Genomic DNA, 144179 nt, shown 5'->3' with positions numbered 1-144179 from the left:
TCTCAGGGACGCAAACTCTTTATTCTATGTGTTTTAGTTTGTAGCCAGTCTTGGATTCTGTGATGAAAAATGCAACACAGGTGTGAAGCAGTTTTCTGAAAACCTTTTATGCCTAAATAATAAAGCAACATTTTCTACCATGTTTAAGTTTATGCAGTAAATGTTTGGGTTTGGAAAATAAAATGCAAGATTCTCAGGGACGCAAACTCTTTATTCTATGTGTTTTAGTTTGTAGCCAGTCTTGGATTCTGTGATGAAAAATGCAACACAGGTGGTGAAGCAGTTCGACAAAATATTTGTTTCGTGATTCACAGTAAAGCAAGTTTTTTTCTTGGATGTTTCAGTATGTACAGTAAAGGTTTAAGCTAGAAAAGAAAATGCAACACAGGTTGGAAGGAGTTATCAGAATGGTTCTTTACACTGCTTGAGTTCAATGATTCACAGGTGGTCAGCATTTTCTAGCACCTTTCAGTTTATACAGTAAATGTTTGCATTTGTAAATAGAATTACAACACAGATGTGAAGGAGTTCTCAGAAGTAGTGATTCCACAACATATTAGTTCATGGATTCATAGGAAAGCAAGCAGTTCATACAGTAAATCGTTTGATCGTTTTCGACACAGATGTGAAGCAATTCTCAGAACCAATTCTTTACATGGCTAACTATCAGTTAGGTGATTTATAGGAAAGCAAAATGTTGGAGCAGGTTTCTGCTCATACTGAAAGGGTCTGTTTGGAGAACAAATGCAACAAAGGTTGGAAGGCATTGTCAGAACCATGTTTTATGCAACTAAAGTAGATTCCAGTGATTCACAGGAGAGCAACATTTTCGAGGACGTTTGTTTCAGCACATAGAGTAAATGTTTGCATTTGGGGGAAACAAATTACAACAAAGGTGTGAAGCAGCTGTCAGAACGGTGCGCTTTATCCAAGTTCGGAGATTTGGCCAGTAGTTTCAGTTGACAGTGTACTGAAACCTGTTCGTTGAGACGCTTGCTGCCCTCTTGGCCAAGAAGGACATTTGTTATTTGAACAGCCATCCATAGATCGAGCTGAACCAAATTAATTAGGAAAATAGACCGCGATGATGCTCTTATCGAACTCTAACCATTTTATTACATGTTGCTGGCTTATTATTATTACTCCCCACCGTCAACAATACACAACTACATCAGCCTATTATGAATACTCTGTGGCTATAATTGTGAGCAGAGAAATGGCAGACCTTTCTGATGCGAGAAATAAATTGATTAAAAAAATCATGGGAATTATTACCCAAACAATAACATTATGAAATATGCAAATCTGTTTGGGGAGAAATATTCTTAAACCAAAACTGTTGTGGTGAACTATAGGGGGGGGGGGGGGGAATAGCTTTTTAATAGTTTGGTTTTTAAAACACCAACATATTTCTGGTTCAATTGGATCGTATGGGCTATAATTTTTAAGTTTTGATATGAATTCATTATTCAAAAAGTTGCTACTTTATTCACAGCCTACAGTGCCTTGCATTTTTCCACATTTGGTTACAGCCGTATTCCAAAACGGAATAAATTTGAAATTCTACATGTGATATCGCATAACAACAAAGGGGAAATTACCTGCGATTGGCTGGCGACCAGTTCAGGGTCACCCGAAGATAGCTGGGATAGGCTTCAGCATGCCCGCGAACCTAGTGAGGATAAGCGGCACGGAAAATGGATGGATGGATGGAAAAGTATTTTTTTGTAAATCACTGCTCATTTATTAAAAAATAAATTCCACTGTTTCCTGTTTAGAATTTGAAGGGTGGAAATGAGTTCTCCCCTGTCATCTATTTGGGAATATGGTTGTATTACTTAAGCAAAGCATTCTATAGTCAGTGTAAATACAGTGTCTCAAGTCCGAGAAGCAAACGCTGAACTAGTGTATGATAATTAATAACGCTTCACATGACGGCGTTGAAAGCAACATTCAGTCAGTTTGGTCCTCTCGAGTCCTTTCTCAACAAATACAAACAAGCCTCGTTTGGCTGCGTTTCCGACCTCCTCGTGCGTCTTTTCAAACCCCCTCCAGAAGCTCCTGGGCGACCGCCGCGAAGCCGGGAGGCGACGGGGTGGAGGTGGACGATAAGGGCGGCGTGGACGGAGGCGAAGGGAACGACAGCGGCAGGAAGACCACGTGTTTGACGGGACATCCGGGGGAGGTCAGGGACGAGGAGGAGGTCGGAACGGTTGGAGAAGCATCCTCGGATTTTGGGGGATCCGGCGATGGCGGCGGGTGGAGTGTCGGCAGGGGCTGGCGGCCCGCCAGCTGGAGGGTCTCCTTATCGAGGGCCGTCTTCTGGGACAAGAGACGAGAGAAATTCCCATACAGTTTTCAATTAATTGCTATCATAAAAATGTAGGCTTGTGTGGCCCTCAAAAAGAATTCAAAGTTGAAGCCACCACAATATAGTTTTAAACATTTTTATATTATATGTAAAATATTAGAGACAATATCTTAAATGCCTTTCATTGATTCTATATTTATTTTGAAATATATATTGTAATAATTATGTACAACAGAAAAACTAGCAAAGGTAATACAAAAAAAAGAGTGAAGCGAGGGCTCACTTTGTGGCAAGCGGCAGTTTATCTCTAATTAGGTTCGAATTTTCATTGCCCTTTATATGGTCCCAGCTACTCAGCAAAAAGATGCATAATAATGAACAATTAAGAAACATTAAAAAATAAAGATCATTGGCAGCCTCAAAAAAAACTCCATCAAAGACAGCTTCTTTCTCTCTCCACCAGATGGCGCCAGAGTTCAACTACTGTGCGGGTGAAGAACAGCAAGGGTTGCAACTGTTGTTTTGTTTATTTTTTATTTTTTTATGATTTTGCCTTAAGCAGCACACAGATGCCAAAATAGCTTATTTAATTGTTTACTATACAGCAGAACGAGGAAAATCCTAATGATGATTGTGAACATGATGAACAGGAAGCGATGGCAGCAAGTCGAGCGCAACATCCGTAAGTCGGCCTCGGAAAATCCCAGCAGACGTGTTTTGGATGGTTTGAGCGGCAAAGATGACACGAAAGCTTACGTCTGTTTCAAACAAATACGGACCACAAGTTCCCACTTAATCCCGTCTGTGATCATCACAGCCAGACGTTTCGTGAGTGCGCGTTTGAATCGCCTTATTGGAGGCCTCAACATGCCCGAAAACCCGCCAATTTTTTCATGCACCTGTGAAATGTATGGGTTTTAGGGGTCCCCAATACGACACCCCAAAACTCACTCAGTAACAACCACTGGGGAAGTTCGAAAAACAACCCCCAGTTTCAGCAAGCAACCCAAAATTGGGTGAACATGTCTCAAGGATCCATGCTCGAAAGTGAACAAGTAGTCAGACGTTTTGCTTTGAAGCAGCCATTTTGGGGACACATTCCATGAAGAGGGAGCTTGCAGAGGAGAAGAAGAAGAAAAAAAATAGCCCCAGACACTCATTTCACCAATCAAGACGAAATTGGGTCCATGCCTGAAATTGAGATGGAAGGTGGCCATTATAGTTTGAAGCAGACATTTTGGGGGTGAAAATGGGACCAAGAAAAGTTTGAAAAACTTAACCTCCGACACCAGTTTCACGCATCTACATGAATTTGGGTCGACATATCTATCATAACAAGATGCATGAATAAGTCTCAAGGAACCATACCTGAAATTGAACAAGAAGTTAGCCATTTTTTTATTTGAAGCAGCCATTTTAGATGTAAATTCCATGGGAAACGGGGCCTGGACAGTTAGAAGTACTTCGCCCCCAAAACCAGTTTCAAGAATCATCACGACAATGGGTGGACATGTGGACACCAAAAAATAAAAAAGTCTCAAGAACCCATGCTCGAATGTGAACAAGACGTTGTCCATTTTGGTTTGAAGAAGCCATTTTGAGGACAAATTCCAGGAAAAGGGAGCTTGAAATGGAGGCGAGGGGAGGGGGGGGATAAAGAATCATAATAATCAGTGAAACTCATGCCAGGGGCTAACTAACATGAAATTGGATGGACATTTAAATTCAGTGGAAAAAGTCTCCAGGACCCATGACAAAAAAAAACAAAAAACATTGGATTGACTTCACCCTTAAAAAGTTCGACCATTTTTGCTTACCATAATGACCGAGACGGCCGCGGCGGCGTCGCCGCGCTTGGCCGTCGGGCTGAAGTGCGTTCTCAGTTCACCCGTCACCTCGGCCTTCATGTTGTTCTCCGCGTCGACGTCCTCCTGCAAAGCGAAATCGCGGCGAGTGAGCGAGCGGCGCCGATTAGAACGTGCCGCCATACGAGCGGGCGAGTACGCTACCGTCACCCAAGGGTGGGCCTGGATGTCCCGCGCCGAGTAGCGACCCTCCGCGTTTACCAACAGCATCTTGCCGATCAGCTCCTGCAGGTAAACAAGACACACACACGCGCGCACACACACAAATCTAATCAATGGTGTATTTTTCACTTGCAAACAAAATGGGGTGTGCTGGGATATTACAACTACGACAAGGGGGAGGAAAACATATTTTTACATTTTATAACCAATCTCTTTGAAATATCATTTAAAAATAGTATTAATTCATTTCACTTTTACAATTAATATATTTTTTCACAGTGGGTATAGGTTTAAGATCAAATGTTACAAAAAAAAATAAAAATATATTTATTCCATACTAATCAATCAAAATAATTGAAAAATGAAATTTTCAGATAATTGGAAAATGTAATACCCATTTTTATTTTATTTTTTTTAAATTTTAAATACAATTAAGAAATATAGCCTATACAATGGAACACCGCATATTTGTGGTTACACATTTGCAAATTGACCTATTCACAAATTTGGGGGGGGACCTTATCCCCCATTATTTGCGTAAAATTAGCGGTGAACCCCGCCTCTTGCATTTCTTTTTCGTCAACCCTGCTATTGACAGATTTTTGCAATTAGCAGCCCAGTTCGCCCCCTATCCCCCGCGAATAGCAGGGTTCCACTGTAATAAATAAATAAGATTATTTTAAAGCTACAAAGTGTTAGAATATAAAATCCTTTCAAACCTTGGCTGAATCAGTGATGTTGTCCCAGTAAGGACTGGGATAGTCCAGTCGGCCCAGTAGAATTTGCTCAAAGAGCTCCTCCTGCTGGTTGCTCTCGCTGAAAAATGCAAGCAGAAACAGTCTCAAATGTGCACGTAACTAGACATCCTTGCTAAAACTCCAGATTCTCAGCCCCTCTGCGCGTAAACGTCTGACTTCGGACCCCTCGTCTGCTTGGACGCACCTTCGAAAAGGAGGGAAGCCACACAGGAGGATGTACGTGATGACGCCTGCAGCCCAGATGTCCACCTTGACGCCGTAACTGAGCACGAAAGGTCAGTGTTGGCGAGCGCACGCTGTTTCTATTGCTCACTTGATGTTGATTAATTACAGTGGCGCTTTGAGATACGAGTGACCCGGCTTACAAACCTCCGAGATACGAGCCGTCATTTGGCCAATTGTTTTGCTTTGTTGCGAGCGCAAACGTGAAGATACAAAGCGCCCGTATGGTGGCAGCGAACTCAATTCAACTCACAGTTTGGCAATAATTGAACAAGTCATTAAAAAAGGAGGCTTCAAGCTGCTTTTTGACATTCTCAGAATCATCTTTATTTGCCAAGTATGTCCACAAAACACACAGTTGAAGCGCACTGTCAAAACTAAACATCAAACAGAGAGCATTACATGCTGTCCATTTAAAACATTGATTAGCCATACGAAAAAGTCTGCTTTGCTTAATGCTAACAACCAACGCAAAACACCATTGACAATGCTAACGGTTAACATCAATAACTGCTGTTTTAGAGGGAACGGCTATTTGAACACAAATGGTGGGGAAACACATTTAGACATAATATAATACAAACAAATTGTTTTGGGGAGAGAGGCTGGAACGGATTAATTTCCATTCATTTCAATGCAGAAAGATGTTTTGAGTTACGAGCACGGCCACAGAACGAATTAACCTCGTATCTCCAGGCACCACTGTACTCAAACGCAACGGGACACCATCTTGTTTCTTTGCAAAAGATCAGGACCACAAGACCACCCATCTTACCCAGACTCTGCGATGATTTCCGGCGCCACGTACGTCGGCGTCCCACACACGGTGTACAACGGTCCCTCGACCACAGTGGCAAGGCCGAAGTCCCCGAGCTTGAGTGATTGGGTGCCGTCGGGATTCTCAAACACCTGACGGGCATACAACATGGGTTACGAATGGGCGGGCGGATAAACGCCGATGTGAGGGGTGGGGGAGACCAAATGCGCCTGACCAGTAGGTTTTCCGGCTTGACGTCTCTGTGGACGATGTTCATGGCGTGAAGGTACTGCAGGGCGGAGGCCAGGTTGGACACCATGACGCTGGCGCTCCTCTCCGTGTACGTGGCCGAGGACGTGATGGCGTCGAATAAATCGCCACCCTGCGACGCAGGCCGCACCGCTACGAGTTACTAGCTGTTGTACTTCTCCGCAATGACATTGACCAGTCGCTAAGCATGTTGTCTTCTATTTCAAACAGAGATAGACCGACATGATTTTTTTTCAGCCCACACTATCAAATGGAAAGAGAACGGGGACTTTTGTAATCTATTCATGTCTATTTTTCTAATATTTGATTATTTCTTACATTTCTTTATGATTTTCTAATGTTTTATTTTTGTCTATTTTGTTTTATTTTCCTCATATTCCAGATTTTGTTGCGTAATACTTTTGTATTTTCCATTTATTATTTGTGTATTTTCCCAATAGATTTGTATTTCCACTAAATATTTGTGTATTTCTTTTACTAATTATTCTGTATTACTTTATTTATTTATTTTTTATTATTTTTAATGTAACTATTAGGTATTTTTTCCTTAATGTTTGTTTCCTTGTCTAAATCTTATGTATTTTTTGTAATATTTTGTGTATTTTTCATCTAATATTTTTGTAATTTTTCCCAATCTTTTGTATTTCTTTACAAATATTTATATTATCTTTCTATTCTACTGTATTTTGGTATTATTGTGTATTTTGAAAATTATTTTCCTCATATTTGAATATTTTGTTGCAATGTTTTTGTCATTTTTGGTATTTTTTGTATTTGTTAAATTATTTTCTCATATTTGAATATTTTGTTGCAATGTTTTTGTCATAGTATTTGCATTCCCGTCTATATTTGAAAAATACTCAATGAATTCAAGCTAACATCAACACCAATAATCCACCAGATGGCGCCAAAGTAATACTTTCATTGCTTTGGCATGAGTCCAAAAACTGCAACTAACCGAGATTTTCTGCGAATACCAGAGGATAAAAGCAAATTTGAGAATGCCGGATCTGGACTATGCGGGGGTTCACTATATGTACATTTTGCAACTGAGTCACTGCTCTGCATTAAACATAAAACACAAACACAATTGTACCTTGACCAGCTCCATGACGAGACACAGCTCCGAGGGCGTGTCCACCTCCTCCACCAGCATGATGATGTTGGGGTGCTTCACCCGCCTCAGCACAGACACCTCATTCTCTATCAGGTGCTCCTGCCAAAAAGATTCAAGTCAGGACCAAGAATGAATACTAAATAATTCAAATTAAAAAAAAAAAATCACGAGCTACCTTGCCACGACACTTGGCCTTGTCGATGATCTTCAGGGCAAACTCTCTTCCTGTGGACCTGAGCAGACACGCCGCAATTAGATGGCGGCCATAACCGTAAAAAGAAAAGCATGTGACGAGCTCACCAGGGAACAAAGAGGAGGTTAATGGAGCGAAAGTAGAATTAGACAACTCAGTGCAAAGACTCAGCAAAGAGCTTGCAGAACTTAATTGTTCCTTGAGGGGAAACTCACTGCGATACTACTACAACAACTAACTGAATGGTACACTATCTCTAGGTTACTTTAGTCATATTGTAGTGAGTAGTCAGGACAGAGACACGTGCACCACTCCTGTCGCTACGCTAGCGCTACGTCGCTTTGCCATGTTATGAACAGCCACCACTGTGAACTGTACTTCCTGGTTAATTGGCCCTCCCTTCACTCTCGCAGACGAATTCGTTGGCCGTGTTTATCTAGAGACCACCCTATCGTCGTCCTCTGCTCACCATGCATACCACCACCCGCTCTCTCCGTTCCAGCGGTTTTGTAAAGCTCTTGGTTCACCAAAGTCTGCACTACTTTTGGTCGATCGTCTTTTCAATTTTCTGCCCCAAAACGAATGGAACACTCTGCGACAAATAATAAAACTCGCCTCGCTCATCCCAATATTATCGTTTCAAAAGTTAGTGAGGGACACTGCTCATGATCGCTCCACCTGCTGTCACGCCCGTCCGAAGGCTGGCAGGACGACCACCGGTGTCGCGACTTCGTAGCGGGAGCGCGGTCGCCACCCGAGCGGAGCTAATCATCCATTTTGCTGAGCATAATTTGCAGTCGCAAATCTCTATACGGCTGACATTGCTTGTACCTGGAAAAGTCTTTGTCATGTGGTATTGGAACACTCTCTTTACTCTACTTTTACGATACCAATACTGGTATCGGTGCATCCCGAGTTTAAACTATTAATATAAGGAGTTCTAAACATTTTGGGGCGGGTGGGGTTTTTTTGCTATTTACAGCTGCTCATTTGGGTGAGCGTACCTCTCGACACACTTCTTCACCACAGCAAAGTTGCCGTCTCCGATAACTTCCCCTATCGTGTACTTCTCCAGGATGGCGGAGGAGGTCTGGTCGTTATGGTTACCATTCACTGTTGAAAAAAAATGTGTGTCAACACACTCTTCATTAACAACAGTTTAGACAAGATGGTCAGTCTGTATTGTTGAGAATGAGACGAGAGAATGGGAAGGAGGAGAAGAGGTGAGGAAATGGGAGGGTAGGAGGGGAAGAAAAGAAGGAAGACAATGAGAAAGCAGCCGGGAGACTGGAAGGAGGAGAGAGAAAGGAAAAGGACTGGAAAGGAAAGGGCGAGGATGGCAATGAAAAGGAGATGAGAGAAAGTGGAAACAAAGGGAAGGAGAGGGGGTCAAAGGTAAAGAAGAAAAGAAAAGGAAGACAAGTAAAGGTGAGGCAATGAAAGGAGATGAGAGGAATGGACTGGAAAGAGAATAAAGGAAAGGAAATGAGATACAATAGAAGGAGAGTAAAGGAAAGGTGATGCAAGGAAAGGTATCAAAAGGAAAGGAGAAAGTGCACAGAATAAGAAGAAAAATGAAAAATGAAATGAGAAATGGGAAGAAGAAAAGAGGAGAGACAAAGGCCAAAGGAAAGAAGGAAACAAGGAAGTGGCCACTGGAAGGGAGCAGAGGAGAGCAAGGAAAGGAAATGAGACAGGGGGCGTACCCTCTGGAGCGGTTGTCTCCCCCTGGTGGTTGTAGAGCGAGCAGCCGACGTTTGAACTTGAGCCGTGATGTGACGGAACCTTCTACAGTAGCCCAAAAGGAACAAAATCGTCACGTTTGTCGTCAAAATAAATCAATGCTACAATCACCGTGGCAACAGCAGCCTGTCTGTCTGTCAAACCCATTGTGTCATTCATTTGGGTGCTTTTTAGGCCACATTTAGTGACTCATTTTATGTCGTGGTCGGCCTCTTCCATGTCACTAAATCCTCAAATCCGCCGGTAATTCTCAACTTGGCGTACGAAGGGCGACGTCTTTGCCAAGTGGCCGCATCAATCTCTTCTAATGTAGTCTCAATCTAGACTCTGCGTAGTCTGCAACCAGCAATAATCCAGCGATAAACCTGATTAGCATTTCCACGCGCCAGAAAATACTCAAACATGACATGCACCATATTGATTTTTTTTTAAGTAGGTCAAGAGCATTCTGCCTTTTACCTAACATTGTGTGCAATATTAATTCAGACTGTGCTGATTTTGCAAGATTTAGCATATACTCAACACATGTAACCTTGACTTTATTCAATATTTTCTTGTCCACAGATGCTAGGTCATTGTATTTTGTAAATACAAAATAGTAGTGACTTAAGACTTAAGAAAACAAAGCATTTTCAAAAGTCTACAAACCCCTGTTCAAATGATGAATCAGATAACTCATTTAAAAAATTTCCACCATTAATGTGACCTGTACCCTCTACAACGCAATTTAAAAAAAGAACTCTTTCAGAGGGGAAGTAAAAATGAACTGAGATGTGGTTGCAAAAGTGTGCACATCCCCTTATGACTGGGGATGTGAATGTCATCAGAATGAAACAATCCTATTCAAACGCATGTTAAATAGGAGTCTGCACACATTTGCCACCATATAAAGTGCCCCTGATTAACCAGCTGTTGAAGTAGGCTTTTGAGCGGCCATGGTCAAGTGGTTAAGACTGCAGTCTTGTGCATCGATACCCTCATCCTGGCACAACAGCCATATTCACCAAAAATTAAAAAATAGAAAATAGGAGCAAACGACAAAGTGAAAAGTCAAAAAGACTATACAAAAGCAGCATTGTATTTTTTATAGTTAGAGGTTTTATCCGCAGGGTGCAAAGAAGTACAGAATTTTATCATTCATAAATGTATTTTCTAGCTTCCTAATGAGCATAAGGCTATTTTGTATTTGTATTATATCAACTACAATTATTGTATCTTTATCTAAAATATATTCTAAATTAATTACAAGAAAATTTGTCATACAAATTCATTTTTTAAAAAACTAATGACATTTTTAAACAGTATATTAAAATATACCATTCATGTTTAACAACAACATGTTTTTTTTAAATTAAAAAGTAAAATAAAATGCACCTCCTACCTTGAGACCAGGGAGGCTTTGGAGGCCAGTGGGAGAGGGTGTGGACGACTTGCCGGACCTCGGTGTGGAGATGTGACCGTTTACTGAGTCAAGAAAGCAGTAACTCTATTTTATCGCAGGTTCAACACTCGGAAAGTGAACCTTAGCGATTGTTGCGTGTTTGCATTTACCGAGCTCACCTGGAGTTTTGGCAGGAGACTGACCGGTGGAGTAGCGGGCTGTACGCCTCGCTGAAACACCAGATGTTGGATTGGAGAGTAGAACAAAATACATTATAGCCTGCTAAAGTGTCACGGTGTCAATTACCTGCACCAGGAGACTTGCTGCGTCGTGAAGGTCCAGGACTCTTGCTAGTCCGGTTCGGAGTGACGGAACGACCGTATGACGACTTCAGCACTTTGCACTCTGCCGATTTGAGGCACGATACAGTATAAATCAAACGTTTGTGGCATACATCGAGATGTATACCATGATTGCGTGCAAATACTGACAGTCAACAGTATAAAAGCATATCACAGCAATGCCCAGATAACATTGACATGATAAGATATCAATGTGGTGGCAACGGCGAGGTCGCCATAATTCTTGGTGAGCAGTGAAAATTATGATTTTATATATGAATTTGTAACATTAGACATTGCATATCATATTAGAATGTACACAAGAGTAGTAAAAGTACACATTTTTCACACTCCCTAGGCACCGGTCTATACAAGAACAAAATGTTTTTTCATTTTCCTTCTACCCTTTTATAATACACTGAAAAAAAAAAAGCGTATTGCCCACACAAAATTATTATTATTATTATTTTTTTTTTTTTTACAGAAACACATGTTTTGGTTTCTAGAAGACTCACTTGAGGAAATACTGATGTGAAGTTTACTAGACTAAATAGTCTTGAATTATTATTATTTATTCATTTCTAATATTTTTTTTGTTAACTCTTCTTCATTGTTTACTAAAACACACATTAGGTTTCTTGACGATTCTAAATTATCCTTGATCTTTACAAAAACACACATTAGGTTTTTCAAATACGCTAAACTGTCTTTGTCATTTACATAACTGAATACTGAATTGTCTTGGATTGGAATGGTGTGTGTCCCCTGTTGTTAGTTCTGCTGATAAAACAAGGAAAAAAGGTGCAACAGAATGTCAACACTTCGGACTAAAATTAACTGATCCCTGCTCTCGAGCCCACACTTCCTGTTCCTGTGCCCTCGTCAGCGAATTAATGAATAAACGTCTATCATCATCACAGTGTCAATCAAAACTGAGCATTATGGAAACACAACTCCACAGCATAAACAAAGAAAGGAAACACAAACCCACAAATACACACCCACTACATGCTCTGTGGTCCACTATATAAAAGAAGAATTTTGCAAGCAATAGTGTGAGGAGAAAGGCGGCAATGGTGGGCTGGACAACACCTACAATAACACAACACTAACACTACAACAACACAGATGGACGTGTATGTAATTAGTCATAGAGGGCCTACCGGTCATAAAGGCTGTGGAAGCCTTACCGCTGTGGTCCAACGCAAAGTCGTCACGGGCGTAGCGGTACTTCTCTGGGCCGCACGCAATGAACACGTCGTCATCGCCGAAGAAGTCCTGCAGGCACGTGACCTGGAACAAAACATGAGAATATTAACAATAATTAAAACTGTTAGCAGCGTCCAACAGGCCCTTGCATCCTCTTTGTCATGGCGAATTTGTCATCCAATTTTAGTGTCAGGCTCCACCCAATTGGGTAGCATAGGCAGAAAAGCTTCACAATCCATCATCGCCCATCTGTGTAGGATCCCTGCTTCCATTCAACACTCAACACGCCCCAAAAAAATCTTTTTTTTTATTTTTTTTTTTTTTTGCTACTAACATCTTCAACTTATATCCTTAAACTGTATATGTGGGTACTGAGTGTATGGTATAAACTCTGTACAGAATTTGAGACAACAAAATCAGCCTTTGCTAAACGGTTAGCATTTGTGATTAGCATTAGCGCGCTACCGATTACCATTTTAGAAAAAAAAAAAAAAAAAAAAAGAATGGTAACTACCATTGAGCTCACTCATAAATCATGTTATATGTACATTACACATATAATAGTGTCTTTAAAATCACTTACAGACACTCGTCTGTTGTTTTTGGCAATGTTTTTCACAGGCCCAGCAGTGCGTCCGTCTGCAGCAAATGTCTGTGCGGTCATCATGGACAGTACCCAAATGGTTCCAAGTGATCCAAATTGGTTCCAGGCGGCGCAAATATGCTTTTATTAATATTTTTTATTGCCTAGAGGCAGAAATCTTTGCGTGAACCAATTTTTGTGGTTGACTTCGCCGAGTTAGCAATTTATTTTCCCGCACCCCTACTTAAAACCAAAATGGCCAACTTGTTCAATTTTAGGTATGAGTCCATGAGACTTTTTGGTGTGTTCTGTTATGATAGACATAGCCACCGAATTACATCTGGATTGGTGAAAGCGGTGATGTGGAGCAAATTTTTTCCTGGCCCCCTTTTTTAATGGAATTTTCCCCCTCAATGGCTGGCTCAAACCAAAATGGACGCCTTCCTCTTAAATTTGCGGAGTTGTGGTTGGTGACTTGTTTTTGAATGAATCTGATTCAAGACTACCAGTAGAAATTGGGTGTTTATTGGGTTGTTACATTGCCGCGCAGCTACTAACAACTTGTTTTTTTTTGTCGGAGAAGAGTACTGATTTTTTAATGTGATTGCAGAGAAGATGACCAAGCATCAATATCGGTTCCTCTGCTACTGTTGTACATGTAACAGTGGTAAGGAAAAAACTGTAAAAGATGTATTCACTGTTCCACCCCCACGTTGGTAACCATGTCATCTTAATAATAGGATGTTGGTGTGCGGAGTGTGGGTGTGAAATGTCCTGAAAAAGGAAATTCCACTTAGAAAGGAGCAGCGGGAGTGAGAAAACTAAAATAGCAAATGTGGGAAGTGTACACATTCACCAATGCTACTAAACAGAACACAACCACATTACAGCATTCTACAAATCAAATTAGTATATATTATAATCAAGTCTTGAGTATGCAGTAGGTCTACTTCAGTGTATTCGTACGATCTGTGTCGCTGCACACACAGCAAACAATGACATGTTTGACATTCTTGGGCTGGGTGGCGTAATTTCGTGCTGGAATTCGCCAGCTGAGCACCACACCAAGGCAACAAATGTTATAATTGCCATGGCAACAAAGGCCCAACAGACGGTTTGGATATCAGGAATACACTGAAAATAGCACATTGGAGAACACTGACACAGTTGTTAGGGTAATCGTAACCGCTAGGGGAGCCGAGCCAGCACGCCCGTCCCATCACTAACGTGCCCCAGGACCCAGGGGGCTCCCACAGAAGTGCCCGACCAAGAAAAATTACAAGTTTGAGAATACTATGTTGAATTGAGCCCCTAGCAAAAGGTTCACGATATACCTCCCAATACAGACCATGGACTAAACTATCATTGCCACCTGCACTCCAAGTTTCCCTAAAATTGGTGGATCGCTGGGAGTTTTCATTCATAGAAAATCGATAAAGGGAAAGAGTTAAAAGTTTGTGAGATATCCGCTCGACAAAATGCCAACCGAATTCGAGTCTGTCTGCCGATTCAGTCCTTGACCTTAACTACTTGTAGACAGAAAGGTATTTAAATAATAGAGCGTTTACAGTATAAATAGTGAAATAGTAAGTTTGAAGATGATTTGTTCAAACATTTGCAAAAGATTCAAGGCGTTATTGACGATTTAGTTGATTACCAAGGCCCAAAAATTCCTCAAACAGAGAAGCGTTAACTGGTAGTAGTAGTTAATAGTTTGAGGACAAAACACTGAAAGTGACACCTGACAGAATGCCGACCGAATTGAAGGCGTACCTTCGGATATGGTCCTTGAACTTAACCACCTTCAGATAATTTTCTGAAATTCTCTGGAGGATCTTGCCCGTAAGACCAAGTTGAATGAGTACCTTCTGATACAATCACTGACCCTGATTTAACCACCTCCACGAGCCATCTATGGTCAGATACTGTTCACAGTCCATCAGAAAACTGACTTTGGCCTGAGCTACTTCAGACATTTTGTGTTAGTGTTCCAATTAAATGAGTGCTTTCTTAGCTATGAAGGCAATGATGCCTGAAGAGTTAAAGACTGGTGTGGAAACGTAGCCAGTACAAGTCGTCATTGAGGCGACAATCATGTCAAATCATTATCTATTCCCTGGTGATTAAACTGAGCATGCACCCAAACAAGAAAAAAAAAATGAGGACATGACTGATCGACTGCACAGGGTGGGCAAACTAATCGCTGAAAGGGAGCAAGACCCGACATCTCCGGTTATTAGTGTTAGTGACGGATGAGAGACGAGCATCACTGCGCGTTCTGGATGGACAAGACAGTTGGAGGTTGGAAATGGATCAAAAGGAGGCCATCTTTGTCAGCGAGGATTAACCATCACTCCACCAGGAAGGTGGGCCGTAACGCTGCTTAGAATGACGCTGGGTTCCACCATATCAAGTCCAGAGGTTGTTGAGCCACGCGTGACCGCAAAGGCCGGTCAGGAAGACAGCGCGTTAAGTAAAAAAAAAACGCAGAGCCACAGTAAACAATGTACTTTCAGCCTTTTTAAATGGGACAAGCAGTCAAATACTATAGAAAATAACAACAACAAAAAAAGTCTGTAGCTATCGGCACGAAATGTAATCTAATAGTCAACATCTCTGGTGCATATGATGACTTGTATTTAAATGTTTAATGTTCTTGTCAGGTTATTAGATAAACATTGATTCTGACCTGTACTTGGCAAAGATGCTTATTTGCTAGTATATTGTGTTTTTGTATAGTAGTGATTTTATTGTACAGAGTTGTTGTTTGCTAACGGTATTAAGAGGTGGATTAAGTCGGGTAAGTCTCCACTGAAAGCCAAGGTTCCAAATAGAAAGTTACCATAAAAGTTTCCAGAGGATCTGCAACCAATTGACATTTCTTGTCCTTCAATTTTGGCAAGCTGCAAATAGAAATCCTCACTTTTGTCTTTCAAACTTGCTGAGGGACAGTAGTCAAACCACAGTAATAATAGAGTGAGTGGTGGGGGTTCCGGTTCACCAACATGATGCCAACTGGGCCTGAAAAGAGCTTTTGAGAGGGATGTTGACATCACACAATAGCACACAATAGACACCGTCCCTGTTGTTGGACCCCACCCTTCACGCTTTGTGCAGCCCCCTTGCCACACTTAGCCCCCAAAACAAAACTGGCACTCTGCACTCTGCTGGACCTTTGTGTCTTTTTGGAGTGTGTAAAGTCAAAACTTTAGCCTACCAAACCTTTAGTGAGGGATAAAAAAAAATGCCCTAAAACTTCCAGTTGGATCAGGCAATCGACAATGGGTGGCCATGCAAATTTCTCGGCTGTTGGACTAAATGCTGGCGCTTTAATCCACACTTGGCCCTGAAAACTATCAGATGGTGGCCTTGTGCGTCGCTAACCTCGCTAATCTGTCTGAGGCTGCCAGCGTGTCGCATTGAGCCTGAACGTCAAGTGTGAAGACCAAATCATAAGTGAACCCTTTGATGGTGTGCAAGGGACAGACAAGGGCTGCTTCCGAGTATTGGGGCCATGAAGGAATCGTTGTTAAAAGCGGTCCACGGGAGATGATGCAATGGTCAATCAATGTCATGCTAACCAAAATCTGCCATCTATTTGATCTACAAAGCTGCTGAGAGCAAGAACTAGTCCCATTAGTCACTGTTACTGAGTTCATCAAGCTTTCGGAACCTACGTGAGGCTTCAAATTGACACTAGTCTAGTCCTCACTTGACCAAACCAGGAAAACAGGTTAGTGGACTTCCTGCGTATGCTGCGCTAACTACCAAAACTATGGGTTGACGACGTGGTTTGAAGCTGAACTTGCTAAAATTTCGTTTTCTTGAGGTACATACATATACAGGTCCCTCGGTTATTCAGAAAACCATGATATTATATATCATGTAAACAGGAACGAAGCCCAAACGTAGAATATTGTCATCTTTCGTGACATTGTAGACGATTCAAGTTTAGCTTTACAATTAAGTTACACCACGTCCAGGATAGATCCTTCCGATTGGAGCTCTTTTGGGTGAACACTGTAGTAGGAGTTTGTCAAAGTATGAGCGCTGAAATTAATCCAGAAAACTGGTATCATTGTGTATTTTTTTTTAACCTTCCAGGCCTCATTTCCATGGAATTCTCCCCCAAAACGGCTGCTTTAAACCAAAATGGATAACTTGTTCCATTTCAAGCATGGTTCCTCAGGACATTCTCTTGTGTCCCATTATGAAAGACTGGTCCACCCATTTTTTTTTTCTAAATACATACATTTTCACCAGGATAACTGCGTTTACATAAATTGGAAAGTTTTAGGTCATGTTGAGGCCCCCCAAAAAAGCGATTAATTCGTCAGATTATGGACTGCCGAACTTTTTTCCAACAAACAGCATCTGTGTGCGTGTTGTGTTTGTCAGAGGTGATAGCATCAACAACTGACGGAGCATATCTAAAAAAAGAGGGAGAGAGGCCATTTAAGAGCAGATGTTCCAATTAGCTCTGCTCGGGCTCATTTCCTCTCCCATTCCTCAATTTGCTGAATTGTTTAACTTTCGAGTTTGAGATACTGAGAACTTAAGAGACAGAAATGTACTCCGTCTGTCTCCACCTCTACATTAATGGAGGGACAGGAAACCGATATTGCCTAGCTATTATCTTTTTAAAAAAATATGCAAATAAAAATAAAAACACCCACATGCACCTCGGGTGAGACGAAAAGTGTAGGTTTTAAAACCTTTTACCGGGAAAACTGGGGGTGTGGAAACATATCATCGTGAAAAGTGTTGCCGCTGAACCATGTCACTGGGAAAAGTGCGCATGTTGAAATACCCACATCCCCTGCGGGTGCGACAGAAAGTGTGGCTGTTGAAACACCTGCAGTATATCTCCTGCGGGGGCAAAAAATAATGAGTGTGTTGAAACCTTTTACCAGGAAAAAGTGTGGGTGTTGAAACATTTCACTGGGAAAAGTGTGGATGCCAAAACACCCACATCCCCCTGAGGAGTCACAAAAAGTGTGGGTGTTAAAACATTTGATTGGAAAAGGTCTGGGTGTTGAAACCTTTCACAGGGAAAAGTGTGGGTGTTGAAACACCTACAGTATATCGCCTGTGGGTGCAATGAAAAATGTGGGTGCTGAAACCTTTTACCAGGAAAAGTGTGGGTGTTGAAACTTTTCAGGGGAAAAGTGTGAATGTTGAAACTTTTCACCAGTAAAAGTGTGGGTGTTGAAAAACTCACACACCCCATGAGTGTGACGAAAAGTGTAGGTATTGAAACCTATTGCCAGAAAAAATGTGGGTACTAAAGAAATTCACTGGAAAAAGTGGGGGTGTTGAAACAGTCTAATCCCTGTGAGTGCAACAAAAATTGTGGGCGTTGAAACGTTTCACAGCGACGAGTGCATGTATTGAAACACCCACATGCTTCATAGGTGCAAAGCACCTGGGAACTTTTACATGTATGTTTTACATTTGACGCTTTCAATCGCACAGACTAGGATGTCGGACAATATCAGAATCTGACGTTGGTATTGATGGTGTTGGTATTGATTATATATTGATATAATGACGGGCTCTTTGACATGTCTAGATACAAATGTTGGTTCTCTCTTAAAAGTGGCAGCTAATAAGTGACAAGAACCACAATTAACATTCAGTCTGAAGAGCAGAAGTCATGACAGAGCAGCATTGTGCGGGCGTGTGCACACACACACACACACACACACACACTCACACACACACACACGCACACACACGGACACACACACACAACACCTGACAGCTGAGCTTCGGCGCTTCCTTCCAGCTTATTGGTCTAATTATCCGGTGGTGGCATGGAGCCCCAGTGTATAATGAAGGGGGTGCATGTGGGCACGTGTGTGACACCCTGCTACTGTTTGTGTGTGTATGTGTGTGTGTGTAGTGGCTGGTGCGGCGATGGCTCCTGCGGGCCGGGTGGCTGGAACACCCTCTTTTTTTGGAGGAGCAGATGGCAAGCTGCAGCTGGGGGGGGGTCAGTCTTCAGAGGGTGTGTTGTGAGTCGTGTGTTTATGGGTGACTGAGTGAGCAAGCAAATCACAGCGCACTTTCTAAGAAAATAAAATGCACCCTTTGGACTCTCTGGGTTGATCTTCAGAATGGCAAAACAATGTACTATGTACTAGGCATGAAATGTTGGTTATCTGCTGTAGTACCGCTAGTCCCGCATGCGGCCAGCTCCATTCTATAATCCAGCTCACCGAATTTTTACAGTATCAAAACGTCCTGTAATGTTTTTTTTTTTTTTTTTTTTTTTATTGATAGCGCAGTTTTTGTTTCCTTAGAATCAGTTAATTAAAATGCATTTGCTCATTTTTGTTTTATTAATTGACAGTATCGCATTAAAAAAGTTTTAAATAATAAAACTAAATGTAACAATTTGACATAATACATTTACCAAGTTTAGGATTATTTATTTTACAACTACAACAAAGTATTGTTTACTGTAGTATTTGCACATGTAAAACTTTAAAACAAAAAAACTCAGAGGACAGAACTTGACAAAGGCTACGACGAGAATGAGGACAGTGATAGCTAACAACCAGTTACATACTGGTGCAATTTAAAATTGTTAAAACTAATTTGACAACACACATTCTAATCTGTGCTATTTTATTTTAGAGCGTATATTCCATTGAGGCTAGACATGGTTATTCAACTAAATTTCCCTGATGCTGATTGCGGCTAAATTGTGCACTCAGCAGCGTCATCAATTCAGAGTAAGGGTGGAATGGAATACCAAAAATCCCGGGTTTGGTACGTACTTTGGTTTTAAGGTCAGTTTGGTTTGCATTCGGTAGCGCATGGGAAGGGGGCAGCAAAAAAAAAAAAAACTAACAAAAAAAAAAAGTTACTTTCTTCTGTGTAACCAGCAACAGATTTAAGGACATTAAAAATAAAACCTTTACAAAATACAAACGGCTTGCAGTAATTTTCCCAATAAATAAAAGCTTCTGAATGAGATATTTTCTTTCTAGGAAAGTGCTAAATCAATAGTCTGTTTTTCTTAGGAAGCAAACGACACAGAGTGCATATGTAACAGTTTGGTCAGTCTGAATTATTATTAATTATGCAATTTAAAAAAAAAATAATAATCCTACTTTCAGGTTCATGTCAATGAGGATGTTAGCATTGGAAGAAAACTTCCATTGCCACTCCAATGGCAAAATAAAGTCCTTTACATGCATTTTTATAACATTTTGCATGGGAATTAAACATCATCAATGCACATTTTCACTGAAATGGCTTGTTTGTTTGTGTGCAGTCGTCTAAAAAACTAAACAAACTTGGAGTTACATGATATAAATGACAGCAATGATACTACATAATGTTTATTTCATCTACAAACTCAGACTTAGATGTCTTGTGGTCACTAATCTTACATACTATAAGAAGACTAACTTTATGGTTATTTAATGGCTGTGATGTAAAATGCTGATGGGTGGGACACCAATGTAAATCTTTTATTATTGGGAATGGGTGGGTGGGGTGGTCCCATGTGTTCAAGCACTCACTTCATGAGACTTCCATTGTGAGTCACAGAATGGATCGCAAACAAGGTGGTGACTTAACAAGGGGGACGAGGTGGAACGAGGTGGGGGTGAACTTAACACTCAAACATGACAGAGGGCTCAAATGTGTTTTCATTAGTGCCTTGTTGACGTGATTGTGGTGTTTAATTGCGTGTGCACCAGATTAAATGTGTTATAATTACCAAGACTGCTGACACAGCTGAAGCCGATGACTCACTGTGTTTTTTTGTCTTGTTTTTTTTTTTTTTAGCAAGACGAAAGTACGTCCATCTGCTACTAAACTGCTCAAAATGGAGTGCACTACTTGGCTGTGACCAACAAAGGCCCTGTTAAGTTAGTCAAGTTTGCAGTCTGAAGAACAATGGTGACGTCTGCTATGGGCAGTTGACCTACTTCCAGGCTATCAACGCAACTCCTCCGGGTAGTATTATTCTGCTCCATACTGGAATGGATAGAAGAGTTCAGAACATTCAGAATGGTCTCAGCTTACTTGGAGATCTGGGGTGAAGCATCATCTAAAATTAAGCTGATTTCAGGCCAAATTAAAGACAATTGGTTGAAAATAATAGCCTTAAATTTAACTTAAACTTAAAAGTGAATATTCGAACTGAACTGGCCAGAGCTACCTGGGCCATCGATGTGTTAGATTCTCAAAAATCTGAACAGGAATCCAAAACCAAAGCTTTTATTGTTTTCTCTGGCTTTTATACATGTTAAACTGGGGTACTGGTTACAGTAAACCAAAGTTAAAATGGTAACGATGATGACAGAAAAGAAGAAAAGCGGTACACACCAAAGGATTGCTGCATGATTTTTAGACCCTTAAGCAGGGTACGCAAATATCGATGATTTCTTTTTGGTTGTCTCCAAAAGATTATCTGAGCGATTATCCTGCAGTGTGGGCTGTTTTAAAAGTGATTTTTCCTCCCCAATCTTCTCAGAAAATGGTTGCGCCGACAATCGGACATGTTAAACCTGTACTACAACAGGAATCTGGTTTGTCGGCGGCGAATCGTGATGGTGAAGATATTCTAACATGTATGGTGTGCTGTTTTGGTCATCTGGAGTACATCACACACTATACACACAATTGCTTGATTTGTGTCCTTGTCATTTGTGGTGTGTCTCACAGTAAAAAAATTAGTTTAAGAAAAATATAATATATATAATATATCCATAACGGTTACTGTGATAGAACATAAGAAAAATAAGCAAGACTTGAATGTGGACAGAAAAATAGCAAAAATTTCACACCGCACTACATTTCGGACAAACGGGGCTGCTTATATATTGGAAATGTAGCCTTAATACTCAATCAGACATTGAATGAAGAGGCTTACCTGCTTGCCTTGCAGCGTGTACAGCCTCTTCACGGCACCTGAGTCCAGCTTGATGGCGTCCGTGATGTCGGTCAGAACCTGCTCAAAGGAGTGAGCCGTCTTCCTATTGAGCAGGACGCGCACGGCCTTGCGCGGTTTGACGCCACTACGGACCACCGTGACCAACTTGGGCTTGATGAAGTCTTTGGGCTCGCGCTGATGCTCGCCCCTCGGCGAGAGCAGCGAAGAAAGGGAGCGCGACGTGCCCGTCTTGCTGCCCACGGCCCAGTTGGGGTTGACGTTCTTAGCGTAGTCCACATGTCGGAAAGGCTCGTTGGAGGCGCACACGTAGCTTTCCCCTGGAGGGGAACAGAAAGGCAGTGATTTAGTGTTAGTGGACATTTTCACCACATGTGCACTTCTGGTGCATTTTTTCTAAATCAAATCATCCAAGCCATTTATTTTTAAAGGTAATGTAAGATGAGTTTGAAGTCATACAGAATTTGTAGTATATTTATAGATTTAATCTTTTAATATAGGCAATTGTAAACAATTTGAGGCGGTGGTGTCAATTGTGGCTTTTCGGATTGGATCGCCGAATTAAGACATTACAGCCGATCACAAAATTAGCATAAAATGCAAATGATCAGCCAATCAGATCAGTGTAAAGACTGATATAACCAGATTGCCCCCACACAGTTTCTTCACCCATAACTTAGCCGAAGATATACACAGAAGCAAAATCATGTTAAAGAAAAAAGATAAGCAGAGCTGCAGTGTCGGCACAGATTAGCGTTGGTTAACAGTGTTATCGGTTAGTTTTCCTCTTCAAAAATCCACACAATGCCCTGAAATCCAGCTCACAGAAAAGGTTGAGAGGGTTTGGTCCAGTTGCGAAACCAAAACATGTTATAATAGTACGCTCGTATAATAGTAAGCTGGACTTTTTCTGCATAACAGAAAAGCGGCAACAGCCAAATGACTTTGTAGCTCTCAATGACACGACCCCTCCGGCGTTTGTTTACAATTGCATACCTCACACCTCTGGGGAAGTCTTGCAATGATCTATTGTGAGAAGTGGAAAATCTCGCTTCAAGTGTTCTGTGTCAGAGCATTGGTTAGGATTTACAGAGGAATCAGGCCCTCTTCAAGAAGAAGTTATTTTCATTTTATCATCCACAGCTATTTCCACTCTCAATCTGATGGGCCTAGGCCACTCAGCTAGGCCTGTCATGATAACACATTTTATAGGGTTATATATTTTCCCAGAATAATATTACAATAATAATAATAATAATAATAATACATATAATATAATAATACAATAAATGATAGTGTCGTTGATGTTTAGTTACTCTGGGCCCGAGCTCATCTAAGATGGACTGATGCAAAGTGGAAAAGTATGCTGTGGTCTGAGTCCACATTTCAAATTGTTTTTGGAAATCATGGACGTCGTGTCCTCTGGGCCAAAGAGAAAAAAAGGACCATCAAGATTGTATCAGCATAAATATGTGTTAGTGACCAATGGCATGGCTAACTTGCACATCTGTGAAGGCACCATTAACGCTGAAAGGTACATACAGGGTTTTGGAGTAAAACACGCTGCCATCCAAGCAACATCTTTTTCAGGGACTTCCCTGCTTATTTCACCAAGACAATGCCAAGCCACATTCTGCACATGTTACAACAATGTGGTGTCATAGGAAAGGAAAAGGGGATGTAACACAGCGCTACCAGCTTTTTTGGAACATGTTGCAAGCATCAAATTCAAAATGAGCGTATTCTTACAAAAACAATCAATTTTATCAGTTTGAACAATAAATATATTGTCTTTGTAGTGTCCATCCATCCATTTTCTGAGCCGCTTCTCCTCACTAGGGTCGCGGGCGTGCTGGAGCCTATCCCAGCTGTCATCGGGCAGGAGGCGGGGTACACCCTGAACTGGTTGCCAGCCAATCGCAGGGCACATAGGAACAAACAACCATTCGCACTCACAGTCATGCCTACGGGCAATTTAGAGTCTCCAATTCATGCATGTTTTTGGGATGTGGGAGGAAACCGGAGTACCCGGAGAAAACCCACGCAGGCACGGGGAGAACATGCAAACTCCACACAGGCGGGGCCAGGGATTGAACCCGGGTCCTCAGAACTGTGAGGCTGACGCTCTAACCAGTCGGCCACCGTGCCGCCGTCTTTGTAGTGTATTGTATTCAATTCACAAGATTTCAAATATCCCCAAAAAAATTCACAAAAAAAGGATTTGCAAATCATTGTATTGCATTTTTAATTTACATTCTACACAATGTCCCAACTTCATTGGAATTGGGCTTTGTATACCAAGACCCATACAAATTCCAATTCCAATTTGATTAATATAGCGACAATTTAGGGCAGCACCTTGGGGTCTAACGGTTAGCCTATCCAGCTTACAGTTCTGAACTTGGGGGTTCAAATCCAGGCCCTGGCCTCTCTGTGTGGAGTTTGCATGTTCTGTCCATGCTTGCGTGGGTTTTCTTCAGGTACTCTGGCTTCCTCCCGCGTTCCAAAAATGTAATTGAAAGCTTTAAATTGTCCTTAGGTGTGAATGTAAGTGTGAATGGTTGCGTATATGTACTCAGTGATTGGCTGGCAACCACGGTAGGGCGTACTCTGCCTCTCACCCAAAGTCAGCTGGGATAGGCTCCAGTTTACCTGCTTTCCTAGTGAAGATAAGCAGTATATAAAATGGATAGATGAATAGTGTCAATTCATAGCAAATGTTTAAGGGTGCTTTACCAATGGAGCAGGTCTGGAACAACGCTCATCACACATAAAGACACCAGATGAACCCTAAATGATCAAGCACTAGGCGACAGAGGCAAGGAAAACTCCCTCTAAGTAATAAACATCAAAAAGGCTCGAAACTCAGTGTGGGGCTGCTGTCTGCCTCGACCGCATCGACCATATTAGTGTAACGATAAAGGGTAATCAACTTTGTCACACAAGCAAATCTAGTGGGCAAACAAAAGATCCTCAAATCAGGAGATCACCCAGGCACTAACATGAACGTCATTAGAAGGCCAAGTATTGAACCACAATGTCAATATAAGGCAGACTAGGCCTTTGCAACATTGGCCTTGGCTTTGCACTGCTCTGCTACTGCACTGGACTTCATCCAGCGGAAGATTTATCTGCCAACATTCCACTCAGGGAGTGGACACGCAAATGTTTCCCCCTCAGAGCAAAGACAAAGTGTGACACTGGCAGCGGTTCGGTCTGATGTGGTGCTTGATCTGATCTGATCAAACCAGCGCTGATCAGGTGATGTGCATGTGGAAAGCAGTCTAAAAGCAGCGCACAGTATAATCCTTTAAAACCCACATGCCGGAAAAAAAAACTATGAAATCCAGTCTCTGATATTTCCTGATGTAGGTCAGGAGGAACGAAGAGAGCCTCTTGGTGCAAGAAGGCCATTGTGACAACGTCTCCCTTGATACTTGGCTTTATTCAGCTTGCTAATTATAAAGCTAGGCCACAGAAGGACGCAGGGGACTATTCTGCGGCTGTCATTTAACTGTTGGGGTATAGGATCATCACAGAATATTGTGTGTGTGTGTGCGTCTGTGTGTGTAAGGACTAGTGACAAGTCTATTCCCCTGAAGGTGAAGAGATCTCAGGTGCGGCAAAGGTAGGTGACGCCCACCTCCCGCCACCTATGCATTCCACCCGTGGGAGACAGACTGCTGTCCTCATGTGGCTGACAGATGCGGTCAAAAGCAACCCGGCAGATGGGAACCACAAAGCTGTTTTTCACAAGAGGTACCTCCAAAACAAAGCGACTAGACAAACAAACGTTTCCAGGCTGTAGTCCAGGATTTGATCGTCTCGGGGGCGTCGACCAAAGGTTATTTGCTTGCATAGACTCCAAAGGTGTTCTCACACTTGATAGCTTAAAGCCGTCCAAACTCAAAGCATTCGATTGAGGTCATACTATTGCCATAAATGAACCATACAAGAGTTGTCTTGGAATGATGCTGCTGATTGTTCCACACCAGAGTTACTGTGCAGGGTGGAAAGGAGTGGAAGACAGACTGTAGTTTGATTTAAAGAGACTAAATGGTGCTAGCGTTAAAGCACCCTCAATTCGACTTGCTTAAGTCTGCTTTTTAAGGTAACAGACATAACACGCCTTTTTTTTTTTTTTTTTAAATCACTATTTAAAACAGTGCCCAAGTGTCTTCATGAAAGTGCCTAGGTGTCTTCCTAAAACACACAAAGGATAAAGATTTACAGCACTTACAACCCAACTTCACATCTCTATGTCACACTCTGGTTGAAATCACTCAGTTTCAAGGGGCGGTTCATTAATTACCATGAGAACTGGGCACAGAGCTAGGGCATCGTGACAAAGTGAGGGCTACTCAGTGCTGTAGCTCAAACTTTGAGCAAATATATTTTTACAAAATGTAACTAGCCACAAATCTAACAACTTTTTAATGGTGTTATGGGTGACTTCTGGAGACTTCCTCCAGAGCAGGAGGTATTTAACCCTACGCGTCCAGAATGCAAATGAATCAAAGCTATCACAGGCGAATTTAACAATTAACAGCCCCCCCCCCACCCCGCTACCCATCCATAGCAACCATAAATATTTGATTACATTGTCACTGGCGGAGGCAGTATTTTATCACCAAGTTGCCAAATTACACTTTTTCAATTAGTGTCCAGATTCATGCATGCCTAATAATCAAGATATCCTAGCTCAGGGATGGCGGAGGGGGGCATTGGTAGTGTACTGGTTCTCGCAGATGGCCTGGGAGATGAGTGATCAGTTTCTAATCTGGATTTGTATTCAAAGCAGGGTCATAGCCTAGTAAAGCAGCTTGTTATCCCTTTGCATTTTTTCACTAACTACTGCAAAAAAATGTTGGTTCGTGTATATAACTCTCTGAAACCACGCATTTCATCGCACCGTTAGGGGTACATTGTCTTGTGATTGGGGTATTACCATCCTCGGTTCTGGTTTTATACCCATAACATTAGTCGTTTTGGCTTGGGAACATATCCCGCACCTTTTTAGTGATAGACACGGTACAATGATTTACCCTGGAGTCCAATAATTGCTTTAGTGTTGTGTGTTAGTGTTCTACCTTGAGGGACTTCTACTGTACCTCTCTTTCTGACAGTGTATCTTCTCCCCCTCCTCTGTTGTGTTTTTTTTTCCTTTTTCTTTTTCACCAGAGCAGTAATGTCCGGCTCAGTAACCCCATCCAGTCGCAAGTGAATTTGTCCCTGTTGGGTTTCCACACAAAAGACCCGGTGACAGGTCTCACTCAATGGCGGCAAACTGCTGAGCAGTGTGAAAATGTTGATTCATGCAGCGTGACAGAGGACAAGAGGTTGGTAGTCAGCCTACACTGTATCTGAACTCCTTTGGATATCTTTAAAGCTCTCTTTTTTATTGCAGTCCAGAGGTTTGCCTACTTTAATACCAACCATAAAAGTGAGTTCAACTTGCAAAGTTGGCTAAAACTTTGTTATTGGAGAAAGCACTGAGCTGATGGATGTTTAAATGCACTGGGGAAATAAGATTTTATAGTCAAACAAATTACTTTCCAAACAGAATTATGACCAGTTACTGCTGTAAGCACCATGACTGGGCCCTCGTATCCCCTTTTTCATGGCGAACCCTCAAAATTATCATCAAATGATGATGTGATGCCCTGCCCACATTAGATGGCGGAAAAGCTTTGCAATTTAGTGTTGCCCATCACACCATTTTCACTGATTGACACGCAATTCGGTAGATGTGCCTACGATAAGAGGATGCACAATTTTCATACCTGAAATTGGACAGGAATGTGACCATTTTGGAGGCAAATTCCATGAAAAAGGGGCTGGAAAGTTGGGGGGGGGGGGGGGGGGGAATGCCTCAGACATCAGATTCACCAATTGACTTGAAATTGCGTGGACAGACCAATTGAACAGAAGGCCGACCTTTTAGATTTGTATTTGCCATTTTGGGGACAAATTCCATGAAAAAGGGGCGTGGGAAGCTAGACAAAACATTCTGAACCTGATATCAGTTTCATCTATCGACGCGAAATAGGGTGGAAATGTTTCCATAACAGGACACATGAAAAAATCTAGGACCTCTGCCCTAAATTGAACAGGAACATTTAGAAATTCTAAGTGAGGCAGCAAGAACCACTCGGCCGTACGGCTGGATTGACATAAGAGTCTGCCAGTGCAACTTTTGAGGCTTTGAGCGTCAACGAGCTGGCATCCAATCAATTTGATAAAACATACAGTTTCTAGTAACTTAGAAAACACAGTTGTGCTCATATGTTTGATTACCCCGGCAGAATTTGTAAGATGGGTACAATTCTTGAAAGTAAACATGAAGGACCAGGCGAAACACATTTCATTTTATTTTAATGGGATTCAAATTAAACGGTCATGAATTTCAGAAAAGCATTATACACAAGAAATTACGGTATTTGTTGTGTCTGTCACTATGCCTCACTGTCATAAATAGAGGAACAAAGATACATTATTTCTTGTAAATGAATCATTTTTTGATCAGTTAAGTAAAATTTGATAATTCCCCACAGCACACCTGAAGATCGCTCATGGCACACTAATGTGCCACGGCACAGTGGTTGGGAATCACTGGACTAGAGAATACCTTTAAAGATACTCAGTATACAGTACACAAGTATATACAGTAAGTGAACAAGTCATTTAAATAGACACATTGCTCCACCTTGTGATCGGATCGGTGATCACTGATGTTTTTTTTTAAGCTCGCTTATCGGTGATTGGCCCCAAAAATCCTCATTGTGTAAAGCCTAATCGGTATCTATTTACTACTTGTAGCAGTGTAACAAGTGACCGCCATCTTTGTGGAATTTTCTAAAAAACATGGAATGATCACTTCGATCTAAGATTCTCCATAACAAATACATTCTGGTAAAAACAATTGATGACTAAAGTACATGACCTATTCTACTGCCCACACTGCCCTTCTCACGAATGATGTTCCACTTGCACTATTTAAGTGGCGTTTTTAGGGCAAATGATGCCATTTTGAAACATCATGATCATTTTTACGCATCGAATTGAAGAACCTCTCAGAATTACAGCTGTACCAGCTTATTGGTGGATATTTTTAACTGAAACATATCAGCAAAACAAAGTAGGGGCTTCCCGAGGAGCAAATAAAACCAAAGGGTCGATGAGACATGTTGAGAAATAATCAAGTTAGACTGTTTCACTAAAATTTGAAGCCATTTTTTGAACAGATTTTCTATAGGTGATATCACACGAAAACATTCCCAAAAAAAGCAATTTTTCCCAACACAGAAAAGTCAATTTCTCTGGAACCCCTCATCCAATTTTCCAAATTCTTGGTGCTTTGTACTCAGGTTGAAGTGGTCATTCCAAACAGATTGCGCATTTTGAAAGACTGTCATTTTTGGGAAATATTGTCACAGTACTACTACAGTATTTTTCTTGCTCATCTAAAAAAATGACACATATTTCAAAACATTATTAATTATGATCAATATTTGTGGGGTTTTTTTTGTCTTCAAGGAAAGTAATATAGTGACAACCATGTGTGGTGGGGCAGCGCCTTAATGCCCTCTATTGACCAGCTGCCACTGATGGGAAAAATATAAAAAATACAAGGCTGCGATACCAGTTTTACCGATCGACACAATATTGGGTGAACACGTCAATCATAACAAAATGCACAAAAGTCTTAAAGACCCATGCCCCAAATTGAACAGGAATGTGGCTATTTTGGCTTGAAGCAGATATTTTGGGGGTGAATTCCACAGACAAAAAAAGCGGCATGGGAAGTTAACATCTATCATAACAAGACTCACAAAATGCCTCAACGACTCATGCCACAACTTGAACAGGAAGCTGGCCATTTTGGTTTGGAAGTAGTTATTTTGTTGTCGGATTACATTGAAAAAGGGGGCCTGGCAAAAGGGGGGTGGGGGGTTAATAAAAACAGTTCCACCAATCGACACGAAATTGGGTTGACAGGTCTAGCACGAAAAAGTCTCGGGGACCCAAAAAGTGGGGCAGTTTGAAACAGCCATTATGGACCAAATGTAAGGGACTCATACTTTGATGAACCTAAAAAAAAAAAGGTGTACAAATGTGTGAGTCCCATGTCATTCATGAGTCATGACGCTTAAGGTTGCTTTGTCACCTTACCCTCCACCAGGTCGTCCAGGCTGCTGATCTTCCTTCCCCCGTCCAGGGCGTACAGGGTCCGGACCCCCTGCGGCAGGTTGACGTTGTCCGACAGCGAGCGCGTCAGCTCCATGAGCAGCGCGTCCATGGAGCGGAAGCGGTCGGCGGACACCGCGTACACCAGGCCCTTGAAGTACTTGTCTCCATTTCGGTAGAAGCGCACTTTCCTGGCCTTCTTCTCGGACGTGAGCGACTGCAGGGTTCGAGTCCTGTAGAAGCTGCAGTGCGCGCTGTGCGCCGGGCTGGCCGTCAGTCCCGCGCCCCGGGAGGAGCCGCCGCCTCCGCCGGCGTGGGAGCCCGGAGCCCTCGGCGTCCAGTGCGGCTTGCTCTCGCGCTCTTCGAAGTGCTCGAATTCGATGCTCCTGCTCAGCGACATGTCGTCTTCTTTGCTTCCACCGTTTTGAACCCAAACCAACTTTTTTTTTTTTTTTTTTTTTTTTTTTTTTTTTTAGGTTGGGACACAGATTGAGGAATTGTGCCAACTAGCTACAAAACAAGCCCGTACGCCTCCAAAGTCACTTGTTTGGACATCCCAGTTGTCCTGAAAACAATAAAGTGGATAGAAAGAAACTTTAACGCGGCCGAGAAGAGCTCCATCCATCCGCTTGCTCTGCGACCGCTAGCGTCAAACTGTCAAATCAATGGATGGATGAAGCACCAGCCAACCAGGAAGGGATGGAAGCGGGAGAGAAGGGAGGGAAGCCCATCTTCGCGTACGTCTCAGGGTCCTAACGCCCGTGCCGTTAAAAACCTTTGACACTAGAAGTACTGTACTGTACTCTAAACTAGAGGATCTCAACAGGTGGGTCGGGAGCCAAAAGTGAGTCGTGGATTCATAATGGGTGGGTCGCGGACAGGTAGTAAAATAAATAAATAAATAAAATTCAGGCGGTCCTTCATTTATGACAGTGCCGAGATACGACTTACTGTCTTTCATTTCATTGTTTTGTATTAATTGTTCTTCATACAAATATAGTTTTTACAGTCATTATGACATTGGTAGTGCATTAGGTTAACGACAGACTTAACATATTCTGATTTATGTACAAATTTGTAGCAGCGGAACTCTGTTGTAAACTAAGGATCATGTGTACAGTTTAACATGCATCCCAGGTCTGACTTTACTTTTATTTAGAAAATATCATTTTAACAGGCATGCATCAGAAAGTAAAAATGTATTAATACATGGAACAAAAAATAAGACTATTATTCTCATAATATGACACATTCATTATTGTAATCTTAAAACTCTTGTTCCTAAAAATGCAACTTTTTTTCCCTTCTAAATTAGATGCCTTCATCATTGCATTAATACATTATTCTTGTATTATCATGATTATTTTTAATCTGTAAAAATACAACTTTAACCTGGTAAGATTACATTGTTTTTCCTTCCAGTATGTGATGGAATATGTAATATACATTTAATATTACAACTTATCTAAAAAAATAAATAAAAAATACAACTTTTATCTTTGGAAAATTGTTGTTCCCTTCGTTCAAAAATGCAACTGTTTTCTTTTCTGTCGGCTTTACTTTGTTCCTCTTAGTATTACAATTTCTTAATCTAAAAACCAAAAGTACAATATTATCCTTGTGGATTTTATTTTCTTGGAAAGTAAACATTGTTTCCCCCAAAAATACTCGACTTGACCTTATTTTCACAGTAATATTGCTTTTTATCTCAAAATACAGTCAACCCCTGCTATATTGCGGTTCAGTTTTTGCATTCCTGGTGTTTCACATTTGTGTGTGTGTGTGTGTTTAAGTGTTACTCCAGTTGTTGTTGTTTTGTGTTTTTTTTTTTACACTGTTTGTACATTATTTTTGTCTTAGCCATTGCTCTTGCTCTCTGTATTATGTGTTTAAATGTGTTTGTATTGTTTTAAAACTGTGTTTAAAGGCCTTCAAAAATGTAAGTACCGTAAATGTTATAAAAAAATGTCTAGGGTGTGTTTCAATGGGGTATTTCGATTTTATTCAACATTTGTGTTTTTCAGTGAATAAACAGACTTTACTAGCCATGTACTTGCAAGGACGCCTCCGGGATTCTCCCCGTCCGAAAGCAGCTGTGTCGGATGTGCCGCGTGAGGCCACTGCGAGGGAGGAAGTGAGCGCTCAGAAAGCAAATTGGAGCACTTTTCCTGCAGGCAGGCCACAGGATATCCTGTACAGCAAGATGACAAGAGTCCCAATCTCCTCTATAAACAACAAGCAGGTCGGAGGGGAAGTCTTAAATGTGGCCTCCGTCTTCCCTTAACTGCATTGGTTAAAATGATAATATAATTAGGGATTAAGGTAATCATTACTTTCAGGCATTTGTATAAAGGAAACAATAGAATCGCATGATCAGTTGCAATTTTTTCCCCCGATTACATATACACTGCCCTCCAAAAATACTGGAAAAGTGAGGTTAAGTTCTTTGTTTTTGCTGTAGATTGAATACATTTGGGTTTGATATGAGACAAGAGTTCAGCGTTTCAACCTTTTTTTTTTTTTTTTCCAGAACAGTCGTTCTCAAACTTTACACACCAAACCTGAAAAAATACTTAATTACCACTGTATTGGGAAAAAAACAAAACAAAAAAAAACACATTAATGTCGTAGGCTTAAGTGTTCATCAAAGATGTTTTTTGTTCCTACAAAGTATCTTTCGTATTATTGTAAACCACTGTACCATTATGCGCAGTTTGAAAAGTAACACCGTGCTTAAATATGAGGGGAAAAGATAAGAATACAATTTACTGCACATAAAAATGGTGGGGTGCAGGGGGTCTCCAACAAGGCCCTATTACATCACTGCTACAGTATATCACTGCTTCTTATAGTCCATGTAGAGTTGCCACTACACTGCTGCTCTCATTCTGCTCATTCACAGCGCTTTGTGCTGTAAACATGCCTCCAAATGATATTGATGCTTAGTTTATTTGCGCCCTTATGCAAAAGCTGTCTGAGCGGAATCTATAACTGGAAAGCAAATCATCTAGCGCTCTCTAGTGGACATTTTAGGACATTGCCAGAATGACACTGCACGCATAGGTCAAAGACTATAGTGTTAAAAATGCTCGGTTTTGACACTGCCAGAGAGAATTCAACTATATATATATTTATTTTTTGTGCTATCCTAATATTATGATGTTTCATCTCGGGAAAAAAAACAAACTCTAGCTACCAAAGATTTATTCTGGTAATATTCAAAAGATGATCTATTTTTTCTGTCATGATAATACAACTTTTTAGTTACAGTAGCCTGCCTCAGCAGAGCAAACAAATTGCATTTTTTTCCCCCCGTGAAAGGCTAGCCATTTTTCTTGAAAAATAAAAACCTCATCTCGAAAAAATACAGACTTCTTATTATATTATTATTTCTTTATTTATTTATCATACTCACTCATCCCTCAAGGGGAAATTCAGCTCTTATTATAATATGTATATTGTGGTTGTTGCCTGCATAGGTGTACTAAAAGCTATTTCCAATATTTTGACCCTCAAATGTAGATGCAGCAACATTGATCAACATAATTTATCTAATTGTTTGCCTTGGTGATGTCACATCTTTACACCATCTAGCAACGAGAAGATTAATTTGTAAGACCATGACATGTCCTTGAGAGAGATACCCCCCCCGCCCCCCCCCCCGCCCACCAAAATAAAAAATAAAAAAGTTCTCATGGCAGACGTGGTGTAATCTGCAAAGAACCGACTTTGACGTCATGACTGTGAAAGACCTTGAGTAGACCAGCTGGCAGATAGTTACTAAACCGCCACTCAAGTATCAAAACAGACACGAGAGAGAGCTGTTACATCGCTTTTCTGTTTCTGCATATTAATTACTCTGACGACACTCTATTTTTTTAAACACTCCCAAATGATATTAAATTGCATCATTATAACACTCATAATACTGTCTATACAGTGTAAATATATCGTTAATAATTTATAATAATTATTATAATTGTTGCATGACGACGCTTCTCCTGATAAGTTTGGATGCATTTTTCTTTAAAATGAGCCAAAACACACTGCCAGCACAACAAAGACTTTCATCAGTTGTAAAAAGTGGAAGGTCTTAGACTGGCCAAGTCAATCACCGGACATGAACCCAATAGAGCATGCATTTTACCTCCTGAAAAGGAGACTGAAGGGAGAAACCCCCAGGAACAAACTAGACCTGAAAGAGGCTACAGTAAAGGTCTGGAAAAGCATTTCAAATGAGGAATGCAACAGTCTGGTGAAGTTAATGGGTCACAGGCTTGATGCAGTTATTGCAAGTAAGGGTTATGCCACCAAATATTAAATGTTATTCACTTTCAGTTAATTTAATAATGTCTGTTCCAATACATTTGCGCACTTAAAAAGTGTGTGTGTGTGTGTGGGGGGGGGGGGGGTTCAAACAAAAGGTGCTCTGTCCTGAGTTGTTTAACAGATCTAGATTTAAATACTATGAAATAAAAGCTGGAATTCTGAACTTTTGTCTCATATTCATCTTTTGGTCTGAAACCCAAATGTCTTCATTATACAAAAAAAAATAAAAATAAATAACAACATCAAAGGATTTGACGTTGCCGTTCCAATACTTTTGGGGAGGACTGTATAGAAAAAAAATGTATTGAACCCACCTGCTTTTTTTTTGAGGCAATGAGTTTGCATTTTTTTAAGTCAAGTCAACGTTATGGGTTTACGGTGTTCATTGGGTACGGGACTGAACTGCATCATATCGAGAGCTGTTTCTGATACAGTATATTTACCTACTTTCAGTTAGCGAGCCAAAATATTGGAAATGAATCCAAACCTCTCAGATACTGTCAATCAAAAGTGAGCTCTTTTATTATCTTTGTAAAGGCAGCATATTTTTGATGCAGCTCTTGAATTGGATCTCAGATTTTACAGTTGCGTCCAATACGAGCCATCGATTCTGTCACATACGCTTGACCTTTCATGCATTCAGGATTTACGTCATGATTAGGTCTATTCGTGTGTGTGTGTGTGTGTGTGTGTGTGTCATTTTGCACCTCCCCTGCACAATTCGCAATGATGAACTATGATGCATACATCATCATGCACATGGAATGTGTCAGAACATGAGCACGACGAGCAGTTGGTATGCTGATGGTTTTTCACGGTGCATACCAACCAACCGGCGAGCTTGCCGGTTTGCTTTTGTGACGTCAGAGCCGCTGTATGCTCTCATTGGCTGAGCTCATAAGATTGTGCAGGTGTACCCAATGACGTCACTGGTGAGGAAGTCGGAATATTAGCTGTATAGGCACTGGTATTGAGTACGTTATTATAAACAACAAGGCTTAAATGAAATAAAATGTTATATACAGTACCAAGTAATTTCACTTTATTTGTTTCACACACATTAAACAGCGCAATTTGATCACCAGGCAGAGATGATTACTCATGATTATGTATTTCATTTAATTATACGGTGGTCCCTTGAGATACAAGTGACCCGACTTGCAATTTTTTCGAGATGTGGGCCGTCATTCGGTCAATTTATTGCTTTGATTTGCAAGCACAAAATTTAGGATACGAGCGCTATACGTCCAAACACAAATGGTACAGCAACACACGTAGACAGACAATATGACAATACTCACAGGGAAATATTCTTTATGCGCTGCAAAAAAGCAATTTATATTACTTCGGATTACTGAGGACAGACCAACTTCTTGTATTTCCATACACTTGGTTAGCACCACCACATTAAACTTCAGAAGTTGTGGGTTCGTATCTGTGGTCCGGCCTTCCTGTGTGGAGTTTGTATGCTCTCCTTGTGCTTGCGTGGGTTTTCTCTGGGTAGTCCGGTTTCCTCCCACATTCCAAAAACATTAGTTTTAGTTAGAAAACCCTAAATTGTCCTTAGGTGTGAATGTGAGTATGATTGCTTGTTTGTCTATATATGCCCTACAATTAGCTGTACAATTTAAGTTAAATATGTAATTACTGTGTTTTTATATAGTACAATTTTGGAGTGCTATTTTTCAAATTGTTCTTTTTTTTGTGTGAGGTTGGAACAGATTAATGGCATTCTATTCATTTCAGTGCTAATAGATGATTTGAGAAATTAGTGTTTTGCATTACTAGCGTAGTCACAGAAATGACACCCCTCTATTAGTCATTCTTTGCTGAGGATAAGGAATATATGCCTTTGAGTTATAATGTTGTTGTTATATTATGTCTGCATGTATTGCTCCACAGTTTGTGTTCAGATATCCGTTGCTTCAAGGCGTATAACGCCGAAATACAGATGCTATTTGATAGCCAGTCTATGGCGTTTTGCATTGTTTGTTAGCATTAGCCTGAATGGACTTTTCGAAGGCAAAGCAGCAGAAGAATTGTTCAGCACCTGTATGTTATAGGATACAAAATATAACATTAAATAATATGAAAAAATTCCAATATTCTTATATTTTTAAGCCATTTTTCTGTTGTTTTATCTGGGCCTCCTTTAAACAATGAATAAAGGTATTTTTTTTTTTAAACTACCACTTGAACACAATTCAAACCAGCTACATAGGAACGCTTCAACAAAACGTCTAAATTATTTGGAATGAAGGAAAAATACAGGACTGAACTGAGTCGTCTCGTTCCGTTAGAAGCTTGATCAGTAGATGGCGCTGTTTGACAGGCCTCTGTATGTACTTACAGCTCTCTTGTGACACATTTTTTTGGGATGTTGTTATTTTTTTCATTTCCGATAAAGAAGCAACTTCTTCAAACTTTCTGCCCAAGAACACCTGGAGCCATGTCAGTCTCAGTCCTTCAGGGACTCCAACAGCGTCCAAATGGAAATGTGGACTGGATACTTTGCAAAATTGTCAGGCCATGTAAAAGACTGACAGCTTTGGAAGGGTTTCCCAGGTGCACTTTTGCTTGATAACAAACATAGGATACATTTTATACACTGTTACATTCTGCAGCTTGAACATTTAAATCACTGATTCAAATCATTTGCAGTCAATTACAACCTGAAGTGTGGAACGCATAGACATCACCAGACATCAAATATCTTGTCTTTGTGGTGTATTCAGTTGACGAGAGGTTGAACGGGATTTGCAAATGATTGTATTTTGTTTTTATTGACCTTCTACACAACATCCCAACTTCATTGAAATTGGGTATTGTAGAATGCTCCACTTTGTGCCTGGTGCTTTTGATTGACGCTTTACTGCAAAAAAATGTGGCACCTCTAAATTGCTGTATTTCCAACCTGGATAGCTTGAGTGATGAGCTCCTGCGCGTGTGTGTATACAGTACACTTAGCAATTGATTTGAAATAGTTGACATGGGCCTGTCCTGTTCGTGGATGTCACACCTTGCATCCGTTGCCTGGCAACAGCTCCCCCACTGCAGTCTGTGGCGTGGAAACGGCAGGAAGTGATGCTTTGCTGCTGCTCCCTGTGAATCACACATTTGGTCGCCGACTGAGTGTGGCAGTGATGTAACAATGTAGACTATGGGTGTGCTTTTGAGAAAATTTATGAGACACTTTATTAGATACACCTGCACAATCACAGGTGATCATGTATAAAAAAAAGTGCTTTTATAAAGAAAATAATGTGCTAGTATTCATTTTAAAGAGCAAGGTACCTACCATATTCTATATAAAAATGGACGCTCCACACCTCACTATATAGCAATTCAAACATCATGATAGTATTGAAAAAGTTTGTCCATCCATCCATCCATCCATTGTCCGTACTGCTTGTCCTCATTAGGGTCGCGGGCGTGCTGGAGCCTATTCCAGCCATCTTCGGGCGATAGGCGGGGTACACCCTGAACTGGTCGCCAGCCAATCGCAGGGAACATAACTGTAAAAACAAACAACCGTTCGCATTCACATTCACACCTACGGGCAATTTAGAGTTTTCGATTTCAGTTATGTTATGTTTTTCGAATGTGGGAGGAAACCGGAGTAACCGGAGAAAACCCACGCAGACACGGGGAGAACATGTCAAATCCGCACAGGTGAGGCCGGATTTGAACCCCGGTCCTCAGAACTGTGAGGCAGATGTGCTAACCAGTTTCCCTTTTTAATCTACTACTATAAAATAAAATTTCATTTATTATTAGTATTATTTTTTGTTTTTCATTTTATTTCTGCTTGTATAAATTTTTTCATTATTCTTATTATTTATTTTCAATTTTGATGAGTTATATTGTAAACTTGTATTTTGTTTTTAAATATAAGTCTTATCCATGTTCCCCATCAAAGGCTAAGAATGCTATTATTAGTATTGATTTGTATTACTCACACTGACTTTTTTCCAACATTATTTACTTATTTATTATTCGAAACATTAGAAACAGCTCTCAATATTACACCGTACAGTTTGGTCTAAAATATTACACTTTATAATAATAAACTTTATATATATATATATATATATGTAATATATATATATATATATATATATATATACACACACACACATACACGCCCATTGTGCATTTTCTTTCTGTGGCCTGTGGCATATCCCAAAAAAAACCAAAAAACATTTGACATTGCCCACAATGCTATTGGGCGTGGGCAACTACTATGACTAATACTACTAATGATAACAAATTGGTAATAATAATAATTCATTTTCAGAAGCAAAAATGTTTCCCTTCACTTTCTGCTCTGTGTCTAAAGCAGGGGTGTCAAACTTATTTTTAGTCTCGGGCCGCATTGTAGTTATGATTTCCCTCAGAGGGCCGTTAGAACAGTGAAATGTTTAATCACCAAATCATATTATTACCATTACACAACAAATTGAGGGATAACTAGTTTTGAAATCAGAAGACAAGGATCATAGTTTGTTCAAGTTACTGTAGAAGAAGGGTTTGGTAACAGAAAAATGTATCTCAACATTATTGTTTATTATTATAACAATTTGGAATTTAGGTACAGATTTTAGCAAAAATCACGGAAGTTGACGAGCATGATTTGCTTCCGCGGGCATAAAATGATGTGGCTGGCCACATCTGGCCCCAGGGCCTTGAGTTTGACACCTATGGTCTAAAGGATTTAAATTTGTGAACATATCACATTAATGATTAAATATGATCCTCAAGTAAACACCGTTTTAACGATTGCTAGCTTAATACAGATTGTTCTTGTTTTAGTTCTGAATATGGAGATATGCTCAGGGCAGGGGCGGAACTATTCTCGTGGTATACAGGGCTGCGAGCCCCCCTAAAATCATGAAACATCCCAAAGTATTTGCGATTATCACCTTTAACAGAACGCTGTGGTGTCGCAGTTTCTCAATATAAGTATTATATATAATTGCTTGATGGACTTAACGTGTTTAATAAAGTTAAATAATGTCACAGTGAAAGAAAAAGTTTGGACACCTCTGCTCTAATGACTAAACTCATAATAATTAATGTCCCTTAAGGCCAGCAGCACCATCCACTCACTCCATGTTGGACTGGTAATTAGTTGTTAGTTATGAACCTCATTTCCACAAATTATTAAAGCATACTTTATTCAATTGACTTACTAGAAGTAAAGCAGTATTTAGCAAAATGTGGGCAGGAATGTTAAGTAAAATTGTCTTAATAATGATCAGCGAAGCTTTAATCGAGAGTATTCAGTAAGTACAACAGTGAATAACCAAGTGTTTAATGTGACATCAATTTCTTTGTGATTAGCAGACGCCGCCTCGCTGTCATCAAAATTCAATGTTTTAGGTGAAATCTGCGTCCAAAAGCCTCTCTGGGCTCGAGTCGGCGGTGTGGTTTTCGTCTCCTCATTCCAGTCGATGCCATCTGTTGCTCATTTTTCATTTGTCTCACATTGGCCCGGGCAAAGTCTCGCATGTTGTGAAGCTTTGGGCGTTCAAGAATTTGTTCATTTGATTCGTTCCAAATTAGGGTTTTGTGACGAGAGCGACGTCGCGAAGCCAACACATTTTAAATAAGACAAAAATCCTGGTGAATTAAAATGAACAAAAGGCCCTCGCGGTAGCGCAGTGTTAGATATATCATACAGCCTTTCTAATGTTGGAATTAGCTATAGTGTCATTGTCTGACCATTCTAGTGACTAGTAATGGCGCAGACAGACACGATGACACCTGACAATGACATACTGCAAAGACATGTGACAATGACAATGAACCGACAACAACTGAAAGAAACCAGGAAACTAAACACAGACAGATTGACGAGACAACGAGGAACGCCTGGGCAAGACACGAGTGGCTGGAGAGAGCTGATTGGTCGACACAAGGTAGACGAGAAAGACCAAATGAGCACGCGACAAACATGGAACACAGGAAAACATGGAACAAAACTAAACACAACCCAAACCAAAACACAGACCATGACACTAATACTCCGAATAGTAATGTTAGCTTTGATGCTGATGCTAACACAACATGAGAGGCGTCTTGACTGGTCCACCGACATTATAGACGACTAAGTGACAAAGCCGAGGCCGGAAGCTAAAAACATCGAGCCAACGAATCTACATGCTAACTGCGAACACAACTTCTATCTGTTATAACATCACCTCTGTATATTTTGTAGCGCGAGACGAAGACACGCAGAGACACTCATCTTAGCTTTGATGCTAATGCTAACAACATGAAACATAACTTGTCTAAGATCATGTCATTGTCTGGTCATTTTACTGACTAATAATACTCTGAACAGAAATGTTAGCTTTGACATGGAAAGTGTCCTGACTGGTCCAACGTTCAAGACGGGTGTCGCCCTGGCAACGACAGATTACCATCATTATTTATGTTGTAGTTGAACGAGTCCAATGAACAAAAGTTCATGATCTAGTTCATATTTTGGGCGAACGTGCACTGAACTTAGTTCATTTCTGCCTGATGAACGTTACTGAGAACAAGCTCATACTGGCGCCGAGCTTGTAGAAGTAAATATTAATAGATAGCGGAGAGCAGCGGCTTGAATATTTCAAATCGGAGCGGCTCTAATGTTTGACTGCATTTCCCCGCTGCGATGCATTAACGCTACGGTGCAACCTCCCCCAAGGCGACGGCTGCGGCGATGCCGCGTCGCAGAGTATGTTTGGACGTTCTGACCCTCCACAGTTGATTTTAACACTGGCTGAGTGGAATGAAGCCGCGTCAATATTTTTTCTACCATTCCCTGTACAAACTTTCCTTCAGTGTGTCCATCCACACCAAACAGGAACCGTGGTCTACCCTCAATTGGTAAATTGTGATTGACTTAATGTGTCTCTTGTGTCTGATAGTTCTTTAGCGTTATGTAAGCCCCTAATTTGTAAACACGTGTAGTTTCATTGGCCTAAGCATGGGACATTTAGGAATGAGCCCTAAGAATTCCGCCTTGCGAATGTTACGTTAACATACATTTCCTTCCAGAATTCGACACCCTGCATCGAATGATTCAATCTGTCAGCCGACAGTTTGCTGTATTGGCAGGCAACGTGCTACTGTAGTTTCGACGTCACTTACGGTCTGCAGCTCATAATGATTTTGCCCAACACGGCGCCCCACTTGCGTTGATTATTGATTCTGTTTAATTCTTATTACACAAACACAATATTAATCAGAGCAACGTATTTTGACTTATGCTGGACTACAAGATGTATTCTTGCTTTAAAAATGTTGGCGTCCAGTTAAATTGCCAGCTAAGTTTGTATTTGTTCCCTTTTATAGTGTAACTGTTTTATAATTAATACATACTGTAAATTAAGTACAATTTATAACAATAATTGTTAAGAATGATGTATACAACAAAACGATTAAGAAAATAAATGAGATTGAACTATTATTTTAAATATCTAATTAATTAATAAGATATATGTACAACTAAAAATAACGTACTATTAAATTCAACGTCACTGTAACAGCTACCAAAATAACCGATCCATAATGTACGACTTTTTGGGATCCCATCATTGCGTTATCAACCCCAGTGGAGGTAGTGGTAGGGCGGCGCAAGTAACATTGCAGTCTTTTGATTAGCAGACGATAACCGTCAATGGTGTGCGACAATGGGAATCGAACAGGAACAGTTTGACACAATAGTGTCACTTTGAAGCTCGTCCAAATGCATTAGAGACATTACACAAGCGTATTCTTTGAAGAAGTGCCCTAAAGATCCACGATAGAAGCACAACCCGACATGTGCAATTACATTTGACTCCGCAAATGACTTTGATTAGTCTTCGGGCACTTCCAATAACAATAATCTTTGGAACGAATTCCTGCACCGCCGTTCCAAGAAGCGCGTCTAAGCCCGGCGTGATTTGAATAATTCAAGTAATAAAGTGTGTGAGTGAGCGCCGAGCAGCCTGCTGCAGTGTGGAGGTGATAGTTAGTGCCGTGGAGTGATTGTACAGTCCAAGTGCGGCATGATTTATACGGTCCAACTGGCCCGTGATGCACCGTGGAGTTGTGACACATCGCTTACGCCTGGACAGGCTCTACATTTGTTGATTATAATGCATTAAGTGTACTTGTATTGTTAGAGCTCCAAAACTCGAATGCGCCAAAAGTCGTAAATTTGGAGTTCAAATTCAATTTTGCGGAAAAATCTACCCCAAAAGCCAAAGAAGACATGGAGCTCATGTGTAAGCAAATATCGTGAGACTTCAGTTCAGTGAATATTAAACGGTTTTGCGTTCCTTCTTTGGATTTTTTGGGGATTTTGGCAAAAAGAGTAAACATTTCAGAACCAGAGCCAAAATTGTTATGCCAAAGCAGACGCTTAACGTAAACACGTGCCATTGTCTGATCATTTCAGTGACTGGTAATGCTCTGAACAGTACCACTAGCACTGACACTAATGCTAACACAACACAAAAAGCGCCCTGGCTGGTCCACTAATATTATAAATCAGTAATAACAAACCTCATCCATCCATTTGCCATACAGCTCATCCTCACTGTTTACACAGAAAAAAAAACAAAATTCACAGCAGACCACCAAACAAACAAAAAAACGATCTTCAATGCTGACATACAATCCAAAACACCATAGATGGGCTCCAGGAAATTAGCAACACAGAAAAAAAACAGGCATATATTACTTTTATTATTTCTGCAATGTGGGAACAGCGGCTATTACTGCAGCTTAGTAGCTTCCCTGCCTCTTCTTCTTACTATTAATTACACTGCATCCACATTCAGAGCTCAGCGCTGCCCAGCATGTTGTAGGACAACACGGTACTACACTGAAGGTTCGCAATTCAAAATGTGCCTACTGTAAAAAAAGAAAATAAAAACGTCCATCCATCCATACATTTTCCGTACCGCTTATCGGTTGCTTCAATATCCGCAGTACGGGCGCAAAAGATAAACTAGAAAAGGTGATTTAGTGCCGTGAATCCGGTCCCGACCGGGACGACCTGAAATGCGTAAATTAACAAAGGCCGGCAGCTGACTCACTTCTCATCCTTCTCATCTTCCGTCGCTTGCGTTCAGCCCTTTGGATCTGAGTCACTGGAGTCATCTGGCTTTGATGTAAAGCAGGTTGACTGGTAATTATGAAGATTGCGCTCCATTACGTAGAGAGATGGTTTTAATGTCTTTGCCAGGCATAAAGTGACGCATGCATCACGGGCTCGGATGCATATTGTGCTTTACGGTGTCGTAAATGGCCGGTCGAAATGAATGGAGGGGATTTTTTCCCCCCACATGATTTACATTTAATAGTTGGATTTTTACATTAATCGTGTCAACGTTTACGTCTCTGCGTGAATGTTTCACTTAAGATGAAGCGTCCAAATATGAAACTCATGAGAGATACACTGCTTCTAAGATTTCTTGTATGTATTAAGGTGTGTAATTTACACACCAACATTTGCAGAATATAAGTGGTGTAAAATAACAAACAGGAGGTTTTTCTGCACCAGGGCTCCACCTACAGTTAGGACATGTCATTTCCTTTGAAGTCACTGTGCATCTGTGCCAGCACCATAAACATTGCACCGGCAAATAATCGTCTTGAGTGTCTTTTGGAATGTTACCACCAAGGCTAGCCAAATTGTTACTTCAATTGAGATTTAATGAGCAAAATTAACATTAACATTTACATTTACATTTACATACAGGAGTGTCAAACTCATTTTAGTTCGCAGGCCCCATTTACCCCAATTAGCTCTCAAGTGGGCCGGACCACAATATTTGTGACTTAAAAATCCATAAGTAACAGCTATTCAAAATGTTCCCCATTGTTTTCGGTGCAAATAATTACAAGTACTTTCGGAAAATATTCACATTTATACATTATTATCTTGTTGCAAATCATATGAGCAGTTTGAAATTTTGAACCAAAAATATTTTAACAGTATTATGAATCAGCGTGCGTGCACCATTTAATTATGCATCCTTTGTAAATTTAAGTTGTGGCAGTGCATGGAAAAAACAACAACAAAGTTCCAACAAACTAACCTCTTTTGAAATGAAGCTTTTTGACTGAAGTTTTGTAATATTCAATGTCTTAAAACATTTCTACAGGAGGTATTTATCTTCACAGTGTGAACATGGCACACCATTTTATATTAGTGTACTCCACAAGTGAATCAATCTCATTTGCGTTGTCAGTGCACCCTACAGTGGACCAAATTAGCAACAAAAATGAATTTTTATTGAAAAATAGCAGTGAATGTGTTCTCCATCCCCACGGGCCAGATTGGACACCCTGATGGGCCGGTTCTGGCCCCCGGGCCGTATGTTTGACACCCCTGATTTACACCAATTAATAAAATAAAAATGTTTTCATTAGTTAAATAGAGCACATTTTTAACTTTTAAAATCATTTTGTATTACATGGACGGGGGGCTGGATAGAGACCGAGCTCTGCTGTGACTAGCAAAAAAAAAAAAAAACTGTGATTTTTGTTGTGTTTTTTTAATAATTGCATATATTTAATGGTTTAAACTGTAAATGTACCAGAAAACACTTAAATACAGTGTAGTTTCAAACTCATTTTTCATTACCCTTAAAACTCATTTTACATTACTCTTGAAAATAAATGGCTTACACTTGCCGTAACTTGCAATAACAACCCAGGCTTAACTGACCGCATGCCAGCACACAAAACTTGTCTCTCAGTCGAGAGTCATCACTTCAAAATACTTCCTTGACACCAATTACTGATTATCTATTTAGTCAGAATTTTGGTGCCATCTTGGTGACACCTTAGAGCATTACAGAAAGAGCACAACAAAACTCAAATAGATTCATTTTCAGTGAATAGCTGGGGATAGGTTTCACAGAAAAAAAAAAAAAAAACACACAATAAAGTGAATTTGTCATTCACAAATTGCAAATAGGCCGGGTTTTACCAAATACAAAATCTTCATAATTCAGAAACCAATACTAAAATTACAAACCAGGAATCTTTAAAAAAAAAAAAAAATGTCACTGTCTCGTGAAAACTGCTGTATCATCACATTTAAGTTTTTTTTTACTGAGAGAAAAATGAAGGCAATTCACAGCTACTGTATACATATTATGGTATATTTTTTTTAAAGGCAAGCTTTTTGTTTAGCTGCTTATTCCGCAACCACAAATTAATTTTACACTTGAAAAATATTTCACAGTGACTTAAAAGAGAAATTCCACACGCAGTGTTACCTAAACCCACTGTGTGGGAAATCTGCCGCCGAAACCCGTAATGAGTGAAATTTGTTTCATTGGCGACTTTCAAAAAGTTTCCACGATTCAAAAAACTTTGTAATTACAAAAGTTTCGAAGAATGAAGCGAGCGATAAAAACTAATCTAATGGGAGACGAGCCCTACGAGTGTTTCATTTTTTTTCATTTTTTGCAGACAGGCGTTGGTTGTGCAGCTGCAAATGTCTCATTAACCCAGGTGCCATTCATTAACATTCTATTATTCATATGCTTTGGACTCTCCGCATTTCCTCCACGGCGACAATTACACGCCCAGCATGGCTACATTAATTACTTCTTTATTTGTTACTAATTAGGAGAGCTATATTTAGGAGCAATGGCAGTACCATGTAATTATATACCGCATTGACCGTATTGGAGTCAAATGAAGTGGAAAAAAGTGCATAAAAAGATATATATAATAAAGTGATTTTTTTCTTCTTCAATCAATGGTTCTCAAACTGGGATCCCCAGACCCCGAGGGGTCCACGAGCCTGAACTTAGTGGTCTGCAAAAATAATTTGCAATAAATTATTATATGGGGTCATTTTTAAAAAGAGCCTACCGACTGTACATATGGAGACCGCCAATAACGCAAACATACTAAACCAATCATGATTGTGATGTGTCACATGATGATTCTGATAAATCTGACATCCCTGCATATGTGCACTGCATTTCCAGTTCTCTCTCACTCTTTTCTCATGTAAAGTTGGTGGTATCAGGTGTTTTTTTTTTTTTACATTTTGAAAATCATTCCTATCACTGTTCTTATTGGCCAATTTTTGGGAAAAGCTATCTGGCACCATTGCTGGATGACCTCAAACATGGGTAGTCAACTTTTTGTCCAAGTGTAAAAAAAAAAACAAAAAAAAGAAAGAAACATCTTATATTTCCAGCTAAAAGTATTAATTAACCAAATAAAAAAAACACATTAACTTACTGTAAAATTTTGTACAGGACAAGGATCATTTTAGGTTTCACTAAATGTCAAATTTGGGGATGAAGGTGACACATTAAGGAAATGCCTGCAAAAGTGGCGCTGTAATCACAGTTTGTAAACATTCATATCACAATGAACTTGAATGTAAACATATTAGAATGACAAATATAAGAAAAAGGGGGAAAAGAAGGAAAACAAGACAGGAAACAGAAAGGAAATGAAAAACAGGGAAAATGAAAAGAAAGACAAAAGAGTAAGTGAACAGAAAAATCAAGATAGGGGAAATGAAAAAGGGAAATGAAAGAACAATGAACAAATAAAGAAAATTAAAGAAATAAGATAAAAAGAAGGGAAAACAACAGGAAAAACGTATACATTGAAAATGAGACAAAAGGAAAAGTAAGGAGAAAAGGGTAAAAGGAAAGAAGAAATGAAAATAGAAAGAAAGAAAAAAAGCATGACAGAAAAGATAAGGAAAAGGGGAAAAGGAAAAAAAGAGCAAAAAGAAAGGAACAAGGACAAATACTGATAAGAAAAACAAAGAAAAGTGGACCAAAATAATACACCTGCTGCTGGACCTGGTGGGGCAGTGCCACCCTTGCCCCTAATGCGCCGTAACCACTGACATCAACAGTTCAAATACACATAGTAATTCAAGCGTGTTGCCGGACATGCAATGACTTGTATTTAACTTTCTGTGGTCAGAGAGGTGCGAAGCGTTCAATAGCATCTTTTCATCTGTGACATGCGCCTCTGAACTCTATCGTCGCCCGTCCCGCCAACGTTGGCCGCTGGTAGATAAATATTACCTTCCCTGGCACGGGAACCCGCAGGCCCCTTGATGAAAGCCATTCGTCACTACGGCCGGATGACCTGTCTGCTCTGACCGGCGCGGGCCGAGCAGCCGAGTGTGAAGGGGATGTCTCGGCGCGGCCAGCAAATCGTGATTTAATGCCTTTAATTTACACTGTCTGCAGGCCTTATCAAAAGGTTAGCTCGGGCAGCGGCAGCGGCAGGCGGCGGAGTGCTTTGAACGGCTATGAATTTTGGGATAGGTTTGGAAATGGCACGCGGCTTTAATCGCTGATATAAGTTCCTGGTTATTGCTTAGCGCGGCTTTTTTTTTTGTTTTTTGTTTTTAAAAAGCAAAGTGGACTCCTTTGTCATTACGTCCTGAGAGAAAAGGTTTAATGTTAAATGGCGCTTGGTGAGGAATGATGCCTGAAATTATGATAGAAATGTCCACATACAGTAAATGTAAAATGAAAAAAATAATAAATAATAAGTTAGTAGGTCAATGAAAATTATATATATATATATATATATATATTTTAAAATTAAACTTATTTTTTCATCTTGGCTAGGCTGCAGCTCATCCGTGACCCCAATGAGGATAAGCACAATAGAAAAATAGATGGACGGGTGGACTTTGTCCCCACATTCAGTGGTTTTTGCCGTTTAAACAGAACAGCGAGGTGGAAAAAAGGCAAGAAAATGCCAGCTTTTACAGGTAGTGAAAAATGTGATACACAAAACTCTGTTGATTTGATCTTACATCCAAAGGAAAAAAAAAATCTACTTTGTTCTTCCAGTTCGTGTTGTAGGACAACTCCTGGCGTTACGACGTTCCCTTACTCAATGCCCCCCGCCCCCTTATCTGTTATGGCTCTATTATCACACTCTGATAGTACCTACACTTCAATATACCTTCTTCATCGTACATTTGTCAGTTTGAAAGCGTTGGTAATGCACTTTATTCTCACAGCATTAAATCGATCGCAACTGCACTGTTGTGGTCTTCTAAGACAAATGCAAGACAACTCGAACAGTCCAGTTGCGATCAGTTCAACAACCGGGCTGTTCCGGTTGTCTTACAATCCTCTTGTAAGACAATCAGAACAGACCAGTTGGGATCGATTGAATGCCCTGAGAATGAAATGACCTGGATGAATGAGAATATTCACAGCTATATAATGTGCTTTCCTGCCACCCGGTGTGCTGGAGTAGAACAGCATCGACTGCAACTTTATTTTCCCCCGACAGTATCAGTAATGAAATATGATCCTGACTGATCAAAAGCAGCCTAGGTAGCAGAACAAATTAAAAACGTTGGCCATCGGGAGCGATTTACGGCTTTCGTCGTCATCACTTGAAGTCGTGTCATCGGAGGACATATGCGTTCCACTTTACCGTAAATGTTCCTCCTACACAGGTTCGTGTCTTCCGGCAATGCGAGGGGAAGATTGAATGTGCCAATGTAAATCTACACCCTTAAAACTGTCTGTGCTGCATGAAGATAAAGATGCTTAACAGTGCTTAAACACTTCTGGATCAGTCATGATTTTAAGGCAACAATATCATCTAATTTGACTCCACAACACATGTTTAACATCACTTGTCTTGATTTGACTTATAATAGGAGAACGTTTTCTCATGTTGCCATGGCAAGCCTGGATCACAAGGGATCCTGTCTGATATTTTACAATGAAACCAGCATAATTCATAGGTTAATGGCTAATTTAGAAACCCAATATTGACCTGCTAACTATACTGTTATTATGTTATCTGCTCAAAATATTAGGTCCGTTACATAAGTGTTATACTAAATACATAAATATTATATTTATGAAATATAAATACTTAATATATAAATAGTAAGTAAATATATCAAGTCGGAAATACAGTGGTGTGTTTGCCCCTTCCAGATTTCTTATTTTTTCTGAATGTTTGTCACACGTGAATCTTTCCGATCATCAAACAAATTTAAATATTAGTGAAAGAAAATACAAGTAAACACGAAATGCAATTTTTAAATGAAGGTTTTAATTATTAAGGAAGAAAAAAATCCAAACCTACATGGCTCAGTGTGAAAAAGTGACTGCTCCCTTGTTCAAACATAGCTGTGGTTTATCATACCTGAGTTCAATTTCACTAGCCACACCCAGGCCTGATAGTGCCACGCCTGCTCTCAATCAAGAAATCACTTAAATAGAACCTGGTTGACAAAGTGAAGTAGACCAAAAGATCCTCAAAAGCTAGACATCATGGCAAGATCTAAAATAATTCAGGAACAAATGAGAAACAAAGAAAATGAGATCTATCAGTGTGGACAGGGTTATAAAGCCATTTCTAAAGCTTTAGGACTCCAGCGAACCACAGTGAGAGGCATTATCCACAAATGGCGAAAACATAGAACAGTAGTAAACCTTCCCAGGAGTGGCCGGCTGACCAGAATTACCCCAACAGCGCAGTGACGACATATCCAAGGGGGCGCAAAAAAGACCCCACAACAAGAAACAACATCCAAAGAACCACAGGCCTCACTTGCCTCGGTTAAGGTCATTATTCATGATTCCATGAGAAGAAAGAAACTCGGCAAAAATGGCCTGCATGACAGAGTTCCAAGACGAAAACCGCGGCTGAGCAAAAATAACCTATGATCCCCAAGATCTTTGGGAAAATACTGACAAGACAAAAGTTCAAGTTTTGGAAGGTGTGTGTCCCATCACATCTGGTGTAAAATTAACACCGCATTTCAGAAAAAGAATATAATACCAAAAATAAAATATGTTGGTGGTAGTGTGATGTTCTTGGGCTGCTTTGCTTCTTCAAGACCTGGACAACTTGCTGTGATTGATGGAAGCATAAATTCTGTGCTTTAACAGAAAATCCTGAAGGAGAATGTCCGGCCATCCGTTCGTGACCTCAAGCTGAAACGAACTTGGGTTCTGCAGCAGGACAATGATCCAAAACACACCAGAAGGTCTACCTCTGAATGGCTGAAGAAAAAACAAAATGAAGACTTTGGAGTGGCCTAGTCAAAGTCCTGACCTGAATCCTACTGAGATGCTGTGGCATGACTTTAAAAAGGCGCTTCATGCTGGAAAACCCTCCAATGTGGCTGAATTACAACAATTCTGCAAAGATGAGTGGGCCCAAATTCCTCCACCGTGCTGTAAGAGACTCATTGCCTGTTATCGTAAACTCTTGATTGCAGTTGCTGCTGCTAAGGCTGGCCCAACCAGTTATTAGATTCAGGGGGCAATGACGTTTTCACACAGGGCCATGTAGGTTTGGATTCCCCCCCACCCCCTTAATAAAAACCTTCATTTAAAAACTACTTGTTGTGTTTACTTGTGTTGTCCTTGACTAATATTTAAATTTGTTTGATGATGGGCAACATTTAAGTGTGACAAACATGCAAAAAAAAGTAAAAAATCAGGAAAGGGGCAAACACTTTTTCACACCACTGTAACTTAACACATTCACTGCCATTGACGGCTTTAGAAGTCAAATATCCATGTTAACTGGAAAGGCTGGCGTCGAATGAGTTAAGTGGCTGCCGGAAAGTCAAAGGTTTTCAATGAGGCCTTCATCGGACTGTAAGGATATTACAAAGAAACTATTTTGTCAATGCTGGCATTGCTGTTCACAGTTGGTGCATTGAAATATGATTTTCTTACTATATCTTAGAGGATAGATAAACTGGTGTAAAAGAAATGTTGAACAGTCAAAAGTGCGAGCATATGTGTTTTGTGTTTTTACAGTTTTGGCAGCCAATGGATTAATTCAATACGTGACGTTATAAATCGTGCTTCCATTGGTTGTTTTGCGCCCCAAATGTTGCAGTTCCCAAGCTTACCAAACGAGTATTGTTTTTGCTTGTTTTTTTTTTGGCAGTGAAAGTTGTATTTCATTATTGAATTGGAGAACAAAACAACATCAAATCATCTGTATGGGACGTTTGATCTGGTAAATTTCCGTTTTCCACAAGTCATCCATAGTGCCAAACCAGTCCCCAGAATTTCCATTCCACCAGCCAGGAAAGTTTGAACCATACCAAAACACATGCAGAAAAACAAACTGGAATGAAATGAATCAAAATTGACCTAGATTATGCATATTTAGCTACAATGACAGTATCACATCTGCATGCTGAATCTTCAGCTACAAGCCTTTTTGTTTAGTTTAGCATAACGCAGCACACAATCTGCAACACCAGCACCTCTCTAAAGCTGCACGAGAGCTTGCTATTTGTTGTTGTTTTTGTCTCTTTCAATATCAAGAGTGTAAAAACAGCAAGTTGCAGCTAGCTCTGGAGTGTCTGCTTGTTGCCAGGAAACCTTGCAAATCAATATGACTCCAGGGGGCCACGGGTTATCCACATTTTCCTCCAAGATTACTTATCAGACTGTAAATACAGTGGATTAGTGTTTAAAAACAAACACAAGCGCTGCTTTTATTTTATCAGAGCTAATAAATATAGTCAGAATGTCTTTAAGCAGCTGATGAGTAACTTAAGTTGGTGTATTTATACACAGTATAATATACTGTACCTGTCTATAATTTTTTTTATATATACATATATGTAAAAATTTTGACTCAAACATTTTTTATAATCTATAGTTTGTTGGTTTTTCCCCCAGAAAGGTTTCACAGTGTCCTTTGGACATTAAAAGGTGTCTCAGGATTTTGTTTTTGTTTTGTTTTATTAAGTATTTAAATGCTTTTTTTTTAATTTTCATATTAGTTTCTCATTGTTTTTGTCCTCTTTTATCAAACTGTGATTTAAAAAAAACTAAAATATTTTTGCATATTCACTTCATTAACTGTTGACCAACACGATTTTATATGAAACCCCCAACATCTTAAAATTGGCGCTACTACAATTTGAAATTGGATGAGTTAAAAAAAAATGTAATGATCGTAAATGTTTTTTTCTAATATTTTTGTCTTTTTTAAGTTTCTGAAATATCAAACACTACTGTAAAATATGCATTATAGTTTTTTTTTTACAAACTTTTTTTAACCCAAAAATTTCAAGTCAGAGATTTTTTTTTTTTTTTTTACCAGACTAGGAATTAGCACAATAATAATTGGTCAATTAATAGTTCGTTAAGAATTTGGTTGATTGTGAAGAGCTAATTTTCAATCTCATTTTGAAGTGAGCAAAAGGCAAAAAAATAAAAAATAAAAAAGGCAAAGGCAAAATGGAGCGCACTGCTTCTACCATTTGCTTTGATCTCAATGAGTTTGGTGTCTAAAGATGAGCAAAATGTATTTACATAAATACATTTAGCATCTTTCTCAGCTAAGCCTTTAATGTTTTACTGCAAAATATGTCTTACTTAAAAGCTGCTGCGACTTCTTCGACGTGACTCCACGCTTTGCAAACTGTTCTTTTTCAGTCCTTAACTGGCAAGTGAGTTGTTTCTATTGTCAGAGTAGTATTACATGGAGGAATGGATGTCAGAAATACAACGGAATACGACACACCCTTGCACTTTTATCAATTAAAACGAACGAAATGTCGTCTCGCGCGGTAAAATCACGTGCTTGTGTTTATTTTTATTGAAACGACTCTTTCGTAGTAGCTCTATCTCGCTAATTAAGACGCATATACTGTTTTACTTATTCCGCTACAATGGCCATATTTTACCATTTGCTTGCCAGTGTTTTTTATTTTTAATTATTTTTTTAACTTAGTTGTAATCTCAAACCCCTGCGACATGCCACCAGCATCCAAACGCGAAGATAATGAGTAGCGTAAAAGAGAGAAAAAGTTGTTTTGCAACAGCAGCTTCATCCTTCTCCTCCAGCCTTGTTGGTTACAGCATAACTGGTGTAAAGGGGCGGGGGGCGGGGGCATGCTGATGGCCATCGATCCAAACAGAAGGTGCTGTCTGGCACTCCGGGCCATTCACTCACTCACACACACACACACACACTGCTGGCGTTCAGTGCGCACTTCCATCGACAACTTTGCCAGTTTGTGATTTATATGAATCTGTTGTGGGATGGCGCGCGGCATGCGTGTTTTTTCGGCATTTGGTCGACGACCCGCCGCACAAGTATTTGCCAGGCCTTTCCAGCAGAAAACAAAAGCACCAAGAAGAAACAGCCGCGATTTTGACAATTTTAAGGCCTTCACGATAAGGAGCAATCAATGGCAAATGATTGGTTGTTTTTCATCAGGCGTGGTGGTTTCTTGGAAAAATCTAATTAAAGGTAGCCAACAAGATGGGGCCAAAGAGGGCTGATTCACCCTTAAAGCACCGCAGGCCACAACTCACGCAACGCGCCTCCAGCTCTGTACGGCACTCACCAGGCCACACCCCTTAAAGGCATTGCCTCACAAGCTTTGTCAATGAACAAATTAAACATGTAAGTCAAGGTATCAATGTATTTTGGTACCTAATTGCACCTAATTTACACGCTAAAGGTACAGGTCCGAATTATTGTTGCTTTAATGATGAAAGTTTACATTTTGTAGCGTCAAAGCCTTAGGAGGTATTGTACTAAAGTGACAGACGGATAAAAAGAGTCCATATTTTCAGTCGCATCTGACATCCTGCCTGTCTTTCTCGCCTGCTCTCACCATTCAGACAAAAACAACTCCCCTAAGTGTTCCTGACCTGCTAAAAGTTTTCTTTAACCCTTCCTCGTTGGTGAAAAAAAAAAAAAAAAAAAAAGCAAGGCGGCGGCGAAGAAAATGGTCATCAAAGCCAGACAAATTGACACCTTTTTGCCGAAGCGTCGCGAGTCCTCGCAATTTCGCACACTTTTCCCTCAACGGTGACGGCGACGCCAGGAAGGCGGCCAAACCTCGTCGCTTTCCAGATGGACGCTCGGCATCTGAATAATGAGTCACACTATGTGGGGGGGGGAAGACAAAAAAAAAAGAAAGTTGCATGGGAATGTCTGCGCGGCGTTTGCAAAGCGAGCAATTTTCCCTCTCACCTGCGCTGGAGTCAGGCTAACATTTCCCTGACTTGACAGTCTGCGATTTGTGTTGGCGCTTTGACTTTCAAGCCATCCAAAGTTGCTTGAAGCTCGAAGTGTCTGATTTTGACATTTTGAAAGGATTTTTTTTTTTGTCTTCATGAAAGCTCTCTGACATTATTCGGCCACAGGAGACGTAACATCCACTCGTATGGTCGAAATCGTTCGGTTTTGGCGAGGCGGTTCTGTCTCACGCAAATGGAGAAGCCAACTTTTGTTGCCATGACAACAGAGGGTGGCACGAGGGCGCTGGGAAACGGCGACTTTTCCAACTCTCTTGTGAAAGAGCAACAAATCTAGCCATTTTTGAACTTCCTCAAGAGGTGGAGATGTTCACTCCTCCATGTCCAGACTGCAAATGAATGACGCTATTGGCTAATTTAAATATAAGTGTTTTTTTTAAATGGGTTTGAAATAATATATGTTTTTTAAACCTTGGCAGGGGCCTGTTCTCTGATGTGTCCTATTCTAGTTTTTAATCTGATTTCATTGTAATTTATTTATTTACCTTTTGTAGTGTGGCCAATAAAGGCCAATCTCCGCCACCTGGTGCCTCATTCTTGTTAGAGCGCACACTGCTGATTGCATAAATGCTTTGGTCAACAAACACACATTTCATTTTTTTCAAATTTTTTTTTTAACATTCCAACCTTGGCTCTACTCTACTAAGTACTACATTTTTGTCTAATCTATTGTATTAATTTATTTACCGGTAATTGTGTTTTTTTTCATGTGTGTTTTTTAGTTTACTTAGTTTTTTTTTTAAATAATGCCACTAACCACAAAACAACGTGCGGTCGACAAACACAAATCCAATGACGTAAACATTTTTTTTCCTATAAAGTAGATTAAATATTATTGTAAGCCACTGTAACATTTTGCACTGTTTTGAACATTAACACTGCTCAAATATGGGGGGAAAAAAAACGTACTTAAATGATTCAAAAAGTTAAATACAAGTGAATTGTCTTGAAGCAGTGATTCTTTCGCATACCACCAGAGGGAGCCCGCATGCCGCTAGTGGTACAAGTATACCACACTTTGAGAATCCCTGCTCTACTGAGCGCAAATTTTGTTTTAATAAGATTTTTTTTCCTCTCTTGGTCACTTGTGTCCCAATGTCTTGTGCTTCTCTAGTTTAAATGAAATGTAATTTAATGGAATGTATTCTATTCCTTTTTGTAGTATGTCCACAGTTTTCCACAACAAAGGCCAATCACTGCCATCTGCTGCCTCATTCTTCTCTGATTGCAAAAACAAAATCTAAGACTAGATCTTTTTGGTGTGTAACTTGCTGTAGTGAGGGCTATTCTATTTTATTTATTTTTTTAAAGTTCATTTTGTTTATTTTTGTGTGGGTTGCTAGGCGGATTTGTGGTCACACTAAAGTTGTGTGGTGGAACAGGGATGCTCTGCTGTCAGCTTCAAATGCAAAAAAAAATAAAAAATAAAAATAAATAACATGAAATAAAAAGCAGGCGCTCACTTTTCGTACGGTTTCCTGCTAAACGTTCTATGTTTAGTCTCACCAAATGTGATTATAGAAAAAAAAAAATGAAGGCTGGAATCGATTTCTCCCACAAGCTTGTTTGCGACACTGCGCCCATATTACACACAACACCCACGACACAAGTTGCGGCGGACTCCTCAAACAGGAAGTGTGCGCAACAACATGACAGCACTGGCGGGCCGCTCTCGCTGGCCTAGATTCTCTGAAATCCGCTCTGGAAGTGCTCACGTCCTCAGCTGCCACCGCGAGCGAGCGAGCGAGCGAGGCGAGCGAGGCCATCTGGCTGCGGCGCGCAGCAAATCCCAATCTGCGTTCGTTCGACTGATACGGGCGCCATTGTTTGTTTTAGACGGATTAATAAATGCACTTGTGGTTAAGTCGGCGGGTTTTAAGTTTCAAACTTTTTTTGTGGTGTGTGTCGCTGCTTGCCAGGTGCGCCCCGGGTCACTGTTGAAAATTAGATGTGTCTAAGCCGGCGATATAAAGCTTTTATGAAAATGCAAGACAATGAGACTTTGCCTTTGAGGGCATTTGTAGATCGACGAAGCATGGAACCCGTGCAAAACAAAAACAAAAACAACTATATCAGTCACTACTAACTATCCCAGGAAGCTAGACTGGGGAATCTTTCAGACAAGAAATGGGAGAAATTGCATAGAGCCGCCACACATGGAATGCAGTATACAAGGTCTTGATCGGCTGTCACTCTTATGCTAAAAATAAGACAACTGCAGATCACATTCATGCAGTTGTTTTCAGCGAAGCAGAATGGAGCAAAAGTCAACTTTGGAGATGAGCCACATGCTGCTTCACCAGAGGGCAGCCTGCTACACGCCAAAATTAGGAGCTATTGTTTTGGCGTGTTGGTTAATTAGCGATAACGATAAGCAATATCCACACAACTAACGTTTTGGTGAAGATCTGGCTAAAGGTGGAGACATTTATTTTCCATTTTCAGTGGACCGGATTAAACCACATTTTGGAAAGCTGTTCGATTTAAATTCCAATAGCAACGTACTTGACGACAACACAGTCTAAATCAGAGGCGTCGGGAGGGGTGTGCAATATGGGCAAAAATAAAATAAAATAAATCGATATTTATATTTTATTTTAACGATATCCTAAAAACAACAACAATATCCTAAAAACAACAACAATAAATGTAAATAAATCTCTACTTATGCTTCATATATTTACTGCAAAACATTGCACAAGAATATTGTATGTCAATATTTAACAATTGATAACTCATAAAAAAGTTATGTCCAGGCTGTATGCAGGAGATTATGGTACAAATCAGGTTTGTGCAATAGTATTTCAGTTAAGCTTTTGTAACAAAACAAAACAAAAACAATTTAGATGACATCTACATGTAAACCTAAGAAAGTATTTTAAACCAAATCAATTTCTTAATGTCTTGCCAACGTTTACTTGCTTTGTCATATGGCTCGTGGAATCAGAATCAGAATCAGAATCATCTTTATTTGCCAAGTATGTCCAAAACACACAAGGAATTTGTCTCCGGTAGTTGGAGCCGCTCTAGTACGACAGACAGTCAATTTACAGAACACTTTGGAGACAGAGACATTGACAAAAAACAATTGTGCAAAAAGATGCAGAGTCCTCTAGCACTTAGAGCAGTTCGAATGACTAATATTGCAATAGACCGGTGCAATGACCATTGTGCAAAGGGCGCCGAGACTTCAAGGAGTGTATGCGGTTTAAAGTGACGAGTAGTGCGATAATCTGGGACAATGTTGGTTGTGCAAATGTTACAGATACTCCTCAATCAGTGTGCAAATGGAGCAGATGCTACTCTGGCATGAGTGGCCAGTATATGCAAATAGTACAGCATGGCGAGACAACTACAGTGAGTGCACGGGTAATACATAATTGGCCCCACAGAAATGTGACAACCAACTCAAGTCCAAAAAAATTGCCAGCTTGTTGTAATGGAATTATAGGTTAGGTGTTTAAGAAGTTGATCGCAAGAGGGAAGAAGCTGTTGGAATGTCGACTAGTTCTAGTTTGCATTGATCGGTAGCGCCTACCTGAGGGAAGGAGCTGGAAGAGCTGGTGACCGGGGTGCGGACGGTCCGAGAGGATTTTGCACGCCCTTGTCTTAGTTCTGGCAGCGTGCAAGTCCTCAAGGGTGGGTAGGGGGGTACCGACAAACCTTTGAGCAGTTTTGATTGTCCGTTGCAGTCGGAGTTTGTCCTTTTTTGTAGCAGCACCAAACCAGACTGTGATGGAAGAACACAGGACTGATTCGACTACCGCTGTGTAGAACTGTCTCAGCAGCTCCGGTGGCAGGCTGTGCTTTCTCAGAAGCCGCAGGAAGTACATCCTCTGCTGGGCCTTTTTGAGGACGGAGTTGATGTTAGTCGCCCACTTCAGGTCCTGAGAGATTGTAATTCCCAGGAACTTGAAGGTCTCCACGGTTGACACAAGGCGGCTGGACAACGTGGGGGGCAGCTGTGGCGAAGGATGCCTCCTGAAGTCCACGATCATCTCTACAGTCTTGAGCGTGTGCAGCTCCAGGTCGTGTCGGCCGCACCGCAGCTCCAGCCGCTCCGCTTCCTGTCGATATGCAGATTCGTCACTGTCCTTGATGAGGCCGATGACAGTGGTGTCATCTGCAAACTTCAGGAGTTCGACAGTCGGGTTCGCTGAGGTGCAGTCGTTCGTGTAGAGAGAGAAGAGCAGCGGAGAGAGGACACAACCTTGGGGCGCCCCAGTGCTGATGCTGCGTGTGGATGAGGTGGCCTCCCCCAGCCTGACCTGCTGTGTCCTGCCCGTCAGAAAGCTGTAAATCCACTGGCAGATGGCAGGTGAGACGCTGAGCTGGAGAAGCTTGGATGAAAGGAGTTCAGGGATGATGGTGTTGAACGCTGAGCTGAGTTTTACGTATTCCTCATACTCAGGGTGGGAGGGTTACTTTAAATGTTACCTATGACGATGACGATATGTGACGTAATGAGCGCGGAATCTTTTTTTTATTCCCGGTGACAAGTTTGCGTCACATGACTGAATCCTGTCCACTGATGTCGGCGAATGAGGACTTTATGCACTTCTTCCTTTCTCTCTTCCTCCTATGCTGTCCATGCACCCGGTTGAAGCGGATACAAATAATTTGCTTTCGCGGGCCACAGAAAATGGTGTGGCAGGCCAGATCTGGCCCCCGGGCCTTGAGTTTGACACCTGTGGCGTCACTGATTTAGTATACAACATAATAACATAACACATTTTTTCTGTTCACTTGTCGCTAGAGAGAATTTGATACAATTGTAGCTACCCCACTTTTAATTAGCCCCTCCCCCCCAAAAAAAGAATTTTTATTTTGAAAAAGCCCTCTAAAACAAGAGTCAACCCATTAAATAAGTTCCCTCTTTTTAGTGTTTTTAAGTCACTACCAGATCAACTTTTTTTTTTTTTTAAACGACTTTAAATTTTTCTTCCATTATTAACCTGGTTAATAACAACACATAGTCTACACGATTTAGTATAAAACTTTATTAGTGACATAACATTTTAGGTAGCTAGCTAGCTAGCAGGTACAGCAACGTAGATATATATACATATATATATATATATATATTTTCTGGTCACTTGTTGCCAGACAAAATTCATAGGGCACAATCCTAAATGCCCCATAGGAAGTAAAAAAAAAAAAAAAGGGCAGCTTAATTTAGCAACAGGAAACTTGTTAGGCATGTCTATTCTATCATGAGAAGACCCATAAAAAAAATTCCCTGAACCCAAAGCCGAAAGAAAACACAGGCAGTCGGTCATTTTGGTTTGAAGTGGTCATTTTAGCGTCACTTTCCAGGGGTCCTACAAAAGCATCCCCATGAATGTTTTAAAAATTCAGCCCCTGAAACCAGTCTCATGGAATTTGATAGGCAGGCCTATCATGAGTAGACCCACAAAAAAAGTCTCAAGAAGCCCTACCTGAAAAGACAAAGGAACTCTGCCATTTTAGTTAGAATTTTCCATTTTAGGGTCATGTTGGCCGTTTCCAGGCATCCTTCAAAGGTGGACTTATCCTGTAGATTTTGTCCGACTGCTTCCAAATGTGAACCATATGATGGGTTACGCTACATTGCAAAGTTGAAGTTTTCGTCTATGTGCGTTGGCAGGAATCTGCAGCAGATTTTGATCACATGCAAAAAAAAAAACTCTAACAAGACGACTCCCCGAGATCTGATCTTGATCAAACGTTTTCGAGAACATAGCTTTACTTTTTTGTCTCTTCATCCCTGCACTCTGCCTTACACAGACACACACACTGACACATGGTGTGTTATGCAATGGGTGATGCCTAATTACCACTGACATCGCAGAGCCTGTTTACTGCGAAATTAATCATGACACAGGTGTCACATTTCAGTTTTTTTCCCCCTGGGTATGCAGCAGCCCACGAAACTTAAGAAGTGCGCAAAAATAGCCATTTGTCGGCTTATTATCGGACACAAGGTGGCGCGCGCGGGTAAAGGGGGGGAGGGGTGGGGGGGACGATAATTAGCAGGACGTTGTTTGTTATCTGTTTGGACTCAGGGGACCCGGATGGGAAATAATGAACTATTTCATGCGTAACGAGGCTTTACATCTGTAGAAAGTGTCTTGTGGGTCTTACAGTCTATTTATACACCCTGACGCTGTACTGGAAAGCGCTGGCAGTCCACCCAGCTGCACGAGTAACGTCAGTTCACGATTACGAATAGATGAGGTGAGACCACAACGACAAAAGCAGTCATTTTCCGCCATCTAATCTACAGCGGCGCTGCACTTGAGATACAAATGTCCCGACTTGTAAGTCTTTGAGAAACGAGCTGTCATTCATCTGATATTTTGCTTTGGCTTGTAAGCGCAAAATTGAGATATGAGCGATGTATGGTGGCAAAAACGCAATTCAACTCTGAAATAATCAGATGTTTGGCAAATAGTCAACAATTCATCGCAAATGAGGCTTCGAGATGTTTCATGCCACTCCCAGTTCAAGTTGAATGTCAAACTAAACATAAAACAAAGAGAATTCCATGTCTTATATTTAAAACAACCAAACTACTTTTCTTTAAAGGTCCTGTGTGGCCATGTTAACAAAATAAAAACATTTTTTCACTGCTTTATGCATAACAGTTTAAAATGAGTCTCTGACCGGGTGTAAGTTTGATATCGATACAGTTTGTCGATTGAATGCAATAGCCTATGAACACCAACGGCCTGCAATATGGGTGGATTTGAAATCGCCGTCGTCGTGACGTAGTTTCGCCAATTAATATTCAAGTACCTGCCTACTTTGTGCTTTCTACACAGAGATTCTCTCCCAGGAAAAACGGCTAGGTGACAACACGGCAGCGTCTTGTGCAAAGCTTAAAGTTTGCACCTGTTTCACCTGCCGAACTCAGAGGAGCTGAGGAATAAATGGCTTCAATAGAATTTTAGAAAAATTCCCAAGCATTTCAGAACGAGAATTATACTGCGTTTGGGCTGATTTCGTGGAGGACGGCGTCGTGAAATAAGATTTCACACACTGCTGGACGTGCATTTCCGGGTTTTGAGCGAGCGACCAGGCAGCCCCAACGCCACTTTAGCATCTAAATGTGCTTAACGGCGACAATGTTTACAAGCCGGAACATCAATTCACAATCGACTAGACACAGTTATGTCGAACATTATTATTTAGTGATAATTTCCGACATGTTAATGGTCTGATCCAGAGTCTGGCAGCAACCTATAAAGCCCGTGTTCCCACTGAATATGTATGTATAGCTCCAGCGGGGTAAACATGTTATTTCACTATGCAGCCTGTCGCCCGTGTGGCGGGGCGGGTGTACAAAACTTTTGAGTTGTTGTTTGATATTTGTTTATCCGTTTACGGTGTTTAGTTTTTCATGGTATGACGGTTAAATATGAGCTGAACAGTGTTGATTTGGAGTTAGGGGCAGTGCCCCACAGGGTCCAGAAACATGCCTTTATAGTAATTGGTATCTGCCAAATGTGTATTTAATATTTAACAGAGAGTGGTGATTAAATGGTAAAATTAATGCAGATGATGACACCAGATTTTGAAAAGGTTACACTTTTCTACACATAAAAGAACTGACTTTTCAACAGTTTCATCTTCATAATTTAGGACTTGCTGTGCACATATAATGCAAAACAAAACCAACATCTTTGTATTATTTATTTATATTGAATCATTTGTTAACAGTTTATTATTTGTGTAAACAAATATGTGGTTAATTCGTATGGTTTAAATGTCCACCCCCCCCTCCCCCAACAGCCAACGTACCTGTGATACATTCATTAAAAATTAGGAAAAGTAGTCAAAATGCAATCAAATCTAATTAGTTCTATTACTTTGAGAAAGTAATTGAAATACTTACACTACTATTACATTTTCAACAGGGTAACTTTGAATTGTAACCAACTACACAAAAAGTCTAACACAAAAATACACAATGAGAAGAGTCGCGAGGAGCTGCAGTAGGTCACAACTGACGTCCAGACGCTCACACGCAGACGAACCGGAGAAGTTCCTGACGTTATTCACATGGCCACGCCCCTTAATGACACACTAGTTGATGTTTGTCCAATATACAGTAATTACACGCTGTAGAACCTTTTTTTTTTTTTTTTTTGGTTTACATTCTCTTTTATTACATTTTAGTATGTTTTGATATAATACAGCGCTATTTTTATTTGTTAAAAATGAAACAAATTTTTTTTTCTTACGACGCTGGAATGGATTAAAGACATTTCGATTCATTTCAATGAGGAATATGAATTTGATATACGAGTAAATTTAGTTATAAGCTGGGCCATGGAACGAATTAAACTCATAAGTCAAGGTAGCATTGTAATTGTCCCACCAGATCCAGCAGATCCATTTGTGGTCATTTTTTTCCAAAGTATGTATTTTAAATAGAATACAGCGTATTAAAAGTGATATATACCAATGCAAATTTGCCTCCTAATCCTTATGTTTCTGTTAGTGGATTAATTTCCTTTTCCTGCTAAATCTTCATGTCCCTTTTCTGCAGTGTGGGGCAGCAGAACCCTCTGCCCAGAATTGCCAAGGAAATAGCATAGTGAGCCGGTTAATGGGCAATGGGGCACAAATGACTGTGCTCATTGTTATTAGGATATTATTTTTCCTTATGTGATGTTAGTTAAATACGTGTTACACAGTACTTTTTAAATTGTATTTATGGGCAACTCTTTTTCTGCCCCTACAGATTCAGCAAATGCCGCTGTGATATTATTCTCCACAATGTGTATTTTATATTTTATATAGAGTGGTGATTCAGAAATGAAACTAATGTGTATGAATAAACATGGTTGAGCTTCTATTTTTGCCTGACTTCCAGGTGCTGTCAAATCTCCTTGTCCTGTCTCTGCTTTGTGGGTCAACGGGGGCCCATGAGCACCCAAGTTGCCTAAAAAGCACCATAGTGAGCATGCCTTGTGTATACCTTGTTTTTTTAAATTGGGCTTTGGGGCACTAATGACTGTGCCTGATGAATTCTGCCTAGCAACAAGTGGTTGGGCAAACCAATATTTCAGTTGAGCCCTGCAATTGACTGGCGCCCATTCAAGGGTGTACCCTGCCTCTCGCCCAAAGTTTGTTGGGATAGGATCCAGCTCACAACCTTAATCGGGATAAGCGCTATAGAAAATTGATGGACGGACTTCTCCTTACTATTGCTCTAACCATTACAGAAACATAAAAAAATGATTGCGGTAATTAGCAATGCTGTTCCATTTAGTGCAACTGTACTTTAATACTGTATACATTCAAAATCCTCCACTCTGCTCCTCAGTCCTCGTGACAGACATTGCAAATTCATGACTTCCTCCTGCAGACATCTTGCGCTGAGTCGATGAGGGTGGGGGGGATTTCGTCTGAGAGTTAACACGCTCCAGTTCACCTGTGTCCTCCCCGCGAGGCCCCCGCCCCCCACAAAGCTGAGCTCGCAGACAAAATGTGTCTCCCTGTCAAAGGAATCACTCATCCTGAAGCATACAAAGATAGCTATTTTAAGTTTAATGCTTTTTATTTGGCTTTTCTTTTTTTTATATGGTACCACAGAAGGGTACCTGTGATGGCAAAGAGTCAGACTGTGATGCCAACTGTAGAAATGGAACTGTAGCAGTCCATACTTCTGTGTCCAGGCTGCTCAGTACCAAACTGGCAAGTCTTCAACAATAACATCATTTGCATGTCATCAAAAGACATCTCAAGATGAAAATCTTTTTGAGGACATATAATATTTCCTTATTTCCTTATTTTCCAATGGGGAAGAAATTATTGGTCGACTAAATCTATTAAATCAAATTTTATTTAGATACTCTAGCACTTTTCCTACATAAAAAAATGCAACCCAAAGTGCTTCACAGAGAGACGAAAATTAAAATAGCAGGAAATACAGTATTGCAAAAACCCACACCTCCCATCCCCACATATAAAAGTAAATGCAGCAATATGAACACACACACACCCGCATGTACACACAAACACAAAACCTATTTCTCAATGTCTTTCTGTCTCCAAAGTGTTCTCTGTCAATTGACTGTCTGTTGTCGTACTAGAGCAGCTCCAACTACCGGAGACAAATTCCTTGTGTGTTTTTTGGACATACTTGGCAAATAAAGATGATTCTGATTCTGATAATACAGAGACAGAAGATCCCGGGCAAGGAAAGACAACCTGTGGGAGCCATCCACACCGAGAGGTGCCACAGCCCGCAACCACAGAGACCACCACAACCGGGGTAGACCGAGGGGCGACTCCCAACATTGTGCAGAGCCCCCAAGGCCGCTACCACAGGTTGATAAGAGAAAATCTTATCAGATAGATATAATGGCCCAAGACATTTTAAAACTAGTAAAATAACATTCAAATTGATCCTGAAACGCATGGGGAGTCAATGCAGTGATCTTAAAACCGGTGTAATGTGCTCCAGCCCTCTGGTCTTCGTCAGCACACGAGCAGTTCTGAAGTAGTTGTAGAGTGGAGATGTTCTGTTTTGGAAGACCAAAGACCAGAACATCTTAAACGACAAGAGATAAAAGCATGCATCAGCACCTCTGTGTTAGCCAGAGAGAGAAACGGGCGGATGCTGACTATATTTTTAAAATGGTACACACCTATGTTGATGTGTGGAACAAAATTAAGCTTGGAGTAAAAAATGATGCCCAGGTTCTTAACACATTGTGAGGGTTTAAAATCTTTTAGTTTTGGTAAAGGTTTCTCTTTTTTGCCTCCAGGACTGATAAAACCTCCGTTTTGTCCTGAATGAGCTGTAGGAAATTCACTGCCATCCATGACATAATACCTAAAATACAGTTTAGAAGGGTATCAATTGGCCCTGTATCATCAGGAGACACGGCGATGTACAGCTGTGTGTCATCTACGCAACTGTGGAAGCTGATGCCGTGTTTCCTAGTCTCCGAGGGAAAACATGTAGAGAAATAGAAATGGACCTAAAATTGACCCTTGAGGCACCCCAAACTCAAGTTCATGTCTTTTGCAGGAACATGTAACACATAACCTACAAAGAAACTTGGTTATGTGAGATAAGCGCTAAATTAGTAAAAAACTAAAATATATCCATCTCTCTATCTATCTATCCCTTTCTATTGATCTATTTGGGCTGTCACTATCAAATCTTTTTAGAATCGATTATTCTATAGATATTTCATCGAATACTTGCATAATCACCCCCCCCCCACCCCCCCCAAAAGAAATGTTTTTACCTACCAACATGCATTTTATTCTCATTTATGAGGGCTGGACTTCTATACTTAAACTGCATATCTTGGTACTGAGTGTATGGTATAACCTCTGTGCAGAATTTGAGAGAACAAAATTAGCCTTTGCTAAATGGTTAGCACTCCCAATTAGTGTTAGCGCGCTAGCGATGACCATCTGAGGTAAAAAAAACAAACTACCATTCAACTCACTCATACATCATGTTATATGTACATCACACATCTAATAGTGTCTTAAAATCACTCACAGACGCTCCAACAGTGCATCCGTCTGCAACAACTGTCCGTGCGGTAAATATGGCCAAATGGTTCCAGGTGGCACAAATTGGTTCCAGGCGTCGCAAATATGCTTTCATTAATATTTTTTATTGCCTCGAGGGAGAAATTTTGGCATCAAACAATTTTTTTTTAAAATCTATCTATCACATCATCATTATATATATATATATATATATATATATATATATATATATATATATATATATATATATATATATATATATGTTTGTGGCTGGCAACCAGTTCAGGGTGTACCCCGCCTCCTGCCCGATGACAGCTGGGATAGGCTCCAGCACGCCCGCGACCCTAGTGAGGAGAAGCGGAAAATGGATGGATGGATGGATGGATATATATATATATATGTATGACAGGGCCTAACTATGCACAATAATATTATGGAAATACTTTATGTTATCCTATATTTGCAAGTCTGGGTCAAGTCTGGAAGAATGCAGGGTGGGGTGGAGGGGGTTTGGTGGGGGGGGGGGGGGGGGGGTTCCAAAGTCAGTTTTAATGAAATAGTGCGCCACCTAGTGGATGCTCTGGTTACAGGTGACTCTCAGAAGTTCACAATACACTCCTATGTACAGTACGAGAATGGGAAGGTCACGTGGCGCACTGGCTCCGTCCCTTAATGAAGCCAGACCGACCTTAAACGAACGATGATGCCCTCAAATCCTGCCTGTCAACCAAACGACCGAGTGGGCGCACACACGCGCACGGACACGTGCACGCGGATCTGATTTGGATCACTTTTTTTTTTTTCCTTCTTATTATTAGATTGAGATATACAGTCGAGCAAAGGCGCAGGGCAACATGTTAGAGCAGTCACCACCCCAACCCCACTCACGAGCTCCCTCCCTCTCCCTCCCTCTCGCTCTCTCTCGCTCGCCCACCCCGCTCCTCTTCCTCCTCTTCTTCCTCTTCTTCCACTTCCACTCGAGCGAGCGAAGCAAAGCAGCACGCCGAGCGATACACTGTCCGACATTGCTTGTGCTTTTTGCTGCAAAGCTAGCGCTGAGGACAAGTATTATTATTATTACCGAGGCGAGCTGTGGGAGGGGGGGGGGGGGGAAGCAACAACAACCAAAAAACTGGCGCAACTATGCACCACGCGCTCTTTCGCGACTCCTATTTATGACTATTATCAAAAATTGGTTTTTCTTCGCGCCCCTGCGGATGCAAAACACCTGACAACCACTCATCGAATGTCGTCTTTAAGGTAAGCAAAAGACCCCCCCCCCACTCCACCAAAAAAAAAAAAAAAAAAGAAAGATTTTTCGAGGTTTAGTATGCGTGCAGCCGCTTTAAATGCGTTTAATAACTTTTTTGACGTCAGGAATATTATACATATGTATTATAAAAAAACCACGAGCCTGCTGCAAGTTGAATTGTCATTTTTTAAATTAAATTTTTGTAGACGAGTTTCACGCGCACCTGTTCGGCATCTTGCGCGGCCTTAATGACTCCATTCCTAACGACAAATAAGATGTAAAAAATGGCATCAACACGGTTGTTATGCAAAAATCACGCAGCTCTTGGCGTTTGTTCCCCTTTCATTTATTGACTTAATTGTAATAAGAATCCAAGGGGGGGTGGGGGGGGGGGGGAGTGTACTTGTCATGCACGCGCAGCGACAGCTTTAAACCACGTCTCTAACTCTTTCAACCCCCATGTGTCGTTATTTTTACGTTTTTACACGTAAACCGTGTGTGCACGTCGCGTTTTCCGAACCAAAACAAAGCGTTCCAACTTTGTGTCGCAGCAATGTTGTGGCCGCCGAGGCTTGCAACTTTTTGATTGACAGGCGTCGCGAGCCAATCGGCACGTGACTTCGGGAGCGCTCGTCCAATAGGAAGGAGGCACAGGACTGGGATTTAAAGTAGCCCAGGAGACGTCATGTCGGCTTGTTGTTAACCCTTACGCGGCATCTACCACCTGTCAGGCTGTTTATTATTCTTTTGTACAAGAGTAAAACAATTATTTGTATTAATCAACATTAAAAAAATGTATCTAAAATCAGGGATGATTTTACAAAGCTCCACTCTAGGCGTAACATTTGATTAAGCGATTCATTGATTGCTCTTTGGAATTGACTACTCATGTATTGGAAGTAATGGCGGCGTGTGCAGTACTAGGCTGTGACCCCCAGAGGTGCTGTCGGTTCAGTCTCGAGTTCAACTCGCTGGAAGAAGAACAACATTGGCTGGTGTGTCAAGAGGAGTTCAGAACATTCACCAAAGAGCGATTGTACCCAACCGACAACATAAATAAAATATGCTTGAGTAACATTACAACTTTTTTTTTTTCTTGTAATATCAAAAGTATCGTTCCCATAATATTGCAACTTTAGTCACATCAAATTTGCACACAAGTTCGTGTTGTAACATTTCTAGTAAAATCTAAGGTCAGATAAAATCACATCATAATTTTAATTTTAAAACATTGATCTGTAAAACTACAACTTATGTCATGACTTTATTTTCTTACCATTACATTGTTTTCTCGCAACCTTAAATTGGGACTTTTTTCTCGTAAAAGTTCACATAGAATTATGACTTTAGTCTCATTAAAACTTCATCTCATAATATTACATTTAATTAAAAAAAATAAATAAATTCTCATCTCGACTTTTTTCTTGTAATATCACAACTTTATTCTCATAATATTACAATTTTATTCACTGAGTTACATTCCAACTTCAATCATGTAATATTTCGTCCTCATTAAATCTTTATTTTGAATATAGTTCATTATTGTCCTAAAATTCTGACATTCTTGCAAAATTCCGACTTTATTCTTGTAATATTAAAACTCGGACGGTACTGGGGACAATATGTACAGCCACATGCATTCCGTTGGACAGCAACGTCCTTGAATATATCATTTGTTTAATCTCTGGCTGGAAAAATATTGATATCAAAACCTCATGGTTGGAGTGAGTCTCACCCTCACTCTCTCTCTCTTTTTTTTTTTTTTTTTTTTTTTTTTTTTGCAAGGTGACTCCATGAGCCAGCGATGGAGACCAAAAGATACCAAAGTCTCTTTGAGGGGAGCGATACAGAGAACAGGTGGTCTCAGATCTCCGGTGCCATGGAGTTCTGCTGTGCCGCTGAGAACTCCAGCCAGAGTGGCGCTGATGTCCTGATGGACATCGCCGATGCCGATGTCGCCGACCCTAAAGAGGGCGGCGGTAAGAGGCCGGAGCAGCCGCTGCTTCGTTCCCGGTCGAACCAGCACTTTGGCTTACCGCATATCAGCAACACCTCCCTCCACGGTCCCAAGATGGAAATGGACTCCAAGGAGCTTTCCAAAACCGTGGCTGAGTCCATGGGGCTTTACATGAATGCTGCCAGGGAGGCGGACTTTACCTTTGGTCAGCACAGGGGCACAGCCAGCCCCGGAAAGATGCAGTACCCGGTATGTAGGCGGCCTCTTGAGGAAAGCCAGCGCGGCTCGGCCAAGAGCCCCAAGCCGAAAGGGTTTGCGTTCCAGCAGCCCGGCGGCGCCCCCGGAGACGGCACCGTCGGCACCCCGGCGAGCTCCGCTTCCATGCTGGCTTCGTCGCTGTCCGGCAGCCCCCAAACTTCCAGCCCGGGGGGCGGTAACAACACAGTGTCGTCCACCACCACCAGCCCCCCGGCGGGTTTCGGCCCAGCGTGCTCACCAGTAAGCCACCCCGCCCCGGTCGGCGTCAGGTATAAGAATTCATTGGCGTGCAGTCCCGTGGAGTCCAGCACCGTGGGCTCGCCGCCCCTCATCAGGTCCCCCATGTCCAGCCCGCGGCGTATGACTAGTGTGAGGTCCCCACCGTCCTGCAGCGTCAGGTCGTCCGTCTCCAGCCCCAACGCGGTGCGGCCCCCCGCCTCCAGTCCGGCCATGGCAATCGGGAGCCCGCAGAACCCTTCCTCGGGAGGCTTCCTGGCATGCAGTCCGGCCGGCGAACTGAGTTTGGTGCAGGGCGACACCCGCAGCCCCGAAGCGACGGGTCTGATCAGCGAGCCCGACTTCAAAACCTTTGAGTTCCCCAAGGCGGAGATGGTGGACGGGGAGGTGTTCAACGTGGGTTTGGACCAGATGGGCATGGTGAAGTACATCAAGAACGAGCCAGGGACTGATTTTAGGAGCATGTGCTTGGGGGGGTCCAAATGCGACACCTCCAACGTGCCGTTTATCGCGCAAATCAAGAATGAACCTGACAAAAATGACGAGTGCATGAACCCGCAGTCCTACGGCAACCACTCTCCACCGCTCGGCCTCTTCCCCGCGTCCGAGACCACCTACTTGTCCCTAAGGAATAACATAGACGAATACAGCCTCGCCGGAATCTTAGGACCCCCGGTGTCTCTCAACGGGAACTACGACCCCGATGTGTTCACCAACAACGTCCTGTCCAAAGGGGTTAAGCAAGAGTCCAGCGACGGCGGCTACTACCAGGAGAGCAACGGCCTGCCCACGTCGGCCATTGTTGGAGTTAATTCCAGCGGACACTCATTCCACTACCAGATCGGCGCGCAGGGAACAATGTCCTTCACGCGGCACGATGCCCGGGACCAGTCCAACCCTTTGTTGAATCTAATTTCGCCTGTGGCGGCGTTAATGGAGTCGTGGAAGTCACGGCCGGGCATGCCGCAGGGGTCGCTGTCGGCCCGGGGCGACGGATATCCAGGTCAGAACTGCATCGGTGACGGCATGATGAGGTAAGCGACGGATTTACGCTTTTACAGGGTTTGGTTGGATTTGAGCTTTACGATCAGCTGCTCGGGGATGGTTGTCTTTTCAAGAGGCGGGACACCGCAGTCATGTTGCATGATGATTCTTCTACAATGTTATCTTGTCAATTTTTCCAGAATATTATGACTTCATTCATCTAAAATTCCCACTTCATTCTCGTGGCAGTGCAACTTTTTTCTCATATTTTGACTTCATTCACGTAAAATGATGACTCTATTCTCATATTAAGCATTATCTCGTAAAACCCCCAAAAATGTCAACTGTTTTCTTTCTTTCTTTGCAAAATCCCGGCTCGTTACATTATTCACATAAAATTCTGACTTTCTTCTCGTAACACAACAGCTTTTTTTGTCATATTTTGACTTAATTCACGTAATATAATGACTTTAATTAAAAAATATATATTTTCAACTTTTTAAAAATGAAACTTTACGACTTTTCCCCCCAAATATGTCACCTTTATTAATGACAAATTATAACCTTATTACCCCCAACATTACAACTGTCTTTCATAAAATATTTCAGATAAAATTATGATGTAATTTCCGTAACATGCCAAATTATTTTCTCATAACTTTACAACTTTTCCCTCATAATATTTCATTTCTTTGTTTTTGTGTTTTCTGAAGTGTTAAAGTGTTTCACAATTTGTTATATTGTTTTGCACTTCCAGGCCACCGTACATAACATTCCCGATTTATTTCTCGTAATATTTCAACTACATCCATGTAAAATCACAACTTTATTCTCATATTAAAATGTTATTCTCGTAACATTCAAACTTTTTTTTCTCATATTACGACTTAATTCTCATATTAAAAATATCTCAATACAACTTTTTTCCCTATAAAATTATGACTCTATTTTCATATTAAAACTATAACCTGTAAAATGACACCTTTTGTATTGTAAAGCCCAACTTTATTCATCTAAAATTCCAACTTTATTCTCATATTAAAACCTTATCTTGTAACATTGGAACTTTTGTTCTCATATTTCAACTTTAGCCACATAAAGTACAACTTTATGACTTTCTCATAATATTTCGACTTTATTCGCATCAAATTGTGAGTTTATTCTCGTAACAGCTGCGTGAGGACACACCCGTAAATTGGGCGACGTTTGAGTGGTGCGTGTGCTTTTTGTTTAAGTTGTTTTAATAATAATAATTTTTTTGTGTCTTGTATAGATAATTATCGGACTCAATTTCCATCAGGTTGTCTCTTAAGAAGGCCGTTCACTTTGTTGAAGTCATCTTCAGTAGCATGAGGCACTTTGAACCAGTCGCTATTAAAAAAAAAAAAAAAAAAAAAATGCTGGCTAAAAATGAAGAAGGCCACGTCATTCTTAACACCAGATCAAAACATTCGCGCTCACTACTGTGTGTTCTAGTGTACCACAGAGTTGACCTTTTATCACAGGCTTTGCCGACGCAAGAGGCGTTCACTGGGGGGGAAAATATGTGATTTAACGGGCCAGAGCGTTGGCAGCGTTATGAATTATGAACAATTCATGACGTGCTTATATTGCCAGACTGACTGACGGGGCTTGATTGTATTGTAGTGCTGTACTGTACTGCACTGTACTGTAACAACAGAGCTGTACGAGCAGCCCCTACAGCAAAGTTCTGCTGCCAACATGTTGCTTGTGAACTCGAAATGATAAGAATGTAAAACTGTGATAAAGTAAAAAATATTCATTGGTTGATGAAGAGATTCTAGCGCATGTATCCTGGTGAAAATGTATGGATTTTAGGGGTCCCGAACATGCCCCCGTAACACTCAGTGCGCCTCTTGGAAAGCGAGTACTTCGACAAACTCCTACGAAGGGAACACGCAAAATCGGAAGCACCCTCGACAGATGTGCGTCACTCAATTGTGAAGCTTTTCTGTTAATGTGGGTGGATCATAACGTCGAAGTTTGATGACCATTTCCGAGGTATGCCGCGCCTAGAAAGTCGGCCATCTTGGTTTGACGCAGGCCATTTTGGGGGCAAAATTCCTAGACTGGTACTTTGGTTCCGATCCGCACTGACGGGATCGCTGCCACCTTAAATCCTAACGAGATCCAGCTTAGTCCCGGTGTCAGCCAGGATGTCTGTAAAAAGAGTTGGCCTACGTGCTCCGAGCAGACAGAAAGACAGAGATCTTTGCTACTGTATTGCACCGCGCATTGGCCCGATATTTCATTGGCATTTAAAAAATAAATATTACGTAACCATTCAAAATCCCTACAAACTTTGATCCGCTGAGAGCTTTGGTCAATACAGTAAAAATCCCCCGGCTCCCTTTTTCTCCCCCCTTTCACTATTCGTTTCCGCTTTAAGTGGTTTTAATTAAAGATGGCTTCCCATCTGAGCATTCTTTGAATTTTAACTGATGATACCCCGGAGAGGAGAGAAGGACCTTTGTCTTGTTTTACGCAAAGGTCACATGCCTGCAAAGGGGCGTAAAATCACGTTTACGTGGTCGGGCTTGAACTGAAAACGCAAAGGAGTTGAGTTTGATGGCGCCTATTCAAAAGATGAGCAATGTATTTGAAAGCGCATCACAAAACAGAGAAATATTTGAATAGATTTTCCCATAGGAAATTATAGAAGTAGTAAAAGTCTGTTTCGCTGTCAAGGTGGCCATCCGAAAAGCATCATTAGCCCTCATTAGATGTTTGAAGGAGCATTTAAGATTGCAAAAAGAGATTGCTGCTAAATAATGAAACAATGTAACGCTACGGTAAAGTCAAAATACTTACCCTTCGATGACGAAAAATGAGGGAAGAGGCTTTTTACACATGGATGAGACTCATACAAGTGTAAAAAGAAGAGATACAGAGGTTATACCTTTACTCAATTGGGGAAAAAAAAGAGGGGAAGTAGAATTGAATTTATTTGTATAGCCCTTAATCAAGAGTCTTAAAGGTCTTCACAGGCCCACAGTTGACAAAGATTGGTGACATTCCTTGATCTAACCCTCCCTGTAAAAATCAAACCTACTCCAACATCTGAACTTGGAACAGTTCGCGCTGGATGCTGTCCAACTCTCAATGTTCTGCGAAGGGCCGAAAAGGCGTACTCCAGAGAGCTTTCTAATGAGCCTTTAATTGTATGTTCCTCCGCTAAATGAATGGATACAAATGATTTGATCAATTCAGACGCCACAGGATACTAAATCTCCAATTACAGCTTGAGCGGGCTCGCGGTGCATTGTGAGCTCTCGTCTGTTGTTTTTATCGTGTAATATTTCGACGGCCAAGGCTGGCCTTTGTCACCGATTCTGATCATAACCTTTATGGAAAGAATTTCGAGGGGCAACCGAGGCGTTGAGGGGGTCTGGTTTGGTGGTCGTGGTATTGCGATCTCCAACTCTCACTGGAGCGGTTCGCGTCCGAGTGTGAAGCGGTTGGGATGAGAATCAGAACCTCCGAATATGAGACCCATGGTACTCAGTTGGAAAAGGGTGGAGTGCTCTCTCCGGTCGAGGAAGAGATCCTTCCCCAAGTGGAGGAATTCAAGTTTCTGCGGCCGTGCGGACTCTGTATCGGTCAATCTACCTTCCTACCCTGACCTACGGTCACGAGCTGTGGGTCGTGACCGAATGAACAAGATCGCAGATACAAGTGGTCAAAATGACTCTCCCTTAGACATAGGGTGAGAAGCATTCAGGAGGGACTCTTGAGTTGAGCCGCTGCTCTTCCGCGTAGAGAGGAGCCAAATGAGGGGGCTCGGGCATCTGTTTAGGATGCCCCCTGGATGTTCCACCCTGCGGACGACCAAGGACACGCTGGAGAGACTACGTCTCCCAGCTGGCCTGAGAGCGCCTCGGGATCCCCCCCGGGAGAGCTTGATGAAGTGGCTGGGGAGAGGCAAGTCTGGGCTACCCTGCTAAACGACTCGACCCCGGATAACTGGAAGAAGATTGATGGATGGATGTTTATGTTGTGCTTGTTTTTTCAACGTGTGTATTCTCACTGGGTTTTATGAAAATTTTAATAGATTAAAGTTTTATTTGAATTAAATTTTTAATCATTGTTATTTGATTATCTTAATAAATTTTTTATTTCATAATTTGTTCATTTATTCAATTGATAAAATCCATCCATTCATTTTCTGTACTGCTTATCCTCACTAGTGTTGCGGGCGTGCTGGAGCCTATCCCAGCTATCTTCGGGCGAGAGGCGGGGTACACCCTGAACTGGTCGCCAGCCAATCGCAGGGCACATAGAAACAAACAACCATTCGCACTCACATTCATACCTACAGGCAATTTAGAATCTTCGATTAATCTACCATGCATGTTTTTGTGATGCGGGAGGAAACCGGAGTACCCGGAGAACACCCACGCAGGCACGGGAGAACATGCAAACTCCACACAGGCGGGGCCGGGATTTGAACCCCGGTCCTCAGAACTGTGAGGCAGATGTGCTAACCAGTCGTTCACCGTGCCGCCCCAATTGATAAAATCAAAATGAATTGAAGTTAAAGTTTTACTAATTTAGTGGTACATCGTGAAGATTTTTAGCTATACTTAATGTACTGTAATCATTGCTTTATTTTCATTCTCATGGTGGTGAAATGAGACATAGTGGCTCATGGAGTCATTTGGTACATACACTTAATCCTTAACTCAAAATTTTCAAATAATGAAAAAAAAAATGTCTTTGAACATTGTTTTGAATACTTTTATATTATATTAATACATTAGTGGGCGAAAGACAGAGCCTTGAAGAACACCGGATGAGATATGATGATGATACCCCCCTCGCAGCTGGGATAGGCTCCAGCTCACCTGACCCTAGTGAGGACAAGCGCTATAGAAAATGGATGGATGGCTATTGAGTTGCTGAGCAGCACATTTTTGAGGTACTGGGTTCAAATCTCTTCCTCCCACATTCCAAAAACATGCATTTTTTTTTTTACATTTCAATAAAAAATGTGTTGTGCGTTCCTTTTTACATGAGCAAAAACAGTTTTGCTTTGCATTTTCTACAAGTGCACAGGTTTACGTTGCTCAAAAAAAATTAACACGAGCTCATCCAGCATCTCGAAGACTCAATTACAGAGAGCTTGTGCTTCCCCCCCCCCCCCCCCCCCCCCCCCAAACAGTAATGAGAAGGACACCAAGCTAGCCGCTACCTCTATTGTGGCACATTTTAAGTATGACTCACTCTCTGCCAGTTCACTCGTTATTTATATCAATGGCATAAATAAAATTTAACAACGACCTCTCGGTATGACTCCCAAAAAATTACCGTTAAAACGTGCGTCTCTCTGGCGCACGTTCAATAAGAGGGGGACATTTTAGTCCTCAAGAAGGGAGGACTTATTGACAGGCGAATAATGTTGCATCATTTTATCTACCCAAAGAATTGGAAAGTGGACCCCAAAAGCAGGATACAGTGAACCCCCGCTATATTCCGGTTCATCTTTCGTGGCACTGCTATATTGTAGATTTTCAAGCAATCATTGTTATGGGTTTTTACATTATACAAGTCCAAGTGCTGCTCCATGTGTGTTAAAGTGGCATTTGTTTGAAGGTTTATACTGTAATTACCGTAACATCCATGCTAATTTCTGTTAGACCATCCATGACATTTCTCATTAGACAGTAAATTAGCATAAAGCTACCAGACTAGACAAAATTATACGGTTTGGTGTTTAAATATATAGTGTTGAATTCTATTTTGTTTTGTGTTGGCTTTATCATAAATTTCAACGGGGAGTGACAAAAACAGCTTTAGGCAACCACGCCTCTTATTTGGAGAACCATGCACGCATCCTGTTTCATCAAAGTAATGTTATTCCTTGACAGCGAGAGGGTGATGTATGTGTATATTGCGGATTTTCACGTATCGCGGGTGGGTCTGGAACGTGGCCCCTGAGACAAACAAGGGTTCACTGTATACATTAAAAAAAGTAAAATAACATCAGTGACATCAGGGGGGGAGTTAAGTTTCTAGCGGCTCCCCCCCCCCACCGAATCTGCAGAAATATTCCGAAAATGTCTTGTTACGCGTTGAGGCAAGCGCATGAATAAATCACTGGCTGCGAGCAAGCAGTCCAGTCCGGTAGAGAATGAGGTGATTTATTTTTTGTTTTATTTTTTTTTTTTTTTCACCCACTTTGGAAGTGTTCACCTAGAGCTCATGAATAGTTAGCGCGGCGGGCACAGCCCGGCTCAACTGGAGGCCAGCGCTTTTCTCATTGAAGACTCATTTTGGAGTGAAAAGATGTTTTTCATGCCGCGCCGACAGCCGTGACGCATCACCCCGCTGGCTTGGCAAACAATTGAATCTTTGTAATTCTAGAAATATTCCCCATCTTTCACGTGTTAGGAGAAGTATGCAAGTACAGGCATTGATGTCTAAGTGAATTAAACCACAGGCACTTTTCGCAGTATTCTTGTCCCTTTTGTCACAGAGCTGCAAAAAAAATAATGAAGACATTGTACAACCCCAATTCCAATGAAGTTGGGATGTTGTGTTAAACATAAATAAAAACAGACTACAATGATTTGCAAATCATGTTCAACCTATATTTCATTAAATACACTACAAAGACAAGATATTTAATGTTCAAACTGATAAACTTTATTGTTTTTATTAAATAATCATTAACTTAAGAGTTTTATGGCTGCAACACGTTCCAAAAAAGCTGGGACAGGTGGCAAAAAAGACTGAGAAAGTTGAGGAAGACTCATCAAACACCTGTTTGGAACATCCCACAGGTGAACAGGCTAATTGGGAACAGGTGGGAGCCATGATTGGGTATAAAAGGAGCTTCCCTGAATTGCTCATTGTTGTGTGTCAATTGTGTCATTCACAAGCTAAGATGGGACGAGGTTCACCTCTTTGTGAACAAATGCGTGAGAAAATAGTCAAACAGTTTAAGGACAATGTTCCTCAACATACAATTGCAAGGAATTTAGGGATTTCATCATTTACGGTCCATAATATCATCAAAAGGTTCAGTGAATCTGGAGAAATCACTGCACGTAAGCGGTCCCTCAGGCGGCGCTGCATCAAAAACCGACATCAATGTGTAAAGGATTTCACCACATGGGCTCAGGAACACTTCAGAAAACCAATGTCAGTAAATACAGTTCGGCGCTACATCCGTAAGTGCAACTTGAAACTCTACTATGCAAACCAAAAGCCATTTATCAACAACACCTAGAAACGCCGCCGGCTTCTCTGGGCCCGAGCTCAACTAAGATGGACTGATGCAAAGTGGAAAAGTGTTTTGTGGTTCGACGAGTCCACATTTCAAATGTTTTTGGAAATTGTGGACGTCGTGTCCTCCGGGCCAAAGAGGAAAAGAACCATCTGAACTGTTTATGGACGCAAAGTTCAAAAGAGAGCATCTGTGATGGTATTGGGCTGTGTTAGTGCCAATGGCATGGGCAACTTACACATCTGTGAAGGCACCATTAATGCTGAAAGGTACATACAGGTTTTGGAGAAATATATGCTGCCATCCAAGCAACGTCTTTTTCATGGACGCCTCTGCTTATTTCAGCAAGACAATGCCAATCAACTTTCTGCACGTGTTACAACAGTGTGGCTTCGTAGTGAAAGAATGCGGGTACTAGACTGCCCTGCCTGCAGTCCAGACCTGTCTCCCATTGAAAATGTATGGCGCATTATGAAGCGTAAAATACGACAACGGAGACCCCGGACTGTTGAACAGCTGAAGCTGTACATCAAGCAAGAATGGGAAAGAATTCCACCTACAAAGCTTCAACAATTAGTGTTGTCAGTTCCCAAACGTTTATTGAATGTTGTTAAAAGAAAAGGTGATGTAACACAGTGGTAAACATGACCCTGTCCCAGTTTTTTTGGAACGTGTTGAAGCCATAAAATTCCAAGTTAATGATTATTTGCTAAAAACAATAAAGTTTATAACTTTGAACATTAAAACATCTTGTCTTTGTAGTGTATTCAATTCAATATAGGTCGAACATGATTTGCAAATGATTGTATTCTGTTTTTATTTATGTTTAACACAACGTCCCAACTTCATTCGAATTGGGGTTGTAATATACTGTACATGCCAGCCCAGTAGTTGGTGATTTTAGCTTGTTAAAAAACAACAACATTGTACAATTATATATTTTTTTAATCTCATATTCTTTCTCATGAGATTGCATTAATTTGAAATGTATTTATTGTTGTAAAAAGTCATGTTTGTCATTGGTTGCAATTTAATTCTATGATTGTTTTAAAATGTTGTTTATCACTTTATTTTTAGTTTAACAAATGAAAAATTAACATCATATTTTTCATTACATTAGAATTGTATATTTTTTTATGGAAGTGCAACAACTAATCAATTTAAATTATCAAATTAATGGCTAACTATTTTGAGAATCGATTAATCGTTTAGAGACCTTGTTTAACTTAAAATTGTCCAAAATTCCTCCAAAATATTCTCACATCTCAGTAGTCCGCCATGAATGCAGGCTGATTATCTTTGTGTTCAATCAAACAAGGACATTTTTAAACATCTGCTTTTACTTTGGAAAACAATGAGCAACATTTTTGCCTCTTTTCTGACACGTTATGGGCCAAACCAATAATTATATCATAATCAATTTATGTTTGTGCATTTTCTGCCCAATCAATTTGAAATAATCTCCTGATTTTTTCAATAAAGGGATGCAAATTTTAAAATGTTTTTTTTTTTTTTGCATCTTGAATATTTATAACCTATATGTTGCAAAATTGTAAATGATTTGTCCCTTTCTTTTTTTGGAGTGAGTACGACAATATGCACATAGTGAAAGCCACGTTAACAGTCTCACTTGACAGCAGCAACACAATGCGGGCCGGACCCCATAAAAGTGCAACCGCTGTTGGCTGGCGAGGCGTTCGAAGTGGGCGGGGATGGAGTGCTGGTCTCCCAGCATGTGTGAATGCTTGTCCTCTTTTGAACCTCTCCCTAAAAAAATATAGCGCTGTGACAAGAGCTCCGGATTTTCACGCAAGTCCGGTGCCGGAGTTGCTGTTTTAATCCACCCGGCCCACTTAAGTAACGTTAAACGCATGTTTGGCTTTGAACTAGTCACGGGCTCATGTGGCTTTTTCTTACACTTTTTTTATGTGAAAGTATGATGATGATGACTGCCATTAGCCTGTTACTGCTTTAATTCAATTTCTTTCTTTCTTTTTTATTCTTTTCATTTACATTCACATTACATAATTAAAAAAATAATAATGTATTTTTATTTAAAATATGTTCTTGTTCATTACATTACATATTTTTTAAATTTAAATTATTATTTCAAAAATATTAAAATTGTCATTCTTTTTAATTCTGACATAATTTAATTACAAATAGATTATTTTTCCCTCAACATATGCACGACCAGTCAACAATTTCTACGTCGTTATTTAACAAAATTCTCACACTCGTTTTCATTACATAACATTTGCTTATTTTTATTTTTTTTATCAAAAATCTAAACAAAATAATGTGATATTCCTTTTATGTTGTAGCCGTTATTCTTTATCAGAGACCGGTTATTAAGACACGTTCAATTGTGGAAACCAATGTATTTTATGTCCCCTTTAGCAGAGTGTATAAAGAACTGTTTATCGTTTTTAACGCATTCAAAGACAAAAAAGTTCCATCGGATTGATCACGCCTCCTCTAATTTTTTAACGTTTAACTAAAGCTTGACTCAGTGTTGATGCCACAGCGCCCACGTTTACTCCGGTCGCCGTTTGTGCCTAGGGACGTCGCTTCCGAAACACGCTGAGTGAAACCGTTTCACTGAAGTGCCACTGCCAACTGCAATTAAACACATTAATGCCATCATTTGCCCATGACTCAAGTTATTTGGCACCATTAAAACACCTGAATAAACAGTACAGAGTCATTCGTGGTGGAAAAAAAAGAGGTAAATACAGTACATGGGAGGCAGGTCTGAATTAATACTCAAGGGTGCGGAGTCTTTTAAGGCACCGACCTAGATTTGGGTGGTGTGCCTTTTGGTGCATTTTATCTGCGTCATTAAAACTTTTAATGGGCATTCAATGTCATTTCTTTTAGGCCGTATTAGACCGTCACTTATAGGATTGAAAGTAATGATGTGAGAAACTGAAAAATACAGTACAGTAAACCCCAGCATATAAATTTTTTATTTTTTTTAACATATCTGTTTTTGTTCGCAGAAAATCTCAGCCATTCATAGTTTTTGGGTTCAGGCCGAATTTCAAGTATTACCTTGCTGTTGTTAGGTTTAATTCATTGATCGTGTCGTCCCCCCCCCCCCGTCTCCATTTGTTTGTGTTGAATAGTTTAACTACTGAATAGTCATTTATGATTCATGATTGTGTACAGACTTGATGCATGGTGTTGATGCTTTATGATCCTCTCTGTTTTAAGTGCTTTGCTGCCATCTTATGGAATCTATATGCAATCACAAACCCCAGTTAGGGAGGATTCTTTTCGGCACTTGGTTCATTGAAACAAAAGTGAGAGCGATCGCCTCTTGTCCTGTTGAGACGCTTTGTTAAAACAAGGAAACGGAGCAGTAACTTCCGAAGGTAGACGGAGAGATTCATTGTTCATTTAAAAGTTGTTGGCACTTGGTATATTAAAACAAAGGAAAGCCTAGAACTAAAAATGGAACAAAGTAAAGGCAATTGTTCAAACAAAAGAAAACTGAGCAGCGACTTTGCAAAGGTAAAAACCTAAAAATGCAACGCAATATAATTTGTATTTATTGGCCACACAAAAACGGTTTATTAATGCACAGTAAGGGCAATTGTTCAAGCAAAGCAGACATACTGCAGCAGTAACTTGTAAAAACCTAAACCTTCATTTTTATTGGTCATTTAGAGACAAATAAATAAATAAAAAAATGTAAAATTGTCACACCTGCACATAAAGCTATAATTCCTTTATAGCTAGTGACCTAGAAAACGTGGTTTTCTGAATCCCAGTTATTCCTGGTGGACACTTAGGGAGCCGCGGTGACACACTGAGCCAGCAGGTAAAAAGAGACTTCTGAGGATCAGATGGCAGCTCCAGGTTTTGCTTTGCTGACACTGCGGCGAGGAATGAGATCACAAAATGACTCACCACGTAAATGCAAGATGGAGGAAACTGTTGCAATTAAAGAGAACTTAAAAGGTGATCGGAACTCTCCCCAACACACCCAAGCTTGCAGTGGGGAGTGTTTCTTTATATTGCGAGCCAAAATTGTATTTATGTGCGAGCTTCAGATACACCGCCATGTGAGTGAAGTGAAAAAAAATGAAAGGAGAGTCAGAGTTGCACATGCACTTTCAGCCGTTTACTGAATGGGACAAACAGTCAAACACACAAATACAAAATAGGACGACAAAGCAGCTAGAGAAGACCACAACTTACACCCAGACTCTCACATGCAGACTAACTGGCCCAGTTTCTGATGTCACTTATTAGGCCATGCCCCTTAAAGCAGGAATATCAAAGTCATTTTTGTCCCAGACCACATTGTAGTGACGGTTTCTCTTAAGAGGGATGTTATGACAGAGAAACTATAAAAATGATTGATCGCCTCATCATATTATCAAACATACACAACAAATCTATGAACTACTTTTTGGAATCAGAAGTCAAGGATAATAGTTTGTTATTATTATTCAAGTGGGTTTGGTAACACAAAATTGCTTGCAAAATCTCATATGTTATAATTTAGGACATGTCAATTTGAAATATCGGTCTAGAGTTTAACAAGAATCATGGAAGTTAACACATATGATTTGCTTTCACGGGCCACATAAACTGATGTGGTGGGCCAGATGTGGCCCGAGGGCCTTGAGTTTGACACCTGTGCCTTAAAGGCACACAATCAGCAGTTGTTGTGACTCCTCAATGTACAGCAATTACGCTTTATAAAAGCTTTTTTTTTTCTTTACATTCTGTTGTATTATTATGTTGTATTGCTTTTGTGATCGAGATGTTTGCCAAACATCGTGTTGCTACGTGAAACTGTCTTTGGAAGCTGACGTTCCAAAAAACACCCACAACATAGATTTCTGCCAGAATAAAGACCGCTGCAAGATTTTGTGTTGTGGATGCTCAACTATGAATCCATTCTATCCAAATACTCATATTTACGAATACTGTAATAATCAAAATATTGCTGAGTTGTTGAATACACATGGTTGAAATTTAGTAAATTTGCAAAGTATTTTTTTTTTGCCAGGATGAACACTGCTGCAAAAATTATGAATCCACTCAATCCTCCAAGTTCACCTGGTGGGGAACAATACTCGTATTTATGAATAATAAATGACATTTACGGCTCTGAGAGGAGGGCAATTAAAGAAATCCTAAATGGGATTTGTTTTCAGTTTGCCAAGCTTTGGTTTGACAGGAATGCCTCACTAAAGTTCAATGTAACATAATCCCCTTGGCCTTAATATTTAAACGTGGCATCGTCTTGCTTCACCTTCCTTGCCCTTTTGTTGTCTCGTGGGAAAGAGTATACCTCACGTTCGGTGTGATCACAGAGAGAAAAGCAGGCATCAGGCACGTGGCGCGTTGGGCTACAAATCACCAGTTCAGTGTTTCACAGCATGCAAATCTTGTGGCTTGCGGGCACCACGGTAGAACCGGTTTTCCCTGAACTATGTAGATTCTTGCTTCTGCGGAGAAGCTTATCGACACGGTGTTAACGTTGGATGCCGGCCAGAGATGGTGAGCATGCGCAGCTAAAGGTTTCTAGTCCATCTAGTGTCTGTAGTTCAGATCCCATTCACCCATCTGTCGGTTATTGAGTTTTTTGGGTTAGTATTACCATTTCAAAGAGTAGCGATAAACAGGCCACATTAGACAGCGTAGGCAAAACAGTTTTTGCATTTTAGCATTGCCCATCTGTCTAGTACATAGCTCGTTTGGTTAAAATCCCTAGTTGGAGTTTGTCAAAGTATGAGCCCTGAAATTCCCCCAAAATGGCTGCTTCAAACCAAAATAGCCAACTTCCTGTTTAATTTGGGCATGGGTCCCTGAGTTTTATGTGTCCGGTTATAACAGACATTCATTCATTTTCCATACCGCTGATCCTCACTAGGGTCAGACGTCCACCAAATATCATGTCGATCAATCAAACTGGTGTCGGGGGTTAATTTTAACTTTGAAATATTACTTTTTTTTTTTACTTTCCAGGGTCTGCTACTGAGTCAGTTTGGGGCAGTCATGTTCAGGGCCGCTATAATACATACATTTTCCGTAGGATACACACACTTGCAAAAATTTGCCCTAATTATCATTAATATTGATTTACTGTCTCTGAGAGTACCCGCAAACCCTCTTTGCAATATCATTAGCGATAGCATCGACATCTAACAGGATAAAGCGAGTTGCAATCAGTATGCTCCCACCAAATCTTAAATTACTCTATGTGCTTTGGTTTTTAATAGCGCATTTATAGCTGCAAGTGAGTTTAAAGCAGAATTCCTCTATCTTTTCTGGCTGGGATTCTTGAGCCATTTTGCAAGTCTAGTCAATGTGACCTTGACAAAGAAAAATTTTTATGTAGAACAAAGAAAAAATACGTGTGATGCAAATTTCTGCCAGGATGATCACAGCTGCAAATTTTAGTGCAGTGAACGATCAAGTATGAAAGGTTTATCATCCGGGTACCCCACGTGGGATAAAAAAAAAAATCTATATGAATAATACGCAACCTTTTGCCCATCTTTTTAAGACGTGGTATATATTTGGTAGCCATTGGACAAGTTTCTCTTTGAATGACGCCAAGAAATGCCCAACGGTACCCTAAAAGGACCATTTCAAACTAAAATGGCAGACTTCCTGTCTTTCCAGGCGTGGTTTCTTGAAACCTTTTTGTGGGTCAACCCGTGACAGACATGGTTACCAAATTTCATGTTAAGTGAATATGACTTCAGAGAATGAATTTAAAAAAAAAAAAAAAAAAAAAAGGCCACAACGAAAATTCTCGCCATAAATAGCATGGCTGCAAAATGTCTTCGAAACGTGTTTTACACCACGTGACAGTAAATACATGACCGCAAGGAGGACGATCGACATATTGTGGTAGAAAAATGTGTTTTTGTTTACGTACTTGATCTTAAGCAGTTAACCCCATCCAGTAACGACAAAGCGTAAATCACACTTGGCGCACTTCGTGTTTTAACAGCGCATTTTTAGCGTCAAGTGAGGTCAAGCGTTGCTGTTAATGCTACAGTATGCGAAAATGTTCAAACATTGCGCTGAGGTTGAGAATTACGAATGAGCACATCTGGTCTTGTTTTGCCCGTTTTGTGCCTGATGAATGAACTCCCACTGTAGCGCTATATGCTAGCTATTACCGGGCTAAATTCAATTGCTCATTCATGCAATGATTTTAACAATTTTTTAATATACTTAACCTTTTTTCATCCAGGTAAGGCAATTGACAACATATTCTCATTGCAATGCCGACCTGACTGCAGACAGCAGAAATGAATACAGTGAAACTTCACCGATTAGCGATTCAGCATTTGCAACCTCACCTACGTGCAATTTTTTAATGTAGAACCTAACAACATCCATCAATTTGCTAAAAAAAAAAAAACAAAAAAAAAACTATATGCACCTATCTGCGTATTTTTGTGCTTAGTCTTAAAACTATTAATGTAGAGAATTATTTAAAACAGGGTGAAAGTTCCGGATGAATCTAAAAGCCACTTAACCGGTGAACTTCATTTGACCTTCTCTAAACCTTTGAATGCACATGTCCTACTGTTCAGTGTTTCTGGTACTTTTTTACACAACTAGCTGTTGTCATACATACAAATTCCCAAGAGGTGTCTGATCCATGAATGGACCAATAATGTCAATGTCTTTCTGTCTCCAAAGTGTTCTCTGTCAATTGGACCGTCTGTTGTCGTACTAGAGCGGCTCCAACTACCGGAGACAAATTCCTTGTGTGTTTTTGGGACATACTTGGCAACTAAAGATGATTCTGATTCCGATAAATGTCCTGGTTGAATTAGAACTTGTATTTAAACAGTCCTATTCATCACCTACAAAGGTTATGGTGTATTTCAGGTTAATTCTGAAATTTCACCCAAAAGCTGAATAGCCCTTTTTGTGTGTCGTGTATACAGTGACAACAAGGTGACAACATTTAATTTAGCAAGAAAATACAATTGCGTGGAAAATTCAATGTTTCACTCGTTATATGCCAACCACTGTGCAGTGGGAAATTATCCCATTTCACTTCATTGGTGCCAAAAATGTTATTTATTTACTACAAATAATGTATTTCTGCTCATCTATCTACAGTATGCCAGCGACATAGCGGGACGGCCAATTAAATGGTCTTCCACTAGATGTCATAACGTACATCCTTAACATTTGAATCCACTTTTTGTGACATTTTCGATGGGTGGTGTGTCGGGAGATTTTTCGAATATAAAATATGTAGCCTAAATGCTACCAAAAACAGCGCTACGGGCTAGCGATGGCAATGAGTTATTGTAGCCGTGGTCTTCGGTCAGAGTTGGCAAGTCCTTCTCTGCCGGCCTAAACACTATCAGAAGCATTGACCTACATCTGCAACCTAAATTATTTTGTTAAATGAAATTGTATTAATTTATTCCCAACAGTCTTCATTTTGCCACGTTCCTCGTGGCTGCACTGCTTCCAATACATTTATGTGATGATAGATTTTTGATTTCTGATCCTGATCCCGACACACATGCAAGGGTGGCCAATTCTCGCTGAGTGTTACTCATTGACAACATTGATGCCATTATTGTATTATTCATAATTTCCTGTACTGTAATAAAGAGAGATAGCATGGTGTTGTTAATCAGATGGTTTGCTGTGAGTGGGGCGACGCCAGGGAGCGTAATCACAGTAGGCAGAACGGTAGAATCGGCGAAAGGAATGACAGAAGAGAAATGGCGCGAGAGACATTTTTCTATCGTCCCCGCAATATATATCGCCATATCACCCAGCACTATTATTGATGGTTTCTAGAATTGTGATGTGACGGTGGTGATATTAAAAGGTTTATGAAGTTGGGTAAGTCCCCAATGAAGGCCCAGGTACCAAATGCACACAGCCTGCCACTGCATTGTAGCATGTGCCTCTACTGACCTTTTTTTTTTTTTTTTTTGCCGGAATGTTTCAGATACTTTTTGTCATGGTGGAATTTATTGAACATCTGCGATATGGATCAGTGGTTTAGTGATTCCCTCAGAGGGCTCCCTTTGCTTTGGGTCCCCATGTGGCTAGCACACACAGACACACGCACACACTTGTAAACAAACCCAGCTGCGATGCGGACATGTTGGCATTCCGATGTGGCTTCTCGTTTGCCATCATATCGTTTTATGATCTTATTTTACCATCCGGCAATATGGCGCAGATTGATATTAAAGGACCAGTACCGCTTTTTTTTTTTTTTTTTTGGTTGACTAATAGCTGACCAATGACCAGATGACATCTAGTAACATTTTAATATTCTTAAGTCATTCATAAGGCCAGATGTTAGCCATGAGCTACATGCTATTAGATTAGCATCTGTCCGTCCAGTTGCATCTATTTTCAGACTCTCTGCTCAATATTGTCAATGTATAAATATAAAAAATACCAAATACCAGCCATCCATCCACACCTCTTTTCCTTTTACTCAAAACATATTTGCCTATAATAATAATGAAATTCTACATTAAGGACTGGATTGTGTTTTGTGTTTTAGGGTTATCGCGCCTTTCTGGAATCACAATACATTATATTCTAAAAAAAGTAATATTTCTTTATACTAAACAAAAGCAAAAAAACCAAAAAACTAATATCCTTATAACAGTTAAATTTGTGAACTATACTGTACTACGGGTTCTATAGTTTTCCGAATATCCCTTCAATAAATTGAATCCGTCCATGTTTTGACAGACAATACGAATAGCCAATAATAATGCGAGTTGCTCCACGCTGAACCAATCTGTGGCATCAATAGAACCACCCCAAGTTAGGTTTAGCAGCAAGACGCAACTGCTGCAGCCTTGGGAAACTACTCTGTTTCTGTTTGAGACTTTACGAAACCAAAGTAACTGCAGACTCACAGGGAACATTTAAAATTTGTTGTGATTTGGTTCATATCGGGAAATATCAATATACTGATATGAAAAGAAATATTGTGATAGGAGTTTTACTGATGATAGTACACAGTCATAGCCATAAATGAAATGTTGCTAATAATTGGCATCATAATTTCTTTGTGTTTCAGTTTCCGACCTTGGTTTTCTCATTTTTTTTTGGCCAATCATTTTCATTTCAGTGCATCACTGTTTGTTATAAAAATTACATTTCCTTTTACTTTAAATAAATGCAAAACAAAAAATACATTTGCAATATAATAATTAAATACGACAATGTGAACTATATTGTAGTTTGTGTTCTATGATTAGATAAAACTTTTCCTGGAATCACAAAAAAAACAATATCATATATTTTAGATTTAAGTTGATTTAAATTTGCCATTGGACATGTCATAAGTAAATTTTATAACTACCCACACCTCTTTCACTATACTTAAAATAAAACATCATAATTCCATTTGCATCGCAAGAAGTCTACACATATTCAATGTTTCCTTCCTTTCTTGGATGATTTAATGACTGCTTGGTGCTGCAATTTCACAATAACATCTTGAGAACTTTGGACGCAGAAGCGTGTATGCAAACATGGGAGGTGTCCAGGCGCAAAATGGATGGTGCACTTTTTTTTTTTTTTTTTTTTTTTTAAGAAGGGCTCTCGTCTATTTCGAGAGATGGGGTCATGACACGAGACAGGGCGGACACCCAGGAACATTCTGACTTGTCAACGCCTCGTTATGATCGTCTTTGGTCGCGGCTGAGGTGTCCATGAGAGAATCTGGTCAATGTACTGAATGTCTAGTCACGGGTCGGGTCCTTTGCACTGTTTCTGTTACCCTTGCAGTCCACAAAAAACTGTATTACTGTATATTAAAACAATTTTTGAAGTGGCTTTTAGCTTCACACATTTTAAAACACACTTTTAAAGTATTCCGTAGTGCCTGTTATCACTCTCTCACTATCAACTACCAATAGACAACTATCGTATAACATCGCTTTGAGGAACTGAAAAGAAGACTCATTCGCACAGTTCTCCAAATAAGAGGCAACGAGTGCTTGCTTCAAGCTGTTTGTTGCTCCCAGTTGAAAGTTTACCGTACAACCAATACATATGAGAAGCAAACATTGCATATTTTAACACAAAACACTGAAATGTTCAACCCAACCATATAATTTTGTCTACAGAATATGTAGCTTAATACTAGCATGTAATGCAAATGTCATGGATGGGCTAACAGAAATTAGCAACAATTCTAAACCTTCAATAACTGCTACTTTAACACACAGAGCAGCAACACATACAAACAGAAGATACAACAATAATCACAAGTATATTTTTTCTCTGCTCTGTGCGAACAACTATTACTGATGATTAGTAGGGGACCTTCTCTGCCTCTTCTTCTTGCTCTAATTACATTGTATCTCTTCCAGCAGACCTCAGCGCTGCCCTACATATTGCGGCATAACGTGGTGAAAGCACTCTGACCAAGGCTTATTTTGTTATTTTTTTCTTCCTAAGTTATAATAATAAGTTATGATATAACTGGCTTCCTCTCTTAAGTATTAAGCCGGCAGACGATAAGAGAGGGGATCAAAAGTGGGCTTTTGTTTCCAGATGGAGGTCTCAGATTTGCCTGGGACCTATGGATCCACATGGGCTTACGTGAGCTTCATGACATTTTGTAAACAACAGCTGTGTCAATGGCAACGTGTGGGCTTTTTCCACATTGTTGGGCCCACATTTTATAACGTTTTATTCCACCACGCAGAAGAGCGTGAGCCAAACACAAAATTTGACATTCATTTGGATGTTTGTTCATGAAATGCAAGCCTAATTCATCGTTAGGAGAAAAATAACCAACGGCCGAGACAAAGAGGCAATCATGTGGATTGTATACTATCGTAAAATGATTTAAATTTAAAATTTAAAGGCTAAATATTTTCCACCGAGCCCTCATTGGATGTTGATTTCAGCGTGTTTTTTTTTTTGCACTGAAAATTGACATTTACAGTAAATAAAAAAAGGGAACACATTTCAGTGATAAATGTATCATTGAATAACCTCATGATCATAAGTGATCTGATTATTTCTTTACTATGAATTGTGCTTTGTCATACATAACGATGTTGATTGTATGAAACTGTTTGTACAACAGCCAATGTTCACTTACAAGAAATGAGTGTATTACATTAAATACTCAAATGAACTCCGCCATGGGTCACTGACCCCACTTGGCACCGTTGCAAGCAGACTCTAACGGCAAATGGTGAAAATAATCTTTGGAGCTTTTCGTGGATGTCACTTTTGTAGTTTAAAGGTTTAAATGAGTAATAAATGTTGAAATCATAGGCACAACGGTATCTAAAATTTTAATCGTATCTGAAGACAAACAAATGGGCCAAGTGACGGCTCGTATCTCCAAAAACTTGCGAGTCAAGGCACTCAGTTGTCAAGGCACCATTGTAATAGTGAAAGTCTGCTAGCTCAATGCTAACATACGATGTATAACGCCATAGATCAGGGGTGTCAAACTCATTTTTGTCACGGGCCACATCGTAGTTATGGCTTCCCTCTGAGGGCCATTATGACTGTGAACCCATATAAAGGAATTATCACCTCATATAATTACACGACAAATTGATGAATAACTACTTTTAAAATCAGAAGCCTATAAAACATTTTTTCAACTAGTACATTTCTTTTCAAAGGGGGGTTGGTAACAACAAAATGCTTGCGATATCTCAACGTTATTACAATAGAACACGATTAGCAATTTTGATTCGCTTCCGCGGGCCACACAAAATGATGTGGCGGGCCAGATCTGGCCCCTGGGCCACCAGTTTCACACCAGTGCCATAGATTGATGGTCTAACGGACATTAGGAAACACGGAGTAGCAATATACAGGCGATACAGTACAACACAACTCACAGGCAAATAGTCTCTCTTCTCTGTACGAACGACAACTATGAATGTCCTTTAGGCGGGGACCTTTCTGCCTCTTCTTCTCAGAATCAGAATCCTCTTTATTTGCCAAGTAAGTCCTAAAACACACAAGGAATTTGTGTGTCTTGCTCTTCTTCCGCTATGCTTCATCTATTCTACATCCAGTAGGCCTCATGACACAACATGGCAACACTGAAGGCCCGCAACTCTAAACTCGGACTTGCCTGTACTGTATACAGTGCCGTAAAAACCCACAAATACGATCGCTTAAAAATCTGCAAAGGTGAACCGCGTAGTACTTTTTTTTTTTTCTGTGCTTTGTCACAAAGCATTCAGTCATGTACAGTAAAGCGTTTATAATAACGCAGCGAGCGCTTTTACATAAGATGCCCAAAGCGAGCCGGGATTGTAACTCAAACTTTGCCTCGGATCATTCCTGTCATTTTTCCTCTTGGCGAGCTGCCACAGATACCGAACGCGAGCTTCTGCAACTTAACACAGAGTCTGTCTTTTCTCCCCGCTACGGCCAACGCGTTTCAAGTTTTGCAAGACGAACGCGAGCCAAACGCACGCGCCAAAAACAGCGACCGATTGTTAGCGCGCCGTCCGGCCTCGATAGCACGGTTGCGTCGAGCGATTGTCCAGGCAAACTTGGCAGGAAATTAGCATGTCAGTGTTTTGTTCCAAAATCAATGTGTCCTACTGATAATTGTGTCCACATAAAATCTGCTTGTCTTTTTAGATCTGCACTATTGCATCCATCTCATGCTTCATTATTAGCACAGCGACGCGAAAGCCAAAGAAAGTCAACTTATTTTGCAGGTGCATCTATCGTTATGGAAATTTGGTAGGGAATGCAGGCAGGACCCCCGAAAACTAGCTCGGCAGTACCTCCCCGAATAATAAAAAAAATGAATTACAAAATTCAGCCCCTGAAGTCTGTTGCACTTAGCTACATGACATTTGGTAGGTATGCTTATCAAGAACAGACCCACAAAAAAAGTCTCAAGATCTCATGCCTGGAAAGACGCTGGAAGTCTGCCATTTTGGATTGAAGCAGCCATTTTAAGGTCAATTTGACCATATCCAGTGCTCCTACAGATTTTTCCAGACGAAGAAATGAAGGGCTATTTTCAGGGTGGGGTTGGTGTCACTGTAATAGCAATGGTCCAGTGCTTTACTATAAAGCCCATTATTTAAAACCGTAGTATTTTCTAAGAGTCATGTGGTGGAAAACGATTAGAAAGTGCCTCTTTGGAGATTCCTCGGCTTCATTACGGCTAATTGGATTGAGCGGTGCCCACTCATTGGCTCCCATTTATGCATTGACACCGCATTTAAGGCGCTTAATGTGAAAGGCACTGATATCACGGGACTGACATGTAAGCCTCTAAATCCAAAAGGATGTTTATAAGAGTTTTAGAGGTGGGGTAGAGGGGAAAGGGGAGCGGGGGTGGAATACCGCTGACATAATCTCAGTAACGCTAAAACAGAGTGACATAGAGGGGCTTCGACTGGAAAGACTGAGGTAACTTGTCGATCCTCATGAGATGTTTCCATCAACAGCCCCCCTCTAATCTGTGGTCGTAACCTGACAAAAAGTTTGAAGGAAGCAGGTTCTCATGGCAAATTGCACTCTGCTGCTTGGAAATATGCACGACTGGCAATGTGTACGCGCTTGACCTAGAAAACGCTGCCTGTACAGCTGCACTCACAGTGCAAGTCTGATTTTTATAATGGAACTGCATACAGTGTAGTGAGTGTGTGAGCTACGTACTGCGTCGTTTCACTAGATTCCGACATCAAGGCAAAGTGTTCAAATAGTGACATTTCAAAGAAAAAAAGGGAATTGAATCATTGCCGTCAAAGTCCCTGTACAGTGAAAATAATGTCCTGTAAACTTGACACACCACAGCAAAGAGTGTGGTTGACAACCCTGACAAATTTGAATGATTCAATCCAAAAAAAAAATGGCATAAAAGTGTATAAAATGAGGCTTCAAAATCAGGAAAAATCATGTCGTTGTCTCTGCTCTCAAATACTGTGGGCGTGTCTGCTGAAGGCCACGCCCCGCTGAACTGTCAAGTGTCAATGAAAAACCACTACTACGACCTGGAAAATGGATGCTACTCCATCAAACACCTTTCTTATGCTTACACATTCCTACATGTTTGAGAGGTAAACAATATATTTGGGGGAAATAAATGTTTCCAAAAGTGTTTAGAACAAAATTTGCGTTTCTAATTCTGGGTTTGTGTGACTTTAAAGTCCTATTTTTTTTCCCAAATATTTGGCCAAATGAAGTGGTGATCTGTATGACTTCGAAGGCCTGTAACATTTTTGGCTTGACTTTTGGTGACGTTGTCAGACTATATTTCTCTGTACATACTACCGCTAATTGCTTTCGAGTGACATTTTGTTGCTGTCTGCTTTTTATTATCATTTAGGGAGAGAGAGAGAGAAAAAAAAGACAAGTCGTGCTAACGCTCTTCGTAGCAGTAGCCAACATGGAGATTATTTAGGTTCCACGCATGTTCTCGATGAAGACCTCGACAAATCCATTACCAAATGAAGTCAGTACATAAGATTATAATTCATGTATGAGTTATCTTGGCATTTCTCCCTTATTACACGTTTTGAGTCTCCAAAGTAATGAAAATGAATTAGCGATTAATCAGTAAATAAATCAAACACTGGTTCCAGCTTTTCTTGTCAGCGAGTTCCAGACTCCAACCTCCGCCGTTTATCAGCGTCTGCACCCTTTTCAATAAAGCCTTTGTTATATTTAGACACTTTATAACCCTACCTGTCTGTAAACAGGAAGCTGGGCAGATTGCTGGCCAACCATCTGGACATTAATACACAATGAAGAGCCAAAAGCGATTTCGCCAGTCACAGACCGGCCGTGTTATTCATTTGCGTGGGACTCGGTGTGCGACCGGTGACACGCATTTCATCCAAAACGCACCAAAAATGCACTATTGCCGCTTCTCGATGCTTCTTCTGTTTATACTCAGCCTAATTTCTTGTGTCTCATGTTTTGTTCACGCATAGCAGAATAATCCTGTTATTGCGTTACAGCTCACTATGAGCCCCTTCTGACAAGTGGGATGACTTATTGTTTTAAAAATAGCAAATGCAATGACTCGCCAAATTCCGAGGTTTCGAGCTTTCCAGATTTTGTGTTATTTTGGAGCAATTTTTAAAGGTGTATTGTCCCTGAAAATTTGGGCCAACTTCTACGTTTGTAACCCCAAGGTTTTGCGTAGCTGTCGAAGTATTTTCTCCAAATTCCTGGATGAATTTGGTTTGTGTGACTTCAGAGCCGTTAAATTTCTGGTCCAGTTTTGGGGGTTCGAACTTTGATGGTGTTGCTTGACTTTAGATTTAGACTTTCCTGGAATTTTGTCCAAATGCAGCATTTCCAACAGTGAGGTTTTGCGTGACTTTAGAGATGGATTTTCCCCAAAGATTTTGACCGTATTCCAAGGTTCAAACTAGATGAGTATGTGCACCTTTAAAGGTCTATTTTCCCCAACATTTTGCCCAAATTTGGCAGTTATTTGTTTTTGTTTTGTGTGACCCACGGGTATTTTTCCCGGAAATTTCTACCCCAATATGCGGATGTTTTTTTTTTTGCGATTTAAGGGGTCCCTTGACCCAATAAGTTTGAGAACCCCCGGGTAGAGTACCGAGAGGGGAACTAGACACACCGCACACTGTGTTATGCTGCATTATTTAGGTCGTTGATCCTACGCAAACGCACGTCAGAATGACTGTTCCAAACTCAACGGTGACAAAATCAACTGGACCGCTTGGTGGAAACATGGCTGCGAGCTTGCTGGCGCACAAGTCATGGCCGACTCTAAGGTTCCCTGGGAAGATTGTAAATGAATACAGATGCGGCTTTGACTGAATGACGCGCGTATTGCCGTTGACAGCCGAGCGCTTTCAACTCTGATGTGTTTAAAGCCATCAGTTCATCGAACCAAGTATGGCTTTATTTAACGCCCTGCAAGTATCGATGTTTGGCACCGTGTCACTCTTGAACAAATGGTTTTAATCTGAATAAATTAGATGTTGTTCAGCGGCGCGCAAAGGTGGCAGTCGGACACGACGCTCACAGCGCAGGAGTGTCCCGGAAAAAACACGAAGGTGTCGAAAGGCTCCAGGCTGAGAGAACATGAGGGATGACAGAAAGACCACCCACACCCAAAAAAAAAAAAAAAAAGACCATTTGACCAAGAAATTTGACCTTTGAATGGACAGATTGTCGCCAATCGAGAAAATAAACACTACACACAAATGGAGGCCCGCAAATCATACAAGTAAAACTCAATTGGAACATTTGAAATACAGATGAAATTAATTCTAAGAATTTGGGCAACTTTTCCCCCCCCCAGAATTTTTAGCCAAATTGTGCAAACACCAAGGCGTATTATGTGCAATAATACTGGCCGAATTCTGCAATTCCAACCCAAAGGTTTTGTACTGTTACAACAAAAAAAATGTCATGGTTCAAACTGTGGTTCCAAGTACAAGGTTTGGTTCACCTTTGAAAGCCTTTCATTCCGCAAAAGGTTTAAGCCAATATTGGGAGTGACTTAAAAGATTTTGAAAGAAGTTTCGAGATGAATTTGGTGTTTCAAACTTCTCAGTTTCGTGTGACTTTTTTTTACCTGATATTTTGGTCCATATTCAGCAGTTCTAACCCAAAAGTTTTGTGCGACGTTAGAGGCATATTTCTCCCCTTAAATGTTTTATGCACTTAATTGTTTTAGTTTTTCCTGCAGTTTGGTCTGAATTCAGTTTCCTAATCATGGCAAACAAGGATCGTGGAAAAACCTAAATACTAAATGAACAAGGTCCCAGAAAATCAACACTCAAAGCAACAAAGAAACACGAACAAAACAAACCAATCGCAAATTTTGTGTGACACAAACAGAAATGAGCTCAATTCTTTGTTTCCAACCCAGCAGTTTAATGAGATTTAAAGGGCTTTATTTCCCCAGAACATTTGGCCTGTACAAATTACGATTTGCATTATTTTAGAGGTGTATTTTACATACAATTTGAACATTACTCAAAATTTCAAGACGTATTTGGCAATGCAAACTCTGAGGTTATGTGCAAGTTTAAAAGCGTAAGGATTTTGTCCAAATTTGGTGGTGATTTATGTGACTTTAGAAACGTCTTTTCATTCAAGATGAAATCTGATTCCAAGTTTCCAACTCTGAGATTTTGGGTGAATTTGGCAGCTCCAATTCTGAGATTTTCACAAAATGTTTTGTGCAAGTTGGTCTTTTCAAATGACGATTTGCGTGATGTTCCAGGTGCATTTTTACACAAAATGTTAGCCCATCTCAAGCAAAGTAAAGATGGTGCGCACACGAGAGAAAAGCAGAGCAGCAGGGAGGCAGAGGAAGCAGAGGAATGACTCGACAGTCTTCCTCTCCCCTGGAAATATGGCGAAATTCCCAGCCCGGGGAGTGTTTGCTCGGGCATTTGCTGTGTTTGAACGGCGTCTTTGTGGCAAAGCCCGATTCTATCGCTAATGAAAAGAGGGCGGGGCCGATTGCTGTAAGATGTTGGCGGCGAGAAGTTCATAGATGTGCGTCTATGCCGGCGAGCCACAACCCAACCCATGACTGCACCAGCCCCAGGCGACAGGCCAAGGACGGTGGGGTCAGATGACGCTGCATTTTCAACCCGTTCGGTTTCCATCGGGACGCTTGCGAGTAGCCTTACATGCTACATTCGCACTAGCGCTAGGTCTGGCTGAGGGACAACACACAAGAGTGCACTGAGAGTTCAGTTTGAGAATTTCAGGGGTGTCCAAAGAGTCCGTCCCAGGGGTCTTTTGCAGCCTGCCGGTTGTGTGTGTGTGTGTTTTTTTTTTTTTTTTTTTTTTAAATACCTTTTCACCACGATGTCACACATGCGCCCGAGTGGTAAAAGCTCAAGCGAAATTCCCGTTGCACATTCCTTACATGCTGTTTGGCCAAGGAAGAGCAATTTGGGAAAACAGGCTTCATGGCTTGAATTATGATTTTTGCCTTCTTCTCTAGCGCCGGAGTTTGAATGTGTCAAGCGTCAGTGGAAAAGAAGATGTTACGTGAGATCAATTACTTCCAAAGGAAGTAAATAAAAACACTTACTGAATACAATTTAAATATTGATGCATTCAGTTTTAGTCATTTGAAGCCAAAAAATAAAAAAGCAACAATGAAATAATATAACATTATTATTTAAACGCGCTGTAAAACATAGACATAAGTGGGAAAATATTTAACATTTTTAGGCAATTAAAACTACAAAACAGAAATCTAAAGGTCAACAATAAAGCTCATAAATCTCCCAAATCTAACAATACTTTAATTGTTGTGCTTGTAGTTTGCAATGGTGTCAAGTTGCACAGCACCATACTGAGAGCTGTTGAGCTACACAAAATATTAGAAACAGCCCAAAACTTTGTAATGTAATAGTTACGAGGGTCTAAAATGGCTCAAATAATGCCTAACAACAACCAGACTGGACTTCGGCTTTTCCGGTCTTGTCCGACATGTCCTTCAATCCCACAATCCCCTGCAGATCTGCAGGGGGACCGTGGAAAAGGACGGCAGCATGCACCGCTGCAAATGCTGCACCTTATTAAATATACATCACAAAAGTACCTGTGTGGCACCTTTGACCTGAGCCAAGGTTGCCCTGACACCACCCACGCTGGCTTTGTACGCGTTGGCTTTGACTACGGGTTGGACCGATTAGTCGACTAATCGACGAGTCCGCAATGGCGTTTAAAGCGTGAACTCGACTCATCGCCATGGATGGAACAAAGGACGAGATCGTCTCATTGAAGAGCAACATGCGTCGTCGACTACATAGTCAACTAATCGATGAGTCGACTTTACTACTCCGCATTACTACTAGATTCAGCATCATCGTGAGTTACATTTTGAATCATTTGTTTTCATTTTTCAGTCTGTTGTAATATGTCTTTACGTCAAACCGGTAAGTTGGAGACTACTGTACTGTGCTGAAGAAAATAGAAATGATGTCATCGATGAATCGCCTTTCATCACATTAGCGTCAACCACAAAAAGTCTCCAGTCATTCAACCCAAAGTGGACAAATATAACACATGCACCTCACGTGCTTACATCGTGGTATTATTTGCATGAATCTTTAAAATATATATGAATTAATTTTTTTTTTTTTTTTTACTCAAATTTTCTGGCTGAATTTGGCAATTTGGTATTTTTCCCCATAATTTTGTAGAATTTGGTGTTTTGAAATCTTGAACTGGTAAAATTCTACAGAGTATGACCTCAGAGGCATTTGGCCATTCCACTGTTCTGAATACAAACGTTGTTACATTTGAAATTGTTCATTCATTAATGCTATGACAATAACCACAAGCCATTAAAATGATGGTCAAATATGGTGCTTTTTGTGGCTAAGTATAGTCTTCATTGAGTCTTTAGTGGGCCCAGTGACAGACATATTGCTGTAAAAGGTTCCGAATGCAACCGAGTGCTCATCTTCTCATACCATTTCCAAGTACGTGAGGACATCCCGTTCTTGCGCACAGGCAGCGGTTTTCCCTTTTTTTTTTTTGCGGTATTTTTTCAGTCAAAGCTAATAGCGTCATGTCCCTCAGCAGGTGCTGCATTGTTCATCCGACGGCCATCTGGGCTTGTAATCCTTCAGAGGTGAACAAACTGAATTTGAAAAAGGTCACTGCGCAGACGCATTTCGCTTAACCACACCACTGTCCCGGTGTGTGCGTTGGTGTGTGTTTGCCGTCCAACTTTCTTTTCCCAGCGAACGTTGTGCTAGCTTACCAGGTCGCAATCTTAGTGGTGACCTTTTTCTAAAAGTAATGTCAAGCGTTACAGCGAGAGGCCAGATGCTGGGCTGGGTGAAGCGTAGTCCCCGTAATCCCGTCATCCCGTTTCATGCACTCCAAATGTCATCTTTCAATTTTGGATTGGATCCTCGTACGGACACATTGAGAAGTTTTCATAATACAACGATAAAATGTGACTCAATTGTGTGTCCGTTGTTAAACGGTCATGTCATCATAGTGTGGTGGTTATCACAAAATGGACAAAAGTGTCCAACCAACCTTTACAGGTGGTTTATCCAAGTGATTCCGAAAAATCCGTCTCTAAGGTCACGCAAATCCCGGAGGATAGAAGCGTCAACATTTTCAATCACAGAAAACGTTGGCGTTTGAGCAGTCAAACTTGGATTTGGAAAAAAATAAAATAAAAATACAAATAAATCAGGCAATATATGACTCTAAAATCACACAAAATCTCACATATTCATGAACAATACACCTCTAAATTCATACAAACGCTCAGGCTTAGAAACATTGAATTTGGCCATTATTTTGTAGGAAGAACTCGACTCTTAAGCTTTTGAACAGCAAAATTAGGCCCAAATCTTTGTGCCAAAGACACCCCTGAAGTCCGAAGAGTTTGAGAAGACAAATTTGATGAAAGAAATTCAGAGAAAATATGCTCTAAAGTTTTTTTCAGATACAGAGTAATTAGGCAAAACATTTTCTGGAACAATTACCCTCTAAACTTAGACAAAACATCGAAATTCGAACGGAAGAACGTGGCCAACATTTTCAAAAAAAAATACGGCTCTCAAGTCTTGTAAAACTACAGAATTTGACCAAACTATTTGAGAAATATTTTTCTATAGTTGCACAAAACTTTGGAGTTTGAACAGACGAATTTCGCCCCAAATTAGTGTGCAGTGTACACGACCTCAAAAATGTTGAATTTGGCCAACATTTTTAGGGATAATCCATCTTTAAACGGAGACAAAACTCAAAAGTCCGAGTGGTTCATGGTTCGCGACCGCCCACGAGAATAAGCCGTATAGGAAATGGATTCTATGCTATTATCATGAAAACAACGCAAGGCTCCGTCTCCACGCGTTTCAATGCCGACTGCGTGGTGCTGATATGCCGGCAGTTACTTCCCAGGCGTTGACGAGCGAGCGCTTCTCGAGCGGACGTGCAGAATGTGCAGCGGCGGTGCTAACCGCCTGGACGGAAGCCAGCCGCTCACAGCCCACTTCTTTTAGTCTTGGTGGTTTTTGCAGCCCCGCGACTCCGGCAAGCCTCGGCTGTTAAGTGTACAAACAATAAGCAACCCCAAGGAGGCCAACTTTAGCCGTCATTTAGTCATACAATAGTCTGTGTGTGTGTGTGTGTGTGTGTGTGTGTGTGTGTGTGACCCTCCCACTCGCTCCCCTAAGGTCTGCTCCGTCCGTCCACGTGCCGGGATGCTAAATGACCAGTGGGAATGGAGGATGATGACATGTGACGGTGACTGCACAGGCTCGCTGGCGACATGTGTCAGCCATCGTTAACCCACATTTGGCGTCAGGCCTCACCCCACCCTCCACCCCGTCACATGGAAGACGGAAAGGGCGCCGTTTGAAAGGGATGCGTTTTGGCATGTTCGGTTTTCCTTCGCCCATTAGCTTGGGTGACTTACTTTTGGAGGTTGAGGTATCCATCCGTTTTCTGTACCTCTCGTCCTCCTTTGGGTCACTGGTGAGCCGAAGACCTATCCCAGCTGACTTCTAGTGAGAAAAGCGGCTAATACCCCAGGCTGGTAGCCAGTCCGTCGCGTATAAAGCTACTCCAGTGTGATACGATACCATCCATCCATCTTCTATATTGCTTAGCCACAGTGGTTGCCAGCAACAAACGGGTCACGCATAGGCATAGGCAAACGACCCATCTATCTATCAATCATCTAAAGCAGGGCTCACCAACATGGTGCCCGCGGACACCAGGTAGCCCGCAAAGACCACATGAGTAGCCTGCGCGCCTGCTCTAAAACTTGTTGTGATTTCCTAGCAGAGTTGTAGAGGTAATCGTTTGAAAATGGCTTAAAAAGATTTCTAGAAATAAAAGTGCTGCTTAATGATATTTATATTTCATACCTTGTTAAATCATGATTTGATGATTACTGTGAGACACCATTAACATGATCAGTCTCTTTACATAGCTGAATATCCATCCATACATTTTCCGAAGTGTTTGTTACTTAAGAAGTTATGCATCCAACTGGTAGCCCTTCGCATTAGTATCGCATCAGTACTCGTCCCTACGAAGTAGCGCTCGGTGTCAAAAGGTTGATGACCTGATCTCTCGTTTCTCGACAACTTTTGAATAGTTTACATTTTGGTGAAGAATCGACTAGTTTATTCTGAGATTTCACATGGTTACAGTCTGCTTGCATCGGGGGTCAAGTGGGGCAGTGACCCACCAGGTCAGTGCCACCTATAGGACTGGAGGGGATTATTATTATTAATTATTATTATTATTATTATTATTATTATTACTAGGGATGTCCCCATCACAGTTTTTTTGCACACAAGTCCAAGTCACATGAATTTGAGTATCTGACGATACCTGATTCGATACCTTTGGCAATCCATTAAGAAGAAAAATCATCACCACCCCGTACCTATCAGCTGAAAGTTGAGTGATGATCCCTGATTTCGGATCACGTGATCGGATCGAGACAACCCTAATTATTGATTTGAAATTTTAACAAGCCAGGTGGACATGTTTGGGCTGGTTCAGCCTTGGTGGAGATGTGCATTGTACTGAGTGACACAAAAAGTGACAGAAACAAGGCCCAAAACCAACAGTGACAGAACTGTGTTATAATCTTGTTAATGCTGTATTACAACTGTGTTGCAACACAATGTCTTGAAATTAACATAACCAAACGTGCCATTCTTCACTGCCACCCCGCTGTTATGTAATTAATGTGCAAACTAAGTGCCCCCACGACAAGTTCCTCCGCCCATGACATGATCAGCTTGGCTCAGCAAAAATCAAAAACCACTTTCAGGAGAGTCCTTAGTCCGGCCACCGGACTACACTGTCTGAAGCACTATCATGCAGAGGCACTATTATGCAGCAACACCCGCATCCCACAAGGTGAGACGCCCCCACTATCATGTCAAAGCCAAAAGATAAGCAGAGCTGCATTCAGTTTTGTTGGATGCACAGATTAACGTTACCTAGCTTCTGATCAGTGTCAGACTTAATTACTCTGTGAAGTTGTCGACGCAGTGGAGGTGAGTGCGGGGAGATTTCTTTTTTGTGATGTGTCCAAGCACCACATACACTCAGTGAATTGTATGAAGTGCTGCTTCCATTGGAGAAAATGCACTTCTTTTTTTTTTTTGTCTCTACAGGCATGAGCTTTTTTTCGCCACACTCTACAAGTAGCCACTTTGTTGCCTGTTCAATCCCATAGTGAAATCCCTACCTCAAAAAAAGCTAATTTCATTAAGACGAGAAATAGGTTGTATAAAGTGGGCTGTAATTGATCCTTGGGGTACTTTGGGCAAAACTTGTTATTAATTATTATTGGCAAAATTTGTTATTAAGATACCTGGGACCTGACCTGACCTAGGGGGGAAATAATATCTCCTCTAAGACTGACTTAATTGTTGCAGGGCTAACTGTTGCTAATGTGAAATGTGGAGGGTAGCGGATGGCAAGCGTGTGTGTGTGTGTGTGTGTGTGTGTGTGTGCGTGTGCATGCGTGTGCGTGCGTACGTGTGTGTGTGTGTGGGGCGTCGAGGTGTCTCAGGTCGGGGCTGATCCCTTTCAGGATAATCTTCCTCTCCAGGGATTTGTCCCGCCGGGGACCTCTAAGCTCTTGGAGGTCACCTGTTGCGCGGACCCAATCAGTCATGTGTCGTGCCAGAGAAAGCGGTGGAAGCATTAAAGCTAGCCGCAGACGAACTAGTTTTCATGAGTTGCTGACCATCTGCAACTAATTTGGCTGCGATTCCAACGATTCCGCCGAATGGCAAGTGAATGGTGTTGCAATCAAAAATGCCAGGTTACGTTATGTGATTTTTCACAGCTGAAATGATGTTCGCGGGTACCAAGCAAGATGCAGCCTGCCGACACACAATGATACCTTGGATTTAGGACTTTAATTCGTTCTGTGACCATTACTGGCATATCAAATCAATATTCCCCATTGAAACAAATTTAAATGCCTTTAATCTGTCCCAGCCCCCCAAAACCACCACCATCTTTTTTTTGTTACGTTTTTAATAAAGAAAATAAAACTGCTATGTAAAAGATAATGTAAAGAAATAAACTGGTTTTACAACGCAAAAAAAAAAATAAAAAAAATAATACTTTACAGTGGACCCCTGCAAATTTGTGGTTCGCCATTCGCAAAGTCACCTATTGGCAGAATGTTTTGGAGAACCTATCCTCAGTTATTGATGGAAAAACTCACCTGATTTTCTGTAATGTGTCGCTGCGTGTGCAGTCTCGTGTTTATATAAAGCCTGCCGCCGCACTTTGCGCGATGCAGCCGAACCAGACTTGGACTGGACCGTCGCAAAAAAAAAAAAAAAAGACTAGTGGCAACTCGCTGGTTGCTGGAGAGAGGACGTGAGCAAAAATAAAAGCGAGAGTGGGGATATATTAAGAGGCCAAGGTCGCCCCCATTCACTTGAATGCACCCACCGCGCGATGTACATCGCTCGCATTCAATTTTAGCATCAGACACTGCGAGATTCACTATTTCACCCACAGGTACATATGACGTTATGAATATATGCGATTTGTTGGCGATCAGTTCAGGCTGCAGCCTGCCTCTCGCCCAAAGTCAGCTGGGAGAGGCTCCAGCTCACCTGCGACCGTGATGAAGACAAGCGCAATAGAAAACGGATGGATGAATTGGGGTCAGACGCCGACTGCAATTGGTCTGCGATTGTCCAGTTCCGTCGAGTTCGGCCAGGTTTGCGGCTGGCTTCAAAATGCAAAGTCTTAAGTTGATCCGCACCGGTCCAGCGCAGCTTTGAAGCTCTGTTTATGCTATGTGTCTATTTAGTGAGATTTAGGTCTACAAGCAGGATTATTTGTCTCCTTACCGTCAACATTCCTACACGTGTTAATCATTTTCCCAGTTTGCATCGTTTCCGAGGAGACCGCACCAGCCTCCGTCCAGCTGTTTGTTTCCGTTTTTAACGGGCAGCTAAAATTACCCGCCGCGAGGGATCAATAGCAGATGGGCGCACGTGAGGCACTCGTGACGGGCCGACTTTCTCATCGCCGCCAAAGATACTTTCAAATAAATAAATCTGAGTGTTGCAAGGGGTGACCTGACGAGGCGGCAAAAGAGCTGCACGAATGAATAGCGATATTGTTTTCATGGTGGTTAAATTATCTCCGCAGCTCTGTGTTCATTTACATGCCAATATTTAACCATCTGATAAATGTTAGCTCAAAACAGCCCTTAAAAAAATTATATCCTTATTGCTCGGGTTACTCAGGAAGTAGGAAAAAAGACATTGGATCCAAATGTGGCATAATCAGAGGACAAATAAGCTTTTTTTGTTCAAGTGCGGAAGTACTGTGTGCAAAGAGGCCATTGAGGAAGTCACGCACATTAAAGGTGGCTTCCTGTCTAAACGTGCCCTCTGGCGCCCCCTGGCCTGAAGCGTATCCGCTGAGCTGACATTTAAATACGAGACGGACTTTAAATGCAAAGAAAGGGAGACTTTTGGTGTGTCGTGGCTCTGAAGCGTGTCGCTGCCCGGAGACTGAACTAGCTCCCTTGGGAGGCTTGGGCTATGGCCTGTGTGTGCGCAAGCTATTGTGTGCGCACACGTGTGTGTGCTTTTGTTTACACTCAAAACAGTCTTGTCTTTATACATGAGAGTGATAATCATGATTTGCTGTTTTAGGAAAGGTCACTCCGAGTTTGCATGCGTACATGTAGCAGGGAAGCTTGAAGGTCAGAACAATGACATCACGTGTCATGTAGCATAGCTTTTATATGTTATCAAATTGCTTTAAATTTAGAAGGAAAAGGGGTGGTGTCCAGGTTGGTACATCAGTACCACTAATGTTGGGAGACAAGATGTGTTTCTTTTTCTTTTTTTTTTTTTAACAAGCTCATGTACCATCAACATCATTTTCAAGCAGTCCCATTTTACATATTGTTGCTTTAAAGTAAAATCGTTTGAATAGGGGTGGTGTCCAGGCTGGTCCCATCATTATTACAGGGGTGGGATCCTGTTCCCTTTATCACAAGCTGGTGTTCCCTCCACATGGATTTTAAGCTATTATTGTGAGGTCAAATAATTAAATATTGTAGCTTTAACTCAAAAATGCTGGAATAGGTGCGGTGTCCTGGCTGGTCCATCAATAGCGCAAAAGTTTGAGTAGAGTCGCTTTTCTGTTGATCACTGACTTGTGTACCATCAATATGATTTTGAAGTGGTCACATTTTCACATATTGTTGCTTTAAACTTTTTTTTTTTTTTTTTTTTTTAAACAGGGCTGGTGTCCAGACTGGTCCATTTTTATTAGTGACCACTGCAGAAAATTGGGGAGCAAAAAAATGTTCTTTTTATCACATGCTAGTGTACACTCAACATGGGGTTTAAGCTATTGTGGTGAGGTAAGATCATTACATATTGTTGCTTTAAATCAAAACATGCTAGAATAGGGGCTGTGTCCGGGATGGTCCAAGAGTGCAAAGGTTGGGAGGGGGTTTCTGTTTATCACCAGCTTGTGTACTATCAATATGATTTTGAAGCGGTCTAATCTTTACATGGTTTTGCTTTTTGTTCGCATATGGTTGAGTACGGGGATTGTCCAGGCTGGTCCAGCAATAGCGTTAAAATTGATGAGATTGATGCTTTTCTGTTTACTGCAACTACCATCAATATCATTTTGAAACTGTCACATTTTTAATCAGTGTTGCTTTAAATCTAAACATGCTTGAGTAGGGGTGGTATCCAGGCTGGTCCATCATTACTACATACCACAAGATTTAGGAGAAATATGCTGTTCTCTTTACCGCAAAATAGTCTACACGCAATAATAATGGGATCAAATAATTACATATTTGTACTTTAACACAATATATAACATTGAAGCAGTCACATTTTACATAGTTTCACTTTAAATGTGAATATGCTTGAGTAGTGGCGGTGCCCAGCCTTGCCCATCAATAGCACTAAAGTCAGGAGAGATGCTTTTATCTTTATCCCAGGCTATGAACCATCGAGACGATTCCGAACTGGTCAAATGTTCACATATTGTTGCTTTAAATCAAAATATGCTGTTCTCTTTATCGCAAGCTGGTGTATCCTGAAAATGATTCTGAAATACATATTGATGCTTTGAATGAAAATATGCTGTGGCGAACTCCTCATTTCATTCCCTCCACGCAAATGGGTAAAGGTAGCGTCCACCTTGAGAGCGGAAGGAAGTCGCAAAGTCACAAACGGGAAGTCTCGCCTTTCTGTATGCCCAGGTGCCAGACGGGCACAACGCCAGTGTCACCTTGGCGAAGGTAACCAAATCCCCGAAGGCTCTCTCCTACGCCCTCACTCTCTCTCTTCCTCTGCTGAGTGGGTGTCAACCGAAATGTTTAGACTGTCTTATGTAAGCTCTCTCTCTCTCTCTCTCTCTCTCTCTCTCTCTCCTTCAGCTTTACTACTTTCACTTTGGCAACATGCAAAGTCAAGGGCAGTATAAATAGATTTTGAGATGCTTGCATATGCTCAGGTCTGTAAATATTACAGTAGTGCAAATGTAGACTCAAGGATGAGTAAAGGTAATGTGTTTGTCAAGGTAATGTGTTTCCAACAAGCAGTGAGGGGGGAAAAAAAAGACTTCTCATAAGATTACTATAATTTTTCTTTGTTTTATTTTTTTTTTCTTGGAAAAAAATTTTATTCAACCATTTCTTTTGTTTCAAACAGCCTCTTTTCTTGAAAAAATAAGTAACTCGTCCGCTTCCCCCCGAAAATCCAATTTTACTATTTAACATAAATTACGATGTTTTTCTTCTTGTTAAAAAAAAAAACAAACAAAAAAAGACCTGATTGTTGAAAGAAAACAACTCATTTTTTTAAATTAGACTACAACTTTTTTTTCCTCATAAGATTCACATTTTTTCTTGACAATTTTCAACTTTTTTCTAGGTTGTTCAGTTCAGTTCTGAGTTACCGTCGCAATCCATGCTAACCCCAACAAAAAAGGGCTGAAACGTGATATATTCTCTTACAGCTATAATTTTGGACTTTCAGGCTAAATTGTATTTTTTTTGTGGAAAAATATATACATATTTCTTGAAAAATGTCACCTTTTTTCTAGGTTGTTCAGTTCTGACTTACCATCACAATCCACGCTAACCCCAACAAAAGAGCCCTGAAATGTGTGATATATTTATTCTCTTATAGCTATAATTTTGGACTCAGGCTGAAATAGACTACTATTCATTATATTTTGGGGATTTTTAACCCTTTATCCTCCTTGCTTCTACCTGTATGTGTCTTACTATTGACTATTTTACAATGTCTGAATGAAAATGTTAAAAAGGCTGTAGCAGCGGTATAAGGTCATGAAGGACGAATCAAACAAGAATGACTAATCTCAGCAAACAGAGATGCACAGCAAGTCAAGAAACGGCGACGTGAGCAAGATAACATTGTTACAGGCGATTAATGAGCCGTGAGGTGGCGGTGGAGGTCAGCGAGGCTCACGTGGTTAAGAAGAACCCCGCAGAACCACATAGGCACATTAGCGCGGCCGCCGCATCTGTAAACAAACAGCTGAAGTGCGCGCGGGCACGCACACACACACAGAAAAATTTGTGTGGAACAGAAATGAGTTCATTGCGCACATATGCCATGCCTGCAGCCAAAATGGCCAACTACCTCTTCTCTTTCATGCATGAGTCCTTGAGACTTTTCCGTGCATCCTTTATGTTGATCAATGAAACTGATGTGGGGAGTAAATGTTTAAAATCTTTCCAGGCCCCTTTTTTTCCCCCCATGAAATTCCCTCCCAAAATGGCTGGTTCAAACCAAAATGTCCGCTTTCATGTTCTATTTCACGTATAGACTTATTCGTGTGTTCTTTTATGCTGGACATGTCCACCCAATTTCATGTTGATCGGTGAAACTAGTTTCGTGGGGGGGGGGGGGGGGGTTTCCCCAACTTTCAAGGCACCTTGTTCTTTGAATTCACCCCCAAAATGGCTACATCAACCCCCATAATGGCCAAATTCCTGTTCAATTTCACAAATTGGTCTTTCACTTTTCGTGTGTCTTTTTATGATCGGTGAAACTGATGTCGGGGGCAGATCTTTTGCTGAGTTTTGGCTGACGTGTTACATTTCACACACGGGTCTTGGAGATGTTTATGTGCATCCTGTTACGAGAGAAATATCCATTCAATTTCGTTTCAACAAACCTGGTGACAGCAAATTTCCATGCCACTTTTTCATAGAATTTGCCCAGAAATGGCTGCTTCCAATTAGGGCTGTCACTATTGAATCTTTTTAGAATTCGATTCTCCTATTGATTATTGATGGAATAATAACTGCATATGTTGGTACTGAGGGTATGGTATAAATTTGGCATGCTAAAATGCTAAATGGCTAGCAATCGCGATTAGCATTTGCGCGTTAGCAAATACCATTTTAGGTCAAAAAACACATTATTCAGCTCACTGATACTTAGCATGCTATATGTACATTACACAACTAACAGTTGAAAAAAAAATCACTTACAGACGGTCCTTTGTCATTTTTGGCAAAGTTTATCATTGGCCAAACACTGTGTCCGCCTGCAATAAATGTCTGTGTGGAACATGGATTCCGGCGGCACAAAAATGGTTCCGGGCGGAACGTATTATTTATTTATTTATTTATTTTAAATAAAGGAGCTTCGAGGCAGAAATTTTGTGTTGACTTATTTTTGAAGGCGACTCAGCAGAGTTATCAGATTTTGCGCGAGGCCTAGCAACAGACTTTTTTGTGCCTTCTGTCATGACAGACAAGTTTTACATCAATCCACAAAACTGGTGTCAGGGGCTAATTTTTTGTAACTTGTCAGTGGGTGCTACTAAGTTTTAGGGGGTTGTGTTGAGGACCCCTAAAATACATACAGTACATTTTCACCAGGATACATGCACTTACAAAAAGGCGAGTTGAGGCCCCTAACAAGGTGATTAATTTGTCCTTGAATAAACAGCAAACGGCAAGTTCAAGAGGGCCTTCGCACCAACTGCTGCTGATGTTAGCCACCGCTACCTGACTTCTATTCTATTCCCCGGAGAAGTGTCTAGGTCATTACGTATATAGGACAGTGTAGAACAGGCAAGTTTGCAATGACAAAAAAAAAAAAAAAGAACAAAGTAAAAAAACCCAGCCCCCAAACTAAACACCAGCAAGCATCCGCAACATTGCGAGGCAACTCGTGCAGCCATGTTGCCAGGCAGGCTTGAAGTCACTGTACTGTCCATGATAGAGTGGCTTTGAGTGGAAGCTGGGATGAATCACTGTTGGGACTTCCCTACTGCAATACTTTTTTGTTGTTGTTGTTTTTTCACCCAGCGTGCAGATTACTTGAGGAAAAGCTCGAGGATAAGTCGCGGCCCAAACATCTTTGTGTTACAGTTTTGGTTCTATTATTATACTGCGTGTAATCAGCCCCGCCGGTCTGAGAAGCAACAGCAAACTGGGGGCCTTGTGTACTCGCGCCGGTCGGGGGAAATAAACATCAGCTACACCAGTTAGCTCTCTTTGTGTGTTATCTTTAAGAGATGAAAGGACGCAAAAAACAATGAAGCGGCCGCCCTGGGCTTTCTGCAGGAGAAGGAAGAAAATAAAGTACGGGGAAGAGAAAACAGGGGAGGAAAGCAAACGGCGGAGCGAAGAATGAGACCTTTTGATCTGTGTAGTCGGTCCCATTCAGCAAAAAGTGTCCTCAGAAATACAGACAAGACAAGGCAGCATCAGGATAAAAAGATCATGGTTGTGGTTCACAATATTGCAGGGCATTTTTCGTCATATGTGAGATGACAAAGAGGATATTTTTAGAGTAGTTGCATGGCCAGCCCTTTGGGCTCGTGGTTAGCATGTCTGCCTTGCAGTTCTGCGATTCGAATCTCGGCTCTTTCCTGCTGTGGCGGTTTCTGGCATGTGCGTTATTACGTGCTGCCGCACAGGGCGGCATGGCTGGGTGGTGGGGTGTACGGGCGGCGGGCGTTCCCCAAAATGTAACCAAAAAAAAAAAAAAAAAAACTGTGTTAAATGGTTTTCTATTGGGTCATTGTATCATTTTTAGGGGATTCCATAGAGAATTTGCACCCTCTTATGGAGTCCTTTTTCAAGCTATTCTACTTGGTCGTACGGATTATTCATGAATATGTGACATGTAAATCAGCTTTTCCCTGACTGCATAGCTCATCTTCTCCATGTAAAGATGGAAAACAGCTTCGCTTTGATTGACTGTTGGCGATATCTCAATGGCCGGGCCAGGCATCCATAGCGATCTCTGGGGTGGGGTAGATCTCAGCTAGATAGTGGCGTAGAACTTGAACCATTGCACAGACTCATTTGCATAAACCGTAGGAAAAAAAACATTGATTTTGATGGAAGGGGACCTGTAATTATAATTATTCTTTGCTGATGCTGTATTCATATTTGTTTTTAATTCTATGTGCAGTATTTTAAAGACAATATAAGGTCCCCTCCAGTTTTTTTTTTTCCACATTTTTGCAATCAAGTTGAGGTCCAGCAACATGGCTACACGCACCTCTAGGGGTAGCAGCTGCCTAGTTGGGTAGCGGGAACAAATTCTATCTAATGCAAGCAGTAACTGGGATGTTTTTGTTTTGTTTGTTTATGAATCATCTCTTATCCTGCTTCCAGCCTTATATAATTTTGATCAATTTCAGTTCGAGCAACATCGCTGCACCAGCTGCCTGGTCAGGTAGCGGCAGGTGTTTAGTTAGAGGCTTTTATTTGTGCACAGTCACTGCAGGCTGGCCTGTCAGCTCTGCTTTCGTAAGCGCACAGTGAGTGACCTATATATTCCTCTGGGGGAGGGGAAGTCACCTTGCTACTGGACCGGCAGGCTGGCTGGCTGGCTGCTAATGTTAGTCGGGACGCATGTTTTTTTTTTTTTTTTTTTTTTAACCTTTCGTCACAGCGCAGAGCGATTGATCGTGATGTCAACGCCCGCGGCAGTGTGATAAGGTCCGGCGTATGCCCGCATGTATGTTCTGTTGATTAAAATGCTGAAAAACATGTCTGGACATGGATTGGATCTGCACACACACACACACACACATTAGAGGAAATGACGTGGCCCAGTGCCAGGGAGCCAGACAAACACCTCACCAGAGACTCCTCTAAGCGTCCTAACAAATTGAATGTGTGTGTAGATGGATGAGGGAGAATTAGATCAGCGCTCCTGATTGCATCCGAGTGTGCCGCCGACGCCGGAGTCCTTCCTAGCTCGGAGGAAATGTGAGAGAGGGAGAGAGAGAGAGAGAGAGAGAGAGGTTGGCAGCTGCTTTGATGAAGGATGGAAGGAGAATGTTAACCAGACAATCACCTTGCATCTCATTGATTCAGATGGCAGAGAGGCAATTAGTACAGAAAAGAAGAGGGAAGCTGAGGCCACTTTGGGTGTTTTGATACAAGGTGTTCTCACCGTGTACCCATCTACATGTCGTCTGTGTGTGTGTGTGTGGGTTATTAGATTATCCCTTTATAGGGCACTAGGCAAAACACTTTAAAACCAGAAAACACCTGAAAAAGACTGCTACTATACTTTTTTTTTTTTTTTTTTTTTACTTTTGCAACTTTTAGGGTAAAATGAATATTTGTATTATTATTTTTTTTTTACCACAAGCTGCCTTGTTGGGTTGCAGCTGGTGTTCAGTTTTCATTTGGTGCACATTCATCAAACTTTGAATGACTTGTATACTCTTGTCCCTTAGATCCCTTCAATTTGTCTATCATTTGTGATCAACTTGAGGAGGTACCAACATCACTGCGAGAGCTGGCTGCTCAGGTAGCAGCTGCTGTTTAGTATGGGGCTTTTTGATATGGTATGAATTGAATAGCACCTATCTTCAGAAATGTCGTGGTATATAGTATTGCTTAAGTTAGTAAGTTGTTAAGTTTGTGACTTTTTTTTGGGGTGTGCATTCATCGCAGCTTCCCAGAACTGGTCTCCCTTCATATACCCACAGTGAATGGTTTTTATGCCCCTTTGGGATTAGAAGCTGCCTGAGCGGGTAGCGGTAACTGGGATGCGCGAGGCCTAGCAACAATGATCTACAAGCTGTCTGGTCAGGTAGCGTCTGGTGTTTAGTTGGAACTTTGTTTGGTGCCTGGCCTGCAATGAAAGGGACAAGTGGTCTGTTAAATCGGTTCCATTTGAGCATTGGCACTAATTATTGTGAGCATAAATGGAATTGAGGATGGGAAATAGTCTCTCTTTACTTCTAGTGGCTGTGCAACATGAGCTGTCTTGCGTAAAATTCCAAATTCCTAATAAATGAACCTACCTTGTGTTTCGAGTCTTGTTCGAGAATCCAGAGACTACGATCACTAACTAACTCGGTACAATTACTGTCACATGCGAAGTATGGTTCCCTTGTCAAGCTTGTTCAGGTCGAGCAACAATGCTGTACGCGTTGCTTGTCAGGTGGCGTCTGGTAATTGGCGTTAAATTTGAGTGAATGGTTCATACGCAACGCTGAGTTTAGAAGCTACCTGGTCGGCTAACGGTGGCTAATATTAGCAGTAACTGTTTTTTTTTTTCCCCTTCTTTTTTGTATGAATGCTCCCTAAGCCTCCTTCCATCTTTCAATCATTTGTGATCAACTTGAGGCTGAGTAACATCACTGCACAAGCTGCCTGGTCGGGTAGCGGCTGGTGTTTAGTACAGTGATTTTGCACGTGGCGCGAATAAATGTCTCATATTTGTGTTGTGTCCTTGCAGCTCCCCGCTCAGGCAACCTTCGTCGACGGCCAAGGTGTGCCTAGTGTGCGGGGACGAAGCGTCGGGCTGCCACTACGGCGTGGTGACGTGTGGCAGCTGCAAGGTCTTCTTCAAAAGAGCCGTGGAAGGTAGGACGCTGAACTCGTATTATAGAAAGAGAGAGCGGCGGTCCGCCAGCTCTTGTGGTGATATTGAAACAGGGGTGCACAAGATTACATGCGCCGTGTCGGTTTGGTATGATAACTCCACATTGATATAGTTTATTCACCGCCAAGCATGATGCTTTTACTGGCGATAAATGTCCGCGTTTTCATTTTTGGAGAAGTCTGGAAAGTTCTGGAAAAAATTGCCCCTGTCACGCGCTTCACCGATCGACACACACTTAGTGTACACGTCTATCATAACAGAGCGCATGAAAAGGTCTCAAGGACTCGCGTGTGAAACTGAACAGGAACTTAGCCGTTTTGGTGGGAAGCAGCCATTTTGTAAGGGATTCCAGGAAAAAAGAGCCTGGAAAGTTAAAGGCCCCGTAATTTGACAAACCAACTTGTAACTAGTATTTGTAATTTGTAATATTGTCTCTATGGTGCCTCAGTAAAGATGTGAAATATGAATTAAAATTCTCAATGCATTCCTGAGTTCCAGATTTTTTATTTTTAATTTTTTTGCTGAGAGGCCTGAAATCAGGTCATTCGAATTTCTCAAGCTTATCTACGTCACTAGCAAAGATCTCTGCCTCCCCTCTCTGCTAACTAACGTAACAAATGTGTGCTCTCACAAGTGGGTCTTCTGCACACAGACAACTAATTAGCGGAAAGGGGGCGGTGTTAGCCAAATATGGACAACGTGGATACAGAACTGGGTCAAACAGAAGTAGCTGTCAGAGGGGCCTTTTCTGGACACACATGACAAACTCAGTGTTTTTTGAAATGGAATCGCCATTTTTATACTATTTCCATGTTAGAGGGTCACTCTATGAAGGTCTAAATAGCCAAAATATGGGACCTTTATAATAAAAATGGACACCAGCCATTTTGGGGACAAATTCCATTGAAAATGGTTATGGAAAGTGAGAAACAAAAATAGCCTGCATCGCAAGTGTCAACAATCAGCACAAAACTGGGTGTCCACGTCTATCGTAAAAGGATGTTCAAAAATGTCTCAATGACCCATGTGCGAGATTGAACAAGGCGGCGGCCATTTTGGGTCGATTCTAGGGCTCTTACTTTGACGAATTCTTACAATATTCGCCTATCGGAAGCAAGTTTACTAGACAGATGGGTGACGCTAAATTACAAAGCTTTTTTTTTTTTTTTTTTTTTTTTTGCTTACGCTATCTAATGTGGGCAGAGCATGGCGTCAAACAAAAACAAAAAATTTGCTGTGAAAATCGTTATCTTCGCATTGATTTGGTTATTTGCTCATTTGATGACTGAAAAGCAGACTTGCTGTTTCTGTCGTGCGCCTCTGGGTGTTTTCCTGACAATTGCGACAAGAGGAATTGCGCTCTTTCCAAATCAAATGGCGATTTAAGCCTGATGATGTTTACACACCGTCGCTAGGGAGACTGACTTGACGTCTTGCGTTATCCTCGATCTCACCCCGTGTTTCGTCTGTTCAAAAACCACAACAACAAAAGGATGGGTCGGAGTTTCTCGACCGAACAAACACCCGCCGCAGGCCGCGGAGGCCTAATGAGGGCGACCAGCGATGGCGCCAAGGGTGAGAGCATACGCAACTCGCCTGACCCCTCCCGTCATCTCCACTCCGAAGTGTAAAGAGAGAAGAAGGGATGCAACGAGGCGAGGCGAGACAGAGGACAGCGATACAGCAAAGAGGAAGGACAAAGAAAAAGTCAGACAGATAACGAGACGAAGGGAATTGAGAGGGATGGCAAACTATGCGTCAGCACCAAGAACCCCCCACCCCCCTCCATTTATTGCACTCTTTCCTTCTCTGAGTGGGTAATGGAGATCAACAGCAGAGAGTGGGCATCTGTACAAGGGAGAAAAACAAGACTCTGACCCTCATTTTGATTTCTTGCGGCGCATCCTGCCTGGAGGGGATGCAACATTTGGGCTGGCTCATAACAGCAAAAGTAATTAGCATTCATGGGTTACAATCCGCTGACTGAAGGGTCCTGTTTTGGGATCTTATTAGACGACTAAAGTTGTGTTCGCACTTGCAGTGTGGTGGTAAGCTGGACCAAAAGAAGCATTTAAAAAAAAAAAAAAAAAAAAAGCCCCCTTTGTCAAACTGAATTCGGCCTAAGTGAATTTCCTCCGCATGGTGTCCTTAGAGATAGGATGAGAAGCTCGGTCATCTGGGGGGGCTCGGAGTCAAGATGCTGTTCCTCCACTTCGAGAGGAACCAGATGAGGTGACTCGGGTATCTGGTTAGGATGCCCTCTGAACGTCTCCCTGGTGAGGTGGTCTGGGCACGTCCCACCGAGAAAAGGCAGACCCAGGACACGCCGGAGAGACTATGTTGGACGTCTGGGCTTCGCTACTCAAGCTGCTGCCCCCACAACTCAACCCCTATGAATGGATGGAAGGAGTTTATCAAAGTACAAGATCACGATAGGGCTGCTTCAAATCAAAATGGCTCACTTCCTATTTAGTTTTGGGCATGTGTCTTTAAGACCTTTTCGCGTGACCTGTTTTGATAGACATGTCCACCCAATTTTGCGTCGATAGGTGAAACTTTCCATGAGAAATTTCAAAATTCCAGCAGCTATTTCGGAGCAACTCCATGAAAAAGGAGCCTGGAAAGTTTGAAATAATTTGTCCCCAAACACCAGTTTCACCAATCGACACGAAATTGGGTAGACATTTCTATCGTAACAGGACGTATGAAAAAGCCTCACAGAATGGATCTTTGAGACTTTTTCGTGGGTCATGTTATGATGGACCGAAACTAAACGGGAAGTGAGACATTTTGGTTTGAAGCAGCCGTTTCGGGGGAACTCCATGAAAAAGAGGCCTGGAAAGTTACAAATCAAAATACAATTTGCAACGTCACCAGTTTCACTGAGCGACACTTAACTGGGTTGACATGTCTCTCATAAAGATGCGTGAAAAAAAAGTTTCCAGGACCGATGCCGGAAATAGAACAGGAAGTCCGCCATTTCTGTCTGAAGCAGACATTTTTCGATTGAATTCCATGAAAAAGGGGCCAGTAAAGTTGCAGGGGGGGGGGGGGGGGGGGGTGAAATCCCCGTCACCAGTTTTACTGATCAACCTGAAATTCGGTGGACATCACCATCAAAGTCTCAAGGGCCCATGCCTGAAATTAAATAGGAAGTCGGCCATTTTGGTTTGAAGCAGCCTATTTGGAGTGCATTCCATGAAAAAGGGCCTCAAAAGTTTCAAAAAAAAATAAAAAATGCCCCTCACCAGTTTCACTGATTAATGAAATTGGGTGAACATGTATATCACAAGAGGAGGCACAAAAAAGTCTCAAAGACCAATGTCGAAATCAAACAGGAAGTTAGCCATTTTTTTCAAATTCCATCTTAAATTTGCTTCCTTATATGGCATTTTCTTTCGTTCGCAGCGTAACATGAGTTTAAAATCGCATCGCCATCGCTAACAAACTGCCGAAAGGGCCACGCGGTCCTCTGTTTGAGTGTTTTATGCTTTAATAAAGAACAGCTGCGCCCAATAAACAGCTCCACGCGGCGCAGTGCACCGGCGTTGGGACGCCAGCGCATTATTCACATGTCATCAGCGGCTTGGCGCGTCGGCGCTCAGTAATAATATTCCCCTTTTAGCTCGCTTCACTTGTTTTTGCCAGCCTCTCTTATTGAAGCGCAAAGATTTACTAACGGCAGCAGCCCGCTGCCTTGCTAAAAAGACAGGGCTTGCCAGTCCGCTTAACGTCTCCCACTGGCGTACAAGAGGGGTCACGCCAGGACGCCAGCTTGCGCTCTCGGGGCTTCCAAACGCTTTTTTTTTTTTTCCAGCTCGGGACGGGGCCTCCCACAGAACTGAATGGCTCAGGTTGTTTGTGTGTGTGTGTGTGTTTGTGTGTGTGTGTGTGTGTGTGTGAGCAAGAGAGAGAGAGAGGGTGGGTTATGTAACAACAGCTGGAATGCAGCCACCTCGCCAACACGTCTAGCAACATACAAATCGCAATCGCGAAGGCTCCAGACGCTCACACAAGTGTGCGTGTGTGTGTGTGTGTGTGTGTGCAGGAATAACGCTGCTGTAAGCATGTGTGTGCGTGAGACCCACATTGTCGAAAGGTATTTAGGTTAGAGAACACAAGCTCTGTCTAATGCAGCCTAGAAAACGTACAGTACTGTATGCATGCATGCATGCGTTCCGCTCTAGGGCTCCCCCTGTAGGGAGACATTAAAGAAGCTACGCTAACAAGCTAAATGGCTAGAAAAAAAACATTTGTTTTAGGTACAATCACTGAACACATATCACAATCAACATATTTGAATGGTTTTCCAACTGCCTCGACTAATTTTACAGTCTAAAATTGTTTTAATAATAATAATAAATAAATGATCAAACCCTACCATGAATAGAACAAATCCACAAGTCATTGACAACACCCCACAAAACGGTTTATGATGGCCTTTAGATGCCACAAGGGGCTGGCAAAGCACTATCCATCCATCCATCCATTTTCTGAGCCGCTTCTCCTCACTAGGGTCGCGGGCATGCTGGAGCCTATCCCAGCTGTCATCGGGCAGGAGGCGGGGTACACCCTGAACTGGTTGCCAGCCAATCACAGGGCACATAGGAACAAACAACCATTCGCACTCCCAGTCATGCCTTCGGGCAATTTAGAGTCTCCAATTCATGCATGTTTTTGGGATGTGGGAGGAAACCGGAGTGCCCGGAGAAAACCCACGCAGGCACGGGGAGAACATGCAAACTCCACACAGGCGGGGCCGGGGATTGAACCCGGGTCCTCAGAACTGTGAGGCTGACGCTCTAACCAGTCGGCCACCGTGCCGCCCGGCAAAGCACTACTTGTGTCTAAATGAAGAGTTCGAATAGAAAATGAAAATAAAAAATACAGGAATTTAAAAAAAAGAAAAAAATACACAATGATAAAAGATACTGTATTTGAATTCCTCTGTCAATCTGATGGAGGAATGTGGATGTGTCATGTGACTTTATATGCAAAATTTCACAGTAGAAGAGGAAAAAGAAATTCCATCACTCAGGCTTGTTTGCTCCAATTGCTAATGTGCGGCCATCATGGGATTGTTAAAAGCCTTTTCTTCTGAATGAATGGATGATTAAATGGCGTAAATCCATCATCATGATGACAGATTTTAGCACATGGATGGCAACTGATGACTGTTACACAAGCAGCTGTACTGAAGCGTCGGGGCAGCCCCTTGCTGTTTCTTCGAGGTTTAAATGTTACTATGTCTTTAAAAATAAAATGTCAGCTTGGCTTTAGTTCAACAAAGTGTGTGTGTGTGTTAAGAGAGAGTTTCCCTTGCTGAATGATGTAACAGAATGCCCTAATACACAATAGTTGGCAAATTACCAAGCGCAACATCACATTAAAAAAAAAACAATTTAATAAATAAAGTTGGGATATATTTTCTGTGTACATAAACAAAAATAAGTAGTAATAAAAACAATTTAAAAAATACATGTCAAACTCACAAAGAACGAAAAATACATATCTTCCAATATTTAACAGTTTAATATGATAAATATATGCATAAAATTGTTTTAGAAATAAAAGGAAAAAAATCCAGATGTTTCCTTTTTTCGAAATGTACATGAATAAATAACAAAACTAAAGAAATACTGTATACTGTAATAATAAAACGTATGTATCTATATTAATCCGCTTACTATATTACGGTTCTGTTACATATGAATAAAATATGTAACAGGACTGGACAATAAATAAATTAGAATTTACATTTTTAGAATTACCTATTATTTTGTATAATAAAATAATATTCTGTGCTTTTTTTTAATTAAAATAAAGTTCAGATGTTCTGGTGTGCTTTTCCTGACATTTTTCCCCAAATCAAATGATTTTACTGCGTATTAAGTATTTGAATTATTGGAAGTGGTAATCATTTAAAAGGTAATAATTGTTTCTAATGCAAAAATATGTCCTAAAGTTCTAATTGTCACACTTTTAATGCCAAAATGTCCTTATCGTTATGTGTCCCAAATGAAAATTCATGATTTTCAACATGTTTTCTGAAGATGCTAATTACATTTTTGGATATGTAGGATTTTTTCCCCCCTATTGCTTAATATGCCATTTTCAGGAAAACTAATGCAAATGCATTTTTGGTATGTTCTAAGAGTTCCCTTTTCTTGCTTCCCTTCTAATTCACTCAAGCTGTCTTTGCCGTTAATGTTTCTGGAGAGAGCCTCATTGCAATACACCAGAGGGATCTGTGATCTGAAGTGCCAGGATGAGGCAGCCATTTTGCATTCACACAATAGCAGACAGTAAAATAAATGGGGTTATTTCTGACATATGCATGAATTTGTGAAAGTGTCAGGACAGTTGCATACAACTGTTTATAAGTTTAAGAAATCTTGTTGTTCTGATGACATTTACATTGGAGGGCCGTGGCATTAGTGTATTTATTACTTGATCGTCTTTACAATTACAACCTAAGATTTTAAATCATGCATAACGTTTTTGAAAATAGGACTTCAAGCATGGCTATAACAACATGGGAGAACCTTTATACATAAAGGTTTATTTTCCGTTATGAATCGAATGATACGAAAATGTCCCATATACATTAATGCGAACTGACATTCCAGTTATTATAGCATATATCTGACACTGGCCGAACACAAGTGCATTTACTGGCCCATGTGACAACTTGACAATCATTGACCCGACTCATGGGAACGAGCCCAATGGTCAAGAGATGCAATGGGGTGTGTTTGTGTTGTGCATGCGAGGTGGTGTGGGGTAGGGTCTTGAGTCCACTGGCTGCTGCTGCCTGCTATGCGTTTCCTGTGTCGCAGTTTACTGCTTTTTAGAGCGGGAAAAATGGGCTTATGTAACGGTCATGTGACTTTGCCAGAAATAGTGAAGCAGGGCTACAGCTGCTGCCTCTCCTCCTGCAGCTCGCCTCCTTGGCTTTTGGCGCACACACACACACACAGACACGCAGAATTTGCACAGTTGCACAGTATGTAGAGCGAGGTCATGCACTGAGCTCACAGGGGTCTCCGTGCTTGTTTGTGTGTGTGTTGGGCAGGCCAGATACAACGATTGCAGTGTGTGTTTTTGTTTTTGTTTTTTTGTTTTTCAAAATTGCAAAGTGGAGCGGCATGGACTACGTATGTGTGTGTGTACGTGCGTGAGTGTGTAGGCGTATGGCGCTCGGTCTCAAGAATAAGCAAGGAATGGATGGATAGATGGAAGAGAAGGATGAGGAAAAGGAGGGAGCCCACTGGTTGTAGCTGAGGGCCCAACATGAGGCGCGTTAGCATCACTGTCACGCCGGCCTGCTCCTTCCAGACTCTTCTAATCGACTAACACTGTACATTGAAAAGTACATGGATAACAGTACTGCTTTATTTTGGCAGGTTTCCACTTCCTGTTTCCCGTTGCGTTTTATGACCGGCATCGTGCATTTCCGAGTCCGTTTGTTTGCACTGAGCGAAGATGTAGACTACCAATGTTTTAGGTAGTTATTTAGGAGTTAACGGATTATTCCAAAGATAATGAGCCACTGAGAACTAGAGTGGGATAATTCCTTTTTTTGTCATTTTGCAGGAGAGTGATATAAAGTTTTATGGGTGCAATCAAATCTGGGAGATTTATATCTTGGTGATTTATATGGCAACGACTACTTCTTCTGGATACTTATTTTTTATAGAAATTGTGGTTTTCGTCAGATTTTGATATCATGCCAAATATAATGATTTTGATGAGATAAAGTATAATGACACCCTTAGCCCCAACTGAGGTCATCATAATCTGTTTCATCCCAGTCAGTATCTTACTCTGATAGAAAAAGAATAGTGCAATGGTAGTCTTAAGTCTAAACCATCCATCAAATCTATCCCAATTTCATGATAGATGGTAAATAACAGTCACTTAAAGCATACTAACATACAGATGCACTTGCAAGATCAAGCACTACTGACTTTCTGAGTCTTCTATCAATCTCTGAACCTCACTTTCGGGAATGTTTTTGCGGGAGGTGAATCCTGGTTTAAAGGGCCATCTTGAAATCGGGAGTTGTTTGAAAAGCGCTGAGTGTAATAAAGGCCTGCCCATTTGTCAAAATCGGAACTACAGTAAACCTTGCGTTGGATCAGTGTTCATCTGAAAGATATGCTTTTTTTTTTTTATATTCATTTTTGCACTTAAACTATGATAAAAATTGAGCTATTCCACTCTAGCGCCTTAATTGGCGCAGCAGCTTGATAAAAGTAAAGGTGAAATACTATTTTTTTTAATTGATTGTAGGCATCTCTTTAATGATTATTTGACACTATCAATGACAAAAGCTTGATCCATATTTTTTGTTTTCTGTTTCTATCCACAAAAACACATTTTTCTCCAAAATTGGGGCTGGGGGGAATCCCTTTTTAATTCTTTAAAATTGAAAGTTGTTTTCTTGATTTATTTATTTTTTGTAATATTAAAACATATATATTTTTCTAAAAATAATAATGTTAAGAGTATTTTCTTCAAAATATATATATTTTTTAAATATTAGTTTTACCTTTTTTCAGAATAAAACAAAGACAAAGAGTATCTGGGGGTAAAAGAAAACATTGAAACTAATAACAACTATTTTTTTTCCGGCTAGAAATGACAAAAAAATGAAAAAATATTTTACTACAAATTTCTGAAAAAACCCCCACACAATTCAGGAATACAAGCTTTGCATTGGACAAGCCAGAGTAGCTGAAACTGTATCAAAACGTACCTAGCTGTTGCCACAGTGTCCTCCACTGGCTCAGGTGGGGCACAGCACTACTTTACCCCTAATGCCATGACTTTCTCTGTTTGTTTCTGTTAGGTCAGCACAACTACCTTTGCGCGGGGAGAAATGACTGCATCATTGACAAGATCCGAAGGAAAAACTGCCCGGCGTGCCGCGTACGCAAGTGCCTCCAGGCCGGGATGAACCTCGGAGGTGAGTCGCCGCCAGATGGCGGAAGTAGCTAGGATGGCAATGCAGTGAAATGTTCAATCTAATCTTTAAGAGTAACCCTTTGCGGTCAGTGTCTATAACCACTGCTCTAAAACCTCTACCCTTGCCTGTGGTGTACCCCAAGGTTTGGTTTAAGGCCCAATTTTATTTTCTATTCACATGCTGCCCCTTGACCAAATAATCAAGCGCCACAAAGTCATCTTTCACTGAGAGCAGAGGACCCGAGAAGCTTAGCTGCTGTAAAGGAATGCCTTTCAGACATCAGTTACCGGATGACACAAAACCTTCGCCAACTCAGTAACTTGTAATATGAGATAATTCTCTTCAACATTCACAACTCCATGTATACTGTTACATTCGGGTTTGGCATCACCACACACACACACAGCCAAATATTATTTTTTGTTTGAATTTCACATTCACACCCCCATATCAATAGTCACCCAGTCATGCTTCTTCCACATACAGTGGGTGAGGAAAGTTTTCAGACCCCCTTAAATTTTTCACTCTTTGTTATATTGCAGCCATTTGTTAAAATCATTTAAGTTAATTTTTTTCCTCATATGTACACACGACACCCCATATTGACAGAAAAAAAAAACTGAATTGTTGACATATTTGCTGATTTATTATGTATTTATTATTAAAGAAAAACTGAAATATCACACAGCCATAAGTATTCAGACCCTTTGCTGTGACACTCATATTTAACTCGGGTGCTGTCCATTTCTTCTGATCATCCTTAAGCTGGTTGTACACCTTCATTGGAGTCCAGCTGTGTTTGATTATACTGATTGGACTTGATTAGGAAAGCCAAACACCTGTCTATATAAGACCTTACAGCTCACAGTGCATGTCAGAGCAAATGAGAATCATGAGGTCAAAGGAACTGCCTGAAGAGCTCAGAGACAGAATTGTGGCAAGGCACAGATCTGGCCAAGGTTACAAAAAAAATTATGCTGCACTTAAGTTTCCAAAGAGCACAGTGACCTCCATAATCATTAAATGGAAGACGTTTGGGACAATCAGAACCCTTCCTAGAGCAATTGGGGGAGAAGAGCCTTGGTGAGAGAGGTAAAGAAGAACCCAAAGATTACTGTGGCTGAGCTCCAGAGATGCAGGCTGGAGATCGGAGAAAGTTCTAGAAAGTCAACCATCACTGCAGCCCTCCATCAGTCGGGGCTTTATAGCAGAGTAGCTCGACGGAAGCCTCTCCTCAGTGCAAGACATGAAAGCCCGCATGGAGTTTGCTTAAAAAAAAAAAAAAAAAAAATAACACCTGAAGGACTCTTAAGATGGTAAAAAATAAGATTCTCTAGTCTGATGAGACCAAGATACAAATTGTTGGCCTTAATTCTAAGTGGCATGTGTGGAGAAAACCAAGCACTGCTCATCACCTGTCCAATCGAAGGAAAGATGAATGCGGCCAAGTACAGGGATATCCTGGACGAAAACCTTCTCCAGAGTGCTCAGAACCTCAGACTGGGCCAAAGGTTCACGTTCAAAAAAGACAATTACGCTAACCACACAGCTAAAACACCGAAGGAGTGGCTTCAGAACAACTCCGTGAGTGTTTTTGAATGGGCCCAGATAGAGCCCCGACTTAAACCCAATTGAGCATCTCTGGAAAGACCTGACAATGGCTGCCCACCTACGTTCACCATCCAACCTGACAGAACTGGAGAGGATCTGCAAGGAGGAATGGCAGATGATCCCCAAATCCAGGTGTGAAAAACTGGTTGCATCATTCCCAAAAAGACACATGGCTGTATTAGCTCAAAAGGGTGCTTCTACTAAATACTGAGCAAAGGGTCTGAATTCTTATGGCTGTGGGATATTTCAGTTTTTCTTTTTTAATAGATCTGCAAAAATTTCAAAAATTAAGGTTTTTATTTCCTGTCAATACGGGGTGCAGTGTGTACATTAATGTGGAAAAAAATGAATTTAAATGATTTTAGCAAATGGCTGCAATGTAAAAGAGTGAAACATTTAAGGGGGTCTGAATACTTTCCGTACCCACTGTATGCATCACAGCCAAAATAAAATTAATAATTACTAAACCTGACAGCGAAAAAAATTATCTACGCTCTAATTTTCTCCAGGTTAGCTTATTATTGCAACTCATTCCTCTCCGGTATCAGTAAAAAATCATTTTCTCACCTGCAGATGGTTCAGAATGCAGTAGCTAGGCTTCTCACTGAATCAAACAGAATACAAGATATCACCCCAATTTTACCATCACTTCATTGGCTTCTAGTTTTGTTTTAGAAGTGATTTTAAGATTTCACTGATATACTTTTAAAGCAAGCATGGGCCTGGCTCCGAGCTACAGTATATGACTGAACATTTAACTCCGTTTGAGGCAGCCCGCTCCCACACATCCTCGGGTGAGGGCGCTCTTGTTGTTCTAAAGTTGAGGCTTAAAACTAAAAGGTGAGGGCGCATTCTCCGTCAGAGCGCCAAGACCATAGGTGCCAAACTCGAGGCCCGGGGGCCAGATGCGGCCCGCCATATCATTTTATGTGGCCCTCGAAAGCAAATCATGCTCGTCAACTTCCGGGATGTTTGCTAAAATCTGTACCCAAACTCCAAATTGTCACAATAATGTTGTGATATTGCATTTTTCTGTGACCAAACCCTTCTTCTACAGTAACTTAAACAATACTTGAACAAAGTATTATCTTTGTCTTCTGATTTCAAACCTAGTTATCCCTCAATTTGTAAAATGTTTTGGTGATGATTAAACATTTATATGGTTTTACTGTTCTAACGGCCCTCTGAGGGAAATCATAACTACAATGCGGCCCGAGACACCCTGGCCGAGACTGTGAAACAACCTGGCCCAGGAGCTGAGAAATCGATTATCACTTCTTAAAACTCATCTTAAAACTTGAAAAAACTTAAAACTCTCAAATGTCATGTTGTCTTCTAACCCCTTGTATGTATGTATATGTGAGTGTGTGTGTACTGTATGTATGCATGAATCCAGCTAATCTTTTTTTCTGTTTTATATGATATACGAGCATGACATTTGTTTTTGTTTTTTTGTCTATGCTTTTTTGTTTGTCTTTAGAAACGTTTTTAAAGCGCTATAAAACAAAAATCATAAAGATGCCGCTAAAGCACAGTCTCATTTAAAAGTATGTGCTTTGGCGCCATCTGGGTGCCAAGGCACAAGGAAGGGGTTGAACCGATTAGTTGACTTTACGACTCGGCATCGACGTTTAAAGCTCGAAGTAGGCGAATCCCTTAGCACGTTTTTTGTCGTCTCGTCTTCCAAACGGCCAATTTATAGAGGACTTTCGATTTGCCCGTCTGATGCCCTCGCCGGACTATATATATAACACTCTGTGGAGCAGTGAAATGCCCGGCCAAATAGTTGACAGTGTGCGTATGTCTGGGCGGGTCAGAGAGTACACAATTAAGATGGTCGGGTAACAGTTTAGCGGTTACCCTCGCTAGCTTCGGCTATTCCGATCGCTGCTAGATTTCGTACCAGCAGGAGTATGACGGTGGGACTGGTGGCGAGGAATGTACTTGTAATTGGTGGGAGCCTTGCGCATGTTCTTCTCTTCAACAAGGCGGCCGCTCTTATCTTGTTTTCCATAGCGTACATAGCGTAGCAAGACTCCCAAAAATTAAGCATTTCTCTGTTTCTATTTCACTTGTCCTTTGATTGTAATTGAGGATGGACTTGCATATTTTGCAAGTGACCATGATCTCATTTTTGGGTCAAATATTTCCACATGCTCATAGCACAGTACAGCCATATGCTGTACCGCGACATATTGTTACGACAGTGTTGTAACAATATGTATGAATAAAGTTCTCGTTATCACACAGTTGCTTAAATTTGTGCCGCTGCTCCTGTTCCACCAGTCCCATGGTCCCGCTGGCATGAATATTTTAAGATTAGTGACGATCAACATACCCGAAGTTAGTGAGGCTAATGTTATTCTCATCCACAACCAGTTTATTTTCATACTTTCTGACCGAAGCTGACTTATGAAGACTGTGTTGCCTTGTTGGCCGGCCACTTCGCTGCTCTACAGAGCGTTATAGTTCGGTGACGGCGGCAGAGTTCAAAGTCCTCTTTAAATTGGCTAATTGGAAGACGAGATGCCAGAAACACGTGATTAGCAGATAGTCCACTTCAAGCTTTAAACATCGATGCGGCCTTGTGAAGTCGACTCGTTGACTAATCGCTTCAACCGCTAATGTCAACGAGAACTTTAAACATCGTAGAAGTTGTACAATTAGCACACTGCCAGTGTATACGTCCGCATTTGACCAAAAATGAGACAGATAGCATGGTCACTTGCAAAATACGCAAGTCGATATATCCTCAAATACATCAAATAATTGACTTTCATCACATTACAGTTGACTACAAAAAAGCTTAAGTCATTCAACCCTTACGAGAAACTACGTTTAAGTGAGGGGAGGGGCTTCTATTAGACATGCCAAAGCCCTGGCTAAAATAAAAATAGTGCTTTGGCGCCATCTTGGTGCATTGATAGGCTAGTGTTTTGGGTGGGGGTGCCTTAATTACTCGCAGATTTTTGCTATTCGCGGCAGCGCTGTCCCTATCCCGCGCAAATGGCGGGGACGGTTAACTGTATTGACTAATTATGACTAAGAGTGCGCTCGTCCCAACAGCCCGTAAATCCAAGAAGTTGGGCAAGTTAAAGGGCGTCGGCGATGACCCGCAGGCAGGCAAGGAAAGCCAGGCTGAGGAGGAGCTGAACGCCAGCGCCACCAACACCGCCCTGGTGTCCCGCAGGCCCAGCGTGGTCACACCTTTCCTGCCGCCGTCCATCTGCAACGTGTTGGAGTTCATCGAGCCCGAAGAGGTGTACTCGGGCTTCGACAACACGCTGCCCGACACCACCGACCACCTGCTGTCCAGCCTCAACTGCCTGGCCGGCAAGCAGATGGTGCGCCTGGTCAAGTGGGCCAAAGTACTTCCAGGTTAGTGCGGACGTGTGGCCTCGATGCTATTTTGGTGGGTGTCTTTTTTCCATGAAAAAAAAAACCAAAAAAACACAAATACATTTGGAGCGATGAAGTTGAATGAAATAGTGCCTTTTGGACCTTCAAAACATATAATTTAGGGCAGCATGCCACTGTGCACATTAGTGAGCCGTCGAAGATCATCATGTGTGCTGTGGGAAATTATCTAAATGATCTAATTATCACATAAATGGTCCGAAAAGTATTATTTATTCACTACAAATAATGTACCTGTGCCAGCGACGTATGGTGACAGGCATAACAATGAAATGCTCTTCCATCACACATCATCATCATTATTTCTGTATGCTTCTTTGGGACATTTTTCTAATGTAAAATATGTGGTTGGCTCCATAAAGGTTGGGAAACTCTGCCTTAGCTGCTTTAGAGGGTAACCACAGGGACTCGAAAAATACAACAATTATGTATATCATTTTTAAAAAGATTTTTTTCCCAAATGTTATTATTATTATTCGCATTATTAATACTGTTATTTTATATATGATTAACAACAATGATGACAGTGATAAATAAAATACTATGTACTGCAATACAATTTTCAAAACTGTAATTGGAGAACAATATTTTTCATTGGACATTATCTATTTTATTTATTTATTTTTTAAAGTTTAGATATATTCCTATATATTCCTGATGCTTATATATTATCAATAGTAATAGTTATTTTGTAAAAAATTTTAAAAAAAAAAAAAGTCAAAAACAAATCTGAATAATTCATGATGATGATGAATTTCCTTCTGTAAATATATATTTCTAGTTTAAAAAAAATTGGATATTCCTGCAAAAGATCAAAGCCTATCTGGTGAGACTTATATCGATTAGTTTTCGTTTATTTTGGTTTTATTGTACAGTGCAGAACTTCTTATTTTACATTTCTATGAAAGTTAAGAATGTTAAAAAACATAACGCCTCTGTGTGATCAGAGGGTAAATTGTTTTGTTTTAGTTTTATTTGATACACTTGTATGATCATTAGAAAAGCCCCCAAAGCATTCTCGCCCTCCACGGCTCACGTTCGACCTTCCAGTTCCTATGAAATGTCAGTCCAATAAAATGTAAATGAAAAGAGTCTTGTAATGCAATTCCACGTTTTAATGAAAACGATCTTCATATCCGCGCTCCCTCGTGTTGTCTGTCAGGCTTCCCGCTTTTCTTTCCACTGTGGACTATCAGCCTTGGAAACCATTCCGCAAATCTTCCAATGAGATTACCAATGAAATCCTATTTGACCATTAAATAGAAATGGGGATTTATAAGAGTGAAGGCATTTACATTACTGCTCTCGCCAGATGTTGGCTCTGATGCGTCTCGTTAAAGTGCAGTTAGATGAGATAAAGATGTGCCGTGGGGGAATATGAATGAGTTAGCTTGAAAGTCAGAGGCATATTAAATCCCATCCCTGTTATATTGCGGGTCATATTATATAAAAATAAATTACAAAATTAAAAAGGCACAAACATCTTAGGATAAAACTTCTGCTAGCCTTATTTTTGATATTTCCTTTAAATTGTAATCCACATTTTTAAAAAGGATTTGTGAACTAGCTTCGTTTTATGAACTATGGAAACTGGAACTGTAAATCAGTTTTGCTTTTTATGTACAAAATTCGTAGGATAAAACTTCTCTTTACCATGTTTTTCTTCTTTTCATTTCAGATTTTTTTATGGACAATTTTTCTATAGTTTTCTGTTCTTTTTATTGAAACTATTTTTGAATTTGCCTTTTTCACGATTGCTATATGGTGACAGGCGGATTAAAACCCGCTTGTTACATTTTCGGTCAAATTGCCTTGCCAATTTTTTTCCGTTTTTTTATGTCTCCTGCTCGCCTTATTTTTGTTGGGCTTTTCATTATATTAGATATTTTTTATTTTATTTTTATGATATATGTTGATATCTTATGATAGTGAGAGGCATTTTAAAACCTTCCTGTTATCCAGGTCAAAATAACCAGTAAATATTAAACTAAACTTAACTCTATATTGCAGGTCAAATTGACCTATGAAAATAGTTTTTGGGCCTTTGTTTTTTTTTTTTTTGCTGGACAAAAATTTTAGGATCAAAATTCCTCTGCTGTACAATTTTTTTTGTCCTGAGTTTTGAGTAACAAAAAAAAATTGAGCTACGAGTGCTAACTCCAGTGGCAGCAAACTTCACAAGCAGTGAACAATTTTTCCCCCAAAAAGTGTTTGATTCAAGCTGTTAAATGTCACTCCCAGTTGAAAGTTAAACAGAAATGTTAATGTTGTATTTAACCAAGCCAGATAACTTACCAGTTTACTAGCTTAATGCTAACACACGAAGCAAAATGCCATAGACAGGTTAGCAACCTTTAAGCAATATATATATTTGAACACAAATTGTGCAGCAACACATGTAGATTGAGAATATAAAATTACTCACGGGAATATCTTTGTTATCCTCTGCAAAATAGGACTAATATTACTGCAGTTTACACAGTTTAGAAGGGTCCGTCTGTGTATTTTACTGGCGCCTGGTGGCAAAAGTGTGCACGACGGAAGGGGCATCACAATATCTAATTCTTAACATTGTACTTAATTATGTTATCACTGCATATTTGTATAAAGTACAATACTGTAGAGTGCTATATTTCTTATCAAAAACAAACCAAAAAATTGTTGGCGTTTCGGTTGCTGGAGCAGATTAATGGCATTTCCATTCATTACAGTGGTGAAAAAAGATTTGCTAGAGAAATGTTTTGAGTTACCAGCATGGTCACGAAACCAATTGAATTTGTAAATTGAGACACCTCGATATAGTAATATAGAATGTTGGCGACTTGTTTAAAAAGGAGCAAGGTGACATGCCCGCAGACGGAAATAGTCCCAGCGCCTCGTAAATTGCTTGTCTGTCCTCAGTTGCCTTTTTTTGTGTTGTTATGTGGCGCATGTGGAGCTTCTCGCCAAGCATTGATTGAGAGTTTGGCACCGTTCCTATTCCTACTTCTATTTGTGGAGGCCCTCGCAAGGAGTCATAACTTGAATCCTCGCTGGGATTTTGCATCTTACGAGAAGAAGGCGCGTTATCCTTGACGTGTTGCTTTTGGCGGCTTAAAATTAGATAGTAGTAATAATGCAACACTTGAGAAAAGATATGCAGTACTGTATGTGAAGCTGCTGAAAATGTGCTGTTTCGTTTGTTTACAATCGTCACCAGTACAGTCAAAAAATGTTTTCCACTTTTCTCGTGGATTACAAACACCCAGTACAGTACAAAATTATTGTACATTAATATAATTTTTTTTTTGGAAAAGGTTTAAAGTGTATCCCAACTGACCTCACTGCTGCATGAAAGGGGTGATATATATATATATATATATATATATCTTAGCCTTTGTGTCATTTGTGGTGAACCCTTATGACTAAGGTTCAAAAGTTTGAGAACCACTTGAAATGTCAACTTTTTTAAAAATAACTGCACCGGACACAAAGAACTGACAAAACCCAGAAATTAGCCAAACCTTTGTAGTTGTTTTGGGATTGACTATGTGGGTTTTTGTGCTAGGTTTTCGGGGCCTGCCCATCGAGGACCAAATTACATTGATCCAGTACTCGTGGATGTGCCTGTCCTCCTTTTGCCTCAGCTGGCGCTCCTACAAACACACCAACGGACAGTTGCTCTACTTCGCCCCTGACCTCATCTTCAACGAGTAGGTCCACAAACACACAGAAATAAAGAAAATACTGTATGTATTATAATGTCTTTGTGTTAGATATCCGCTTTCAAGAGGCGGGGCCTAGTGGGTTCGGGTGTGACATCGGCGAGTTTATGTGCGAGTGTCTGGGCGTGAGCTGTGGCCGACAGCAGCTACTGCATGAGGGGGTGCTCATTGAATTTGTGTGTTTTACTGTTCTCCCAGCATTCAAAAAACATGTCATGTAGCTCTCCTTTCCCACATGCAGGGGCATTACAGTCAAACTTGCTATTTGCGTGGGAAAGGTACCCCCCCATCCAAAAGGTTTGTAATTGCCCATAGATGCCACAAGACGGCAGGGTTAATGTCAAAATAAAAATCCTCAACTCACTCCAACATACTTCCTTGACAGCAAGATGCCACCAAATGGCATACATAAACAGCGAATAGATGAATTTGCGAATGCCAAAGGGTGGCTATGCAAGGGTTCACTGGATAGAGAGTTGGGGGAAAATCGAAGGTTTTAAAAGAACTTTCCAAATTGATGTAACATGCCTGTTTATTTACAAAGACACTGTTACTGTGCACTGCCTTCACCACTAAGAGCCGGGATAAGACGTTTGTTCTTCTTTAAAAAAACAAATGTGATGTCACGCTTGGCCTGAAAAAATACGAGCGACTTTAATTATTTTTTCAGCTGGACGCCGACTTGTGCGAGTTGCTTGAAAGCAAATGTGGTGCCGGGTTCTTCTTCTGGCGTTTTAGACAAGTAGAAAACATTGAGAGAATATAAAGTACTGTGAAAAGTGGCATCTTATTTTGGACAGTGAGTCAGCAAAAACAATTCCAGGCAAGCAGCTGGAGAGAATATATGCAACCACTCAGCACAAAGATTTGTATTATGTTGATGTTGGTATTGTGTTGTTATATATACGTTGTATGTGCTAGGTTGCATTACATTGTGTTATGTAAGATATACGTTACATCACATTACCTTAACTTAGATAGACCTTGCATTAGAAACACTGTTATTTTATGTTACATTGTCTTACTTGCTACATATATTATGTTGCATTAATCAAACGAATTATATCTAAAAACATATTTTGTTAGGTATATGTTACCTAAATGTTACTTTACATTACCATATGCTACATTAGATATGTTGTTCCTCTAAATCATGTTAGATATATCGTTTCGTGTTATGTGTACGTTATGTTAGATGAAATCATGATACATTAAATAGGTGTCATTTCATTGCCTTACGTTATTGTTACCTTTCCTTACGTTACTATGTGCATATAGCCACTGTCGGGCAGAATCTACAAAATCACTACTTTTCAGGATATTAATAAAAAAAAATTTTTTTTTAAATGCCTTCTTGCTTGAGTTACCAAACTGCATTGTTCCGGTTGGTATTATACCTTAAATTGCTATCATATACTCTGCGCACTAATGTGAACACAACAGCACCTCAAAATCATGTTCATTCGCTAATTTAATTTGCAAAAAAAAAATCAATAAATTCTTACAATGTCATTGATCAAACTGGTAGAATACAGTGCCAGCCATCCACATCAAAATCTACGCGCACGCAAACCCCCGACCAGACAAAAAGCCTTTAATACTTCACAAAAGTGAACGACTTGTTGTTGCATAATCTTCTCTTTTTCAAACTCTGCCTCAAGCACTCCGGTGCCTCCACTAAAATGCTTCGAGGGCGTTTACAAATATATATCAGTGACAAAAAAATAACAAATCCAGTGGTTTCTAGCCTTACTAGATATCGCCAATATCTTATGCTATTCAAAATGAATATGCTTTCTGCACATAGGAAAACTATTACAATAAGATGCTTTATCTCATGGCCACCGCATCAGCGTCTTTCTTCGCCCATTTTCAGGGACCGCATGCAGCAGTCGGCCATGTACGAACTGTGCCTGGGCATGAGACAGGTGAGCCAGGAGTTTGTTCGGCTGCAGCTCACCTACGAAGAGTTCCTCTCCATGAAGGTCCTGCTGCTTCTCAGCACAAGTAAGTAACGCAGCCGGCTAGGAGCCCGTGTACATCTTAGCCGCTAAATGCTAACGTTTTAGAGGTATTTGCGATCGGCTGGTTTTCCGGTATGAAGAATACAAGAAAAGTTGGTTTAGAAAACTTTTGCAGGCTCGATGGTAGGCATAGGCATGGCTTAAAAGAGAAACTCATGCAAAAGAGCAGCAGATAAATGCATGCAGACTGAAGGCTAAGGTTGTTTTTCATCCTCTGCTCTCACTTGCCCGAAAATAACGTTGAATTAATAAAGCAAGTAGTGAAAAGCTGGATGGCCCTGCGATTGGCTGGCGACCAGTTCAGGGTGTACCCCGCCTCTCCCCCGAAGATAGCTGGGATAGGCTCCAGCACGCCCGCGGCCCTAGTGTGGATAAAGCGGTGCAGAAAAATGGATGGATGGATGAAAACCTGGATAATTTTCAAATCCCAGTTGGGGACATTTTTACGTCTTAAAAAACGTCCTGAGAAAAATGGCACCTGGTGATCAGGCCCCAATGTGCCAGCAGTGCTTTCATGATTGACATGTCGGCCACCCAATGACTGCATGGAATGTTCATTCTGACTGTGCAAGAAGGCATGATTTGAAACACACTCATGCTGACTGAAGGCTCACCAAGTTGTTTTTCCATCCTATACTCTTATCAATAATGTCCCGGTTGGATAATCTTCCTACGTCCGAGGTCCTGGGAAAAAGAGGACACCTGGTCCGCTCTACCGATCACTCGTAGTGATGTAATGACCGACATGTAGGACACCCAATAACAGTGTGAAAAGTGACTGAAAATCTGGTTAATGATGGTACTGTCAGACCTTGCTGGAAAGTGGTACTTAAACAGAAACTCAAGCCACAGTGCAATGGAGGAATGAATGCAGACTGAAGTATTCTTTGGCTCATATGTATAATGTTATTCTTTCTATATACTCTAGATTGTTCAATTATTGAAAATGCAGACAAAGTAGAGAAAGTCTAGAAGGATTTTAAAAATCCTGGCAGGCCACCTTTTCTAGGTCTGAAAAAGCAGACATTTGAGGAAAACAGGACACCTGGACTGACTTGAAATATCTAGTTTCCCCCCGCCCCTCTCTCAATAACCTCTACAGACTGTCACCATCCACACCCGTCAGTGGGTTTTAAACACTACAAAAGTATCAAAAATCCACTGGGACCTGAATGGCTCTCCAGTTCATGCATTTTACATCCCGGTGGTGGTGGAGCGAGAAGGGGTGAGCTTAAGCAGCATAGCGGCGAATTTGAAAAGTCTGCATTCTGGCTAAACTTCTTTAAACCGCCAACACCGGTGCCAATCACTGGAAGTATTTATGGTTGAGGGACATGTGGGAATGCACATGAAAGTCAAGATGACGGTGATTTTTCCAGACTGCACTTTGAAAACCAACCAACGTGTTTTCAGATTTTTAAAAAAATCTCTTGTTTGGAGACTTTTTGACCCAATAAGTAGGAAAAGTCTGTTCGCCCAAGAATTACCATTCCAAACCGTACCATTTTGAGTAATAGTATTTAGTGGATCAAGATGCATACACTTGAAAACAATTTTTAGGTCCCAAAATGTTTATGCGTTCTGGGTAAAGAGGACACTTGGTCACCCAACAGCAGTAGTTCCCAGATTTCAGCTTATTATTTTTTTTTTGGTCTCTATAGTTTTGGGTGGTGTTACACAAAGAAGGTGTCATAAAATGAGTATTAAATAAATAATAATGGTTTGGAGTCATAATTACAGTGACTGACATCATAACCAATCAATCACAACGTTTGACGTGGGCCACCCAATGACTGCATGAGCAGTGACGAATAAAGAAAAAGATGCAGACTTGAGGAAATGAAAACCGAGCGAGATACTTTTTCTAGAGTCCAAAAATGTCTTGAGAAAAGAGGATGTAGGATGGATCTACATTTAGGAAAAATAGGCATGAGACCAAGATTTACTGTTGCTCACCATAACGCGGCAAACTGAACGCGGGGGGAAAAGCCTTTAGATATTCAGTGCACTGGAGGTACAAAGCTATGGGACACCATCTCAAGGTATCGATCGCATTTAGCTTTTTTTTTTTTTTTTTTTGGAGAGGGGGGGGGGGGGGGGTCCCCAAATAGTTGACGCATCCTGGGAACAGAAGACTCCCGGTCGCAGTGTTATAGGGAACGTTCGAAAATCCTCTCCAAGCGCGCTCTCTACACTCCGGAACGTTCAGAAACTCCGAGCGTTGTTGGAGTGTGGTGCAGTTCAGTTATTCAGAGCGCACTCCCACTGCTTTGTCTGAGGAGACAGAGCAGCCGGAGCGTCAGGCAGGATGAGAAGGAAGCTTCAAGCCGACACATTCAATATGGCGAACACACTGACGTATCCCCGCCAATGGCCAACACGCTTGTACGTAAATTCATAGAAAATGGAGCGCGCTTTGCCTCTCTGAACATTGCGCAGATGCGAGAAAAGACTTGAATGCAGAGCGAGTTGTGTCAGTCAAAATTACAACTGTGAATCATGGAAGAGGCAGTTTCTGAGATGACTTCCGAGTATGCCATGTCGCAAAAAAAAAAAAAAAAAAAAAAAAAGAGGGTACATTTAAGGACAAACCAATGAGCGAAAAAGGAAGCCTTCTTCGAAAAACAAAGACAAAAGGAAAGTCAAAGGGAGGCCATCGCCAGGCCTTCTGTTGCCGTGGCCTCCCACTCCGGTGCTCGCTGCTTGCCTGGAGCTTTGCCACCGAGCCAGGCCGTGCTCCAAGAGCTGCAATTTTCCTCTCTCTCTACTTTAGTAGTTGGCCATGTCATTTGTTAAAGAAAGACTACAAACAACAAGATATTCCAGGTCTTAATGCACAAGCACCTTTTGAATGTTCGTACGAAATTCATAAAGGTAGGGTCAGAGTTAGTATATGGTTAGAATTAGGGTAGGGTATGGTTGTGGTCGGGTCATGGTTGAGTTTGGGTTAGGGGTTTTACTGTAATGTATTCCTTTCTGTCGTACTCAGGAAGGAAGGGCCAGGGTAAGAGTTGGGTTAGGATTAGGTAGGGAACGGGGTTATGGTAAGGTCAGGGTTAAGGTTTAGAATTAGGGTAAGGTAAGCGTATGACCTAGGAATTCTAATGTACTCCTTCGTGTAATATTCAAGGGGGAAGGGTTAGGGTACAGTTAGATGGAAAGCCCATTTTCTAATCCCAAGCAGAGAAAACTGTAAAGTGTGACTGTACCATTTGAAAGCCCTGGGGAAGCAGTTGTGACTCATTTTCACAAGCGAGCGTGCCATCTCCTAGGCGACTTTTGGGGAAAGCTCCGTTAGTTCCAGCCATTCAGAGGAAGCTGGCGGAAAGGAAGCGAGTGTTTACACAGGAATTGTCAGAGCTCGTCGGCGTATGACGGCGAGCGATGAGCGCCTCTGGCCTGGAACCAACGAAAGAACGAGGGGATAAAGAGGACGAGAGAGGAGCTGCTAATGCTCTCTGACCTTGGTCTTAGGTTTCAACCCAGCCTGTGGTGTCTGATGACCCCGTTTGGCATTGGGTAGGGGAGCGCTTTCGCCTCGCCTCTGCACAAATGGATATGATAGTCCAAAAGAGACCAGAACAGGGAGTCATGGTCATGGTCGAATATAAGAACTTCTTATTAAAAACAACCTAGTTGTTTAGCTCCGCACTCCAGCTACACCGTACCTCTATAAACAAATACAGTGCAGCTCTGCCTTTGAAATTTGCTCAAAATGGACGACTTTCTGTTCAATTTTGGGTGTGGGTGCTTCAGACTATTTCAAGTGTCCTGTAATGAGAGACAGGTCCACCCATACCAGAGTTGATTGGTGAAACTGGTGATAAGGGCACATTTTTCCAACTGTCCTAGCCCCTTTTTCACAGATTGTCTGTTTCAAACCAAAATGGTCGACTTCGTGTTTGATATCGGGCATGCGTCCTTGAGACTTTTTCCATACGTCCTCTGAAGACAGACATGTCCAGCTATATGCGTGTCGCTGCACGAAACTGATGTGGGGGGGCTAATTTTGTCTTACTTTCCAGGTCCCATTAAAAGGAATTCACACCTGACACGGCTGCTTTCGACCAAAAAGGTCGACTTTCCGATCAATTTCAGTCATGGATCCTTTAGACTTTTTGCATGTCCTGTTACAACAGGGGGCTAATTTATTCTAACTTTGCAGGGCCGCAACTGAGTGGGTTTTGAAATTACAATTTCAGGCATGTTGAGACCCCCCCAAACAGGCTGTGTTACCTGCCCTCGGTACAGCTCCTAAATGCCAGGATATATGTGGGTCAGCTGGGAGGGAAAAAAAGTCCAAGTGCGTCTTTTGGGTATTAGCACATTCTCATCATGTCAGCCATGAAATAAGGCCTGCCCACCTCACACTCTCCCACACCCATCTGTTTTGGGATTTTCTTGGATAACGCCACGCCTCGAGGCCTTTGCTCATCGGCGCAGAAAGAAGCAAAAATAATCAGACGAATTCGCCAGCGCACTACCGAGTTATTGATCTCCAACCATCCCTCCTTTTAAACAGACACAATGCTAACCGACAGGAAGAAGGCTGTAGCCGACGGGCGAGCAGTTCCTGCACCTTATCATCCAAGCGAGTTGCTCGTCAAACTGTTGTGCTATAAGGCATTTATTTCTTTTTGATAACGTGTCAAAAACACAAAGAATTTACGAGACAATAACGTCGCCACTGGTCCACGTTGGGCCGGTTTTCCAGCACCACCGACAACTTGATGTCTAGCAGATGACGGCCACAGAGACACATTTTAGCTTCTATTTGGAAATGTGGAAGCCACACTTCTTGAACATCATTTTTGCTCAATGTCTGTAGTCTGATATGTACGTAAATTGTTTGTGGATTCAGCAAGCATATTGCCAAATTGAGTAATTATAAGCATACTCAGGGCATTGACATTTTTTGTGAAATTCGCCCCCAGAATGGCTGACTCCCTGTTCGATTTTAGGCATGGGTCCTGGAAACATTTTAGTGCGTCCTGTAATGATAAACATTATTTTTCGTGTTGATAAGTGATATTGGGAGCTAATATGTGTGGTAATAAGTCACTTGGCTCGTCAAACATTAGCATTTAAGATCCCAGTTGTCCATTGGTTCAACCCCACACCCCTTTGTCTGATGCCTGTGGCATCTGCTCGCTTCGCAGTTCCCAAAGAGGGTCTGAAGAACCAGGCGGTATTCGAGGAGATGCGAGTTAATTACATCACGGAGCTCCGGCGCGCCGTGGGGAAGGCCACCAACAACTCCGGCCAGACCTGGCAACGCTTCTTCCAGCTCACCAAGCTACTGGACGCCATGCATGATGTAAGTATGCCCGGGCACGGTGGCACCAATGCCAGCCGCCGCCTACTCCAATACCCGGCCCTCCTTTGGCGGCGTTGGGCATACAAGGAGGTGTTCACTGGCAACTTTGGGCTGCTGATATCATTGGAAATGTTTTTTTTCTGGAATGGCAGCAGAGCGGATTTGGATCATACTTAGCGGTTGGCTGATGCAGTGGCTCCAAATAAGGATTACTGCATCTCAATCTGGCCCCCGGAGGGGGTTGCGGTTATTTCGGCCCACCAGAACAGAAGGGAGATCAATGCCAACTGACAGTTTTCTGGATCACAGTGGTCACTGTAACGCTCCCGCTTGCCAAACTTTACTAACCTTAATGAGTGGATGAGTTAAGGGTTAATGAATCTTGGTTGCTAAAAATCACAAGTGCCTCCTTGTGGTGAGTTATATAGAAATGGAAAGGGTCAAAGTCCATTCTGCTGCATGAGCAAGGGTATAGTCGGATTCCATTTTGGTTGCTCTACATAAAAGTTCCCCGATGAGCTAATTTTGGACTCCAATCTAGTTTTTGTTTGTGTGTGTCTTTTCCAGGACCGAAAATATGAGCATGTGCGATAGGGCAACATTTCGTACCGAGCTGAGAAGTGAATACAATGCCATTATCGCAATGATGTAAAGATATCATTTTAATGATTTAAAATACATTTAATTGTAATTTTATGCTAATAAAGTTTGGATATGCCAATGATGTTTAATTAATGCTTAAAAAGTAGTAATTCTAGGGGGAAACATTTCAATTTGGTAAGAAAAAAGTTTAAATATTAGATTAGAAGATTAAAGTTGCAATCTTAAGAAAAATAATGAATTCAATCAGGATTTTCCAATTGAAAAGACATTTTTCACACACAATTTCATTTGAGAAAAAAAACAAGAAAACAAAATCTGAATTTTACAATTTTTCAAAGTTTTACTTTACGAGATTATAGTTGTAATATTAGGTTTTTTGTGAGAGAAAGTTGAAATTTTAACGGGCTTAAAAAATAAAATCTCGATTTTACGAGAAAAAAAGGTCATGTCGTAATTTTACCAACAGAGTAGAAATTCGAGAAGTCATCATTTAATCATAAAAATGGAGTAATTTTACAGAAAAAAAAAATCATAGTTTTTTTAGCCGATGGTTTTTCGAATAAGTGTCTGATTCTTTCTTTCCTGGTCATGTTAAAAAGATTGCTGCTAGGCAGAATTCATAGGGCGAATCATCTGTACCCCATTGGCCAATGGAAATATCAGTTACATAAGTGTAATAAATATACAAGTTACAGACTGCATTATTTAACAAAAACAATTTGGGAATATTTTGGCCCCAAATTACCTAACCCTAACCAAATTAAATAAAAAGTTATCATTTAACAACAAAAAAGTCATAATTTTGTTAGTTCCTTTTTGACATAAAACATGTCATTTTAGGAGAATAAAATTAGCAATTAGAGAAAATAAATTATTGGATAGCCGAAAAGCTCAGTGTTTCCCCTTTGGTCATATTAAAAGTTTGTTGCTAGGCAGCATTCATGGAGTTGAATCATCAGTGCCCGATAGGCTGATGGAAAAAAAGTAGACGCATGGCTGGAAAGGACTTCTAAATAAAACTGCTCTGTATTTAATATAAAACGCTTTTTGTTTTGTGTGGCAGCTGGTGGCCAACCTGCTGTACTTTTGCTTCTACACCTTCCGCGAGTCGCAGGCCCTGAAGGTGGAGTTCCCCGACATGCTGGTGGAGATCATCAGCGACCAGATACCAAAGGTGGAGTCGGGCCTCACCCACACCATTTACTTCCACAAGAAGTGACGAGGGCAAACAAACAAAAAACATTCAAAAACGCGGCCGAGAACTCGGAGCAACGGCAAAGGGGGAAGCGTCGCGAGCGAGCGAGTACCCGTAGCATGCCGCCGGAACACGGTGGAGGAAAAAACAGGACCGGACTTTTCGGGTCGGAGTCGGGAATATATCCCTCTGCCACCCCCCCCCCCCCCCCCCCTCCCGCCCCCTGTGCACCCCAAAGATGCTTACTATCTTTTCAACGGAGATAAAGCCATACATTTCCTAGGCCGTGCTAGTGCTACATTCACACTAACACACCACACTACACAGATGCACTAAAAATCCCGAAAAAGAAAAAATGTATCACTCAAATTAACTGTGGCTTATGCAGCTCTCACAAACATAAATCAATATATACAGTATATCCAAATAGTTAGCCATTGCTTTGCAGCATATGTAAAGCAGGACAACAGGGCAGACAAAAACAACAACACGCTCAACTATAAGGCCAAAGGTCTCGTTGAATATAATCCAAGGGCTACATATGTAAAATATGTAAATGCATCACCATGAGCTCAGTTTGAAATTCAATTGGTGTCAAACAAACAGGAAAAAAAAAAAAAAGACATCTTTAACGTATACAGTCAAGTCCAAAATGATTCATACCCAAGTGAATTTTAATGGGGGATACAATACAAGAAAGTGGGAAAATACTTTGAAGTTGTACTGGAAACGTGAAATAAATATTTGACCTTTTTTTTTTTTTTTACGAGCGTCTAGATATATTCATATACAACTATGTAATATGAGAATAAAGTTGTTTTACAAGAAACAAGAGAAAAAACATTTTAGGAAAGAAATACGATTATTGACAAGATTTTTGTTTTATTTTATGAGGAAAAAATAAATGTGTGACTGTGGAGTGAATGAATAATGTGTGCAACGGTAAAGCATCTTTGAGTGCCTAGAAAAGCGCTATATAAGTTTTCATGCATTATTATGATGTAATTTTATTTGTATTTAAGTAGTAATATAATAACGCTGTATATTAGAAATTCTGTAACTTTAAATTCCATCCATCCATTTTCTTTACCGCTTCCCCTCACTAGGGTCGCGGGCTGCTGGAGCCTATCCCAGCTATCTTCGGGCGGGAGGCGGGGTACACCCTGAACCGGCCGCCAGCCAATCGCAGGGCACAGAGAAATAAACAACCACTTGCGCTCACATTCACACCTACGGGCAATTTAGAGTCTTCAATCAACCTACCACGCATGTTTTTGGAATGTGGGAGGAAACCGGAGTGCCCGGAGAAAACCCACCCAGGCACGGCCGCGATTTGAACCCCCGGTCACCAGAACTGTGAGGCAGATGCGCTAACCAGACTTCCACCGTGCCGGCACTTTAAATTCTAAATTTATAATGATAATAAAAATTATAATTTAAAGTAAATCCATGAGGGGAAAAAATTATAATTTTAAGAGGGGAAAAAAATATAACGGCAAAAAAATCTTAATTTTACACAAATAAAAAAATATATATTAGATTTTAATTTTGGGAGAGAAAAAAAAAACAATCAGAATTTTACAAAAACATAATTAGAACATTCATAATAATATAATAATATGAGCATAAAGTTGTTTTACGAGAAACTATTTGAAAAGAAAGTTGTAATGCTGTGGGGATACATTGAAAACCTTTAATTTCTTGCAACATGCTCTCGATCTCAAATTGAAATATGGGAATAAAGTCATAATTTGATCATATAAATAATTTTTCAGAAACTAATTTTAATTTGCGAGGATAAAGTTGGAACATGATGAGTCACGTTGTTGTTTTTATGGATTGAAAAAGAACTGTCATCCAAATAAAACTACTTGCCTTTTGAAAACATGACTGACACACACATGCCGTGTTTTGATTCCTAGTTGTGTTTTAAATGTATTTCTGAAATTAATAACCAGTTTTTGTCACTTTCTTGTCCCACTTCCACCTCAAATAATTCACCTCTGATTCCAAATACTCTCCTCGGGTATGAAATATTTTGTGCTCAACTGTACATTTTTGCAGTTCAGATGTGCAGTGAAACAATCCAAACTAATATGCAAAAGGGTAAAAGAGTCACTAGCGAGGGTGTACAATAATCAAGACAATATTGTTGAGTGATTCAATTTGCAAAAAGCAACAACGAAATGCCGTTAATGGATTGGACGGATGGGCGGTCATTTGTGTTCTCTCCAGAGCATCTGTCCAATTCACGTCTTTTTACTCACAATCAAACCAAGCAAAGCCAGCCCTTTGTGACCCCACTCTTCCCCCAAATAATACTATTAATAAAGCATTTTTATAAGAGTTGTCTTTTTTTCCTCCCCCCAGACAAGCCGTTCCTTTTGCATTAAGGTGCTTCATTTTTTACTGATGCCAGGCAAAACATTTGTACAGTGACTTCAAATGAACGATGCAAACACACACACACATCGTTGCTGTCCAACAAAAATCATGTCACAATTTTGCAAATTATCTTTTTATTTTTTTTTTTTGCAGAACCCCCTCCCCCCCCCTCCAAAAAAGATACATTTGTAGCAAATAATGTAATTTGACTTTTTAATGTTAGAAACAAATACATTGAAGTTTATTTTTGAAGCTGAAAATCCCCAAAACTTTGTTTTAATGTCAGGCTGAAAAACATTAAGACAATATTTGTTTTATGGGGGGGGGGCAGAAAATAGATTTGTATATCTGTAGCAAAAAATAAATATTTTGGGGCTATTTATATTTTAACCAACCTCCCCACCAAAAATAAACGCTTTTTGTTTTATTTATTGCAAATGACAAAAAGCCCCAAAACTTGTATTAAATATTAAAATCAGACCCCCAAAACACCACAGTACATTTTATGTATTTTTTTCCTTTGCAAAAAACCCACTAAATAACTTTTACAAGTAGCTTTTTTGCTAGAATTTGGGGCCAAAATATTCCAATATTTTTTTCCTACAGTTATAATTTTAGCAAAAAACTCCCAATATATTTTTTTGTTAATCCTCACTCAAAAAAAATATTTTTTAGTCTATATTTCTATTTTTAGACAACCCCCCCACCCAAAAAAAAGAAATGGTTTAAATAAAAAAGAGTGGGATTTAGTTATTTATTTTTAAATTAAATCTGACACAGTTGTTTTTTTTTTTTAAATGTTAACAAATACTTGCAGGTTAAAACCATGAATACATTTAATGGATTTTTTTTTTTTTAAAGGCAAACAAAAATCTCAATTTTCTGAAAAACTAACATTTCTTTGTGTTTCAGGTAAAAACAAAAAAAAAAATTGTAGATTGATGCTTTTAGTTGAATAGCGACGACACACACACACACTGTACAGTTGATTTAAGACAGAGACTTAATCTGCAGTGCTTAATGTACAGCTACTAACTAACTAGTGAGAGCTCTTGTAAAATTTGGAGGTACGCTTGACCATTTACAGTATGATTTTGTACACTTGTTGCGTCCAAAAACTGTGAGTGATGCTACTGAGGAGCGTTAAGAGGGCAGCCCAAACCCCCCTTTCCATAATTTTACAGTGTGAAGAGAGTATGATGTGCTTTTTTTTTTTTTTTTGTTAGTGGATTTTTTGCACAAAGGAGCTACGGTTGTAGGCGCAAGCAGCAGCTAGCTAGCGAGCGGGCGTTGTCGTCGCCTTACGTCGGGCGCTGTAAGAAATCGGGACATCCCTCCGTGGTCATCTTGAATACAGTGGAACCTCCATCATGTTGGTTGACTTCCAACTTGTTGTCATTTCTATTGGAATGTTTCCTCCATAAGAAATTATGTATATTAAGGTGTTGCCATCGTAAAACGTTTAACAACCCAAATGCAAGTACAGAATACAAATTATGGAAAATAGTCATAATTATGAGAAAACTTTTTATGAGATTTTATTTATTTATTTTTTTAAAGAAAAAAAGTGCATAATTCCAATTTTACAATAAGTGGAAATATCAGAAATTGTAATTTAAAAATAAAAAAGTAAGTCATTTTACAGGAAAAAATTATTTGTCATTTGAAGAATATATATATATCTTTCTGAAAGAAAAAGTGGAATCAGAATCATCTTTATTTGCCAAGTATGTCCAAAAAACACAAGGAATTTGTCTCCGGTAGTTGGAGCCGCTCTAGTACGACAACAGACTGTCAATTGACAGAGAACACTCTGGAGACAGAAAGACACTGAGAAATAAAGGGTTGCTAGTTATCTGGCTTTGCATGCAGAGTCCTCTAGCACTTAGAGCAGTTCGAAAGGCTAATATTGCAATAGTCCGGTGCAATGACCATTGTGCAAAGGGCGATAATCTGGGACAATGTTGATTGTGCAAATGTTGCAGATGCTACTCTGGCATGAGTGATTCTTGATGACTCTTTCCTGGTCACATTAAAAAGCTTGTTGCCAGGGAGAATTTATAGGGTGGAACCATCTGTGCCCCATATGTCAATAAAAACATTGGCATTTACCAGTTACGCAATACTTTTTGAGAACAGTCCTAAAACCCTTTAAACAATATATTTTTTAAAAAAGCATTTCATATCCCAAGTACAAGTACAGTGTTCCCCGCATATTTGGGAACCGCTTCTTTTGGGATTTATCG

At 40.8% G+C, this 144179-nt stretch overlaps 2 protein-coding genes across 8 annotated transcripts; one reads left to right on the top strand and one right to left on the bottom strand.

Annotated features, from left to right (window-relative positions):
• Nucleotides 1-190: 190 nt before the first annotated feature.
• On the bottom strand, nt 191-30698 carry dclk2a (doublecortin-like kinase 2a). 7 transcript variants are annotated; one of them, XM_061770965.1, is made up of 17 exons: nt 29996-30697; nt 21806-22143; nt 12284-12413; nt 11086-11184; nt 10950-11009; nt 10780-10862; nt 9362-9443; nt 8660-8768; nt 7638-7695; nt 7442-7561; nt 6311-6457; nt 6094-6227; nt 5281-5358; nt 5058-5154; nt 4321-4401; nt 4129-4242; nt 191-2319 (listed from the first exon to the last, which is right to left on the bottom strand). In XM_061770965.1, exons 1-17 carry the CDS (start codon nt 30408-30410, stop codon nt 2041-2043), a joined length of 2424 nt encoding a protein of 807 aa, XP_061626949.1. In that variant the 5' UTR covers nt 30411-30697; the 3' UTR covers nt 191-2040. The 7 variants fall into 7 exon arrangements, with proteins under 7 accessions (XP_061626949.1, XP_061626947.1, XP_061626950.1 ...); XM_061770963.1 differs by having other exon boundaries at nt 191-2322; nt 29996-30696; XM_061770966.1 differs by having other exon boundaries at nt 191-2322; nt 10959-11009; nt 29996-30696.
• A 36158-nt stretch (nt 30699-66856) lies between these two features.
• nr3c2 (nuclear receptor subfamily 3, group C, member 2) lies at nt 66857-141894 on the top strand. The gene is made up of 9 exons (XM_061770940.1): nt 66857-67161; nt 68939-70639; nt 112560-112687; nt 121561-121677; nt 126355-126666; nt 130253-130397; nt 132286-132416; nt 137593-137750; nt 139417-141894. Exons 2-9 carry the CDS (start codon nt 68958-68960, stop codon nt 139570-139572), a joined length of 2829 nt encoding a protein of 942 aa, XP_061626924.1. The 5' UTR covers nt 66857-67161; nt 68939-68957; the 3' UTR covers nt 139573-141894.
• Nucleotides 141895-144179: the final 2285 nt, after the last annotated feature.

This window comes from Phyllopteryx taeniolatus, chromosome 4 (assembly GCF_024500385.1).
Source record: "Phyllopteryx taeniolatus isolate TA_2022b chromosome 4, UOR_Ptae_1.2, whole genome shotgun sequence".
NCBI lineage: Eukaryota > Metazoa > Chordata > Actinopteri > Syngnathiformes > Syngnathidae > Phyllopteryx > Phyllopteryx taeniolatus.
The sequence above is the reverse complement of the archived record's forward strand: the minus strand, read 5'-3'. Positions and strand labels throughout refer to the sequence as shown.

What these genes read in the sequence shown, in the direction of transcription:
- dclk2a (XM_061770960.1), bottom strand. Translation starts at nt 30,410, where the DNA reads ATGTCGCTGAGCAGGAGCATCGAATTCGAGCACTTCGAAGAGCGCGAG. An exon ending in ACACGCTGCAAGGCAAGCAG is followed by an intron (nt 12,414 to 21,805) that starts GTAAGCCTCTTC and finishes GTTTTGTTCCAG; the next exon opens with GTCACGTGCCTGCAGGACTT. An exon ending in TTCCACAGCCTTTATGACCG is followed by an intron (nt 11,185 to 12,283) that starts GTAGGCCCTCTA and finishes TCAAATCGGCAG; the next exon opens with AGTGCAAAGTGCTGAAGTCG.
- nr3c2 (XM_061770940.1), top strand. Translation starts at nt 68,958, where the DNA reads ATGGAGACCAAAAGATACCAAAGTCTCTTTGAGGGGAGCGATACAGAG. An exon ending in ATCGGTGACGGCATGATGAG is followed by an intron (nt 70,640 to 112,559) that starts GTAAGCGACGGA and finishes GTGTCCTTGCAG; the next exon opens with CTCCCCGCTCAGGCAACCTT. An exon ending in GTGGGCCAAAGTACTTCCAG is followed by an intron (nt 126,667 to 130,252) that starts GTTAGTGCGGAC and finishes TTTTTGTGCTAG; the next exon opens with GTTTTCGGGGCCTGCCCATC.